Below are 144,179 nucleotides of genomic sequence, written 5' to 3'. Positions count from 1 at the left end.
AAAATGCACTTTATTTTTTTTTATGTTTGATATTATCCAAATAATATTTCTGGGATTCTAGCACTTACGACCTCTTTCTGGCAGCATTAATTACCAATACCCTAAAGGATATTCATGCAGTGTTAAAGATAGGAATTTGGCAAGAAGAGAGAATTTTGATTATGATCTTTATAGAATCAGGAACAGTTTAGGGACCTGATTTTGAAAGTATGTATGGAGGTATGTAAGTATGTAAGCCTTTATCTTTGACAATACTGATAGGTTTTCAAACAAACTATCTCTGAAATGAAAAGTCTGAACCCCAGAGAATATTCCAAATGTACAGGGACTGTGCACCCGAAATAGTTATGCAACGTGATATGCACCAAGTTCATATATAAGGAAACATTTATTTTTCCCCAAGGCTGACTAAGGGTTGAAATCTATCCCATAAGGGAGTTCTATGGCAGTACCCAAAGAAAAACACATGTCTGCCTGACAGCCCACAAAGAAATCCATAGGAAAATATGAGAGATGTGTCTGAAATATTAGTTCACAAATCTGACTTCATTTCATAGTATCGGTGAAAGTTTGGATTCAGGGGCCATGTGAAAACCACGGAGCACCTAGAGTTAAACAGAGTTATCGCTTTGCTTTGTTAGTTCCTGCTAAACTTGAACTGCAGTTCTGTGAAATCTAATAAATATGATGAAATCTACTAATATTTTGTGTAAGTATATCCTAGGTAATCTGAGATCGATAACTTTTGTTGGCTGACAAATTTAAGCCCACCTTTGAACACATCATGTTATCATTTTAAATAGTAAAAATGTACTAATGTATACTTAATAGTCTTGCACAATGCTGAGACTATAGTAGGTGCTCAATGCAACACTGATCAATTAACCAATATTCTCAGAGGGCTGATGTTTGTCAAAGGGCAGGGTTTAGCTAATAAACTTCTCTGTTTTTCTTTTTTATACTTTCAAATGATCGACTTTCATCTTCAGAACAACTTGTAGCCAAAGTATCAACAAATCCATGTTAAAAATACAAAAGCACGGAAAATGTCAAGAGTGATGGACTTTAAAGAAAAAGAGCCATCATGTTTAAAATATATATATCAGGTACACTGAAACTTTTTAATAAAATACCTTTGCAGATAATTTTGAAATAATTAGAAATGGTAAAGAGAGTTAGATAGGGCTGCTTAATTCAATTCCTACATAATATTGGGTTGTCGGAAAAGTCATGAGGTATTTTTTTTCTCTGTTTTTCGTTGCAAAAATGTGTCATGACTTTTCCAACAACCCAATGGAAGGGCCCACTTGCATCAAAAAATAACTTTGCGTTGATGTGGCAGATACTTCCTAAAGTGATCCCAGTAAGTCATTCCTTGCATATTCCTTTCCAGGGGAGAAATCTGTGACTTGCTTCTAACCAAAAAAAGTGCCAAACATGATAGGATGTCACTCGCTTGATTTGGTTAATTGTATAGCAAAGGTAATGGAATATTGTTATTCCTGTGATTATATTATGCTAGTGTTACGGTTTTCTAGGGCTACCTTAACAAAGTCCCCAAAATTTGGTAGCTCAGAACAATAGAAATGTATTCTCTCACAGTTCTGGAGGCGAGAAGTCTGCAATTAAGTCAACTGTAGGTTCACGCCCCTTCTGAAGGCCCTAAGGGAGGAATCCTTCCATGCCTCTTCCAGCTTCTCATCATTGCCAGTAATCTTTAGTGTTCCTTGGCTTGTAGCAGCCAAACTCTGTATGTTATCACCATTATGAAACATAAAAGACACGAGCTCATCCCCACATATCTTGATCTGAGGACAGCATGCCCTTGTCTGTAAAGCGATGGCTTCCATGTTGATGTCAGGCCCACCTGAGATTGAATGTAAGCTCTCACATTTATTCACTTAGAAATGTGGGAGATTTCCTCAGATTCTCAGTTGTCAGTTTCCTCATCTACAAAATGAAGGTTAATAAGAATGATCTCCCATTATGTTTAGGTTCAAACAAAATTATAAAAGTGAAATGCCTGGCATTTACCAGGTTATTTTTTTTAATGAAGAACAGTTTTTCCACTTTAGATATTACTGTGAACTGTAATTTGTTTCAGAGGCATGTAACACAAATATATTTTTTATTTTAAAACATTAAGGGACATTTTCTTTGAAAACAATTTTGTGTAGTAAGGATTTACTCTTCTTTGATTCTAACCACCCATTCTTCATCCCTACAACAAGCTCAGTAGAAAATAAAGGCCTAAAAAAAGTCTATGGAAGAAAAACATTTCATTCGACTTGGCCTGAATTTATTGACACTTACGCACCACACACAAAAAAGAAAGAAAAGTATATCAGCTTAAAGATTCTTAAATTAGTCATTGATTAGGAGTTTACATAATTTAGAGGTAGTAATCCAAAACCTGTTTCAAATTAGATGAGAGAAGAAAAGTGATGTGGAAGTAGTTACTGTTAAACTGGAATTCTTCTGATTGCACTATTTATCAGGTAGTATTTCAGATAATTAAATAGAACTATGAGGAACATGAAAGATTATAGTTATGGTTCATTTTTGCACGGGTCTGTTGAGACTTAGGAATTATGTGCAGGCTGAGTTGGAAAAATTCCAACATGGACCATACTGAGTTAGGCAACAGCTGGTGAAGAAGGTTTAGTTTAGCGACTGTCCTGACAGCTGGGGGAAAAGTAATATGTGGTCCATACTACATTTCACATTAAAAATTAGCAGTAAAATAATTACACATTAATTAGAAATATACTGTCTTGATTTCAAAGCTTAAACAATCTTCCTTGGGGCCATTTTAAGACCATTTTAAGGTTCTTTAATCTCTGCTCAAGAGAATTTATTTTCTAGCAGGTGTGCCTTACAGCTAAAAACATAGACATGACTTAAAATCATTTCCATGAGTTTCAAGCACTTCCACATGTTTAAAAAAGTAGTCATTTTACTGTTGCTTGAAACCCAGGGAAGTCCATGAGGAGTGGAAGCTGTGAAAACCTTAATCCTGCAAAACTCATGACACATGGCATGATGCAATGGGATTTGGAGCCAGGAGGCTTGGGTTCAAGCCTCTGCTCTGCTAGTTATGAAGCAGGAGGTTTGGGGTAGAATTGATGTCCTTTGCAAACCTTAGGTTCTTATCCAGCTTGGGAATGATAACACCTACTTTCCAAACTATTGTGAGAACAAATGACCTACATATAGAACCTAGGATAGGGGTCGGCAAACTTTTGAGACGGAAGAGCCACCAGGGGTCAGCAAACTGTGACTTGCGAGCCGCAGGCTCTGAAGTCAAATTGAAAATGAAAATAAAACTATCATAGTTTCATTTATAAAATTACTTTAAATTTTCCTTATTTGTAAAAATATATTTATGGCTCTCGAATAATTTTTAAATTGTTGTGAGGGACAGGATTGGCTCTTCCAGGGGTCAAAAAACTTTTGATGGAACGTACCCAAAGAGCCGCAGTTTGCTGACCCCTGACCTAGGACAATAGGACCATGGTCCCCAAACTGTGCACTGGGGCACCCCAGGATACTACAGCACATTTAGAGGGGGCACTGTTGGATATTTTAAATTTTAAGGGAAATACAGCAATATTCAAAATCTGTCAACCACTGTGAACTACTCGCTCAAGGTAGTTCAGTTTCAACATTAGAGTATCCTAAATTCCCTCCAGTGACATCATATCTTTGTGAAGCTGAGTTCTGGTGGTTGCTAGACTAAAAGGAAGTAAACATGAAAATCAATGTAGACAGGAAATGAGGGTAGTAGTGTTCAGTCTGATTCAACGTCTGAAAGGTGTACAGTGCCCAAGAGTTCCACACATCTTTTTGGCAATTAACTGTGGTTAAGACTAAATTAAAAAAAAAAATTAGGGGCTGGCCCAGTGGCCTGGTGGTTAAGAGCTGGCTTAGGATGCCAGAGGGCCTTGTTTCGGATCCACATGAGGGCCAGTGACTCTGCCCTCTACAGCTAAGATGCTAAACAACAGCTCAACCTGGAGCTGGGCTGCCATGAGTCACCAGCGACGGTGTGGGCTGCAGCCCCTGCTGCAGTGGGTTGCCATGGGCTACTGTGTGTAGCCAGCAGCCAGCATGAGTGGCTGTCCAGAAGCTGGTGACTGATCTGCCTTGCCCGGGAAAAGCGCAATGATGGTGCCAACTTGGGCCAGTGAAGCAACGTCCTCCACAACTAGACTGAAAAACAAAAGGACAGCAACTTGTCTGTTCCCATTCCCACAATTCCCCATCGCTGTTCCAATCCCCCAATTCCCCAATTAAAAAAAAAAATTTTCAACTAGGTATATTATTTTTTCTCAAATATCTACTAACTTGTTAGTATATAAACACATTTTAAGTTGTTCAGACCTAACCACTCAATCAACAATACAGTTACTATAATAGTTATTTATTTTGGCCTAGGAATCCATGCAAAAAATACTGAGGTGCTGAAGGTGTTATAAATTGAAAAAATTAGGGAACGTATGCAGTAGGTACCAATAAATTAATTTTCTCTTAGACTTGGTCTATCACATAATTGAACCTTTTCTCTTTTATCTAAATTCTAAATTTAGATAAATTTAGTTCTGTTCTCACCAGTAATGCTCACCCCTATTCTCAGCCTTTGTAGTTTGATGGGGCCATGGAATTACCTCTGGCTGTTGGGATTTGAGGAGGTTACGAACTTTCCATTCACTCTTCCCCTGTTGAGACATCCTACTGAGGTGGGGAGACAATGGAGCCTCAATATCTCTGTAGCTTCATTTGTCAAGTTATTGTAGGAGGACAAGTTTTCCTGGAGAGTCATCTGGACTGACTGAGTCAAGCCAATGAGATTTGGTGGCTTGTTTTCTTTCTATGAAGCCTAGGCTTGTACTATCTTGAGTAATACTCAAACTTGTTTCTTTCTATTGCTCTCTCCACCATATTCCCAAATATAGTTTTCTTACTCTTTTTGTGGCCAACTCTAAAAGATAATTAGGTAATAGCTGGTACTGTAGAAAATGTGGCCAAAATATTAGAAGCCTAGATGGTGAAAAACTGATAGTCATTAACAGTGTCAATTAAAACAGTCTAAACATAGTGTGATGCCCCAGATCATCAATTAGAGTAGAAAACATATTCATTCAGCCAATGCCAAGCTGTGGTGTATAATATTTTAAGAGTTAAGAAGAAAACTGCAAACACCTTAGTAGGATGATTTCATTTAGGTACAAGGACATATATAGTAAGATAAAACCACTTTTCTATAAAATGTTGGAACCAAGGATGTTCAATAACAAGGTACTTTCTGTATTCTTGGGAATTTGATCTTATATTACAAATGGGGAAGCAATTCAAATGTGCACATATTTCCATGGTGGGGAAATTTCTGATTGGGCGAGAGGGCATAGAAGAAGGCATCTTTTCCAGTAGTTATAGAATGAGAGTAGGATGACAAAAGGAAAATTTAAATAAGTTCCTCAACACCTCAGATATTATGAAGATTACGTTGATTAGGAAGAAGCCAGGAAAAGAAGAACTGCTTTCATTGATTCACCAATGCTTATCGAATATCTTACTGTGCATTCCATAAATGCTACCAGGTAACTGGGACTTGGTATCTGATTTTAAAGGGCTATTAATCTACCAAGAAGATAGACTTGGAAAGGCATAATCACAACATAATGTGTCAATTACTATAAAAAAAACAAAAAACAAAAAAACAATGCTCCAGAAGACCACAGATTTACAAGAATAAGTGTGCCTGGAAGAATCAGTAATATTTGCATCAAACAGGAAACACTTAAGATGAATCTTAAGGGGCCGGCCGAATGACTCAGTTGGTTAAGAACGCGAGCTCTGAGCAACAGGCTCACCAGTTCGATTCCCACATGGGCCAGTGATACTGCGCCCCGAGCTGAGCTGCCCCTGCTGCCAACAGGTGGCAGGGTGGCTCAGCTGGTGAGCACACATGCTCCTAACAACAAGGTTGCTGGTTTGACTCCCATATGGGATGGTGGGCTACGCCCACTCGCAACTAAGATTGAACATGGCACCTTGAGCTGAGCAGCCATGAGCTGCCAACGGGCGGCTGGATGGTGACTGGACTTGGAGCTGAGCTAGCTGCGCCCTCCACAACTAAGATTGAAAAACAACAACTTGGCTGTTTCCCTTCCCCAATTCTCCAACACTCTTCCCCTTCTCCAACTCCCCAATAAAAATCTTTAAAAAAAAAAAAAGATGGATCTTAAAAGACAAATAGTGTCAAGAACTTTGAAGTTTTAAGATTTTACCCTGTTAGGAAACTAACAAATTATCTTGCCAGAGTTTCATGAATGCTGGCAGAAACCATGAGATTCTTGAATCAAACAGAAAGTGCTTTATTATTCACAGCCATAGTCATAGAATATTAGTACTTTCTTATATCAGTTCCCCTAGTCCCATTTCCCATGGGTGACCCAACAAGGAAACATTTGCACACACAATGTGTTGCACTACAGGAGAAAAAGCCTGAGCTTAGAGTGGCGAAATTTCATGTAATGGGCAATAAACAAGCCTGCCCTTTGCTCCAGAGGAAGACACCATCTCACTCTCCCAAAGCTGCTTGCCATACAAACATTCTGGGAAAGATAATCCAGAACAAAGGCAGTGAGTGTCTCTGCACACCAGAAATGTGAGCGATCCATGGAGAATTGTCTCTCACCGCACAGGAGTTCACTCTGATGGTGCAGCAGGATATCTTAGTAGAATGCATAACATAGCTGAATGGCTGGAGTACAGAATACCTTGCAAAGAATGAAGCAGCAGGAGGTGTAGGGAAGGAGGAAGGTGTGTTGGGAAGAAGAAAACAAATCCATAGAATACACTGGAATTAAGGGCCGGCTGAGTGGCTCAGTTGGTTAAGAGCTCGCTCAAGGGTTTGAGCTCTGAGCAACAGCGGTTCGAGTCTGGTCCGAGCTGAGCTGCCAAAAGGTGGCAGGATGGCTCAGCTAAGAAAAAATAAAATGAAAAAGAAAAAGAATTACACTGGAATTAGATCATTGAGTAGAGAAAACATGTAGAATATTAGCTTTTGGTCACCAATAAGTTATTCAGTGTCAGCCTCATGGTAGGAATTCCTTATATTAACTGAATGAATGAATGAATGAATGAATGAATGAAAGACATGCTTTGTCTCGTAAACACAGGGAGCCACCATAATTTTAAATGAAGAGACAAATGATCATATCTGGCAGCACTGTGACAAAAGCATTACTTTTGAAAGCATAACTGTTTAGGCACTTTGCCTGTAGTTAGTCTTTTGCAATGAGATAGGTTAGGGGAGGTGAAAGTCTAAACCGAAGGAGAAGCACTGAGGATTGAGAGAAGTTGTTGAATTAATTTAGAAGGACAAACAAAAGAATCTGGAGGTCAACTGGATGAGGAAGTGAGACTTCAAGGGTAATTATGAGTTACTCAGCAGGTTTACGTGGGGAAGGTTGCTGAACAAATGGTGATGTTCACTGACATGGAAAATGCAAGAAAAGATGCAGGGAATAGCAAGCTTGGTTGTGTTTGTTTCATTTACATCCTAAGAAGATACAAGTGGAAATCCAGGAGGATTTCTGAAGCTCCAGAGAGAGAATGAACTGTCAGGTAGGAGTAGGCACAGAGATAGTAGCTAAGACAAAAGAGTGAACGAAATAACCCAGGGAGAAACTCAAGGACAAATAGCGAAGAGGCTGACTTCTACATGGGAAGTATGAACACCATTAAGAGGTATACGTGAGAAAAAGTTGGGGAGAATGATTCAGGGAAAAAAAATAATAATGGGAGAGGCAGAGACGGAACCAAGAGAATGATATGCTGAAACCAAAGAAAGACAGTTTCAAAAGGGAAAGTCATTAGCAAGGGAGAGTCAAATTGGAGGGGAGCTTTTTGAATCACTACAGATTTCAAGAAAATAGTAGGGGCAGAAGGCGGATTACACAAGAAGCCAGCTTCTTCTTAATTCAGAGGAGAGGGAAGAGATAGGTTCCATCAAGTTGGCTAATCTGGTGTGATAACCTGTGAAAAGAAAGCACTTTTCCAAATATACACCCTAAACTTTCCAAATGGCATCCATAGGTCATCACCTAAAATCCCTTCACTATACATTGGTACTTTGAGTCATAAAGGTTTTTCCTTTCCCCAAATCCCCTAATAAAATGCATTTGCTCCTGAAAATAGTAATACTTTAAACTTTTGCTCTGAAGCGTTAGTTCACAAGGATTTAACAGAAAAAAATGTTCTTGGCTAATGAGGCACCAGAGTGGTCTTAGTATTCTAGAAGTAGAATAACATAGGAAAAGTCCTATGAAATGAGGACCTGGAAGGTCCCAAAGAAACAAGGTTCCTATTTGATTTGGTTAGAATCTGGCTAGGCTCTCTTTTCATTGGCTGACCCTGTCAATTTTTATTATTATTATTATTATTATTATTATTATTATTATTTGAGAACACAGGATAGTTGAGAAAATGTAAGTATGTAGTAGAAGTGGATTTTATCTTAAAGCACATAGTAACTGGTGAAAAGTTACTGAGCTGTTAATAGTTGCTGTCTTTACCCCGAGTATCACTTAAGATTTTTAAGCTACTGCATTCACTTTAATTACATCAAACATGCTTTTCTGGCACTAACAGTATTTTGCTAATCTTCAGAGCGAGGCAGATCCATAATGAGAATTCTCAACCTATTAACAGCTGCTTTTCAGGTTAATGAATTAATCAAGCATTTACTGAGCATCTACTATGGAGCAAGATAGTGTTTGAAGTAAGAAAAAGAAGAATGGGAAGTGGGCATTATTTTAGTTAACTGGCACATTTGTGGCTTGCAACAAATAATTGTATTAAATGAAAACGAGATGGTTCCAAGTTGGTCATAATTTTCATCTCATTAGAAACATAAATGTTGCTGTGGGAATAAGAACTCCCTGGTAGCCAGTACATTCAAGACATTCTTCACTAAGCAAATTCTAATGAATATCAACTACAGAAGAGAAAGACATAATAGAATAAATATATCATCTTTTTTAAATCTGTCACCTAGTTTCTTTTAGCTTCACCATGATTTCTTTAAGTTTCAGAAGCAAATGAGTATATGCTTAAGTTTGAAGCATCTATGAAAAGATAAGTCCTTGTTGTAACCAGTACCAAACATTAACCCATTATAATAGTATCTTCTAAAGATCTAAAGGAAACATAGCTGACCTTCACTTCAAAAATACACATCTACTTATGTCCTTGATTTTTCTTCTTTTTTTCTTCCCTTTTTTTTGTTTGTAATTATAAAATGCTTGAATTTTACTGTGAACCTAAAAATGTTCTAAGAAAATGAAGTCGAATAGCAAAAATAATGCTTGAGGGCAGGGGTTATGTTTTTCATGTCTAAGATGAGTAAACCTTTATTCTACCACATTATGAATAAATTGGAGAATTTGATAAATTTAGATCAATGATTTTAAAAATGGATTCTTAAATTCAAATTTCACAAGTGCTTTCCAATTCCAAATTTTAACTCTAGTGTCTGCAGTAAGAGAGGTAACTGGTGTATTGATCATTTACAAGGTGCTCTACACTGTCAGGAAGAATCGCAACTCACAAATCTGGGGAGAGGAGCATACACAGTGTGGAGACCTTGCATGCAACGCATAGGCAGCAACTTGGGTATCAGCTCTACTATAAAAGGAACTTCAGTTGGGGCCATGTACAATTCAACAATATCCTAAAATTTTAAGGCTTCTGAATACTCTTTGCCCCAGAAATTATATTTCTAGGTAGTTATACTAATGAAAAACCATAATGGATGTGAGCAAACATGTATGTACAAGGATAGTCATAACAGTAGTGTCCATTGCAAAACTGAAAACAAATATCCATCAATTGGGGATGGTTCAATAAACTACTATAATATTTCCCATGAGGGAATATTACGTAGCCATTAAAAATTAATGTAGAAGAATAGTAAATGGCAAAAAATGTTCACAATAAATTATGAAGTAAACAGAAATCAAAGCATTTAAGCAGTATGTATGGTATAATTGACTTTCTAAACTATATGTAGCTATAGTATAGATAGATATTGATATGAATAGAACAGAGTCTTGAAGGATCATGCTAGTGAAAATTATCATTAACCTGGTCCACTGCATAACCTCCTAACTGGCTTTCATCTACTCTTAGCTTCTAATAATCCTACTTCTATACTGCAGCCAGCTAGCCTGAAAATACAAATCCTTTTCACGTCATTCCCAGATAAAAATACTTAAAAATGTTCCTTCCACTTTTAGGATAAAAAAACCATCTCTAGCTTATAATTTACAATGATTGCTCCCTGCCTGGTTCGCTCGCTCTTTTTTTCACTTCTTGCCACCCTCCTCCGGGTCTCCCTTAACTCCCAGTCTCTGAATTGCTAGCAATTGCAGCCCCAAATTCAGTTCAAGCAGACACAAGTGAGGTGTTCTTATCCTCCTGGAACTAAGCATTGTTTTCATATTTCCTGATTTGTACAGTATAAGAGGCTTCAAAAACACATTCCTAAAAGAGGAATTTATGTTTCCTATCACACGAAGACACAGGCAAAAGGGTTTTCAATCGGCCCAGAAGCAAGGTCTTGGCTAGAGAATAAACAAAAATGCACAAGGGCAGGTGGCCCCTCTCCGAAGGGTGTCGCCAGCACGCTGTCCAGCTTAGCAGAACGAGAGAAGGGCTGCCACCATTTGGGTATAGAAAGTGGAGGCTCTACCTTTTTGTCTCTGTCTCTCAATCATGGTCATGGAAGAACATTGACACATTAGCAACACTCACATCCTACATCATCTCATCTACTACTCACACTCACTATGTGTCTTTAGGAAAACTCTTTAAATTTGCAATACCTCAGTTTTCAACACCGCAAAATGGGAATTGAACTCAGTCACGTGTCTATTTCTACATTTTTGTCCTGACAGCTGTAACTCTAAGACATGGTGGCCTGAATGTTCACCTTTACATGGTTTTACCTGTATACAAAATTGGATATGAAACACACACATTGATTTGTCCCAGTCCTGTAAAGCCCCAGGGATGGGTTTGACCAACAGATGCCACAAAGAAAAATTGCTGGGAGAAGTAGACAGTATATGGTGTTAGCAGACAAGGCAAAGCATTTAGCCAAATACATTCACATCCACAGGCCAAACCTGGGCAGCCCTAATGTGTCATGAATTTCAGTGGCTAGGTGAACCTCTGAACTTGGGCAGAATGTGTGTGTGTGTGTGTGTGTGTGTGTGTGTGTGTGTGTGTGTGTGTGAGAGAGAGAGAGAGAGAGAGAGAGAGAGNGAGAGAGAGAGAGAGAGAGAGAGAGAGAGAGAGAGAGAGAGAGAGACAGGGAGAGACAGAGAGAGACAGAGAGAGACAGAGAGAGACAAAGAGAGACAGAGACTGACTTTCTTGCTAAGGAAGTCCCCCAAAAGCACAGCCAATCTCCCTTGTGTGCCCAAGGCCTAGATTGCTCAGAGCTACAGTGAGATAAATTCAACAACAGGTTGTGGAAAGGGGCACCTCAGGGGGCTGATAGGCTAATAGATCCTAATCCTCACAATACTCCACATTAAAATTCTTTTGAAAAAGGCACTTATAAAAGGGAAATAGCATGTCCTGCAGGGAGAAACCAAGGTAGACAGTGAACTCTTTCCCTCATAATTTTTTTTACTAGTCTTTCTGATTTTATAGCATGATATGTTCTGAACCTTTTAGTAAAATGGAGGTTTCTCGTTTCAGCCTAACTGCTGTTAATCTGTTCCAAATGTTAAAGTTGCAAATAAGGTCTGGTAACCATCGCTGTACTGAGTTGATAATAGGGATAGAGCTGATCACCATCTGGTTTGGTTCAGAGTACAACTTGCTGCCTAATATTGCAGAACTTGAGTTGGAAGACCCCTGCATTTCATGAATGCCACACACAAAAAAAAAAAAAGAAAAAAAAAGAATTTAAAACAGCACACCCAATAGTCATATGTCCTTATTTATTGCTCTATAGGTTTGCTAAATACGAATATCACATTACAAATGTTGGCAAATTCCAGGGCACATAAACAGGCCAAAACCTCTTAACATAAATTTTGACAGAGCTGCCTAATGATGATTTGAAAAATTCATGGTGCTTGGTCTCCAGAGTTATGACAGAAAACCATTTCAGGAATAAGAAACAAAATTTGAAATTGGTTTCTTGCTGCATGTCTCCTTTACCAACGCTGCTCTTGCAGATCTATGAAAATAGACTTGATCCTACCGCATTATGAATAAATTGGAAAATCTGATTTATCTAGAACTACCGGTGATTTTTAAAATGGATTCTTGACTCAAAGAAAACATTTCACAAGTTCTTTCCAAGTCCAGAGTTCTCTGTTGTAAGTACTACAACAATGCTGGCAACAATCTAGCTTTATACAAAGAAAGCATCCCTCTAATTATATTAAATTATTTTTAGGTATGATATTCTCTGAGAGTTTGAGAGTCCAGACAATGAATATTTAATGACAAGGACCATGGTGATCCATTTCCACTGTATTCCCAATGTTCTGGATTATGCCTGGCACACAGATGTCTACTTAATGAACAGAGCCCAAGAGACCTATATGGAAAGGAACAAGTCTTTGAATAACAACTTACCATTTGCTTAAAATTTCTGCTCTTTAATCAGGGGCCTTTATAAAAATAACCAGGGAATATAAAGTCTCCATAAACAATGCAATAGCATGCAATGTCCCTTTTAGGTATAATCATCTTATACTGGGGAGGGGACTCAAATTTCCTGAAAACACACTGCTCATTTATTTAGGGGTGCCTGTCCCAAACTACAAAAGCAAGACAGAAGTACAGCAAGGGACACAGCCCTCCTTGACGGGCTTATTTCTTTCTATGGTTGTATAAGTACAGAGTATCTCTACTGCAAGGAAAGAAGATTTATTTAGACAGGACTTTCTCAATTAACAATGGCTTTAGGAATTCTCTCTGAAATTTTTGCCCTAGGCCTCCAATTTTTTAACTATATTAACAATTGTGTCATTTTTGACATGATAGACTTTCTAATAAGTCACTGTTAAATACTTCTAAATATCTGAGCACCGATCTCTTTGGTTACATGACTTGAATGTAATCACAGATTTGCAAGGCTGGAGTAGAAGTCATCTAATCCAGTTCTCTGCCTCTACTTACTTATAGGTAAAATCATGTGAAAAAGTATCAAAGAATATATAAACGCACGACTCCTATTTCTTAAAGACCTCCCCCACAGATTTTAAGAACATCCATCGAATGGCCTTCCAAGAATCCTCAGAATAAAGCAATTCTTTAAACCTCATTATCCTTCTACACCTTCTGGCCTATCTATCTGCTAAAAGAACAGCTCTCGTTTCCTAGCCAAAAGCTAACATATGTGAACTATGGACTGTTTTGTTTTTGTTTTTTAACAGCATGGTTTCCATATGAAGAGAAAGGCTGCGGTAAAAGAGCAAACTTATTTCGTGTGCCTTTTCTTCTCCATCCTTTTCAGTCTTCAAACTCCTTTCTTTTCAGGTTCCACACATCATATCTCAGAAGCCTATGGTGTATTTGCTTTGTCACCTATTAGACATAACTCTGCAGAGAGAAAAAGTGCCTCTGTGGCGCATTATAACTTGCACCAATAAATCCCCACAGTATCAAGAAAATGCCTTTGTACCGTGATGAAGGCACCTTCTAACAGCCAAGAAAGGAAACACCAGGCCACATGTGCACCTTAAAAGACACTTCATGTACTTTGCTTCCCCTTTCAATCTGACAGCTTGCAATCTGGGAAGCTAAGCAGAAATGGGTGTGCTTAGTACTTGGAACGGAGACGGTCTAAGAATACGTAGTACTGTAGGCTTTTCCTGCTCCCACTCCCATTACCCGCACCCCACCTGCCCAGAGCACTGTGGTGGTAGAGAAAGCACAATGAATGGCAGAGAAGCAATAGGGTGGTTCAATAACTTTCTATGAATTACAAGCCCTCACTGTGCCCAAATTTCAGGACAGAGTTTTAAAAATGTCTTGCAGCTCTAAAAGTCTGAAATAGATTTTCGTGGTAAAAGACTATTTGTCCATATGATTGGAAATGGGGTATGCTGATGTGCTACTGTACTTGAAGAGTAGAATGAAGTTAAATGTACGCAACACTGAAAATACTCTGAACTTACATTCTCCTTCTTACCCTGATTTAGTTTACTCTAACGAGTCCTCCATGATTGAATTGCGTTTTCCCTCCACTCTGCCTATGCAAGTTCTGTTTTATCCTCAAGACCCAATTCAAGTCTAATGTTCTGCTTGAAACCTAATCGTTATAGCCTCCATTAAATACTCTATTCTCTGAATATTATACCTACAGTCTTGACCATATAGTTCTGGGTTTAATTATTCTCTATTTTTTCAAGATAAAATAGTATTAGTCTTATCCTCCCATCCAGATTGTTGACAATCTGCATGGAGGATAATTGAACTACAATGGGCTTTGCTGCTCCTCCTCCTTTCATCACTTTCTAGCTGTGTGACCTTGAGCAGGTTCTTGAAATGAACTGCACCTGAGTTTCCTCATTTCTAAAACAGAGCTAACAATGCTAAGCTTACTTGGTTTTGGTACAAAGTAGATAATCAATAAATACTTGTTTTGAATCAATATTTCCTTAATTATTTAGAAAGTTTTTAAAGTATTTCAGGATCATAATTATAAACATCAGTTTCCATTGGATAGCATTTTAGACCTAAAGATAGGCTAGTCAGTGACTCAGTACCGACCTTGCTTTAGATGTTGATGTTAAAAAAAAGAATCCCTCTTAACAGTTACACTTGCTTTGTCTCTGCCCCTCTCAAATAAAAGAAGAGGGCCAAAGAGAAATTTATTTGAAGTTTGGTGATTGTTTCTATTCAAAATAAAGTATCCTCATTTTATGAATTGAATATGTCTGCTGTGAATCCATAAGAGGCCAAGGGGACATGCTGAGAGCATCTGTTATAGGCAGGGGTTGAGACACCTCAGGCTTTGATATGCAACTCAAAGGAGGGGTGAGCAGTAGGACTGTAAATATCACCAAATGAACATGATTCAGGCAGGCCAAATTATCATTCATTTTAGCTGTCCTTCTCTCTGGTGGGCTACAGAACAGCCCCTTGGAGATAATTCTCTAGAGACTTTCTCCTAGTGTCTCTTCTGAGAACAACAAAAAAATAAAATGACAGGAAAGTTTAATAAAAACCTGCTTAGTGGGGCCGGCCGAGTGGCGCGTTGGTTAAGAGCTGGTTTGGGACGCCAGAGGACCCCGGTTCGGATCCCACATATGAGGGCCAGTGACACTGCCCTCCACAGCTAAGATGCTGAACAACAGCTCGACCTGGAGCTGGGCTGCCGTGAGTCGCCGGCAACGGCGTAGGCTGCAGCCCCTGTGGCAGTGGGTTGCCATGGGCTCCCGTGTGTAGCCAGCAGCCAGCGTGAGTGGCCAGCAGCTGCCGTGATTGGCCATCCAGAAGCCGGTGACTGAACTGCCTCACCCGGGAAGAGCGCAATGATGGTGCCAACTTGGGCCAGTGAAGCAACGTCCTCCACAACTAGACTGAAGAACAAAAAAGGACAGCAACTTGTCTGTTCCCCTTCTCCCAATTCCCCAATAAAAATCTTTAGAAACAAAACAAAACAAAAAAACCCTGCTTACCTTTATATGTTAACACGGAGATATAAACAAAAAAATTACAAGCTGAAAGAGTGCTTTCTATTTGCGTGAATGAATTACATCATTTTGTTGGTTACTGAAGATTAAAACTTTCATGTAGTTTCTGTAGGAAGATCACTAACAACCAGGTACTCTGTGGTTATCATGTGCCATATATAACATGTGGGGGGCGGAAAACAGGTAACGAAACCAGGGATGCTTAGGTTAGCTCTTCTTGAAATACACTCCACAAGATTCAAGACCCTAAGACATGGAACTAAGCGTTGCTGTGATTCAGCAAGCACATGACGAAAAGCTGTGCAATATGAGGAAATTAGTACAGAGGAAGGAAGAATTTGTCAGCAATAGGACTGGAAAAGTAACTCTCCAAAAAGGCTTGGCTTAGATGTGAATTTAGCTTGGATCTGAAAAGAGAAATTACCCAGCATTTTCTGAATGCTGGCATTGCTGGAAAGACATGTAGCTCCATCAGCACTGCCAGCCCTCCTACCCACGCATAATATTAATATTAATAGTTCAGGTTGAGGAAGATGATGCTGGAAAAGTTGTTTTTGCTCCTTTGATTTATACTAAATCCTGCAGTCTAGAGATTTTTATACGAGCTCAACTAAAATTAAGAGAAACCGGGTTACTTTTGATATCCAACTTTAGAGAAGGGGATTAAAGACACAGACAATCTAAAATGATGATGGGAAAAAGGTCACTCATCCTCCATACTATTGTCAATAGAATCTTTCTTTAAACCCTGCCCCCTGCTCGACAACTTCCAAGCGTTCCTGATGGCTGATAAGATAAAATTTACTTTTGGTAGCATGATATGAAGGCTCTTCATGATTTGGCTACTGCCTGCATTCCCACTTCAACTCTCACCACTTTCTCTCACATACCCTGCAGTCTCGCCACACCAAAACACTTGAACTTACCTGAACTCACCTACTCTTTTGTGCTTTTATCCATTTGCCTGGAACACCCATAACACCACTGCTCTTCCTGAAGTAAGCAGAGAATAGGCTAACTTACTATAAGAAAGGCTCCTCCCAATAAGTAAGTTATTATATTATACACATAAGATATACACAATAACATGTCTGACTCTCTTATATATAAAATTATATAAATTTATAGCTGTCTCATATAACAATCCAGAGGTAGGTTTGGCAGGGCAGCTCTGTCTGTCATTCACAACACGTAACTCCCATAGCTCTGGGTCCAAGGCAGCTGCTCCGGTTCCATCAAGTCACAGCCAGTGGCAAAGGGGAAAGAGGCTATGAAGCCCACATCCTCCCTTATTAAGGGAGCAATCCAGAACTCGCATGAAGTTTTCATATACCAGTGCCCAAAATTTAGTCACATGGACACACTTAGTTGTGAGGGAGGATGGGAAATAAGAGTCTCTAGCTGGGTGGCTTTGTGACCTCCTAAAAGTCACGAGGTTCTCATATCAAAAGAAAGGAGGAACAGTTTTGAGGCAATTAGCCAGCTCTGCCCCAATTCCTTAAAAACTAAGCATCATATTATGACATATCAATCTTTTGACCACCGAAGAAATTAAGACTGTGTGTATAACCACTGCAACTGATAAGTTAAATATGAAAGATTCATAGCACAACATCAAAAAGTTATCTCCTGGGTCAGCTGGGTGGCTCAGTTGTTTAGAACACATGCTCTTAACAACAAGGTTGCCGGTTCGACTCCTATATGGGATGGCGGGTTGCAGCCCCCTCCCCCCCAACTAGATTGAAAGCAGCGACTGGACTTGGAGCTGAGCTGTGCCCTCCACAAACAAGATTGAAGGACAACAACTTGACTTGGAGCTGATGGGTCCTGGAAAACAAAATGTTCCCCTTCCCCAATTCCCTAACACTGCTCAATTCTCCAATAAAATCTTAAAAAAAAAAGTTATCTCCCACTAACTTTTGGCTAAATGGGGAGGGGGGGGAATTCTGCCCTTATCTGGATAAAAACTTGGGTAGTCCCTTTATTTTTATTTCTTCTGACTTCTTTTTGGAAATAGAACATCATATGTTTACTTAGTTACAAAAACTCAGACTTGATTTAGAAATTAAAAGGGCTAGCCCATTATATTCACTAACCCTTGTCTTCATGCAAAGGTAAGAATATTTGCTCACTTCCCTCATGTAGGATTGGCTGCAGATAGGATGTAGAAAAGGCAGTATGGCTTGCTTCTTCTCCCATTCTTCCTCATTCCCTACACAATTTACTAGCTGCTATCATTCCTGAGTCCACCTCACAAATGCTTTCTCAATGTTTCACTTGATCTATATCCTTCCTCTTTGAGTCATAAAACAGATTTCCAGATATTTCATTTGAAATATTTATCTTGGTCTAGAAATTCATTTGGTATTTTGTATCTATTGTAGCTATTTTTTAAATATATCCTCTACCAGACCAGGAGCTCTCTGAGCTTCCAGATTACATCTCTAGTGACTAGCATAGATTTCTTGGAATGAATTTTCTGAACCCTCCAATATGGGTTTGGTTGTTCTATCTGTTCCTGAATACCTGGATATACTGATACCCACTGCAGTTGTTATTTCTGTGTATTTTAATTGCCTGTTTACATGTCTGCCTCTCCCAGTCAACAGGAAGCTTTATGAGGGCAGGTGTTATGTTTTTTTATATGTCCAGCATTTTGAGTGCTATGGGCTCAATAAACATTTAATGAATGAATATGGCTTCCTCATAAGAGAAAACAACAAAGAACTATAAGACTGGGTATCCCTCCTTAAGGAGTATACAGTATTATTGAAAAGATACTTAGTGGGCTGGCTGAGTGGCTCAGTTGGTTAAGAGCTCACTCAAGAGTGCGAGCTCTGAGCAACAGTGGTTCGATGCCCGGCCTGAGCTGAGCTGCCAACAGGTGGCAGGATGGCTCAGCTAAAAAAAAAAAAAAAAAAAAAAAGATACTTAGCTACTTAACTCTCCTTCCTTCCTTAATCTTCTACTCTAGCACTTTCCAGTTCCACTGCTGGCCTATTTAAATACTATAATTATAATCCTGGTATAATATATGACTGAGGTAAAGCATCATTAAAGCATCTAAGGAAAGTATATCAAGGAATTAATCTAACATATATAAAAGGCTACTGTCATAAAATTATCTACCACAGCATTATTTTAACAAGAAGGGAGAGGAAGGATAGTCAGAAGTATGGAACAATAAATACTTGGAGGGAAAAGAAAAAGTAATTCAATACCTGCATGAAGAATTAAGTCGTTTTTTTTAAAAAAAAGAATGGTTATAAATGCCCTGTAATGGCACATGAAGTATATAAACATAACACTTTAAAAAGAACAAAAAATTACATGTGCAGTAGAATTCCAACTATGCAAATATGTGTTTATAGAAAAACAATTAGAAGGGGAAATGCCAAAAGAATAATAGAAATTATGTGACAACATCATGATTGTGGGTGGCTTTTTACTTTACCTTCCAAACTTTCTGTATCATTGCTAAATTAGTAATAATTGTTTTCATATCACTATTTTTAAAATGACCTTTGAAAAAGACCTTCAGTGGTCCATCTTTTGAGGTAACTAGTTCAAGAGGAATAGAACTTGAAACCAAAATACAAGTTGAAATGTTTGCATTTTCTTTCATTCAACACTGTGCTAGGCACTGTGGGCATAAGGAAGAATTAGATACCTTTGAATATTTTCAAATGTATAAGGGAAAAAGCTTTCAAATATGTACTTACGACAGTGTTATGAACCAATTATAAGTAGGACTATGCAATGTGACACTTAGAAAAGAGAGTTCATTAAGTCAGTTCAGCTAAGAAAATCTTCACTGAAGAGGTGGCATTTCAATAGGGCTTTGGAGGAGATCCAAGATGGAGGAGTAGATAAACGCTGTGCTTGCCTCATCCCGTAAACACGTCAAAACTACGACTAAATTATAGAACAAATCAACCTGGAGAACCATCTGAAGTCTAGCTAAACAGAAGTTTTATAACTAAAGATAGAAAGAAGCAGCCATGTCAAGACTGGCAGGAGGGGCGGAGACGTGAAACGGGGGCCCCCAAACCTCTGTGTGGCAGATAAAAATTGGGAAGATTATCTCAGAGGTTCCCCATGGAGGAGCAAGGGACCCCAGCCACACATGAGCCCCTCCAGCCTAGAGTGCTGGTGCTGGGAAAAGGAGCTCCAACATCTGGATGTGAAAACAGCAGGGAATCCAACTGACTGGGTGAGACGGAAGGCTGCAGGAAACCTAGACATCCTCTTCAAGAGCCCGCGCAGGCACTCACCTGGGTTCTGGCAGGGAGACGGCGACTCTCGGGATGCTGCAGACATATGGGGAGAGACTGAGTTGTGTAACTTTGGGGTGAAGACTGGAGGAACAGTACCCATTTTTCATGTGTGGAGCCCTCCTCCAGTGCAGCTAGCAGGTGGGCGCCATTTTTCCTGGGTTAAGCCCGCCCCCCACAGGCCAAATCTGCATCTGATTGGCTTGATGAGCTCTGTTGCTATATGCCGCTGACTCACTGAGACCCTGCCTCACCCAATTTGCATACAGCCAGAGGCTTTATCAGCGGCTAAACCTTATGGGAGCCAGCAGATAATAGCATGCCTCAGAGTGTCCTGGCTTTTTGTGAAGATACCCCAGACCTGGTACTGGTGGCAGCCATCCTTGGTTTGCAGTGTGGCCTCTCCCATGCGCATTCAGGCACAACATAGGTGGTGACCAACTATGGATCACTCTGTAGCTCCTACCAAGTAGTCCTTGGCTAGTCACAGGCAGTGGTTTACCTGGGCCTGCACCGGAGCCCCTGCCAAGAGGCCCCAGAACCAATATACTTGGAGGTTGGCTTCAGACCACAGCAGAACACCGCCCAATTAGCCCCATAAGAGGTACACACAATGGGTAGTCTCAAGAGGCACCAGAGCCCTCTGGAGCAAATCCTGCTCCATAGGGTAATCCCCTGCACAGGAGTCCATAAGCTGTGGATGTGGCCAAATCCCACAGCCAGTCAGCCTGAGGGTAAATACCACCCACTGACATGCCAACAGCAATCAAGCTCAACTATAAGACAAGGGTACATACAACCCACACAAGGTATACTCCTGGAGCACCCGGCTCAGGTGACCAGGGAGACTGTGCCACTGGGCCCCACAGGATCCCTACTATAAAAGGTCACCCTGCAAGACTAGAGACATAGCAGCCCTACCTAATACATAGAAACAAACACAGAGAGGCAGCCAAAATGAGGAAACAAAGAAATGTGTTCCAAATTAAAGAACAGAACAGAACTTAAGAAAAAGAACTAAACAAAATGGAGGCAAGCAACCTACCAGAGACGGTTCAACACAATGGTTATAAGGATGCTCAAGGAGCTCATTGAGAACTTCATTAAAGAGATAGCAAGCATAAAAAAAAGGACATAAAAACCATAAAAAAAGAACCAGTTGAAAGTGAAGAATACAATAACTGAAATGAAGAATGCACTAGAAGGAATCACCAGCAGCCTAGATGAAGCAGAGAATTGAATCAGCAATTTGGAAGAGAAAGTAGCAGAAAATACCCAATTGAGACAGCAAAAAGAAAAAAAAAATCCAAAAAACTCAGGATAGTTTAAAAGACCTCTTGGGCAACACCAAGTGTTAACAACATTCACATCACCGGGGTTCCAGAAGGAAGTAAGAAAGTAAGGGATTGAGAATCTATTTGAAGAAATAATAACTGAAAGCCTTCCTAAGCTGATGAAAAAAATAGACATAGAATTCCAGGCAGTGCAGAGAGTTCCAAAAGATGAACCCAAACAGGCCCACACCAAGACACATCATAATTAAAATGGCAAAGGTTAAAGACAAAGAGAGAATCCTGAAAGCAGCAAGAGAAAGGCAACAAGTAACTTATAAGGGAGCTCCCATAAGACTGTCAGCTGATTTCTCAACAGGAACTTTGCAAGCCAGTAGGAACTAGCACAAAATATTCAAAGTGATGAAAAACAAGTACTATTATACATACAACCAAGGGTACTCTACCCAGCAAGGCTATTATTTAAAATCAAAGAACAGATAAAGAGCTTCCCAGACAAGAAAAAGCTAAAGGGGTTCATCCTCACCAAACCAGTACTACAAGGAATATTACAGGGACTCCTTTAAGATGGAAAAGAAAGATAAAAATTATGAATAATAAAAATGGCAATAACTACATATCAACAATTGCTTTCAATGTAAGTGGATTAAATGCTCCAATCAAAAACACAGGGTGGCTAAATAGATAAAAAAACAAAACTGTTACATATACTGCCTACAGGAGACACTTTAGATTGAAAGACACAGAGACTAAAAGTAAAGGGATGAAAAAGTTATTTCATAAAAATAAAAACAAACAAAAAAGTTGGGGTGGCAATGCTTATAAAGACAAAATAGACTTTAAAACAAAGGCTACAACAAGACAAAAAAAGACCCAGTAATCCCACATCTGGTTATTTAGCCGAAGAAAAAACCCAAACACTATTTAGAGGGGACATGTGCATCCATATGTTCATTGTAGCATTGTTTACAATGGCCAAGATGTGGAGGTAGCCTGTATGTCCATCGATAGAAGAATGGATAAAGAAGTTTAAAGAAAAAAAGTTAGCTCAACTAGAAAAGAAAGAGATTTAGTTTGGCTCTATATGCAATATGATCATTTTTTACCACAGATTTCCACAAAACAAAACAAAACACTAATGTAATAGAGACATCTTTAATCGAACAACTTCAAATGCTTTTTCAGTGTGTCAGGGAAATCAAAATGCCAAACGATCAATCACAAGTCCCACATCAGGCACAAATGGGGCTAAGAACAGCCTCATTAGGAATTGTTGATTTGGGACCATTCAGCTACTGGGAATTTTTGTTTGTTAGCTGAAGCTTTCTTTTGTGGTACTCTGAATCCTTTGTTAATGTATCATTTCAAAAAAAAAAAAGATGAATTTCTAAAAAGGTTTCTTGAAGAAAACATCTTGAGGATGGATGAAGGAATGAGTGCAGCAGAACAGCACAATCAGCTATAGGGCATTTAAGAATCTCTAGGAAGTCTAGAATTTCCCAGAAAGTCTAGGTACCATTGGAAGATAAGTTTCTTCCTTCCGTACTTATTCACCTTAAACCTAGACCAATTAATATAATAATATCATGTACGCATCTATAATTCATGGGGCTGAATTAAACCGTGATGCTGAATATTAGGAAACTATTCAGAGAAAAAGTACAAAATGTGTAAAGCAATGATTTCAGATGGCATTTTAAAAGCCTATGAACTCATTAAACAGATGAGAATAAATTTGAAATTATTAAATAAAACCAAGTATGTAATAAATTATTAAATCCTGTGGTTATAGGCTTTAATAGAGAATATTATCAAAATTAATGAGAGAGGACTTAAGTTGTCCTGGAGGCAGAACATTTAGAGAAGAAAAGGAAAGGTATCCTAAGCCCTTCAAATAGTAGGCCAAGAAAAATAGACAAGGGAATTCTAATGAAAGATTTTGAAATAGACAGTGAGTGACAATCTTTCTCCAGCTCTTTCTTTTGATGAGAAGTCACTGGAAATCCCGAAGGAAACTCATGATAAAACCCCAAGTGGCTGTAATATTACTAGTAGTAAAAATAGTAGTAGTAGTAGTAGTAGTAGTAGTAGTAGTATATAACCATTACTTTAAATCAGTACCTATCGCCTATTTAGTGCTTCATATGTAACAAAATGTTTACAATTATATGATTAATTCTTAACAACCTTAGAAATAGGAATTCTTATTCCCATTTTGCAGATTAGGAAATGAAGGTATCTTCAAGTTGTACAAAATCTGAAATGACCCCACACAACTTCAGAGTCTTCTCAGAAAAAATAAACAGTAGAAATATATTTAAGTTCAATCAACAGAAACATGAGCAAACTGCCTAAGAAGTAAGGGTATACACTGCAGCTCCTCTACAAAGGAAAATGTATCATTACTTAAATTATGAATTTAAAGTAAAATTAGAATTACACAAGCTATTAAATTCATGAGTGTTAAAAAAATGAAGCAAAAATGCAACTGGAGGTAGAACTCAGCCTCTATTCAAAGATTAGAGAGATTGATACAGTATATTCCAATTTTTCTGCTTTCTGAACATAATTATATCCTGTTGTTTTGCTCACCATCGATCCACACAAACACAGAGTTGGGCATTTTAGTGCCTCCAAGCTTTATCCTTTGGTTGAACTATACCTTTTTATTCTCCCCTAACTCAATTTTTCTCCCTGAGTTGATTAAGAATAAAACACCAAAAAACCAAAAGAGCTAGCCAGCTGATTCAATGCTGAAGGAAATTGATTTTGTATAATCTGAAAGAGGGGAAAAGCCCAGGGAATTGGGAAACCTCAGGCCATGTTAGACCACACCCAGTCTGCTGCACTTAAGCTGTGTGACTCCTGTTTGGCAACTTCCAAAAGAGCTACATGCACCATACAGGTTCAGCGGTTAAGTCTTAAATAAGTGTGGCCTGAGTTGGCTCCCTCCAGCTGACTATCTTATTTCATGTAGTCCAAATCAGCCACAGTGTTAAACATCCTTCTAACTAAATCATACCACATACAGAACTGCCAGGCAGGCAAGTGGCAGGAGAACAGGACTCAGGTTTAAAGATGCAAGAACTAGTTACTGACTCAAGTCAAAGACAACACTGGATTTGTAATAAATCTTCACTTGATTAAATGGAAACGGACGAATTCTAAAAATTCAGCAGACACCATAGCAAATCAGAGATGTATTTAGAGATTTAGGAAGAGGGGACTCATTGGTGACCCTTAAAATACTTGGTAAGCTAAGGACGTCATCTGTCATGATAGGTCCAACTCAGATTCTACCTCTTATCTCAGGTTCCAAGGATTTTAGTACTGTTGAATTCTTTTGATACTAATATCTTTGTTCACGGGGAATTTGAAATATTTAAAAGGTAATGCTTTGTGATCTAGAATGTTTTCTACAGGAAATATAATTTCTGTTTATAGAAACCGACATATTTTATTTTTGCCGTATTGGCAGGTAAGGCTATCCATGATTTGAGTTTTTTACTCTGTTTACTCTGCAGTCCTAACCTACAAAAGCTTTCTGCCCTGCTACTTTTGAAAGGGAACTATGAAGCCTTTTGGTCTATGTAAAAGAAGAAGATTAGTATTTTTGAACATATAACTCAGGTTCTAAAAGACATTTATCTGTTTCAGATTCCCTTTGATGTAATTTTGATGTAATTTGTTGCTTTAGATTGGTCTCTCTGAACTTTTAATGCAAGAAGAAACAGTCCTAGATTAAATTATCAAGAGAAGACATATCTATACTTAAAATGGAAAGGGAGCAATAGCTCCTATTTCCACTCTATAAAATCCAGATCCTCTTTTATTATTTGTTCTTTAGAAATGAAGTTCTAATAAGTATAACATTTAAATGGTAATATATTTACTTATTTTATTCATTTTCAAAAGCAAAGCTCTGAAGGAATATTCGTGTTTCCAATTTTTTCTCCTGGCATATAACCAGCTTGCTATTTTCCAAGTGATATTTCATTTCAGGCCTTTGTTACAATGCTAATAATCTTATTCATTTCCTTGTTACCTGGATTCAATAACTTATGTTGAGCTACAGCAATGTTTTAAGTGTGGCATCAAAACCTAAAATTAAATGAAAGTGTTTATATTAATCTTGTAATATAATGTCATTATTTACATTGTACCACAAATTGTTGTTTTTGTTTTATTTATTTTATTCAGTTTCCTTTAACAGACGAAATCAAGTCCAATTTGAATGTACACAAACATACTTTCTATGAATTTGCCTTTCTGTCAAATCTGGGTAAGTGACAATACGAAAGTAAAGACACTGCTCATTTTTCCATAGCTATTTTCATGTTACTAAATGAGTTTTTCAAAATGTTTTAACCTTTATGACACAGCATTTCTATATGCCGTAAAAACAGTATGTTAGAATTCTTTTACACAGGAAAACTTCTATACGTCTGTAATGAGCTTCTTTATTTTCTATGGTTCACATGAAACTCTACACAGAGGAAATGATACTATATTATGGTAAAGAATCTCTAAATCAAAACTTGTGTTATTTGATACAAAAGGGAAATGTTAAATAATACCTATACAGCTTCTAAGTTCTCTAAGCAAAATTAAACTATTCTTTTTATTTTAAACACCAGCCAGAACTGAGTCTAATAGCCAGAACTTTAACAACTTTATTTTCAATCACACTTGAGGGAAATAGTTTTCCATGTCTATTTTTGATATGACTATATTAACAAACACTTACTTCTATGAGCATTTTTTAAAAAATTATCAAAATTTTATCTTATGTATGATTCTAGTTTGGAGGATGGATGGTATCACATATACAACTAATTGACTAATACAAAACTTCATAACTCCATGTAGCTCCAGTTTAAAAGGACAAACTATGGAGACAAAAGATCAGAAGTTGCCAAGGGTTGGGGGGTAGGGGGAGGGATGAATAGGCAGAGCACAGAGAATTCTTAGGGCAGAGAAAATATTCTACATGATATTATAATGATGGGTATATGTTATTATATTTTTGTCCAAAACCATAGAATGTACACCAGGAGTGAACCCTAAGGTAAACTATTAACTTTAGGTGATAGTGATGTGTCAGCGTAGGTTCATCCTTTGTAAAAAAATAATAATAATAAAATGTACCATTCTGGTGAGTGACAGCTATGCATGTGTAGAGGCAGGGGGAATATGGAAAATCTCTGTACCTTCCTCTTAATTTTGTTGTAAACCTAAAACTGCTCTAAAAAATAAAGTCTTAAAAAAATACATGTAGAATTTATTTTTTAAAGTAGCTTTACAAACTCAATTTCAAAACTTGTAATAAAGTAGCTTTACAAACTCAATTTCAAAACTTGTAATAAATGCTGTCCCTTGTTTATTTCCTGTCGAGCTTTATATCACTGAGGTAGTCACACAAGTGACTGAGAAAAATAAAATTTTTCCTAGACTCTTTGCTACCCCTTACCTTTACCAGCTCCATTTCACCTAGTCTTATGACTTTTAAGTTTTAACATTTCTTAAATCTGCCCATTTTCTCTTATTCCTTTTATTCCTACCATAGTTGCGGATTTTTTCCCCTTACCTGGGCTAGTCTGCCCACCTCCTCTTTCCACCAGCTCAAGTCTGTTTCAAGTACGTCAACTGCAATGTTAATAAGATAATGTTACTTCAATGCGGACAGTACTTTCATAGAAGCCCATGATCTACAGGAGAAAGTCCAGGCTCCGAGGTATGACATACAAGGCTGTTGATACATCTGGCTACTTCCTGTTTTTCCTTTTAGAGTCCTACCATAGCCTGTTTTGTTTTTGTTTTTGTTTTTTAAAGATTTTATTGGGGAATTGGGGAAGGGAACAAACAGCGTTGGGGAATCGGGGAAAGGGAACAGACAAGTTGCTGCCTTTTTGTTCTTCAGTTCTAGTTGTGGAGGATGTCACTTCACTGGCCCATGTTGGTATTATCATTGCACGCTTCCCGGCTTAGGCAGATCGGTTGCTGGCCATTGGACGGCCGCTCACGGCAGCTCATGGCAGCTCATGCTGGCTGCTGGCTACTCACGGCAGCCCACTCAGCTCAATTGCAGCCTACACCGTCATTGGCAACTCATGGCAGCCCAGCTCCAGGTCGAGCTGTTGTTCACCATCTTAGCTATAGAGGGCGCAGCATCACTGGCCCATGTGGGTTCCGAACCAGCGGCCCTGCTGCTCAGAGCTGGCCCAAGCCAACTCTTAACCAACGAGCCACTCGGCCGGCCCCCATAGCTTGTTTTGTATTCAATAAATAGTTCTGTAATCGAACTGTATTTTGCCAAGTATCTCCTATGAAGTACCTACCTGTTCATATAATTTGTCCATTTTTCAACACATTTTTTTTAGTTCATAAATGTGCATGGAATTATCCGAAACAGTTTTTCTTCATCTACTGAAAAAAATGCTTTACCAGCATTAGTCCATTTTCATATAGTAAATTCTTTAAAAATGTTTAAGTTGTCATCAATTTAAGATAGGCCACAATTTCTGTGACCTCACTTCATCTAAAATTTTGGGTTTGGGTGGCATTACCAACTCGTAACAGCTACATCAGGAAGGGGCAGAGTAAGGGAGAGGCGGGAGGCACAGCCTTCTCTCGGATTCCAGAAACAGACCTCGATGATTTATATACCTACCACCCATCTTTGTTTTTTCATCAGGTAACATCATGTAGTCGTCATTGACCACCATCTTCAAATCATCAGTTCTTCTGTGGGTTACCGCTCACAGTACTCTTCAAAATCCAGCAAGACCTCACAGTGAGCATTTCAAGACCTTTTTGACTTGCAATCAACATCGGTCATGCATTTGTAAGATCTTAGTCTGGTGCCTACTGTGGACAAAAGTCTTTGCTAAACCCCAGAGATACCAGGAAAAAAACGAGTAAGACACTACACTAATAATAGTCTTGTGCGAAACAAACTTCACTTCACAGAATGTGGCTTTGCGTCTTCTGAACGCTAGAACTGGCCCTTCGAGGCCCCTGCCAAGTCTGGTGATCTTTCCTGAGATCTCGGTTTGCTTGATCTCCCCACCACATCTAATGCAGAGCGTTTTCTTCTTGAAAACTCTTCCTTCAACTTTTATTATATCACCCTCTTCTGATTCGCTCCTGACATCTCTGAGTGTTAGGGAGATGGAGTGCTGAGGAGGAAAAACCATGAGCTTTATTACAGATCTTGCTTTGACTCATCATTGCTTCACCATTTACTGGGTGACTGTGGGCAAATTATCTTTCTGAGTCACCACTTTCTCACCTAAATGAAGTTAATATTATTGTATGAAATGAGATCAAGTCTGTTGTAATTTATTCATTCAATAGTTATTGCTCTGTAACTATTATATTTCCTTAGTTCTCCATCCTTCACTATTTTTTCTTTTTCCACCCCCCAAATTTTAATAAGCCTTAAATTCAGTCCCTAACTTTCTGCTCTCCCCTCTCTTGTTCTCTCTTTTCCTTAAGAATTGGAAGGAACCTTATGCCTATATCAGTTCCTATTTGCCAATTCCCAAATAGTAAACCTCAAGGGTTTACAAAGGTCTTCTCAGGGGTCATAATGTTAAAGTTAACATGGTATCTGTTTCAGTATCTACTTTTAAAAATGTTAATAAAAGTTATTTTTAAAATATCCATCTAAAATGGAACACTTGGGAGTGCAAGTGCTGTAAGAATGCACAGTGATTGTCAGAAATCAGAGGAAGGTGCTCCAGATACAGAAACTGTTAGCTTATAACTCAGTGAGCACTGCTGGTCATCATGGGGTATTAATCATCACTTAGTTTTAAATCATGTTTTTGGTCCCATATTACCTAATTTATACCCATTATCAGTTATTGCTTAAAGAAAGATAACACAAGAAAATGTGTTACACGAGTGAGTATAGGTAGGATAAATGTGCCAATTTGCCTCAAATTGATCTTCTTCAGATCCACTAGTTCAATCTGTTTGGTCATAATGCTTTAAAAGCACATCACTATTTCTTGTACCTCAACAAGTAATGCTCATATAATAAACTATAGTGACAATTATATCCAATTTGGCTTTATTTTAATTGGGAATAAAAAGCACTGACATCTATAATATATTTGTCAATATATATTAATAAGTAGCAACCTTTTCTTTTATGTCATCACTTGAGACAAAAATACAATAACTTGTGAAAACTTTTCTGCTAAATCACTTTGTTATATGCCATAAAAAACTGGAAAATAATTTTTAAATTCCTGAGCTTGCAAAATCATATATTATTGTGAAAGAGATCATTCACCCAAAAAGGTTAGGATAATTGTCTACATAAGTGGTTCCCGAAGTGTATTCCTCAGAAGAGTAGTTGTATGTTTTTTTTTAATTTTAAGAATAATGCCCTTATTGTTTCAGAAAAAAAAATGATGCACACTTACTTTAGAAATTGTACTGAAAAATGCTAGGAAGGAACTAAAAAAATTTACCAATATTCCATCACCCCAAAACAATCATTGCCAAGTTTTACTGAACATCTTTAGAAATATGTGTTATTTTGCAAAAGAGTACTTCAGTTGGGCAGATATAAAAAATTTCAGAAGAAAAATGGAATAATCATGATTATTTTAAAATTTTAAATATTTTTAAATATATGGAAGGCATTATTGAAATTCAGATAAAAATTTAACTTCTACAGAATATATGGTTACTAAATAAAAGATCTCTCTAAAGGTAAGAAAAACATTATAAAAATCTTTCATGTCCCTTTTGAAACTATGTGCTTTACCTTTAAACTGTCTCCTTACAATGAAAGATTAAACAGATTATATTCTTCCTTGCACCTAATCTTCACCCTACCCTGATTTTTGTTATATATTTTTTAGATCATCAAAACTTACATTTATATTTTATTCATTTATATTTTACAACAATAATTCCCAGTTGCCTTAGTTCTATACTTATGCTTTAAATAAGAGTAATAAAGATAAGGTACCACTGGTATTTAAGATTAAATGAGAACTACATAGAAATCGTTTATAGATTGTGAAGTGCTAGAAAAGCATATTTGTTCTAATATATTAATAATTCCCACCATTCTTTCTCTATATAGTAGTCTCCCTTTATCTGCAGGGGATACATTCCAAAACCTCTACTGGATGCCTGACACCACGGATAGTACTGAACCCTGTATATGCCAAGTTTTTTTCTACACATCCACACTTATGATAAAGTTTAATTTATAAATTATAAACCAGGCCCAGTGAGAGAGTAACAAGAACTGATAATAAAATAGAGCAATTATAACAATGCCTGACAATTAAGTTCGCAAACTCATCCTAGAAAAAGTGCTACATACCTCATTGCTGAATATCACTGCAGTCAGCTTTGAAGTACTCCCACTGGGAAGCTATGCACTGACGCCAGCACCTAGTTCACCCTTCAGAGCAATTTTGGAACTCTTTTTCTGGAATGGCCATCAGAGCTGTCGTCGTATTACCCTTGATGTCCTGAATGTCATCAAAATATCTTCCTTTCAATATTTCCTTTATCTTCAGGTAAAGAAAGAAGCCATTTGGGGCCAGATCAGGTGAGTAGGGAGGATGTTCCAATACAGTTATTTGTTTACTGGTTCAAAACTCCCTCACAGACAGTGCCGTGTGAGCTGGTACATTCTTGTGACTCAAGAGCCATGAATTGTTGGTGAAAAGTTCAGGTTATTTTCCTCTAACTTTTTCACGCAGCCTTTTCAGCACTTGCAAATAGTAAATTTGGTTAACTGCTTGTCCAGTTGGTACAAATTCATAATGAATAATTCATCAGATATCACAAAAGGTTAGCAACATAATTTTGACGCTTGATTTGTACTAACGGAACTTTTTTGGTCATGGAGAATTAGCTGACTTCCATTATACACTTTGACACTTTGTTTCAGGGTCGTACTGTTACACCCATGTTTCATCACCAATGATAACACAGCCCAAAACATTGTCTTGCCTCTCCAAAAGGTCTTGGCAAACTTTGACTCTCCTTTGCTTTTTGGTCATCAATAAGCTACTTCGGGACCATTTTTGCACACACCTTTCTCATGCCAACATTTTCAGTTAAGATTTTCCTAATTGTTTCTCTATCAATGTTCACTTGCTCTGCTATGATTCTCACTGTCAGCCGATGATTTTGATGCACAATTTGATGAATTTTTGCAATGTTTTCATCAGTTCTGCTCGTTACTGGCCACCCTGACCTCTCTTCATCAGTGACGCATTCTCTTCCCTCAGAAAAACGTTTAATCCATTTGTACACTGCTGTTTTCTTCATGGCATTATCCCCATAAACTCTGACTAACATGTCCCTGATTTGCTTCTACTCTTGCCAAGTTTAACAAGAAAATTAACGTTTGTTTGTTTCTCTAATTCAAGCTCAGACATTCTCACGACAGCACACAAAAACACGCAACAACAATAATGAGCGCCACTCAGCAAGGCACAGCCACACGTCAACATGAACACAGCTGTGACACTGATATATCAAGGTTATGAAACCTTACCAAGCTATTTGTACAATGCTGCCAATGTAAGCGCAGGGTGGCAAGTTTGTGCACTTAATTGTCAGGCCTCATATGTAATAAAAGTTATGTGAATGTGGTCTCTCTCTCTCTCTCTCTCTCTCTCCCCCCGCCCCCCGCCTTCTTCCCTCCCTCCCTTGCAAAATACTTTATTGTACTGTATACTCACCTTTTCACTTAAAGGAAGCTCCCCTTTGGCATACTTGAGTTACCAGCGTCACTAGTCTTCTACTTTGGGGCCATTATTAAGTAAAATAAGGGTTCCTTGAACAAGCACTGCGATACCAAGACAGTCAATCTGATAACTGAGATGGCTACTAAGTGACTAACAGGTGGGGAGCATATACAGTGTGGATCCGATGGACAAAGGGGCAATTCATGTCTCAGGTGAGACAGATCGGGATGGCATGAGATTTCATCATGTTATTCAGAGTGGCACACAAATTAAAACTTATGAATTGCTTATTTCTGGAATATTCCATTTAATACTTTCAAGCCACAGTTGACCATGTGTAACTGAAACTGTGCAAAGTAAAACATGGATAAAGGGGGGCTACTGTACTCACGTTTCTAAATACTCATCCTAGTGAACAAGGGCTACTCACTGTGCCTCTAGGAAGTGGTATTCTCCTAAGATTGGTGCATAAATTGTTGCCCCGACCTAGAATGTCAACAATTCTATCTAAAACTACCCATCTTTCAGGGTCAAGACCAAGTATCTCCCCATCTCTGAAGTCTTTACAGAACCCTCTGACCTTCAGTGGCATCTTCATCTGAGACTTTATGGCATTAACATAGTCACTAGGCAATAAGAATTGCTCTTATATTGATCTACTGGACAGTTATTTGCTATTTACACTAAGAAGTTTTATTCTTCTACATTGTCTTTGAAACTAAATTTTAAGCCTCTTGAAGGCAAGATCTAAATATTACATTCTTGTCTCCATATTGCCTTCTGTTTTATACATACTGGTACCACCAGTATATTCATTTAATAATAGCTTCCCCAAACCAAAAATACAATTGTATACACAAAGTTCTAAGTTAACTTAGTAGATATTTAACCTAACCTTTGCTTCAGAGAGTGCCACTGTTCAAAAATTAAAATGAAATACAAAATTACAATGACTATAACCTATGAATCTACATTACAATGAAATAATTAAATATGTCAACATTAAAGAACTAATTCTTGGTTCTTTATATTAAGAATCAATATTAAGAGTCTTCTATGTTCTTAATATTACAAAGGTACTTCTTAGAATATCTGAAGATAATCTTTAAAAACATTAAATATCACAGGTTTGTAGTAGAAACAGATGGGTTTAGAATATTGGCTTGAGTTAAATATGCATTGACTCTAAAACATATACTGAAAAAGAAATCCAAGATATTAATAAATTTACTTTTATTTTCTATTCTGTTTCTCTCTTAAAAGTTGAGGGAAGAATTTTTTAATTAGTTTATTTAACTTTTAACTTGTTTAAGTAAATGGAAGCTTACATAACAATATTAACTATAATGATGACTTTTTTACCAAAATAAATAAATTAAATAAATAAATAAAACAAGCATCATTCTATATAGGCTAATTTCCCATATTTCCACTTGAAGAATGCCATATCAACTGATGACATAATATTTAATTTTTAACTTTTGGGTTTTGATATTATTATACTAGTTTATTATGATGCAAAAATTGTCAGTTATAGGTAGAGTAACTATGGCACACAACTGTAGTTGTATTTGGTGTTCTTGGAATATGTGGGTCCAAGTAACAAGAAGCTACTGCTTCATTGCCAACAAGTCAAGTTTAATTTGCTTTCTTTCCCCCTCCCTCTTCAACTGGCTGAAATACAAGTTCCACTGCAAATGCAACAACCAGCAAACACAGATGCCATAATAAATACATAAGGCTGCCAAGTAGGAAACCCTACTTTGATGAATAACAGAACTCCCCATAGCAACTAGAAGATATTCTGGGCAGCATATTTAAAATCTTGAAGCTATATTATAAATAAAATGCATGCATCCCTTGTAACTAAAAAAAAAAATAAGTTTGTTTTAAAAAAAAACCAAACTCACATTTAATTTACTATTACTAGATGGGTAATTTTTCTGTCTGGTTCATATTCTTAGTGGGCTAAGAACTTTTATAAATCTTTCATTCTAATCTACTGCAATACATAAATGCTATCAAAGAGGTCCTGCTATGGGCCGGCCGAGTGGCGTGTTGGCTAAGAGCTGGCTTGGGACGCCAGAGGGCCCCGGTTCAGATCCCACATATGAGGGCCAGTGACACTGCCCTCTACAGCTAAGATGCTGAACAACAGCTCAACCCAGAGCTGGACTGCCATGAGTCGCCGGCGACAGCGTAGGCTGCAGCCCCTGCTGCAGTGGGTTGCCATGGACTACCGTGTGTAGCTGCAGCCTGCGTGAGCGGCCAGCAGCCACAGTGAGCAGCCGTCCAGAAGCCAGCGACTGACCTGCCTCGCCAAAGAAGAGCGCAATGATGGTGCCAACTTGGGCCAGTGAAGCAACGTCCTCCACAACTAGACTGAAGAACAAAAGGACAGCAACTTGTCTGTTTCCCTTCCCCCAATTCCCCAGCACTGTTCCCATCCCCTAATTCCCCAATAAAAATCTTTAAAAAAAAAAAAAAGGTCCTGCTATGCCTTAAATAAAATTTGCTATACTCAATAAAAACATTTTTAAAAAGTCTTCAAACTTTGCTAACTAAATTTATAGTGTGATAAACTAATTTGGGTGTTAAAATTTAGCAGTTGGCTGACACTCCTCACCACCATCAGTTGTCCTGGGGACAAAATGTGAAAACAACAAACATTTATAAGCATCCACAGTGGCAACAATATATGTTAGATGGTGTAGGGAAAGAAAATTGAAGACCTCTACTCTGCAGGAATTTTTCCTCTAGTTTATAAAAATCACTTACACAGGACATTAATAAACAAAAGCAGTATTTCATTAGAAAATCTGATCCCTGTGGGATGTTACAAGAAACATCATTTGCCCACAGTTGCTCTAAATTCTGAACTCCCTAAAACAAGAACTCCAAGCATTACATATCCACAGATAGAAAAACCACAGAAGGCACTCTTAAGGCAGCGATAAGAGAGAGGCTCATGACCTCTCCAAATAGATTTAGTTTTAAATCCAAAATATTTCACATTAAATTTTATGAAGTTTTCCCCATCACAATCACTATGAAATGTCAATGTTGAGGAGTGACGTCACCAAGATGGCGGAATAGGAGACCTCCGCCTCCTTCTTCCCAGTAGGATCAACAATTAGACAGCCATCCATTAACAAAAACAACTCTGGGATAACTCAGGAATCCACTTAAGAAACTTTAGCAACATGGTGGAACAAAAAAAAAAAATCTGACAATAACTGCAAAAAAAAGGAAAGAAATAACAGCTTCATTTTGCCTGCATAATCCCATCCCCCAGGCTGGCATTGCTCAGTGCCAAGAGGAAACTCCCAGCTAGAAAACATTCCCTTGACAAGAAAGGGAGAGCAGTGTGAGTGATCAGCTTCTCTAGCCTTTCAGGACACTGTACAAAGAATCCACTTCAGTTTCACCCCATTCCAGAGACCACCAAAGCTGAGACGCATAGATACGGCCAGGAAGAAAAAAGGGCGAGGGCAAGTAGTATCACAACCACACAGTGGGAGTGACCATGGCTCCCAGGGACCTCCTCTGCAGAGAACCCCAGCAGCTTTTGCCACTGAGGAAACCAGCACAGCTGCAACAGACCCCCTGCAGATTTCACTGGTTTTCACCCCACAGGTTGTTGGATTCACAGATGCCAGATGTCCGAGTCCCTCTCTCCACCCTTCCCTCTCTATCAGAGCCTGGGATCTGCACTAACATACTACCCTGGCTTCTGCAGCTGCATGACTATAAGACACCAGACTAGACCTCCATGGCTGACCCCACCACTGTGCGCATGCTCGAGGCTAGCTCCTCTAGATGTGCACTTGGACAACTCAGCCCAGCTCTGGTCACCAACGTCCACTGCTATTTGCACACCCAAGACAAGACTCTCCAACCACAGGAGTGCGTGCTGACAGCCAGGGCTCCTGCAGCTGCCAGTGCACCCATACTTGGCCCCAGCCTTGATGTACACCATTATATGTGTGTCTGCAATCAGCCTGTCACTACATAGGCACCTGCGGCTGGCCTCCACACCTGTGTGGTGCACACAACTGGCTCCAGACACCACCACTGCCTGCCTGAGGCCCTAGCCACTGGACCCGGAAGTGCTGCTGAGGAAATAACAACCTTTGCATCCACTGCAAATCTCCCACAGTGCTCATCAAGGACCACATCGTTGTCAATGTTATGGATTGCAGCAGCATTAGCCATTGAGACATCACTCCCCCCAGGACCCAGAACTGCCACACGCACCTGTAGTTGTTGCCCTGAACCACTAGACTCGGGGTTACAACATGCTCCAGTGTATCCCCTGACACAGGTTAAGGTCTTTCCTTATTCAAGTCAGTCCATAGACTTTAGAAGAGGTGACTGCTTCTTCAATGTGTAGATACCTATGCAAGCCTCCTGGGATCACAGAGTATCAGGGAAACATGACATCACCAAAGAAACACAGTAAATTTCTAGTATGTGATGTCAAAGAAACGGAGACCCAGGAATTGCCCAATAAAGAATTCAAAATAATTGTTCTAAAGATGCTCAGAGACCTACAAGAGGACAGATAGACAATTAATGAAATCACCAGGAAAAAATGAGAAGTTAAATAAGGAAACAGAATAAAGAACCAAAAGGAAATTTTGGAACTGAAGAATACAATGAATGCACTGAAGATGTCAATAAGAGCTTCCATAGCAGACTGCACCAACCAAGCAGAAGAAAAAAACAGAGAGCTCAAAGACAGATCATTTGAAATTATCAAGTCAGAAGAGCAGAAAGAAAAAGAATGAAAAGGAATTAAGAAAGCCTATAGGACTTATGGGACACCATTAAGAGATACAAACTACACATCACTGAAGTCCCAAAAGGAAAAAAAAACAGAGACAGGGGTAGAAAGCTTAAATAAGAAACAATGTCTGAGAACTTCACAAACCTAAGGACAGATTTGGACATTCAAATTCATAAAGCTAACAAATCACTTCAAAATTTCTATCTAAAGCAATGTTCTCCAAGACACATTATAATAAAACTGTCTCAAAACAAGGATGAAGATGGAATTCTAACAGCAGCAAGAGGAAAAAGAAATTCTCTTATACAAGGAATCCCCATAAGGCTATCAGAGGCTTTATCAGCAGCCTTTATCACCACTAGTCTTGCCTTATTAGAAATGCTGACAGGAGTTCTTCAAGATGAAACAAACGGACACTATTAGTAATGTGAATTAAAAACATATAACATTGATAACATACTGGTAATGGTTAAGTATACAGTCAGATTCAGAAAACTCTAATACTGTAATATGATGGTGTGTTTAAGTGTATGATAAAGGCTAAAGAAAAAAGTATGAAATATAGCTACATATAGCTATAGTTATAATAACTTATTAATGGATACACAATATAAAAAGATGCAAGCTATGACGTCAAAAACAAAATGTGGGGGGAGGAGTAAAAGGATGGTTTCTGTATATAAAGCTTAGTTGTTATCAGCTTAAAATGGGCTGTTATATCTATAAGATATTTTATGTCAACCTCAGGTTAAACACACAACAAAAACCTACACTAGATACACACAACAGAAAAAGAAAATCTAAGTATATCACTACAGAAAATCATCCATTCACAAAGGAAGACAATGAAAGAAGAAAGGAAAAAAGAAACTACAAAAGAGCCAGAAAACAATTAAAAATATGGCAATAGTAAGTCCTTGCCTATCAATAATTTCTTTAAACATAAATGGATTAAATTCTCCATTCAAATGGCATAGAGTAGCTGAATTTAAAAAAAGCAAGACCCAACTACACGATGCCCACAAGGGACATACTCAACTTCAAGGACACACATAGGCTCAAAGTAAAGGGATGAAAAAACATGTCATGCAAATGGAAACCAAAAGAGAGCAGGAGTAGCTATACTTATATCAGACAAAATAAACTTTAAATAAAAAACGTTAACAGGAGACCAAGAAGGGATCAATTCATCAAGAGTATACAACAATTGTAAATATATATGTACCCAACATAGAGCACCTAAATATATTAAAAGAATACTAACAGATCTGAAGTAATAGACAACAATAGTAGTAGAGGACCTCAACACCCCACTTTCAACAATGGATAGATCACACAGAGTGTCAATAAGGAAACATTGGACTTAAACTACACTGTAGACCACAAGAACTTAACAGACATATAGAGAACATTCACTCCAATAGCAAAAGACACATTCTTCTCAAGTGCACATGGACATTCTCCAGGATCGATCACATGTTAGGTCACAAAACAAATCTTAGCAAATGTAAAAGATTGAAATCATACCAAGTATCTTTTCTGACCACATTGATATGAACTAGAAATCAAGAAGAGGAAAACTAGAAAATTCACAAATATATGGAAATTAACACAATCCTGAAAAACTAATGGGTCAAAGATGAAATCAAAGAGAAATTAGAAAATGTGAAACAAATAAAATTGGAAACACAAGATACCAAAATGTATGGGATGCAGAAAAGGCAGTGCTAGGTGGAAGTTTATAGCAATAAATGATTATATTTAAGAAGGAAGGGGCCAGCCGAGTGGCTCAGTTGGTTAAGAGAGCGAGCTCTGAGAACAGGGTTGCCGGTTCGACTCCTGCATGGGGTGGTGGGCTATGCCCCGCCCCTCCTGCAATTAAGATTGAACACAGCACCTTGAGTTGAGCTGCCAAGGGGCGGTTGGATAGCAACTGGACTTGGAGCTGAGCTAGTTGTGCCTTCCACAACTAAGACTGAAAGACAACTTGGCTGTTCCCCTTCCCCAATTCCCCAACACTGTTCCCCTTCCACAGTGCCCCCATAATATCTTTTAAATTTATTTATACATAAATAAATAAATAAATACATACATACATACATACATACATACATAAATAAGGAAAATCTCAAGTAAATAAGCTAACTTTACACCTTAAGGAACTAGAAAAATATAAACTAAGCCCAGAGTTAGCAGAAGTAAGGATGTAACAAAGATCAGTGCAGAAAACACTGAAATAGAGAAAAGAAAAGCAATAGAAAAGACCAATGAAACTTAGAGATGGCTTTCAGAAAGATAAAGAAAACTGACACTCTTTTTTAGCTAGACTTTCCAAGAAAAAAAAGGGGAGGACTCAAGTAAACAAAATTATAAACGAAAGAGGAGACATTACAACTGATAGATACCACAGAAATACAAAACGATTATTAGAGACTACTATGCACAAGCATATAACAACAAATTAGATAAACTAGGGGAAATGGATAAATTTCTAAAAACATACAACCTGTCAAAACTGAATTATAAAGAAATAGAAAATCTCGACAGATGAATTACTAGGTAAGAGATTGAATCAGTAATCAAAAACCTCCCAACAAAGAAAAACCTATGGCCAGATGGCTTCATTGGTGAATACTAACAAACATTTAAAGAACATTATGCCAATATTTTCCAAATCTTCCCAAAAAAACTGAAGAGGAAGGAACACTCTCAAACTTATTTTACGAGGCCAGCATTATCCTGATACCAAACAAAGATAAAGATACCACAAGAAAACTACAGACTAATATCTCTGATGAACATACACTCAAAAATTCTCAACAAACAATAGCTCGACCTGGAGCTGGGCAGCCGTGAGTCACCAGAGATAGTGTAGGCTGCAGTGGGGCTGGCTGGCAGCTGGCGTACACTTTCGTAAGCTGCCTGAGTCACCATGAACAGCCGTTCAATGGCCGGCGAGCGACTGCCTCACTTGAGAAAAGTGCAATGATAATACCAACATGGGCCAGTGAAGCGACGTCCTCCACAACTAGACTGAAGAATAAAACGACAGCAACTTGTCTATTCCCCTTCCCCAATTCCCCAACATGGTTCCCCTCCCCCAACTCCCCAATAAAATCTTTAAAAATAATAATAAAATAAAAAATTCTCAACAAAATACTCACAAATCAAATTCAACAAGACAATGAAATACACCATAGTCAAGAGAGATTTATCCCTGGGGTGCAAGAATGGTTTCAATATATGTAAATCAATCAATGTGACAGAGTGTAAGACAAAACGCACACAATCATCTTAATAGATATGGAAAAGGCATTGGACAAAATTCAAAATCCTTTCATAAAAATAAAATAAAATAAAACAAAACTCTTAACAAATTCAGTATAGAAGGAACATACTTCACATAATAAAGGCCATATATGACAAACTCACACATAAAACTCAACAGAGAAAGATTGAAACACTTCCCTTTAAGATCAGGAACAAGACAGTCTCACCCCTCCTATTCAAATTAGTACTGACTCCTAGCCAAAACAATTAGGCAAGAAATAGAAATAAAATGTATCCAAATTGGAAAGGAAGAGGTAAAACTGCTTTTGTTTGCTGATAACATGTTCTTGTATATAGAAAACGCCTAAAGACCACCAAAAACTGTTCCACTAGTAAAAATTCAGTAGTTTCACAATACAAAATCAACACACAAAAAATGGGTGTGTTTCTATACAATAACAATGAACTATCTGAATCAAATAAAACAATCTCATTTACAACAGCATCAAAAGCAATAAAATACTTAGAAATAAATTTAACCAAGAAAGTGAAAGATCTACACACCAAAAATTATAAGACCTTGATGAAAGAATAAAATTGAAGAAGACACAAATATCCCATGTTTATGCATCAAAAGATTTAATACTGTTAAAATGGTCATACTACCCCAAACCAACTATAGAGTCAATGTAATCCCTGTCAAAATTCCAATGGAATCTGTCACAGAAACAAACGAAAACTCCTAAAATTTGTATGGACCTCAAAAGACTGATCAGCCAAAGCAATATTGAGAAAGAACAAATCTGGAAGCATCATACCTCCTAATTTCAAACTATATTATAAAGTTATAGTCATCAATACAGGATGGTACTGGTATAAAAACAGACACATAGACCAACAGATCAGAATAGAGACCCCAGAAATAAATCCATATATATATGGTCATCTAATATTTGACAGAGAACCAAGAACACTCAATGGGGAAAAGATAGTCTCTTTAATAAACGACGCTGGGAAAACTTAATAACTATATGCCAAAGAATGAATATGGAAAATTGTCTTACACCCCTCACAAAAATTAACTTGAAATGGATTAAGGCCTTAAATATAAGACCTAAAACTGTAAAACTTTTAGGCAAAAATCATAAGAAAAAGGTTTTAAAATCGGTCTTGGAAATTATTTTTTGGATATGACACCAAGCAACAAAAGCAGAAATCAACAGTAAGACTACATCAAACTAAAGAAGCTTCTCTACAGCAAAATTAACAGTCAACAGAATGAAAAGACAACCTAAGGAATGGTAGAAAATATTTGCAAACTATATATTTGATATGGGGTTAATACCCAAAATATAGAAGGAACCCATATAGCTCAACAGTAAAAAAAGACAATAATCCAATTAAAAATGGGCAAAGCACCTGAATAGACCCTTTTATAAAGAAGACATACAAATGGCCACCAAGAACATAAAAAGGTGCTTACCATAACTAATCATCAGGGAAATGCAAATCAAATCACAATAAGATACCATCTCACACATGTTAGAATATCACCAAAAAGACCAGAGCTAACAAACACAGGAGAGGATGTGGAGAAACAGGAACGCTGGTGCACTGTTGGTAGGAATGCAAATTGGTACAGCCGCTATGGAAAACAGTATGGAGGCTCCTTTAAAAATTAATAATAAAACTACCATGTGATCCAGCAATCCAATTTCTGGGTGCTTTGAATTCAAAGGAAAAGAAATTATTATCTTGAAGAGATATCTGCACTCCCATGTTCATTGCAGCATCATTCATAATAGCCAAGACATGGAAACCACCTACCGGTAAGTGTCCATCAACAGATGAATGGATAAAGAAAATGTGGTGCACACATATGCAATGAAATATGATTCAGCCTTAACAATGAAGGAAATCCTGCCATTTATGACAACCTGGATGGATCTTAAGGGCATTATGTTGAATGAAATAAATCAGACACAGAAAAATACTGTATGATCTCACTTATATACGGAATCTAAAGATGTCAAACTCATAGAAACAGAGAGTAGATTGATGGATTCCAGGGACTGAGGGTTGGAGTAAATGGCAAGATGTTAGTCAAAGGGAAGAAATTTTCAATTATAAGCAGAATAAGTTCCAGGGATCTAAAGTACAGCGTGGTGACTATAGGTAACACTATTGCATTGTATACTTGAAAACTGCTATGAGAGTAAATATTAAAAGTTCTCATCATAACAACAAAACAGTAATTACGTGAGGTGAAAGATAAGCTAATTAACCTTATTGTGGTAAACATTTGGTAATATACACATGTAATAAATCACCACATTGCACACCTTAAACTTATACAATGTTATACATCAATTATATTTCAATAAAGCAGGGAAGAAAGAAAACGTCAATGGTTTTTAACATTGCCTAGTTGAAAAAGCCTGTAGGTCCCAATGTCTTATTACACGATGTTTTCTCATAAACATATATAGGTCTATGGATGAATTTTAACCTGTTCTTTTGGATTTTTTTTCCCCAAAGGAAAAAGCATACTTCATATCCAACTGAAAAACCAACAGATGCCAAATAAAAGGTTCTCTTCACTCACATTTTATTAGCATTTGAAAAACGTTACCTACTGATATGTTTAGATCTCTAGCATCAAAGCTTACTCAAGGCTATGTCTTCTACTTATACTTAAATTCATTGTAAACAACAAAATTAATGTTCACTGCATTTGTATTTATGTATACATGCAAAACTCATTATTTGTAATATCTCTCAGGTATTTTAATATTTATAATAATTATTTCAGTTGGTAAAAACATATTAAAATCAGTTCCAGTGTTATTGAATCAGGTTTTAAAAAAATAATGATTCTTGAATTTGTTATCCATCTCAAGAGGACATATTAGGTAAATTGCTTATTCTGGAATTAGTAACAAAAATATTCTATCTCATATACAGCAAGATTGAGAACACAGCATGTAAAACCAAAGTATATAAAAGTCCACCATTATTATAATATTTAACTTAATTTTGATTAAAATATGATGACTTTTTGTAGTTTAAAATAACATCAAACTAGCCAAGCAGTTTTAATACTTTAAAAATTATAAAACTTACTCTAGGTGGCGTACTTCTATAAGCTTGTAGAAGGAAAACAATACAATTGGAAACCAAGCCTTTTTATTTCTAATTAATGACTGTTAAAATTATGAATTCAAAAATGAATCCACTGACATTAAAGATTTGTTAATAGAAAATTAAGTTCAAACTTAATTTAAGCTAAATTAACAATTTAATTTATGTTAATTAAATAAATTAACATAAAATTCTCCATTATGATTCTCTTTAGATAAGTAAATATTGCATTGTGGGAAAACCCTTATTTAAAGAGATCTCATAAAGAAAAATGAAACATTTAGTAGTATCCCCCCAAAATGAAAAGAAATAATATTGTATCCAACTATTTTTACATCTTTAACAGTTATTTTTTAAAACTCCCTCTCATTCTAACATTCATAAGACTGTATTTGTGCAAGCATCAGAGCTAAGACTCTTGGGTGCCACTTGTGATATAACCACTTGATTTTTTGCCATGTCTCTTCCCTGACTGCTGTTTTCTTAAATCAGAGATAGATCACACTATTCTTTTTATCAAGACTATTTTTTTATTTTTTCTTCAGTCATTTTTATCTGGAATCACCCAACTTTGACTGCCCTCACAAGACTCTAGCCATATTTATCCTAGTCTTTTTATTTTTTCTTTCAAGTTAGTCTAGTGGGAAGATTGGGGAATTATCAACCAATGGGGCTGTGTTGTCTCTGGGTTTTTCTGTCATGCTGAATGTGACATGTAGACCAGTAGAGTGAAATTGGATCCAAATCAGGTGTCACTTGAGTCCACTCTTGAAACCACTGGAGACCTTCAAATTGATTTTGAATTGATGTGATATTATGCTATACATTGTTACCTAGAGTTTTTAAAGAATTTTTTTTATAAACCTCAGCTTTTTTTGTCATCCATCAGATACAACCACATTTTCATGTAATTGTTACCCATGTTTTTATGTAATATTTAAGTTGCCAAAAAAGGAACTGAAGTTACAATCAAAAGAAATTATTATTAGTAGAGCTCACAAGTTAGTTAGGCATAAGCTCAGATTTTTTCAAAGTTACTATCCATTCTCTATTTAAAAAGGTTAATTATTACTTGGACATCTGCAAGTAGATGTTTCCCTATCAGTGACTTTTGCCAAATTACGAACTCCAAGTTTGTTTTGGTGACAGAAGTTTGTTGAGGTAGAGGATTTTTTCCAGGGCCTAAAGACTTGAAAATAAGTTGTACCTTTTTACAATGTTTAAGTTTTCTTATATTAAACAGTAGTGACGCTATTGACATTACTGGAATTTACTCATTTGTGGCTGAAATGGCTTGTTCAAATATGCTTCTAACTTAACTTTTTGGTCATCAAAATCTAATTATTAATCACACTTTTATATTAAGAAACAATGAGTATAAAATAGAGGACTTGATATTATTCTTGCTTTTTATTATGCCCACTATAATACAAAGCTCATGCCTTAGATACCCCATTGTAGTTATTATAACTGGGTGCAAAAAAGAAATACAAATATACATATATACAGGAGAGATGTATATATGAACATTTGTGTATATGTGTGTAGCTAGACAGAGTTTCTTTTTTAAAAGACTACTGACCCACCTTCATCCCCTTCTTCAAAACAAAAAGTTTAAAAAGCTATTGAGGATAACTAATATAAATCAAATAAATTCAACTTGATTTCTGAGAAAGAAAATAAAAGCAGTAACTCCATATACACACTAATTTTAAAATTACAAGGAAAAATTATTCAATATTCAAAACAAACATGTATACCTCAGTTCTTTATTATGGCTTCTAGGGAAAACAGGGTTACAGAGAAAACACAAAATGGGAAAAATAAATAAAGCAGAATAAAAGAGGATAACACACAGAATGCTACACACAAACACAATAAAGAAATAAAGGGAATAATGCAGAAATCCAGCATCACTTGCTTCTTCCAATCAGTCTTCAAATAACTGAGTCTAGTCTAGACCCATGGTTATCAAATTATAGTGGGCTTCAGAAATACCTAATGGGCTTGTTAAAACACCAATTGCTGGAATCTCTCATTTACCAGATTGGGGTGAAGTTCAATAATTTGCATCTCTAACACGTTCAAAACTGAACAAACTTTGAGAACTGTCATTAACTAGAACTTTCAATAGCCCATTAATCACTCTTGGCCATTCACCATATCCTTAGAATTGGGGACAGTTCTGCAGTCATGAAAATGACCCCAGCTTATATATCTCAGAGTCGTCAAATTGCTAGGTATTGGGTTTTTTTTTTTCCTGTTATTTGCGGCATGTATAAGAGGTGTGATCAGAAAATACGGTGAATATTTAAACAAAATCATTACAGTAAAAGACGCATTGCCATGAACCCCCCTCAAAATACTCCCCCTCACTTTGAACACACTTATGCCATCGTTCTTGCCACTTTCTGAAGCAGTTCTGGAAGTCCTCTTTCGTATCTTTAGTTGTGTTGTCATGGCTGCCTTGATGTCCTGAATCAATTCAAAACTTTTTCCTTTCATGGTCATTTTGACTTTGGGGAAGAGCCAGAAGTCGCACGATGCCAGATCCGGTGAATAAGGTGGATGAGGATACGTTTTTATATGACAGAAATTGCCGTACCAAAAGCGATGTGTTAACACCGAGTGTTGTCATGATGGAGGATGAAGTATAGACACTCACGAAAGAGAACTTCCAAAACTGCTTCAGAAAGTGGCAAGAATGATGGGATGTGTGTTTGAAGCAAGGGGGAGTATTTTGAGGGGGATGAATGGCAATGTGTCTTTTACTGTAATAACTTTATTTACATTCACCATATTTTGTGATCATACCTTGTATGATCTCATTGGCAGCCTTAACCATGATACTGTTTGCAATACGCAAATGAGATTTTCGAAGTGACTTCCTGATTGTAATTTCTTTTACTAGGAAACTAAGTGAAGACATGAAGCTAAACGACTTCTGGATGGTCTGTTAGATAAAGTATACCATAACGTGCACAGTCTTTTTAATTCATTCAACTATGTATTATGTGCAGGCATCAATGCTAGAAGATGTAATGACAATAGTGGACGAAAAGAGATATGGTCTCTGACCTCATTTAACTAAGAATCTACTGGGGAAGACAATCAACTGAAAATATAATTAGTGATAAATGCTCCGAATGAAAGATACATGGTAATATAAAAGTATATAAGAAACTGTCCTCTAGAGTTGAACGTTTGACATTTCCAAGTTGTTCCACATAATCATTGCACATTGGATTATCAGTGTTAGCCATTCTAATAGGTGTTCAATGGTATGTCATAGCTTTAATTTGCACTTCCCTATTAATAGCTAATGATGTTGAACATATTTTCATATGCTTATTTGCCACCCCTACAGCCTCTTTGTTGAAGTTACTGTTTGTCTTTTGCCCATTTTCTAATTGAACTGTTTTCTTACATTGAATTTTGAAAGTTCTTCATATATCCTGGACAAAATACCTTTACTGAATATATTTGAAAATATTTTGTCTGTGGCTTGTCTTAACATGATCTCGTCTTTCCATCTTCTTTCAATATTCTTTCCTAAAATAAAATTTTGTGAGAAAGCCCAACTTACGTTTTAAAAAACAAAAATACTTCTTTGCTGTCACTTGAAGAATTTTAGCCTACCCCTAGGTCAGAGATTTTTTTTTCTCCCTAAACTTTTATAGTCTTACATGTTACATTTAGATCCATGACCCATTTTTAGTGTTTTTTGTTTGTCTTGTAAGGTGAAAGGTCTAGGTTGAGGGGCTTTTGCTATGAATATCAATTGTTCCAATACCATTTTTTGAATATTCAATTGTCCCAGCACAATTCCTCCATTGAACTGCTTACATGTATGCACCTTTTTCAAAACCTAGTTTGTCCTACTGGTGTGGGTCTATTCTGGACTCCTTCTTCTGTTCTATGGTTGTGTGTGTCTAAAAGTCTGACAAACTACACATTATCATGATTATTGTAGCTACACAATTAAGTCTTAATATCTGGTAGTCTATTTTTATTTTCAAAGTTGTTTAGGCAATTCTAGTTCGTCTTTTCACATAAATTTTAGAAAGTTGGTCTATCAACAAATAAACAGATTTTGATAAAAACTGTATTAAACCTACAGATAGATCATTTGGGGGACAACTGACATCTTTATGTTGTCTTCCAATCCATGAATATGGTATGTCTCTCCATTTTTTAGGTCTTCTTTCATTAGCATTTGTAGTTGTCAGCGAACACATCCTGCACATGGTTTTAAATGTTTATACTTTTTTTTGAATGATTGTACATATTGAAATACAATTCATTTTTGTTGGCCTTAGAGTCTGTGATCTTGCTAAACTCACTTATTAGTTCCAGGATGGTCTTGGAGATTTCCTGGGATTTTTCTATGTAGACCGTCAGATTATCTGTAAAGAGTTACCTCTTCCGTTCCAGTCTGCATGTCTTTTATTCCCCTAGCCTTACAATACTGCAACAGTGAACACAACAAGCACTACGTGGAATGGAAGTGGTTTAGTGCACATCCTTGCCTTGTTCCCGGTCTTAAGAGGAACACGTTTAGTCTGTCACAAATATGATGGTTAACTGTAAGTTTTGTTGTTTTTGGTCAGAATGAGGAAGGTTCCTTCTATTACTTAGTTATTTTTTTTAATCATAAATGGGTATTGAGTTTTGTCAGATAATTTTTTATTATCAATTGATATGATCATGAGGTTATTCTTATTTTTCTCTTAATATGGATTGCATTGGCCAATTCTCAAATATTGAAGTAGCCTTGCATATTTGAAATAAACCCCACTCAAATGTCTTTCCACAGTGAATGTATTACCAGACTGTGGTACATCCATATGATGGAATACTACTTAGCAATAAAAAGAAACTGCTGAAACATGCAACAATGCTGATGGATCTAAAGGGAAATATTCTGAGCAAAATAAGCCAGTCTGAATAAGCCAATCATACTATATGATTCTATTTATAGACCATTCTTAAAGTGACAAAATTATAATGATGGAGAAAGTCAGTGGATGCCAGGCATTAGAGTCAGATGAGGGTGTTAACTATTAAGGAGTAGCAAGGGGGAGTTTGTGAAGCTCTATATCCTGATTGGGGTGATTGATGGTAACATGAATCCACACCTGTAACATTTAATAAAGAGAAAACAAAGAATATGTAAAAATTGTGAAATCCAAATAAGGTCTGTACCTGAGTTAATAGTATTGTTGTAAATGTCAATTTTCTGGTTTGACAATATACTGTGGTTATGTAACATAATAGGGGGAAACTAGTACACAGGAACTCCCTGTACTGTTTTGCAATTTCTTGTGAGTCTTAAAAGTATCTTAAAATAAAACATTAGGAAAAAAAAAAAAAAAAGAGGGACCTAACCTCTGGAAGATGAGTCAAGGAAGGCTTTGTTCTATGCAGAGGTAAGAATGAGTACAAGCTTGTGGAAGCAGGAAGCACCCACCTCCATGGAATTTAAGTGGCTAAATTCAGACATAGAGTGACAGAGTGGAGGTATACCGTTTATGTAATATTTAAAGAAATCGGAATCCTCCTTCCTGGTTCTGATAGTATATAGAACCTCAAAGGCCATGTTTAAAGCAACAAATGGGAAACAACACATGGGAAAGCAGAAAGGGGAAGACCAAATGGCATCACCGGGGAGGTTAGGAACATTCTAACTGCAGTGGAGAACGGATTGGGAGGAAGTGAAGATGCATGAAATCAAGCTATCTGGCCACTGTTGTAGTCCAGGAGTCAGGTGATTGTAGCTTGGACTAGGGTGGCAGCAGCAATGGAAATGAAAAATGGACAGATTTGAAATGCATAAGAGCATGAGACAGATGGAACATGGTCATGGTTTAGAAGACTGAAAATGTCCATTATTGGTGACATGAAGCTAAAGTATTTCACAGGAAAGGAATGATGGTGGGGGTGGGGGGGTGTGTGCTACAGCGGAGCAATTTAAAGAATGGGAAGGGGGAACGGATACAAGTTTAGACAACTGAAGACTGCTGGCTGTAAAAGGGAGAAATCGGGTAGTAGCTGGAGGGGGGTTATGGAAATGAGGGAACGTATGTTAAAAAGGGGTTACAAACTGAGTATATTTTAGTGTTAACAGGAAGAATCTGGTTGAAATGACAGAGAGAAGAGAAAATAAAAGAAACGAAACACTTTAAGGACAAGTATGAAGAGATAATGTGAAGTTTCGGGGAAGGCAGAATGCTTTATAATAGAAGAGACTACAGTAAATACAAAAAAAAATGAGGGGGCACTGGTGGGAAACAGCTCAAAAAAGGATACAGCTACTTTCTTCTACTGTAAGAGGAAACGAGGTACAAGAATATCTGATACTGGTTATGTTTTTATCTGGTAAATTCTTTTTCTCTGTGAAATAGTAAGACAGCTGTATTAGTTTGCCTGGGCTGCCTTAACAAAGGACACAGTGGACTCGGTGTCTTAAACAACAGAAATTTATTTCATCACAGTTCTAGAGGTCAGAAGTCCAAGATCAAGGTGTCAGCAGGGTTGGTTTCTTCTGAGGAATTACTCCTTGGCTTGTAGATGGACATCTTCTTAGTCTTTCCTTGGTCCTTCCTCTGTGTATCTGTGTCCTAATCTCTTCTTATGGAGATATCAATCATATTGGATTAGTGCCCACCCATATGACCTAATTTTACCTTAATTACCTCATTAAAGACTATCTCCAAATATAGTCATATTCTGAGGTACCACAGGTTAGGAATTCAACATGAATTAGGGGGTGGGGGGAACACACAATTAGGCCTATAACAAGAGGTTACTAACCAAGAGTAAACAGGGAGACAGGATACATCACCGGTTCAAAGTGAAAGAGGTTTGAAATAGTTCTAAGGAGTCTGAAATAGTTCTCACATTGACTATAAATGAAGTAACATCTTAAATGGGTAATTTAAATTCAATAAAGTCATAAAATCTGAATTCTAATCTGTTCTGCTAACAAGCAATGTCTGTTGAATATATCCGGCTCTATCTTTATGACTCTAAAATGGGAACAATTTATCACAGAATAGACAAATGCCGCAGAGTACAGTACAAACAGCACTAATTTAGGAATCCCTGACATCCTGGTCCTATTCCTTGCTTTGTCACAGAAGAGCTTAATTTCTCTGAAACTTGATTCCACATCTTAAAATGAAATACAACTAAGTCATCTCCTAGTCCCTTCTAAATTCCCATAGTTCCATGAAATGAAGTAAAATGAAGTTACTTTGAGAATAAATGGATGGTTGCATTAGAGGAAAAAAAAGGATCCTTTAAAACACTTGTCAATAAGAATTGTACGCGTTCATGGGCCGGCCGAGTGGCACGTTGGTTAACAGCTGTCTTGGGACGCCAGAGGGCCCCGGTTTGGATCCCACATATGAGGGCCAGTGACACTGCCCTCCACAGCTAAGATGCTGAACAACAGCTCAACCTGGAGCTGGGCTGTTGAGAGTCGCCTGCGACGGCATAGGCTGCAGCCCCTGTGGCAGTGGGTTGCCATGAGCTACTGTGTGTAGCCAGAAGCCAGCGTGAGCGGCCAGCAGCCGCAGTGAGCGGCCGTCCAGAAGCCGGCGACTCATCTGCCTCACCCAGGAAGAGCGCAATGATGGTGCCAGCTTGGGCCAGTGAAGCGATGTCCTCCACAACTAAACTGAAGAATAAAATGGACAGCAACTTGTCTGTTCCCTTTCACCGATTCCCCAATAAAATCTTAAAAAAAAAAAAAGAACTGTACACTTCCAGCGGTACTACAACACTGGTCCTTCTTTCTATCTCTTTTTGTTTCTACATCCTCTCTGCTCCCAGGTCAATATTATCCTTATGTTTAAAGATATGGTAACATGCCTTTTTCTCACTTCTGTTGGCTTAAATACTGTGTGTTAAGTTGCAACAAGGTATTACTTCTTTTGTTATAATTATCTATTTAAGTGATTATATTTTGCAACAGCATTCCTAGCATGTCTAAAATAAGAGCTTTGCATGGTTAAAAAGAAGTTGAATGGTGGATATATTAGTCAGAAACATATATCACTAAAGTAACAGAAACCCAGAGTTTATTGTTCTCATTTAATAAGTGCAGAAGCTGGCAACTGCTCATGTTGGTTCAGGCATTCAACAATGCTAACGGGGACCCAGACTCACCCTACTCTTTCTAAGGAAACGCCTTTGAAATGTACCTTCACTCTCATACTTGCCATTTCATGGTTGTTAGGTAGGGGTTGTACCTCTAGACATGGTGTTGGCATTCATGGCCAGTAGGAGGAGAAAAAAGCAAAAAGCTTCACCTCACAAAGGTTTGCCTTTTTAATTAGAAAGAAAGGCCTTCCCCAATATTCTTCTGTTCGTGTCATTAACCCTAACTAGATATTTACACTGTCCAATATGGTGGCCATGAGTCACATTAAGCTGCTCACCTGTAAATTCAAATTAAGTTAAATTTAAATTTCTCACTTGCGGTGGCCATATCTCAAGAGCTCATTAGCCACATACAGCTGATGGCTACCATACTCGGAAGATGTCCTTCACTGAAAGAAGTTCTTCCTGTCCTATCAAGAGACCTTAGGAATGAAACCATTTCTGTTTTACATCAATCATGAGGCAGCCCCTGGGGTTGGGGTAAGGTCCCAACCTCTTTGAGGAAAAGGGATCTCTGCTCCCATCTACAATCAGGATAGTGTTTACAAGGAAGAAGTGGAGGTAACTGCTGGGCAGGTCACTATCTGCCACTATGGGATTATCAGTACATTTAATATGAAATAATTTATACACCTCAACTTAACAATGATCTTAATAAGTTAAAAAGTTCTTGACAAGGAGGCTGTTAAAGGTAGAAAAAATAAAGTGAAACTAAGGCTGACAGTTACAAGAGGCACTAAATTCCTCATTACACAAATATAATTGCTAAAGAAAACACTACTTTAGTGACTGATGGGACATTAGAGAGAAGAAAGGTAGTATGTGGGAATAGTATGTGGGAACTACTTCCTTTGTAGCAAACACATTTGAAATGGCTGATTATGTTGAAAATGCAGCTCATGGCAAAAAGAGTATACCTTGTGATAACAAGAATTAGTTGAGAAGAAATATGTGGGAAGAGTTATTTCACATCTGCTCATTACTTATGGGAGAATAAAATGAAAAGGACTGCAACATGAAAGAATTAGACTAGAGAGAGAGAATAATTTACTAACAGAATTATCCAAAAGGTTAGAAAGCATATTAATAAGTTTTGTTCCTAAAGATTTTCAGGTTGTCAATTCCTCTATGACCCCCATTTGCCCAAATCCAGCAATAACAAGTGTGCAGGAGTTTCTCTACAATGTTGGAATGTATAAATAAATAAATAAGATTATGCATAAAATCTAGATATATGTAACTTATATGTATAAGTTACAAACTAATACTAACAATCAATATTTGCTCTGAATGAACAATTGCCTATTTTTAAAACTTATTTATGTCTGAATAAAGTGTTTAACTCCCAAAGTTCTTTCTATTCTATTGAAACATGCAAAATACTGTTGAAGGTAGTATAATGGTTGTTTAGTATGAAAAGAAAAAGAGAAGAAATTGTAATTATAACTAAGGAGGTAACGAGGTATGAAAACTGTAAAAATTTTTCTTCTAAAAATACTATATATTTTTTTTATTTTTCCCGAAAGTAAAAATAACCCAGCTATTGAAATCCCTTTAATTCCTACCCTCTATGATCGCTAAATACCCTTTTAAGTAATTTACAGTTAAAGGTTTGATAAATATAACTTTCATAAAGGTTACACTTGAATATTATAGCATTTATGAACTCTAAAGCATTTTATAGGTAAAAATTTCAATTATGTCCTATGGCAAAACTAACATTTTACAAAGAGATGTTGCAGAATTTTAGAGAATGAAATTTTAGCATGATTTATCAGAATAACATTATAGTACATAAAACAATACTCTACTGAAATACAGAGCAAAATCCTACCTGACACTAGAGAGTCAAAATAATTTGCCAGCATTTTGCTTCTGTCAGCTATGTATTTCCTAACACAAATGAACAGGAGCTAATCAGAAATTCTGTTCTAAAACAATATATTCACTACTAAGCATAACAAAAAGAATTTATAATCTCCACATGCAAGTTTAATAAATCATCTTGGTTTATTTAACGAGGTTATTTCTACATCAGATTATGGTTTAAAAGCATTTATATATGTGTGATATGAAGAGAATGATGTACAATCGATAAGAATCTTAAACCTTCTCCCATGGACTTTCTCCATCTTCCTTCTTAGCAGTAAAAATTATTTTCTGGTTTATATAAATACATTCTTTACAACTGCCTTAACAGAAAATTAGTATATAAATAGCACTGGGCATTTAGTAAATAAGTCACAGGCTAATAAGTTCAATTGTGCAGTTGTGCAATGTAATGTGAAAGAGTTTTTGAAACCTTAAGACTGGGTAATCTGCAGTGTTTCCAACATGTCTTCAACTGCCTTAAGAGAGTATTTGGTTTCCTTCTTACTTCGACCTGCAAACTAATTTTTAAAAAATGCAATTAGGCTCAATTTCAACGGCGGGTTCAAAATCACAGTCTTACCTTCACATTGCTAATGACAGTTAACATTCCCTATTTTATCACCAGCATGAAATCAAATATGTTCTCATTCTTCAATAAAAACACAATTTGGGTTTTAAGGACATTTTCATTAAGGTTTCATCTTCAGTTGAAGTGCACAAAGATTTCACTGCATAATTGGGCAGTTTAAATGTTTATATAGCATGGTTATGTACAAAAACATAGACTTGATTTTAAAACTGTCTTTTTTGGACCAGAAAACTTTTATGGAATAAAAAGCATAATTTATAAATTAAAATTAGCTTATATTTATGTAGGAATGGGGATAATTTCTACTTGTCTAGCCTGTAAACAAATTTTTACAATTTCAAACAAAGGTAAAATCTAAAGTGTTTTTTATCAAACATTTTAAAGTGCAAGCGATCACTAAAAATATTTAAAGTTGGTCTTAATTTTTAAAACTTTTCCAGATTTATTGGTTGACTAGATTATGTTTCTGCAGCAAAGACCTGTCAAATAAAACTCTATGTTACATTTTACAATGATGTAAACATGTTTTAAAATATGCATTTCTAGTTGAAATGATAATTTACTATATAAAACCAAATTGGGATTGGGTTTTACAATGAATACAAAACAGCACACTAAATGCTATTTTTGTATATTTAAAAGCAAATTCATGGCATATTAAATTCAATAAAGAGCACATAATCAGTGAGGGAAATATTGTTGCATACCCCATGCTGACTTCAAAATGAGTTTTCTAACTAGACTGACAATTCCCATCATTTATCAGTTTGATTTAATACTACAGATTTCCTAGATAAGTAAGTGTTCCTTATGGGGGTAGGTTTATTGTATCTATATTACCTGTTTTCCCTCTGGTTAAAGTATTGATTAACATTTACTATTACAACATATAGTATTTTCAAGTTAACATCTAAGCAGTCAATACATTTTCAGGTGACTGAGCCTTCCTTCAAATACCAATGCTGTCTTAAGTACTTAGCGCTTGATTTATGATGTGTTCCTTCTCTTTTGCAATTAACTTAATTTGGCAAACTTCTTATGACCTGTTGAGAAAGATTAAGTGATCAAGCACAGGTAACATCATAGGAGCAATAGGTTTCAGGAGTTGGTAACCTGCCTCTGACCTCTCTGGCCACAGCTTAACATTATGACTCCCCTACTTCCTAAACCATTAGCTTCTGTGGCTGAATCTTGATTTGATAGAGTAAATGAAGGGGATTTCTTGAGGAAATGCCAGAGAAAGGGAAAAGCTTCTCCTAACAATCACGATCGTTTTATCGTTCATAAGACATTATTAATTTAAGGAATTCAACTATTAAACACACAAGTGATAATAACAAAATATGGTAACAGCAGCACCACATTTAAAACCTTTCCTTTTCATAATTTCCTTTGGTGAGTAAAGAATGTGGGGTGTGCTTATTACTCCTATTATCCAGTTGATAAATTCACTTTCACAAGGACTTACAAGAACAGAAAGCCTTTTCTTTTACCACTGACTATCCAAAGTAAACAGGAATGGTCCTAATCAGATACTTAATGGTCTAATTCTACGAACAAGCTTTGATGGGCTGGAGGAGGAGGCACAAAATAGGATACCACACAGAACATTTAGACAGAAAAACAAAAATGAAAAATTTCTGCAGAGCTGAAGTCATAATACGTATTTTAAAACATAGCACTTTTCTTTGTTTGTACTTAAACATCATAAAATAATAGTAAATATGAATTTGTGATTTTTTTAATTAGCTAATTAAAAAAATTACCTAAGATTGTGTATCAACACTACTGACAACCAGTGCTATTTAGAATAAACCAAACTAACTTATTTGTGTCAGAACAAATAAAAAGAAAGTTGGAAATATAAATATATCACTTCGAATTTTGCCTGACAAGCAATTATTTTGTCTATTCCAGAATTATATGGCAATTTAACTGATTAAGCCGGAATCCTATTTTTCCCTCAAATCATGATTTAATTTTCTATTTCCCAAAAGGATAGTAACAGAATCACCTCCGCAATCATAAATAACATATGGATCACTAGCACAGATGAATTTAACAGTGTACCAAGAAGCATTTATCTGGAAAATTATTGTGCTTAGGTTCACATTAAAGTTTTTCATGAGCATTAATCAAACTTGCCTGCCTCTACTGAACATGCTAAACCAATTACCTAATTGAAGAGCAAGTAGCAGCCATATTCTGTTTCATTATTAAGTAGAAACAAAGAAAAGCAGTTCTTAAAACCTCATTTTCTCTCATTTATAAATGCCTAAAAAAAATTACAATAAGGAATATTTATTATATTCTTTATATTTGTTTATATGCCTAGACATGAGTCATGAAGTTCTCAATTAGATCCCAGAGATTTTTCTAATTACTAAAATGTCAATCTCTGAAAGTTATACTTTTCCACATTAATCACAAATTCTGTGTTTTGTTTGCATACAGTTAGATTTTGCCTAAGTAAACTCTTATTTCATAAGTCCCTGTTGGATCTTAAAATAAACTCACCAAAAGAACACGAATAATAAAAATTGGATTATCAAATTCAAAGGTCAATGATTTATCTATTGTAATAGCAGAGATAAGTTGGCTAAAATTTACCTTTACACAATTTGTGGAAAATAATATGGGTCTACAAAGTAATAGGATAAATGAAATGGAACAGTGGATGGATGAATCTCAGAAACATTACACTGAGTGAAAGAAGCCAGGCACGAAACAGTAACCTATGATCTCATTTATATAAAGTTCTAGTACAGGCAAAACTAATTTATAGTGATAAAAATCAAATCAGTGCTTGTCTGCAGTGTAGGGTGGGGATGACTGCAAAGTAGCAGGAGGGAACTTTCTGGAGGGATGGAAATGCTGTGTATCTTAAATGAGGTGGTGGTGAGAGAGGAGTACACATTTGTCAAAGCTCAACTGTACATTTAAAATGTGTGCATGTTATTGTATGTAAATTATACTTCAATAAAGTGGATAAAAGAAAAAGGGAAAATAAACAAAAGCAGAAGCCTAGGACTACAGAGTTACACAATAGTGTAATAAATTGCCACATTACCACATATTTCTCTTCCCATTGAAAGGTAAATTACTGTGTCCCCTGAATCCAGGTTGAACATGTGATTTGCTTTGCTCAGTGGAATATAGCAACATGTGACACGTCCAGAGGCTCCAAAAGCCCTTGCACACTGGAGTTTGCCTGTTTGCTGCTCTTGGAACCCTGAGACCACCGTGTGAGTTAGGTCCAAGCTAGCCTGCCAAATGAGACACACAAGGCCCAGCACTCCCAGCTGACAGAGAGCCAACTTTCAGACATTTAAGTGAGCCATCAACCACTAGCATAGGACAGAAATATAAATAAGCCCAGTGGAGACGAGCAGAGTTACTCAACTGAGCCAAGCCAAAGAGCCTACCTACAGAATCATAAGGAAATGAGCCATTATTTTAAACCAGAGTTCACAAAGGGCAAAAGACACAAATATTGATGGAATCTGATTCACAGAAAGAGAACCCAGAACCTCTCTACAAAAGGCACAGGATATGTAAACTTCAAAAGCAACAAGAGATTTTATTTCAAACCTTTTATTTGGGAGAGAGGCAGAAATAAGTTTTGCATGATAGGTGGTTCCTAACTGAGGAATATTGGAAGTTGTTATACAGAAACCTGACATGACTAACTGAGAGATATGTTATCTTACTGGAGTAGTAGCCAAGAGGACACAAACTGACAAAAATTCCTTGTACTATCCTGTCCTATAGAGTCAAAAGGCAAATCATATCTTCAGTAAAGATGTATAAAATCATCTGAGGACTATAGAATTTACAGTGCGAAACTCAAGGATGAAGAGCACAAGTGATGCTCTCAGAGCTCTTTCCAAAGAACACTGCGACTTGATAAAATCAATTTGTGAAAAGAGAATGGATCTAATCATACAATAATTTTTTGTTTGTTTGGTTTTTTTTTTAAGGAGAATGGCAGGGGAGGCAAACATTACTAAGGAATAGGGCTTGGGTCTTTGAACAATGGCTTAAGTTACTGAAATCATGGAGTCGACACCTAGTGATAAAGTTCATCTCATGAGGCAGGAAGGGTATGTTTGCCTGGTCTTGTATAATTGAATAAACAAGGAGAAAAAGAAGACAAGACAAAAAGAAAACAAAGAAACCCAAACAAAACAAAACTCTGAATTTAGTTACTAATGAGAGCTTTAAGTCTCCATGAAAAGAGAATCAAGTGAGGGTAGAATATCAATTGTTTACGTGAGAGAATCATTGAGAAGGGAGTTAAGAAACTCGAATTACAGCTTCAGATACATTTATACCTCACGCCTCCTTACAAAGGCCATTAAGAGAACCAACTGTGGAGTCAGACTGCCTAGGTTTGAAAACAGCTCTGTCATTAACAGCTGTGTCACCTTGGGAACATTATTTCATCTTTCCATGCTTTAATTTCCTCATTTGTAAAACAAGAAAAGGACCTAGCTCATAATAAATTGTCTATAAATGTTTGCTATTATAACTACTGTTCTTAATTGCAATGCACATAGCAGGCACAATCAAGTGAACTTCGAACATGTGATTAGTAAACACAATGTAATGTGTATTACTGATTTGGTAAAAATTATGAATTAACTCCTTTAACCCTCAGAGAACTTTTATGATGTCCATCTTGCAAATGAAAATCTAGGCCCAGGGATGGAATGTAATTTATCCAAGGTCACATAGCTAATAAATGTCAGAGCCAAACTTTGAAGCCAGACAACATGGATCTAGGATCTATGTTCTTCTCTTAACTACCACATGGTACTAGTTTCCATGGACAGGGGCTCATGACAGAGTCCATAGATGGGCAGAAACATTCAGGGTAGCTAAACGGGGGACACTGACTCCTCTTTCACAACATACATAAAAAAATTTAAAAAAATCAGTTCCAAATGTATTCTACGTCTAAAAGTAAAAAGCAGAAGGAAAAAAGGAATCTAAAGACACACAAGATAATCTTTATGGCCGTGAGTAGCAAACAACTTCTTAAACAGAATGCAAAGTACATAAACTGTAAAAGAAATGAATGATTAAGCTGAACATATTTAACTTCAAAACTTTTATTCATCAAATTCATTTGAGAGTAAAAGCAAGTAAGGAGTTGAAGAGATTTGCTACACATATAACGAACACAAGGTTCATACTTAGGAAACTACAGAACAAAACAAAAAGTCATAAACCAATGAAAAAGGCTTCATGAAAGAATATATCCAAATGGCCACTAAACATATGAAAAACTGTTGAACCTCAGTAGTCATCAGGGAGATAAATAATAAAACCCTGAGATACCACTACACACACACCGCCACCACGGCTATAATTACAAAAACTGACAAAACCAAGTGTTAGTGAAGATGTGGAAGGAGGCAGGAGAACGCTCTAGCACTGCTAGTGGGACTATACACAGCCGATTTGGAAAACAAGCTTTATCTACTAAAGTTAAATATACATATGTCCTATGATCGAGTGTTTCCACTGAAAGGTATACCATCAGAAACATATGCACATGCACGCCAAAAAACTTGCAGAGCAATATCCAGTGTATTATTATTCGTAACAGCAGCCTAAAACAGAAAATAAGCCAAATGCTTATCAACTGATTAAATAAAATGTATGTTCATACAACAAACGATAGTACACTGAAAAGGAATGAACTACAGACATAAAAAAGGATAAATTTCATAAATATAATAGTGAAATTGGCCAGACAGAAATGAATACATACTATGTAATTCCGTAAAGTTTACAAAAGCTAAAAACTACAGGGTTATAAATCAGTATTCTTGAGGATGGAAGGAGTAGAAACTGAGAGGAGGTACCATGAGAGCTTTGGGTGCTATAATGTTTCTACTCATTGACATGGATACATTTGCCTGTACAGTTCCCTGAAATGTAAATTTATGACTTGAGTTTCTTTTTATTACATGTGTCATAACTTAATAAAAATTGATTTTAAAAATATAGTCATCCCATGTCAAAAACACAGTCTCAGAGCAGCCAGTTGCTTCTCAAAAATGCCTTAAAAACAACAATGTAGTCTACATTCCATTAATTTTATATTACACAAGTCTTATCTTTAAACCTCTCTCTCTAAGCCTACTCTGTGAAACACCAGTATAAATCTGAGCTATCTAAAACTGCATTTGGAGATGCACAGCCTATTTATAAATATTCTGACTTAAGTGCCAACAGAACTGACATTCTCTATTATATACAATACCGATACACAGAGTTACTTTAAATGATGTGACCACGGGGCACTGAGTTTTTTGAGTGGCACCAACCTTCTCCAAGCAGGAGTACAAAAACAAAGAAACAAACAGCACTAAAATCAAAATAAAATAACAGAAAACAAGACCAAAGAAGTCATCTTCAAAAAAAACTAAACCGCGGGCAATTTTCCAAAACCTTAGAACATGGTTGTATGAACACCAGTAGCAGGGCTGACAAAAGATCAACAGCCATGTGGTAGGAGCAACAGGAAGTTAAAGAGGACAACCTACTGCTCTACAAGCCACAGGAAGGAAAAAAGTATAAACTGATGAATCTGCGAATGGCCCGCAAAACCAGGACAGTCTGAAAGGCTCCAAACTGAAATGCAAAAAATTGCATGCAAATGTTAACACTAAACAAGTTTAACAGTCTAAGGCCTTAAAATCTCAGAAATATCCAGTAAATACCCTCTTCCAGAAGGGAAAAACAGAACAAAACAAGACCAAAAAAAAAAAACCAACCCCTCGAACTTAAAGAAGACTACTGGAAACTGAAACCAAAGGACTCAGAACAGAAGCACAGGGTAGTGCGGAAGGAAGGTTCAGATAAGGGAGGGGAGAGGCGGTGCGGAGATGATGCCCAGGGGCAGTAAATCCCAGAAAAAAACCAACCAAACAAACAAAAAACAAAATGCAACACTTAAGGCTGAGAGCAACACCTGAAAATTCAAGATCTGTAGCACTCTAAGGATAGAACAGAGGGCTGGAGCCTGAAGATCTCTCTGAACCAGACTTAGCTCTGAAAAAGATTGGATAGACACAGAAGTCACATCTGAGTTCTTAACAAAGAAGAGGAAGCTACGGAGAAGTCAAGCTGGGAAAGTTATCATATCCTATCTCTGTGTCCCCCTATTCTACTAAAATCCTCCTCGGAATAGGCCCGGAAAACTATCTCAGTGAAACATGAAGAACAAAAAAAATATGAAACTAACTCCATAAAAATTATTATGGAGGGGAAAAAAAAAAGAAAATGACAGAAAAGGATCTGAAAGAAAATGAATGAAACAGGAGGTGGGAAAGGAGAGCCAATAAGCTTATAAACGGACACCTGAAAAAGAAAACTTAAACAATCAAACAAAAAAAGCCTCCAAAGATTAAATGACCATATAGGTATGGCTTTATTTCTGGGCTCTCTATTCTTTTACATTGATCCATGTTTCTGTTTTTATGCCTGTACCATGCTTTGATTACTGTAGCCTTGTAGAATGATTTGATGTCAGGACTGTGTAGATGCCTGACCACTGCGCTGTACAACTGAAGCTGAAGCTGAAGCTGAATAAAATTGAATGTCAACTATAATTAAATGTGTGTGTGTGTGTGTGTGTGTGTGTGCGCGCGCGCGCGTGTGTGTGTGTGTGTGTGTGTGTGTAGTATATATGTACAGTCACGGGATGTAAAGTACAGCATAGGGAATATAGTCAATGGTATTGTAACAGCTATATACGGTGTCAGAGGGGTAGTAGACTGGGGGGTTATCACTTTGTGAGGGGTGTAAATGTCTAACTATTGGGTTGTCGGAAAAGTCATGATGCATTTTTGCAACAAAAAACATAGAAAAAATGTCATGACTTTTCCAACAACCCAATATTACACTGTTTTGTACACCTAAAACTAATAAAAACAAAAAATAAAAAGCATTTAAAACTAAAATTCTAAAAGCAAATTTCTCAAATTAGAGGACTGAATCCATATATTAAAGTGCCTCTTTGTATCTGGGAAAATTGACCCAAGAATAATCAAAACATACTGTAGTAAAACTATTGGATTTTAGAGATAAAGAAAAAAATTCCTTTGGACAACCAGACAAAAAGTCTAAGTCACTTATTAAGAAAAAAACTCGGGATGGCATCAGAGTTCTTGACAGCAATATTTTATCCTAAAAAACAATGGAACAATATGTTTAAGAGACTTAGTAATGTAAGCCAAAGTTTGTATAAAAAGCCAAATCGCCCTTCAAATATAAAGACTATAGACAGATAAATTATAAACATGCAAGATGTAAGAAGATATGTTTTTCCATGAGCCCTTCCTAAAGAATCTCCTAGAGATATGCTTCAGAAAATCAGATAAGATCTGACTAGTAAGCAGAGTACATAAACTGTTATATATATATATATATATATATATATATATATATATATATAGTCTGGTCATTTCACATCTAGGCTTTTCTTCCTCTTTTTTTATTACTTGAGATCCCTCTGGTTAATAATACACTCATCTACCCAATGTACTTGTAAAATGCATCCTGCAATTCGTTTATTCTTTCTGGATTTTCAGAATTACTTTTTATTTGCCAGACGCAGAACTACTGAGACCTCTAGATGGCAAGGCTAATTATGGGATCATAATAGTAACAGACTCCTTTTAGGGAAAAAAAAACTACAAGTTAATTCTACCCAGTTAAAACACATTTGATAAAGGCCCAAAGGCATAAAAGTCTAATAACAGGCACTGGCTTTGTAGGTTGTAGAAACAAAAGTAACAACCAAAAAATACAACACATTAACTGACTTATATCATAATATAAAGTTACCAATACTAACCTGATAAGCTCTGTTTATTTGACTAGCTGCCCAACTAGCATATTTCATGTTGTCCTTTTTTGTTTTTGCACTGGCTTTTGGATTAGAAGCAATATGACTTGCAGACTAAAAACAAAACAAAGCAAAAACAATCCATCAAAAACAAAATGCCTTTTTTTCTAGCAGGATAATCAAAAACAATTAAGGATCACAGTTGCAATGGAATGATAACAAAGAGTTTTTAAAACTTGTACCAACACAATCTTAAAAATAAAAATAAAGTTCAAAGAGATTAGTGTTTAAAAATGAAAATACATTTAAAAATATAGAATAATCCAAAGTAATGGGAAGAGAAAGGGAATCTAAGTCATATCTAATGTTATTTTATTAGTTATCTACCACAGCTCTTAAAGGTAAAATTCCATTTCTTTCCTGAACACTATTTCATTTGTTTCTTCCTGCCTCATCTCTGCAATGAATTTTTTTTCATTGAGCCCAACAAGACATTCATCCAAAAGTCCATGAAGAGACAAGGAAAATTAAAATTTCAAGGAACTGGCCTATTAAAAAAAAAGTTTACTTTTCCAGGCATTATTTTAAAGCACAATTCTTCCAATCCCAAAGCTCTTGTTAATTGGCTTTTCTAAGCTCGTCATTTGACATACATAAACAATAGAAATATGTAATTATATGCTTCACACACTTTCCAAACTGTTTTTCTATGCCATAAAAAATGCTCTAATTTTATTTTAGAGATTTTATTTCTAATATGTCTTATTGGCATAGTTTAAAAATATCTCATACAATTATAACTTAAGGTAAGAAATACAATAATGCTGCGCATAAATCCAAGAATATCAAAACAAGAAATAGATAATATGGTTTGTTATCTGTTGCTATTTAATTTTATAAGGAAGACTTCATTTCTGATACAATAAAATATTTTACAATAAAATACCAAATAGCTAGGATGTATTAACATCTAAAAATAAATTAACTAGAGGAATATTCATATGCTTATCAAAAACAAAACAAAACAAAAAACAAAAAAACAAAAATCAAAACCCCAAGAAAGAAATAATTGGATAGGTTAATGTATTTTAAATGACAGATTTTGTAAAATAACATTAAACATGAATCTCAACTCACCATGTAAAGTCCAAACAAAGCTCTCATATTTCTGTTGTTCAGTTTCAATGCCTGTGCAAAATACTTTCTTGAAAGTTCAAGGTTTTCAAGTCCACCTTGGGTATATTTAACCTGTTAAAAATTGTGCAGTGCTGAAACCTGTTTATTTTAATAGTCTGAAATATAGCATTTTTCACCATACCATAGGCATTAGTAATTAAAACAGATATTCTGCAAACAAATGTAAGATGTTTAAAGACTTTATCTTAAAGTTGTTAAAGCTAATCTAAATTTTAAAGGATAAGCTACCCCCAAAAACTATTCTATTAACAGTCCTTAATAATGAAGTCCTTTAACCTTACAGCATTCAATTATACTGCTAACCTTAATACTAAAGCAAATAAGAAATACTTCCTACTTCCCAAAAATATTGACCTTAATATGAATTTCCTACAGTATAGATTTTTAAAAATCATAATCAAGACAAACAAAAACTCACAGACACAGACAATAGTTTAGTGGGTAAGGGGGGCCGGGGGGGGTTAGATGAGGGTAAACGGGATCAAATATATGGTGACGGAAGGAGAACTGACTCTGGGTGGTGAACACACAATGTGATATATAGATGGTGTATTACAGAACTGTACACTTGAAACCTATGTAACTTTACTAACTACTGTCACCCCAATACATTTAATAAAATTAAGAAAAAAATCATAATCACTGTAAATGTCTTAAAAGCCATTAAGTGGTGACAACTGTAGCATAATTTGTAAATAGAAAACAGTATACAAATAAAAATTACAAAGACTCTGTTTTAAATAATGCTTTTAACTGAGAAGTCAGTATTTCCATTACAGTATTAAAAATTTAAAACTTTTACTTCCACAAGTCAATTTTCATCGGATGTTTTAAATATTTATATACTTGCTTAACATTAAGGACATAATCTTAGTTCCATAATACCCAACACCAACAAAAATAAAATCACATACAATTGCTGTTTCTGAAAACACTTACTTCAGCATACTGCTGACAGTATAAGTGGTTGTGTGGGTTAGTCATCATAAGCTCCTCTAAACAAAAGGCTGCTTTAGCATAGCTGAAAAATATCACAAAAAGAAATTAATTTGAAAAGTCACAAATTTTATCTTAGTTATGCTTTAAAACAATTTTAGTGGTTATACATTTTATTCCCTAAATACTTTAAAATAGCTTTATTAAGAAAGTACTTCCCCTGAATTATTAAATACAAATAATATTAAAGTTTTTAATGAAATAAACAGAGGCTTAAATCCAAAAGCAACCTATAAACAGTCAATAATACATTTTAAAACCTGGGTCACTGCTATGACATCCAAACATCATTAACAACACAGGCTTCAAGACCTTGAAGCAGGTTACATATAAAACTACTTTTAGAAGTCCACAGGTCATTTAATAAATTATTCAAATAGCTAAAGAGCAAGGAGAAAATAAACATTTCATCAAATACTCTCTATTCACTAAAAATCCCTCATAGACTTATATTTACCAACATATTCAACTACACATTTTTCATTACTTAAATTTACTGTCCCATACAAAATCATAATGAACTTATAAATTTCTAAACCATGAAAAATAGACCATGTGGGCCGGCCGAATGGCGCATTGGTTAAGAGTTGGCTTGGGACACCAGCTCTGAGCAGCAGGGTCCCAGTTCGGATCCCACATGAGGGCCAGTGATGCTGCGCCCTCTACAGCTAAGATGGTGAACAACAGCTCGACCTGGAGCTAGGCTGCCGTGAGTCACCAGCGACGGAGTAGGCTACAGCCCCTGCTGCAGTGGGCTGCCAGAAGCTACCGTGAGTGGCCGGCAGCTGGTTTGAGCTACCAAGAGACGCCATGAGAGGCCGTCCAATGACCGGCGACTAATCTGCCTCACCCGGGAAGAGCACAATGATGGTGCCAACATGGGCCAGTGAAGCGATGTTTTCCACAACTAGACTGAAGAACAAAAGGATGGCAACTTGTCTGTTCCCCTTCCCAGAGTCCCCAATGCTGTTCCCCTCCCCCAATTCCCCAATAAAATCTTAAAAAAAAAAATAGACGTTAGTGGCTTTGATATGCACTCTACTACTACTTACTCATGTGGTAGAGAAACGAAAATCTTGCTGAAAATCTAAGGAGAGAACTGCTATAAAGGGCTCTGGAAAATTGGTTTTACACCATGTGACTATAATTCCCTTTAATGTATTTTATATGTCTAAAGCCATGTGAATATCCTCACTATTTACAGAAAATAGAACACAGGTGTTCTAAGATTTACTCCCAGTGAGGGGGCAACAGAGTACCCAACAGAAGAAAGCTATCTACAGTTATTTTTGGCATTTGTCACTAATATACAAAGATACCTATCTTTACACTAATGTCTTTTTTTTTCTTTTTTATTATTATTAGTTTCAGGTGTACAGAACAATGCACTAGTTATCCTTTCACCCCTCACAAAGTAACAACCCCTCTCCCTCCATCCACTGCCCTCTCACCCCTGATGTCATGCTTATCTATTACACTTCCATTGACTCCATTCCCACACTCTACTCCACATCCTGTGACTATATGTATATATAATTACAGTTGACATACATTATTATTCAACAACAGCTTCAGAAATACAGTGCGGTGGTCAGGCCTCTACACCATCTATGCAGTGGTCTCCCTAACAAGACATGAGTCCCACTGGCCTCCTAAAAAATATTTACAACATTATTGATTATATTCCCCAGACTGTCTTTTCTATCCCTGAGGCCATATTGTAGTTACCAATTTGTATTGTCTCGTCCCTTCCCCTTCTCCTTCATCCCCACCCCCTCCCAACTAGTAACCCTCAGTTTTTCCTCTGTGTCTCTGAGACTATTTCTGTTTACATTTCTCATTTATTCAGTTTTTTAGATTCCACATATAAGTGAGATCATATGGTATTTGTCTTTCTCTGACTTATTTCACTTAGCATAATGTACACTAATATCTTGAATATACTTACTTTTCAAAACATACATGTTGCAGTTTCACACATGTGACTACTAAGCGCTAACTTTTATTACATGCTCATTATGTATTACTTCTCTACGTGTTACATGTATTAGCTCATTTAATCCTACCAAAACCCTAGAAGTGGGAAATTATTACCACCATTCTATAGGTGAGAACACTGAGGTACAGAGATTAACCTGAAACCCAGGCTGTGCCACTCCAGTCAGTCGACATTCTTAACCACTGTGCATACTGTCCATAAGTACTACAACCACAATAAAAATTGTGGTGATGGTAGTGATGAAGATGTCAAAGGTAACATAGAAACAGGTACAGCAATCAAACTCAAAAGGCCCGAGTAACCAAAAACACACTGCACATTACCCAAAACTCACAGCATTTTAGGTTTATGAAAGATCTTATATATAGGCTCTCATCAAAGATCATGGAACTATTTATTTAGCCCGTTTCATTTTTATATCCAAAACATAGCACTGGTTCTTGACGTATGATAGATATATAATAGATGCCTGTACAAATGAATGAATGGATGATTGAATAACGGTCCAGAACAAAAATATTACATCTATTTATCTATCTGATATTTATTTATCATTCTACAAAAGAAGGGAAAAAGTGGCCTCGACTTTAAAAACCTGACCGTCAAAAAGGCAGTTCCCTTCTAAATGTGTTCCTTTTACTAAGATGATGCCCCAAATTCTTATTAATGCTAAGAATAAATGTTCTTAGAAATTTAATAGGTTAAGCACAACTGTGACTCTAGTTCTTATGCAACACAAAGATAAATGGGTGGGTAAGAGTTAGTACTGAAAAATGAATGCCAAAATATTTTTTGCAAAAATGATACAGCATCACATACAAGAAGGGGATCCCTTCCCCCAATTTTACAAAGTATAAAATCAAACTAATTTTGTGGATTGAGTATCGAATCAAATAAACTTAGAGATGGAAGGAGCAAGAGACGGTCTAGTCCAGTTTTTCTCAGCTGGGATCGCCCAACAGTACTAAGCCCTATGGAAAGTGATTTGAATGGTTATTTTCTCAGTTCTCCCAAGATGGTACATGGCCAGTACAATTCCAGAGGCATAAATAAGCTAATTCATTATATTCAATGACTCAGTGAGGCTAAGATTAGAGAAATGAAAATAATTTCAATCTATTTAAAATAGCATAATCAGTATTATTACTATCTTAGAGTAAATAAATAAAAAAATAAGTAAATAGATAAAGAACAGTTCTTCTGTTCCTCACAAAAGCATATGTACAGGTTACAGTATCTATCCCTAATTGCTTTATCAACATTATGGTTTTTCCTCACAGGATTTTAATAATTCCATTTGTCATAGAATTTTACAGTAAGGCTGGACCTACAAAAAGGAACCATCACAATCATAATTAATTTATACTACTAGTGCTCCTTGCTGCGATAACATCTAGTTTTAACTACAAATCAAGTTAAAAATTTAAATTTTTGTTTAAAATACATATTTTTGTTTATAATACATATTATTGGTGCTAATGTATAAATTATAACTAAATTTTTATATTTAAAACAAGTATCTCAATATGGTCAACTGATGTGACATATAGCATTTGAATAAATACATATTAGAATTTATACATTAGAATCAAGGGTAACTTAAAGATATAAGGACACGGTAGAATTTACATCTCCCTTTTCTCTATAAAAACACTGAATAGTTTTGCATGAACTTTCTACTGTGAAAATTTGGAGTTAAAAATGCTAGATCTAGACTAGCAATGCTGCCTGTGACCTATTAGATTTAAAATAGTTTATAACTATTCATATGCAGAAAACAAATGTCAAATATATCTAGTAAACCCTAAATTGCTTCATTTTTGCCACTGTGTCCACAAAGCTGTGCTAAACTTTTCCACAATAACTTATCACTTCTACCAAAAAAATTCTACGTACTACAATGATTTGCCCAAGCAAGTCAAATGAATTAAGTGAGATTCTGATGTTCATATAGTTTAAAAAAACAGAAGATGTTTATTTCTACTCACCCTAAATCTGAACATTCCTCCTAAGTGTTCAATTGGAAAAATTGGTCATTTTGTGAATTACTACCTTTAGAACCAAAAAAAGTTTTCTGATACAAGATAAAAGGGGAGGCTGAACACAATTATCATTTCCTCTGAAAAGAAATTTTTCAGGTGCTTTTCTTCATGTTTCTTAATTCCTTAGGATTTTTCAGTTCATTTCTCTTAAGTATATATTCAACTCTATCTCAACAAACTCTTTAGAGATTCAAAACAAAGCAAAACTGAGTGTGGCCATTAGAAGGTGAAGCAAGTAATAAATTTAACAATAGATTAAAATAAAGTATAACCTATTTGAGAATTAAATATAGAAATATTAGAAACACATGCAAAAAAGTAAAATTGAGAAAGAAATAGAAAAAAACTGAGGTAATATATTTATATAATTCTTAGAGGACAGAAAACATGAAAGCAATAAAAATTTATATATCTGACCATCTAAAAAACTAACATTTCTTTAGTTAAATCAATATGAAAAAGACATATAACAAACAAGGATATATTTCTGAAATGACAAAGATTCCTATTTTTTATATGAAAAGCTCTTGAAAAAATTTTTAAAAAGGTGTAACCAATTTTCACCCAACAAAATTTGCAAAGATTAAAAAGAATGATAGTATCCAGTGTTGTTAAAGGGATATTCTAATAATTGCTGGCTTGAGTTAATTGGTATTCCCTTTCTAGTGAACAATTAGGAACAATTTATCAAAACCACTGAAAATGTGCATATCATTTAACCAAGCAATTTTATTTCTAAAAATTTAGCCCAAGGAAATAATTAAAATAAAGACAATCAGTACAGTATTATAGTGAAAATAAAAAAAATTTAAAAAATCTTTATATTCCCCTAGGAAATTAGTTAATACTAGGGAACATTAACAAGGTGGAATAATATAAAGCCACTGAAATCACAATGGGGAATGTTTATTGTGATAAGAAATTTTTCACAAAATATAACTAAGTGAAAAGCATTAGGCTACAAAAGACAATTCTATTGTAGGTTTCTGTTTGTTTCAAGAGATATTAAAAAAATAAAATACAAACTGAAGTTAACTTAGGATAATGCAATTACACAGGACTTTTGTGTTCCTCTTTATTCTTTATTGGGTTGTCCAAATTTCCTGCATTAGGTTTTTCTTTAAATAAAAAAAAAATTACCTTGATGATTTGAAATGTTTTTAAATGCTTTTAATCATAAGATCTTCAAATGGCACAAAAACATTTTAAATAACTGTCATCAGTTTTAGGAACAAAATAAAACTGTTAACTTTTTTACTGCATCCTGAAAATTTAGTTTCATGTTATTTAAATTGTGTACTGTATACCTTATAAATATTGACTTAAAAACTATGAAAAATGATATTACCATTTAAACCAAAAATACTACCATTCTCACATACATAAGAGAATCCTGAGTATGTTTACATATATGAACATACAAGCATACATGCATCTATACTGAACATGATTCAGGAAATGATTTCATAAGGGAAAACAAAGAGAATCTGATAGCCAGAGTATAGTAGAGAACTAAAAAAATGCTTCCCAAAAAATACACATTCATTAAATGATAGCTATAATTTTAATTTTAGCTCCCATTTATATTAGAATTATGCACATAACTACCTTAATTCTCTATTTCATATTACAAATATAGCCCTGGGCAAAGAAAAGACACAAGTGTCTTCACTCTATTCTATTTCCTGTCAGCTATTTGTAGTATGAGAATGAGGTTAACTATTCATGCATAGTGCGAATATGTGTATGAGAATCTGATTCTATTCTCTCTCAAAAAAAGGAGAGAAACAATGAGATATACTTCAGATTCGGAAGAACTAAGGTGAAAACAGAAAAAAAAACCCTGCCTCTAGATAGAGGTTAGCATTAATGCTGTGATATTAGAAAACTTGCACTAAGGCCAGGCTAATCCTCTCACACTAGGATTTCCTCCTGTCACTGCAGCAAGAAAAAAGCTAACAAAAACATTAAATATCCAATAAGCCAGTTCCTACAGCATTCAACATTCTTGATTATTCTTGGTTTTTTACCCGGGCAACAGAATTTTTAAACAGCAGGGAGTATAATACTCTTTGTATATAAGAACAATTCAAACTCTAAAAATTCACAATTTTGATTCACTAAAAATAACCTTAGCTCAGCAAACGCAGGTCTTTCTAATTCCAACGAATGCCAAATGTATTTGAAAGAAAAACTTATTTCCCAAACAAAAATAATTCAGCAAAACACAAATGACCTAGTTAAAGGCAATTCATATAGTATAACCAACAAATTGTTGATGTGTTATTTTTCATTTAATTGTTTACTTATTTTGTTCATTTAAAATGACACAATTCATTTGTGTCACCAAACTTCATAAACCACTGTGCCTTCTGAATTTACATAGTTATGAAAATTGCACTCCTAACAACATTTTACGTGTGTTTAACAACTTACTCATGTTCATTGATATAAAGTTCTGCAAGTTCATGCCAGGCCTCTTGGTCTCCAACAAATCTGGTGAGAGGAAAGGGAAAAAAGTAAGTGTGTAGATATTCTGTAAATAAATAGCATGTAGGCAAAAAGGAAAATCAAATGCAAATTCCATTTTAATTAAAAAAAGATTTATCAGAATAACAAAACACAATCCTCTTGTAAGACACTCACTGTTCCAGATATTCATTCAGCTCCCGAATGGCCTCCACATTTTTTCCCTGGGCTTTTCGAATGGCAATCTTACGCTTTCTTGCAGCCTATGGGTTGACATTTAATAAAGGATTAGGCCCTCATGATTCCCTGGGTTTTTGTAAAGAAGGTAATTTGACTGTGCAAATTATTATCTCAATGCCAGTGAAATTCCATTGTAGAACTACTGCTTAGTGGGAGTTTATAAACATACCCCACGACATCCCACCGAGGAATTCAAACATTCCTCTAACAATCACATATGCTTTACTTTGGGTGCATACAATGTATGCATCATTTCATTCAAATAAATAACCATCCAGGTTCTGATAATTACAAGACAGCAGGGAATCCTAATCTTTATCCAGACTAAAGTCCTTTACTCTGTCTCATTCACGGGATCTGTATCTTAAGAGATAGAGGGATAGTAGAGATCAGAAAAAAAATCTCACCATAGCCACTTGAAAGTCATTATACAAACATGGCTTCTGATAACTTTTTTCACAGTTTTAAGAGAAAAATCTACCTATAAGTCTTTCAAATGAATCATATAGGTCCCGAAAGACATTTTATAATAGACAAAACATTTAAAACTTGCATTTTAAAGTTTGTTAAGTGATAAATATAAAAATCAATGCCATTTATTTATGCATTCATTAAATATGTACTGCACATCTAATGTTTGACAGGTACTGTGCTAGACAGTGAACATATAAGGAGAAAGACACATCAAATAAAAAAAACAATGATAGAAATATCTAGGGTTTGTGGTAGAGTGGGACGCGGTGGAAGGGCAGGAAGCAAATACCATCCCAGATGTGATGCCTGCACTGAAACAGAAGGGGAGGTAGACATTAAGAAAGCCAAAAGGGAAGCTGTGTGGAGGGTGCTTCATAACAGGAGGAACATTGGAGCAAAGACACAGCAGACAGCAACTTGGTGTGTAATCAAGACTATATATGTGAGGCTGGAGTGAACAGTCAGGGACTGGAGGGCACTGTATGAATTACTGAATTTATATCCCCTCCATCTGTTGAATTCAAAGCAGAAGGCTAAACAATAAAACACATGAGGGCCAGGTTAAGTTTGTTAATTATGAACATGATTGCTATTGCTTTATTGCATAATACACACTACAAAATGCAGGCAAGGAAAATAAAATAAAGGGGTCGGTCCTCTTTAGACTAATGGAGCTACCTGTCATGGGGTGAGAAAGTTGAGGGCTTTTACTCTGAAGAAATGAAAGTCAAAAAACCAGAGAGAATCAAGAGACTCCCAGGAAGATCAGGAGCGATATTTATAGTAACAGTGATAAGAGTATTTTGATAACAACAACAACAAAAATGACCTACATTGTTAAAAATGTATATCCTTGAATTTTCGGCTCATCTTGGAGGCCTAACATGATGCCTGCCACACAGAAGGTACTCAAATATACTTGGAATAATTTCGCTATGTAAAACAATGAAAGCACTATAATAAATGAAAGGTTTAGAAAGTCTCAAGAATTCATAAGAAAAGTAAAATTCCAAAAGTAACTCTATCCTAAAGCCTTATAAGAAAATATTAAGACTTCAAATGAAAGCCTTATCCCAAGTCCTTCTGAAAACAGGTGTGGGATAAATTAATATATAATTCAGAAACTAACCTCTTTTGGACATATAATTATCTAATTTCATCAATCCAACAAAATTTGAAACATACTTAATTGTTTATTCCTTTCATTTTTCATGACACTACTTCTTCCACAGGCAGTATGGTAGAGTGGAGAGTCCACGTTTTTTTTCCACTTACTAGCTTTCTAACCAAGGGCAAAATATTTAACATCCCCACCGGTCCCCACCTCGGCCACATCATCAATCTCCAAGTATCAATGTAAAGCAACTAACTCGTTGAATATAAGTTAAATGAACGTGACCTTCCTTCTTTTTACCTTTGGTTTGTGCGTAACACTTTGGTGTTAAGCCTTGCCAAAAGCTCTACCTATGAGATCTTTAAAGAACTGGCACAGGCTTGCTTAGTTTGATATTGGTATCGTGTGCTAATCTTTATAGGGTTTGCACCAGCTGAGATGAGAGAGTATAGATAACAGTGAAACTTGAAAATATTGCATTCATATTAGACAAAAAGTCAAAGTAGAAACATGAATAGCAACTTATATCTCTGCAATGATAGTAAGACGGGTGGCATGAACACGGTGAGGACACTGTGAGGCACAATGAGTTTCAGGAAGAAGAGTGTGCTAAAAACACTGGTCTAACTTTGCTTAACTCTTTTTCTCAGCGACTTAATAGAACCATTCCTCTACTGTTAAACACACACCTATATTTTTAGGTCAGCAGCATTCTGCAGACTAGAGTCTATAAAGCACTGCTCTAGTGTGTCAAAGATAATCTTTAAAAATGCCTTTTAAAAAACAACTTTTATAAATGATGGGAAAATGGAGGTTTAAACAACTTAAATGCATCAAGAGGTAGAATTAGAAGTAGGATCTGAAAGTTCTGATTCCTATCCTTGATCCTTCTATGAAACTTCTTAGAAGAATCTGAAATATTTCAAATTAAACAATTTGTTAACTAAGAGTTTTACACCTAACAAACACTTCAATGAGGTATAAGAAAAAAATCTTAAATATAAGGCTTTATTAATCAATTTAGGAAACATGCCTCAAAATCTCTTAATCACATAAAACCTAAGATATAATATCTCCTAATATTCTAAAGTTTAAAAAACAAACTTTTAAGTGGTTAACTATTCAACTATGTAAACCTAGTCTTCCTAGTGAAACTATACATATATGACAGCTTAAAAAAAAACACAAAAAACCTACATGGCAAACATTATCATAACAGGCAACAATACTATTAAATCACATACTAAACAACAGCCCTTTCAAGGTTATGAGAAAAATGGTATCACATACTAACATAAGAACCAATCTTTATCTATCATGATCATTTTAAATGAACATTAGGCAGAGATTTCATTTCTGGCCAAGATGGAATAACAGAGACCAGATTTATCCTCTTGTCTGAAACAACCAAGGAACTAGACTAAATACTCGTATATAAAACAACCATTTTTAAAGAATAGGGGGCAACAAAGGACAGTGATCCCTGACAGGCAAGAAACCAATAGGTGAGCCCTATTTTTATTGCCCTGGCTCGCTGCCTTGAGAAAGTTCAAGAGTGCTGTGCAGGGAGCAAAAACCAGGTAGAGCCAGGCAGCCTCTGTGATTGCGTTCAGGAGAAGGAGCCGAGAGCCCAGGAAGATCAAAGAGGCTAGAGTTCACAGGACAGAGTACTGAAGAAGAGAAAACATTACAGAATAAGGGCTGTGGAGGTTCCCCTTGAGTCCTCAGCTTTGTACTGATCAGTGCATGTGTGTGAAGAAGCTATCCAAGGCCAAGGAAAGAACTATAAGACAGGTCTAGGGGAAAAAGTGCCCAGAGCTTACACAGGGCTGGGATAGTGCCTCCCCGCTACCATCCACCAGACTGGAAAATGCCATGATTCCTGGAATACTGGGAAAACCCAGAGGATGAAATGGGGGTTAGCCCTGGTATAAACACTGATCCGGTCCTGTCTAACAAAGACCCAAAAACATCATGCTGTTTGCAAGTAACTTAATTGTATCCCACAAGAAAGCTCAATTAACATTTATAGGAACACAAAAATGGAAGGGGCAAAGGAAACTTTTCAGGATGATAGTTTTATTCACTTCTTGATTGTGGTGATGGTTTCTCAGGTATACACAAATGTCAAAACTTATTAAATTGGGTAACAAGTATGTGCTGTTGATTCTACATTAATTATGTCAACATAGTACAAAAAAAGAGCATTAATTAGATTAAACATTAAGTAGACTCTTGAATATCAATTTCCATTTGTATTTCTTTGTTGTACTTTTCCTGTAAAATATGCCAATGTTCCAAATTTTCTAAATTTCTAGTTTGAATCAATGTTTGCAAAAGTCAACTGAAGTCTTAAAAATGAAAACTGTTCCACATTTTATAAGTGACTTTAATAACGGAGTTAGGATTTTTATTATAAAATATGAAACTTCACAAAGTACTTATAACCATGAATAAATCTTCATCAAATTTGCTACATGCCTTGTGTAACATTACATACAAGAGGGCTAGCTAGCAATTTTTCCTGAAAGACATGTCGCAGCTTCAAAAAATAGACCACTCAGAAAGAGATACTACCTAGAAAAGGATTAAGGGTTTAAGGTCTACCAGCAAAGTACAACCTAGAACTCCCCCACTTCAGATGCTGGGACCCAGAAAGAAACAGACCACTGACCAACAGAGTAAAAGAATTCTGGGTTCTTCTGCCTCCAAGGCTTATACCCAAAACCCCGGGAAATGTGGCATTCTAAAAGCATCTTCACCCTTGGCACAGAAGCAATTACATCTAACTCCAAAATAAAACTTCAATTATTTGATATATCACAACAGACAGTTCAAAATTCAAGGCAAAATCTAAAATATGACATTTAGCTAAAAAGGCAGTAATTGTTGCACTTTCTTTCTGAAAGGCCTTCATTCAACAAGTATTGACTGAAGGCCTGCCAAATGCTAGGCATTGTTCCATGCAGTGGACATAATTTTTTCTGTTGAGGAGCTTTCAAAGGATATAAAAAGCCTACCTTTATTTTAAAAGCAAGTAAAAAAAAAAATTGACTGGTGTTGGGGTAATCTAAAAGATAGAAGCTCACAGTGAGCCTTGTCCAATACTTGATTTTGATAGGCTAGTGATCCATTCATCCTGCCCCCCCCCCCGGCCCCCAATTCCACTTGTCCTGGGTTTAGATCACCAAAACCTCTGGCCCAAAAGAACAGTCCCCAAATTACCTATTTCATCTCTTCTCACCTTCTCCAAATCATCTGCCATGTTATTGACAAAGTTATTTCTTAAAATACCTGCTGGTATTTATTTTCCTAGTCAAAATTTGACTCATTTTCCATTTTCTAAGAATAAACATTAAAATTTTGAAGTGTAACATACAAGGTTGTTCACAAATGCAGACTTTGGCGTTGTATCCCCAGTCATTCTATAAAATGAACCAACTCAGAGGTATAAAATATTGTTCCTCAGGGCCCTAGTTTTCCTGAGGTTAATCAGTTGGAAGAAAAGGGAGGTTAACTAGTTAGAGCACCAGAAATATGTCCTCTCTTCAACCTGAACAGAAATTTCATTTGAAAAAGGTGTTTGGAGATCCTAGATGGTGGAGTAGATAAATACTGTGCTTGCTTCATCCCATGAACACATCAAAATTACAACTAAATTATAGAACAATCAACCTAGAGAACCATCTGCAGTCTAGCTGAAGCTTCATTATTACTAAGAATATAAAACAGAAGCTACGTTGAGACTGGAAGCAGGGCTGGAGATGGCAAGTTGGCTGGGCCCACATCCATGTGTAATGGATGAAAACTGGGAGGGCTGTCTCGGCCACAGAGGTTTCCCCACGGAGGACCGAGGACCCCAGCCCCATACTGGGCTCCCAGCCCAGAGTGTTGGTGCTGGGAAGTGGAGCCCCCACGTCTTCTGTGAAAAACAGTGGGGATTCTGACCGTCTGGGTGGGAACGGAAGGCTACAGGAAGCCCAGATGTCCTCTGAAAGGGCCTGCACAGGCACTCCCACTCACCCTGAGCTCCAGTGGAGGGATGGTGACTCGGGGGCATCAAAGATATACTGGGGGCAGACTGAGATGTGTGGCTTTGAGTGAAGGCTGAAAGATAGTCGCCATTTTCCCTATGTGGGGTCCTCTCCTATGCAGCTGGCAGGCAGGTACCATCTTTCCTGTGTTGAGCCTGCCCCCACAGGCCAAATGTGAACCTGAATTGGTCTGGTGAGCTCGGCTCCCTCCACCCTGGTGACTCACTGAGACCCCACTATACCCAACTCCATACCACAGGAGGCTTTATCAGCAGCTGAACCTTACAAGAGCCGGCAACCGGCAGAAGGCCTCAGTGTGTCCTAAATTTTTGCGGAGATACCACAGACTCGGTATTGGGGCAGCCATCCTCGGTTTGCAGCGTGGCCTCTCCCAGGTGCCTCCAGGTCCAGCACAGGCAGCGACCAACCGTGGATCACTCTGTAGCTCCCCGACTGGTCACAGGCAGTGGGTGACCTGGGCCTACACCAGAGCCCCACCCAAGAGGCCCTAGAACCAACATACTGAGACGCTGGCTTCTGACCACAGCAGAGCACCACCCAATTAGCCCCAGAAGTGGCATACACAAAGGGAGATCTCAACAAGCACCAGAGCCCACTCCCTGTGATAACTGCCTCCCACAGTCAATCAGCCTCAGGGTCAATCCCATCTACTGATATGCCAATAGCAATCAGGGTTCAAATGTAACAGAAGGGCACACAAAACCCACCCAAGGAACACTGCTGGAGCACCAAGCGCAGGTGACCAGGGAGACTGTGCCACTGGGCCCCACAGGACACCTAGTAAATAAGGCCACCCAGTCAAGCCTTAGAGACGTACAGCCCTACCTAATGCACAGCAACAAACAGGAAACCAAAATGAGGAAACAAAGAATTACATCCCAAATGAAACAATAGGAGAAAACTCCAGAAAAAGAACTAAATGAAATGGAGGCAAGCAGCTCAAAACACTGGTTATAAGGGTTACAAGGATTCTCAAGGATTTAGTGAGAACTTCAACAAAGAGATAGCAAGCACTAAAAAATAATAATGATAAATAAAACAGATATGATAAAAAAAGAACCAGTCAGAAGTGAAGCAGACAATAACTGAAATGAAGGATGCACCAGAAGGAATCACCAGCAGACTAGATGAAGCAGAGGATCAAACCAGCGATTTGGAAGACAAGGTAGCAGAAAACACCCAATCAGAACAGCAAAAGGAAAAAGCATCCAAAAAAGTAAGGATAGTTTAAGAGACCTCTGGGACATCAAGCATAACAACATTTGCATCATAGGGGTTCCAGAAGGAGGAGAGAGAAAGCAAGGGATTGAGAACCTACTTGAAGAAACAATGACTGAACACTTTCCTAACCTGGTGAAAGAAATAGACATACAAGCCCAGGAAGTGCAGAGTCCCAAAAGAGACGGACCCAAACAGGCCCACAAAGAGACACATTATAATTAAAATGGCAAAGTTTAAAGACAGAGAGAATCCTAAAAGCAGGAGGAGAAAAGCAACTAGTAACTTATACGGGAACTCCCATTAGGTTGTCAGCTGACTTCTCAACAGAAACTATGCAGACCAGAAGGGATTGGCACAAAATATTTAAAATGAAAAGCAAGAAACTATAACCAAGACTACTCTACCCGGCAAGGCTATCATTTAAAATCGAAGGGCAAATGAAGAGCTTCCCAGACAAGAAAAAGTTAAAGGAGTTCATCACCACCAAACCAGTATTACAAGGAATGTTACAGAGCCTTCTTTAAGATGGAAAAAAAAAAAAGAGAGAGATCAAAAATATAAATAATAAGGGCCAGCCAAGTGGCTCAGTTGGTTAAGAGCACGAGCTTTCAGCAACAGGGTCGCCAGTTCAAATCCCACATGGGCCAATGAACTGCGACTGAGCTGAGCTGCAGCTGAGGATGGCTCAGCTGGTGAGAGCACGTGCTCCTAACAACAAGGATGCATGTTCGACTCCCACATGGGATAGTGGGCTACGCCCACCTGCAACTAAGATTGAACATGGCACCTTCAGCTGAGCGGCCGCGAGTTGTCGACGGGCAGCTAGATGGCGACTGGACTTGGAGCTGAGCTAGCTGCGCCCTCCACAACTAAGATTGAAGGACAACAACTTGGCTGTTCCCCTTCCCCAATTCCCCAATAAAATCTTTAAAAAATATACATGAATAATAAAATACCAATAGCTACATATCTATCAATAATTACTTTCAATGTAAATGGATTAAATGCTCCAATCAAAAGACACTAGAGGGCTAAATAGAAAAGAAAACAAAACCCTTACATATACTGCCTACAAGAGACTCACTTCAGATTGAAAGACACACACAGACCTGAAAGTAAAGGGATAGAGAAAGTTATTTCATGAAAATGGGAATGAAAAAAAATCTAGAGTAGCAATACTTACAACCAGACAAAATAGACTTTAAGACAAGGCTATAACAGAGACAAAGAAGGACTCAGTAACCCCACTTCTGGGTATTTATCTGAAGAAATACAAAATGCTACTTTGAGGGGGGGTGTGTATCCACATGTTCACTGCAGCATTGTTTACAATAGCATAGACAGATGAATGGATAGAGAGGAGGTGGTACATATATACAATGGAATATTGTCAGCGATGGAAGGGAATGGGTTCTTGCCACCTGCGACAGCATGGATGGACCTGGAGGGTATTGTGCTGAGTGGAGTATGTCAAAACAAACAAACAAAACAGAAACACACTCAGATACAGAGAACATTTTGATGGTTGCCAGATGGGAGGAGGGTTGAGATGGTGGGTGAAAAAACGGAAGGGTTTAAGAAGTACAAATTGGTTGTTACAAAGTAATCATGGGTGATAGGTGAGAGGGGGGTTGGGAGTGAAAAAGGTGAAGGGATAAAGGAGTACAAATTGTTAGTTACAAATAGTCATGGGGATGTAAAGCAAAGCATAGGGAATATAGACAATAATATGGTAACAGCTATGTGTAGTGCCAGGTGGGTACTAGACTAGTCTGGGGGATCACTTCTTAAATTACATAAATGTCTAAACCACTATGCTGTACACTTGAAATATAAACTAATATTAATATTAACAGTAATTCAAAAATTAAAAAAGAGAGGAAAAAGGTGAAGGGAATAAGAGGTTCAAATTTCCAGGTATGAAACTAATAAGTCATGGGGATGTAATGTACAGCATAGGGAAATATAGTCAATAATACCGTGCTAGCGCAGTACGGTGTTGGATGGTTGCTGGACTTATTATGGTGATCACTTCTTTAGGTATAGAAATGTTGAATAACTATGGTGTATACCTTAAACTGATATAATGTTGTATGTTAGCTATACTTTTTTAATAAAAATCTTAAAAAAAGAAAAAAGTGTTAAAGGAGACAGTTCAGAAAAAGAAACACAAATGGCGTTTTAAGCATATTAAAAGATATGCAACATCACTCATAATGCAAATTATAACAAGAGAGTTTTAACCAATCAGACTGGCAAAGGTTGAAAACAAAAAAAGCCGATAATATGCAATGTGGGAAGATATAGGGAAAGAAGTACTCTTCATACACCGCAGAAATGAGTATAGATAGCTAAAAAGCCTTTGTGGAGGGAAATTTGGTAACATCTATCAAAATTTAAAATGCCTCAGATATGAACCTCCTGACTCAGATATTTCATTCTAGGAATTGATCCTACAAATGACATCCACACAATGCTATTTCTGGAAGGAAGATATCAGAATCAACCTAAGGATTTGCCAAAGGGGATTTACAGAAACTTTTTATCAAGACAGATACTATACATCCACGTAACACACTGCTTTGCAGCTACTCCAAGGACGATGTAAAGGATGTGCTGACATGGCATGCGTGATCTTTAAAATATACTGCTAGGTAAAGTATGCCATGATTTGCATTTCCAGCAACTCTCTCTGTCAAAAGAGATTCACACATATGCGTGAGCACATATGAGTGTGTGAGAAAAAAATTTCTGGAAGAATACATAAGAAATTGTTAACAGTGTTTGACTAAGTGAAGGAAGACTTGAGATCAGAAGTGGAAAGAAAGACTTTTTTTTCCACCATATACTCTTGTATTTTTTGAAATTTTTTTTGTAATTTTTAACATGGGTATGAATTACTTTTTCAAAAGAATATTTCACAACTTTAAAAAAAACATATGAGAAGATGTCCCATTTCAGCAAAAATTAGAAAACTTCCAAAGCAAAATTTTTAAAGTTCCATTCTAATCACTTTATTCTTTCTTCCCTAGGTAGGCTTTGTGCATTAATGATGATAAAGCTTACTTATGCCGTTCATGAAATATGATCTCTTCCCACAACCTGTCATTTTTGTCTCAAGCCACACTCATCTTTCAAGGCCTACAAGGCTCGAAAATCACACAGCAAGTCACCAAAGATTCAGGATTTAATAATTCTATTTCTAAGTCCATAATTTGTTCGTTCATGACATCATACCATCTCCCTACCGTCTCCCTAAAAGCAAAGTCAAGGATGGTGTCTAATACATCCAGCACCAAGCACACTGCAAGCACTCAACAAATGTTTTTTGAAAGAATAATAAATGCATGTGAGAGGCAAAGAGAATTCCTTAAAGCGTGAATGAACAACTCATTTCTGTATTGGATATCTAGGAACATGGAGGCACAAGACCAATAAAAGAATCATATAATCACTTTTAGACAATGACAGCAACTACAGTATAAAAGCTTGAATTGTAACCTATGGATGAGGATAAAACTGAACTTTCCCACCTTTAAGTGGATACATTAAAGTTGCTTTGGAAAAGTGAACTGTGATGTCTTCTACATAATAATTTAACTATTTAATGGAAGTACAGTCTTCCCCTACTAGATTTATTAGTTTTAGTTCTTAGATGGCTTTGTTATCTCCCTCAATGTCTATGACGGTGCTTTCCAGGGATAGAGTAACAGAGACAGTATCTTTATTCTTTTTTTTTTTTTTGGTGCACCATTCCTGGAAGTACTGCAATACCAGGTCGATGCGTGGAATGGATGGGGCAAGCTCCTATTCCATCTCTTAATTCCAAAAATCCATTTAATATATTATTGTCCTCGGATAGAGGACGTATCAGATATTAAAACAGTATCTTTATTCTTAGTAACACCAACACTGATGGCTCATGAAATATACTCAATAAACATTTACAGAAGAATAGAAGAAACTGAGAGGTTAAAGATAATATTTGATGACAGAATACATTTAGCAAAGCTGAATTTAGTCACCTTGTTCTGAATGTTTGCTTAACTAACAATTAAGGGATTTAGTTACTACCACTTCATACATAGTCTGTGAAGGGAATCATTTAAGTTTCTCTTTTAGCCAGGCCTAAAGCCATGAAATGTAGAAAGTACTACAAAAACAGAACAATATTTAATTACATATTACATTAGATCTTGAAAAAGTGAAATAATTTATTAAAAACATCAACTTAAACTGACACAAAAGTAAAATGTTTGTCTCCCAATTCCAAAAAAACAAATGACAAGCTATTGATTTTTAACCTAGTATGAGAAAAATATATGAAACTCAAACTTTTTTCAGAAACTTGATTTCACTTTTTCAATACATGGCTGCATGAAAAATGAATACCTTTGAAACTATGGAGAAGTTTTATAACTGAAATAAGTACATGAGAAAATCTTCAGGAAACGAGAAATGATGCTTTTCATAAGAGATTGTTTTATTAAGACAGATGGCAAACCATCTGGATAGTTAAGATTAGACAATTATTCAAAACTTTCCAATTTTAACTTTCTTTTTATTGGAAATATCTAGAAAAAAAATTAACAGAAACTGTTTCTTGTTTTAGTTTGTTTTTTAAAACAGGTAGGCTTGCAGCTATGCCAAAACTTTTCCCTGAATTTTCTATATTCTAAGAATCTTCACAAAATAATGAATCCTTGCCATTCAAATATCTACCAAAAAAAAAATTTTGGTAGAAATTTCCCCGGGGTACCATATTATAAGCACAAATGTAAACCATTTCACAATATATACATTTGATGTCAAATCACTGGATTGTGTAACAAACTTACATAATGTTACTGGTCAACTGTATCTCAATAAAGCCAGAAAAAAAACCTATCATTTAAGCAATATATGTAAGTATTACCATAAAATAACAGGAGGGGTAAGCAGAGGACAGAGATTCATGACCAATAAATGCCTGGGATAAATGCTATCTAGAAATTGCACACTTCAATATTAAATAATTTCTCAACTTAGCATAAATAATTTATTTAAAATGAATCAAATTACTTATGTTCAATTATTGAATATTTCTGCATTTTGTAATCCAAAATCATATATTATAGCTTTTTAAAAATGTGCATTTTTAATGAACGACTTGCCAAATAAGAGAAAACATTCATGTATTTGTATTATGGGTTAATATAAGAATTTCTCCTTTCATTAAAAAAAAAATTCAAATTCAAACTGTTTTTATTATTTTTTTTATTCTAAAAATATATTTTCTTTTAGTAGGCATATGGGTGCATGGACATAATAACATAAAACATTAAAATACCTAACAGGTTATCTAAATTCGCTCTTAAATTTTTCATTTAGTAAGAGGTAAATCTAAAGGGAAGCCATTATACTAATAGTAAACTAAAATGCTTTCAACAATAAGAACTTTTTTTCACCAGGATATTTTTAAAACAAATAATATTATATAAGTATATTGGGAACAAATATTCTGTCCTGTAAACTATAAATATTTGTTCAAAGTTAAGATAAAGACACAGTAAAACCTTGGTTTACGAGTAACTTGGTTTGTGAGTGTTCCACAAGACAAGCAAACATTTCTATTAGGTTGGTGCAAAAGTAATAGCAGTTTTGCACCAACCTAATAATACATTTTAACTTAGTAAACAAGCAATGTCTTGCAATATGAGTAGGTTTCCGAAATGAATTATGCTCGCAAACCGAGGTATTACTGTATTTACATTTTTCTTTAAATATATATATACACACACACACACACACACACACACACACACACAGAAACACACACACATATGTATGTATGTGTGTGTGTGTGTATTTATATATTTTTTTCCTTATGCAGGTATAAGGCAGAAAAAAGCAAAATCAAAACAAAACACCTTCATTAATTCCATATACTAATAACTGAAATGACTTCTTTTCATTAAGACAACTAAAAAAATATCACTACACAAACAAGTCAAGTTTACTATTTCCTAAACTTCAACAAAATATTAAAAAAACACTGAGCTCTGCTGGGCTTTTATGCAAGCACATAAAATTCTTTCTTTCCTAATTTCAGCTAGCTTCTTTCTAACTAAGGTATTTCATAAGTCAAATTTTACTAGAGTTTAAAATCTATTTTAAAAAGTGACCCAACATGAAAAATTTAAAATAAGAAAAAACATGGTTCCATATGTATTTCTCCAGTATTTCAAAATGAATTAATTTTGCCTTTTGAAATAAACTTCGCGTGATCGTCAGGACAATCAGCGAACTTACAGTGTTAGTTGGATCTTCATGTAAAATTCGATCATATAGCTGTATAGCATCATCGTATCTATTTAAAAAGAAAAACAAACATCAAGATTAAACTGGCAGAGCTTTAAATGCATTTACAATTGTTACCCAAGTTTCTTCCCTTCATATAACAGTAAAAGTTTACTACAGTGCCCTTTTTTAAACAAAAAAGTAATGTATAAAGTAAAACTCATTTCAAAAACATAGTGATTTAATTTGACCTAAATACAAAAGTAAAAACTAGTGGCACAAACAGGGTACTTTTGTGGTCCAGGATACACCTAGAATTGCAGCCAATAAAACATAAGAATAAGTTTAACAAATACATTCACAAGAAAATGATCTACGTATTAAATCTCCTTTAATGAATATTTATAATAGCTTTTCTTAGTTGAGCTGGTTCAGTCAATTCATTAAGCACTTATTAAGTATGCATATGCAATACTCTTTGCTGGGTTAAAATCTCATAAGGGAAACAGTTAACAAATTTATCAAATGAAAAAATAATCAACTATGACAGCATATAACTAAGAAGCCAAAATTAACATTATGTGATAGAGTCAAAGGGAAGGATACATCAGAAATGACATAAAGAACTTGACCTAACTATGTGCTCTTATATATGGTAATCTTGATTGGGGAGCAAGGAAATAGCTGAGTGAGTCTGAAATTCCTTCCTAACCATATTCACAACCCCCAACTCCTTTCTCATCAATTTCTCCACTTCTGAATACAGATCTTTAGAGAAAGCAAAATATAGTGTGTTTAAAAACTTTTATAGCAAGTGTTTCTAAGCTAGGAATAACAGATACATTCTTGAGATCTATTCGTAAGTTCCCTATGAGAAATTTTTAATTTCACATTTTTCTCTTAATGATGTCTGAATGATATCTCTTAATGACAGATATATTCTGTATCATCATGATGAAACATCTTTTAACTGAACACTGCCCCACAATTTTAGTGCCCAAGCCTGTATTTGTGATTATGACTACACCAATAGGTAAGAATACTTTACCTGTAGCAGACTACTGAGAAAAATAAAAGTAGACAATTTGTAAATGTATCCATACTATGTGAGAGTCAAACTGCATCTCTGCACAATAAGTCAATCAGACTTAGCAATACTTCAAATAACGAAAATCAGTTTGGGGCCGGTCAAGTAACACGTTGGTTAAGAGTTGGCTTGGGACACCAGCTCTGAGCAGAAGGGCCCCGGTTCGGATCCCACATGGGCCAGTGACACTGCGCCCTCTACAGCTAAGATGGTGAACAACAGCTCGACCTGGAGCTGGGCTGCTGTGACTCACCGGCGATCCAAAAGTGGAGGAAAGAGGAATTCAACCCTTTTTCCTATTTATTGCGTCACTGCTTAGCTGGGACATCTCACCTCATCTCCAGCTGCCTGCAGACTGGGATTTTTTCCACTGACTTCCTGAGTTCTCTCTCAGCCTCCAGACTAGGGCTCAGACTGAATTACAGCACCAGCTTTCCTGGGTCGCTAGCTTGCACATGGCAGATCCTGGGACTTCAATGCTTCCAAAATCGAGTGAGCCAACTTCTCATAATAAATCTCCATTTATATATGGTTCTGTAAACACACACACACACACACACACACACACACACACACACACACACACACACGGTTCTATATCCTATTGGTTCTGTTTTCCTACAGAATCCTGACTAACACACTGAAGGTCCACAAAAACGTACTTCAGTCAGCAATGTTCTCATACCTACCTGTTTATTCACCTGCAGAGCTTTTTAAAGAAAAATCTGGATTACATTCCAAAGACAGACTGATCTCCCCAAAGTGGGGACCAGGTAACTACATATTTTTTTAAATACCACACATCATTCTAATTTACACAATCATGTATGAGAATCAATGATCAATGGTCTTATGTAACAGATACATAATAGCCACTCTTTCAGATAAAAACAGTAAAACCTAAGTAAAATGGTGATGTGGTTTTCAATTAAAGAATAAGGCTTTAAAAAAATCAAAGTTCACTAGGTTTCTTAGAAAACCTGAGTTAATACTTAAAAATAAATTATTGCTATCATAACAATTTTTTATGTTTGGAAATAGGGTAGAGAAATAGTAACTATTAAAATGTGTGCTTTGGAAACAAGTACCTCTCAAATCTTTACAACGTACTTTTAAAAATCATTTATCTTGGACTTTGGGATGTGTTTTGCTAGTCACATTATTTTAAAAATGGTCTAGGAATTCATACTACTTTAAGTAAAACAAAAAGTAGTAAAAGAGTAGAACACTGATTCAAGAGAAAGCCTTTGTAAATTTCTTCCATTCTGTCCTCTGACTCAAAATTAGTTTCTGCTAACCTAAACTATAATATTTTATTTATTTTTCTTTACCTATGCCCTTTGCTTACTTACACAGAGGATCCAAAGACATTAAAATGTACACACACACACAGACATATAAGCCAAAGAGTAAAGGCATTGAGAAAAATTTTATCAATACATCTAGCATGACAAAAACTACTATAATCGAAGTACAAGTTAACTCTGTCTTACTGTCTTTGTCTTACTTACCTAAAACACCAAGCTAAAACAAGTAATAAGCTAATCCTAAAATTCACGTGTAAATTCCAAGGACTCAGGACAGACCAAAAAAGAACAAAGTTGAAGGACTCACAGTGCCCAATTTCAGAACTTACTACAAAGCTACAATATCAGTGTAGAATCAATATGGCATGGGATATGATACACACATAAACCAATGGAATAGAACCAAAGCCCAGAAATCAGCCCACACATTTACATTCAACCGATTTTCAACAAGGGCACCAAGACAAGTAAGGAAAGCACAATCTTTTCAGCAAATGGTGCTAGAACAACTGGATATTCACATGCAGAAGAATGACGCTGCACACCTACCTCACACCATAAAAAAGATTAACTCATAAATATTAACATATAAAAAATGGGTCAAAGGGCCGGCCGAGTGGCTCAGTTGGTTAAGAGCACGAGCTCTGAGCAACAGGGTCGCAGGTTCAATTCCCACATGGGCCGGTCGGTGAGCTGCACCCAAGCTGAGCTGCCGCTGAGTTGCCAATAGGTAGCAGGATGGCTCAGCTGGTGACAGCATGTGCTCCTAACAACAAAGCTGCAGGTTCGACTCCCGCATGGGATGTTATGCCCCCTCACAACTAAGACTGAACACGGCACCTTCAGATGAGCTGCCACGAGCTCCCGACGGGCAGCCGGGTGGCAACTGGACTTGGAGCTGAGCTAGCTGTGCCCTCCACAACTAAGACTGAAGGACAACAACTTCCCCATCTGTTCCCCATCCCCAATTCCCCAATAAAATCTAAAAAAAAAGAAAAAGAAAAAAAATGGGTCAAAGACCTAAATATAAAAAATATAAAACTATAAAAGTCTTAGAAGAGATAGGTATCTTTGTGACCTTGGATTAGGCAATGGTTTCTAGATAACGACACCAAAAGTACAAGCAACAACAAATGAGCTAGACTTCATAAAACATCAAAAATTTCTGTAAATAAACACCAGTAAGCAAGTGAAAAAGACAACCCACATAATACCAGAAAATTTTTACAAATCATGTATCTGATAAGGAACTTGTACCAGACTATATATAAAGAAGTCTTACAACTAAATAATAAAGAGACAAATAATCCAATTTAAAAACAAAACATATGAATAGACGTTTCTCTAAAGAAGAAATGTACAAACTGCCAATAATTGTATGAAAAATGCTCAGCTTTCTGTTTCCTGGACCAGCTTGTAAAGACCTTGGGAGTCAGGACCCCAATTCTCTAGACCAGAGGTGATAAGTAGATTACACTCTCAGGTCAAATCCTACTTATCGGGAGTACGTGCCAGGATTTCAGCTGAGAAGCACTCTAACACTACTTTGAAGCTCAGTAGCAAGACATCTCATATAATCAATGTTGTTGCCATGGGTGTAGAAGAACCTTAAAGACAGGTCCCACGTTTGCAATTTTCAAACATTTACAAGATTCATACTATTTACAAGACTCAGTTACCTTTCCATGGCTTCAAATCTCATGCCAGTCAGTCGCTTGACTCTGTGACTACCAGGGAATTGTCTTCTCAACTCTTGAAGACAAAACTGAAAAAATAATTCATAAAAAAGACATAAAGAGTAGTAATTACATTACATATACTAAATGGGCTACAAAGAATGACCTATTTAGGTCTTCACTGTATCTTAACTAATTTCTTTTGTGTGATAATGATATGAAGTGAAATGAATCAGTGATGAATAATGGGGTGAAGGAAGAACTCTGAAATTATAATGAGAGCAACAATCAGTTCTCAGACACTGACCATGCTGTTAACAGGAAAAATGAGCAGATCATGACACCCATTAATAACTCTTCAAATACCATTACCATATTACTCCTTAAAAACTGCCTACATAATGTGTTAGGCCCCACTTAAATTCCTACAATAGTTTCCTGGTCTTTTCTTCCTAACTATTGCATAAGCATTCTCTTGATAAAAAATTAAGTTCTTTGGTTGTACTCTCAAGTCCCTAGCAAGTAATACTAACATTTTCATTTTTCCCTTTTGAAATCACATATTAATTAATCATCTTGTCAGTATACATATCCTAATTTGGGGTCATAAAATACAGACACCATATCTAATAAGTACCAATCTCCTTTAGGCAAATATCCATAATTCACCCACCAACTCATCTAAATAAGTCATCAAGTATTTATTGAGTACCTAATATGTTCTCAGCAACATTTGAGGGATTTTAAGTGTCTTGAACGTGCTACAAATGGTAACGGTTATAAAAATGGTCCATTCTAGTGCCCCAAAGCATAGTTAATTATTAACCAATAATAAAATAAGTTTTAACATGATTTGGAAATATAGCTTCAAAGTCTGTGGCAAAAAATTTGCCACACTAAGAAAAATGTCCAAGTTAGTCAAAACTGAAGGTAATGTTTATTTACTTCTTTGACATCATGCAAAACTCATATTACTAGGTCAATCAAGCTACCTGTGTAGAAATTCTGAATCATTAAAAAATACTGTGTTACCAAAAACATTATCTAATATGATCTCTTGCCTTATCAATATTATCATCTAATTTGATCCCCTACATTATCAAATAGCATGTAGCTATTTAAATAAAAAATTCAAAATTTCCCTCAAGATATAAGCTGCCACCTCTATGGGTATTCAAAAGACTATGTGTCAGAGGTTCTAAAGGTAATCCAAAAAAAGTTTAGTGGAATATTCTTTACCACTGGCAGCTCCACTGGAATTATGTATATTGCCAACCTCATGTAATTTGAAAAGGATAATGCTAATTCAGACATGCATATATTCTCCTGGTATTTCTACTTTCTGTTTTTGTGTAATCCTTTTTTGGCTTAAATGAGGAAGCAGCATGAAACAGGACTTAAGAACTTAACAAGTATGGGAGCAAAAGAACAGAAACTTCTGCTTTCTGATTTATAAAATGAATACAATGATAACATGAAACACAAAGCAAGAAGTAATTAAGAAAATTAAATAAAGCATGCTGTAAAGCATTTCACATAGTGTCTAGCAGATGAGTGTTCAAAATACAGGTATTATCAGTGTTTAATTTAAAAGCAGTATTAGTATTTTAAGTCATGTTCTGTTCATGGTAGGGTTTTTCTAATAATTTAAGATATGCATTTACAATATATGCTATGAAAAATCATTCAACCCAAAAGATAAACTTGTTTTAAACTATCTGCTTCTTATTGTAAATGCTATCACAGCATCATTCACCTGGTAAGCAGATAGCCTTCACCAACTAATTTAACCTCATCGGTAAACTGGGATACTAATATATCTACTTCTCAGGATTGTTAAAAAGATTTAAGAACATACTGTGTTCCCAAGTAGTACCTAGTTAGTCCTATCCACTCTTGAGTAGCATTGAAAACCAGCTGTAGAAAGCATTTTATACAAGCCATAACCTAAGTCTTAAATGCTTATATGTAATTCATGAAGCATAGTAAATATAAAATAAAATATAATTAAATACCTACCAATGCCAAGTCATCCCGACCGTAGTCTAGGGCCGCAATCATCACCTGTTCGTATATGATCCAAACTAGATAGAGAAAACAACTAAATTTAATGTAAAAAATTTCCCAACAGAAACCAGATAATGAATTCTTCCAGTTTCTGATATTTTAGAGACTAGTACTTATAACTGAAAATTGATTTATTGTATTATATCTGCAATTAAGGAAAGAAAGCATCCTTATGTGCTTCCAACAATGTAAAATAATTTAATATCTTTTCAGGTTAAAAAAATCTCCAATTATTTAATACCTTTACTGTTCTAAAAGATCCTTTATGAAATACATTATGACCAGACCAGGAATGCAATCCTCTGAGCTTTAAAACAAAAATCCTATCTGATAGCTTCACTACCAGCAATTTTAAATCCTTCTCAAAATAAAGTATCATTAGACTTCCTGAGACCTTTTTTTAAAAGTGATAAATCATTGATAGATTGATATGAACAGCAGAAAAACATAAAAGATGTTTTTTTTAAAAACTAAGAACAGTAAGTGGACATGTGCTAAGCACAGGTATAATAAATTAAAGGACTTACTATCATCTCCAAGCCTAGAAGCATATTCATTAATTAATTCCTCTCCAACTTCCACAATTTGTTCGCTATTTCGTGAGTTTTCTTCTCTCCATTTTCTCATTTTATCTCGCATTTCTGAAAAGAATAAACTTATTATATATTGACAAGATGAAATCAACTACTTTGGTAAAGAAAATAAATTCACATTAATATAAAAGTCTGTGTATCTCAAACTTCATAAAGCAGAAAATCAATTTAACAAAAGAAACCGATCCTTTGGAAGACTGAAAATGCACTATAACAGGTATTACAACTATCTTTAAAAGTAATGAATGGCATGGGTCGGCTACAAAGACCCTCTATCCCTTTAAGCAATCATGGATCTTAACCTTTTTGAGGTTACAGACAACGTTCAGAATTTTATAAAAGCTAGGGATTATTTTCTCAAAAAAATGCATAAAATTATACATAGAAATCTCAAAAAGCTCAAGCTGCTTCTGAAGTTCACCCATTGACTCAAGAATATAAAATTTTCTTAATTAGGGTATCATATTAGGCTATAAACACTGAAAGAATATTCATCACAAAGCTTTCTTAGTAACAGCATTACTAAAACAGTACATAAAATATATAGATAAACAACTATGCAAGGAAATAAACTGCAAAAAAAAAGGATTCTTTTGATTCTATTTACAATAAGGTATAAAATGAAACGTAAAGTCAAAAGCACTAGCAAACAACAAAAGTCAAGAGAACTCAGAATATTGTAATACAAGAGAAATATGAGTTTCCAAGGATAGCATTTTAATAAAAGAAATAATAACTGGGGGAAAAAAAGGAGTACTTAATCCAGTAAACAAAAGACCCCTTTTCTATATAGTTAAGGTAGAATTAATTGTCCAATTCACCAATCACATACATGCTTTCTTACTCTTACCTCTGATAATTTTACATACTCATCTGAAGTACCACCTTCTTCCTTCTACAGATGCTGAACAGATTTAAAAAGGTGAATTACTTGTTGAACAGATGAGTTAAACAGACAATACGCTAGGTCCCTAGGGAATAAATGTAAGAGAAGCACATAGGGTTTTCACCACTTTTACAAGCATTACCTGAGTCCCTACAGTTCGAAGTCTACAAAAGAAAACAAAAATCCTAAGATGAAAATAGACCTTAACTGAATTTATAAAAAATGGTCTTAGAAAATTATTACAAATTAACATACAGTTGATTCCTTCTACTGAAACCTAGAAATCAGCTTGACTTTCACTCTGAACAGAAAGTAACCTTGAACTGAATCTTAGAGATTGAAGAGGTATTCAGCAAGCAAACAAAAAAGTAGGTTATTCCACACAGAAGGAACTCCTGGTAGTTAGAATTAAAGAAACAGATCAGAAGGTGAGTGGGTAGGAAGTAGGAAGATTAAGTTACTACAAAGCCTTACATTTCATGCAAAAGAAGTGGAAGTTTATTTTTGTAGGTGCAGAAGAACAACTAAACATTAAGCAAAAGGAAAGCAGCATGATCAAATCTACATGGTAGAAAATGGCCCAAGTTCTTCAATAGATAAATTGTAAGGAAAAACAAGAGAATGGGAACCTAAATATCAAGAGACTTTTAAAATGTATCAAGCTTTATAAAACATTGGCAATACTAAAGCATAGTGTCTAGGGATATATGTATGCATTTGGAGAATAAAATTATTTTAAAATGCAAGGACGTATTTACTAGAAAAGTCAGGATAATGGTTGTTGATGAGAAGAGGGGAGTTGTGGTTGGGATGAGGCACGTGGAAGGAACCTCTGGGGGGATGGTAAAGTTCTATTTCTTGACCTGGGTGGTAGTTTAGAGGGCGTTCATTTTGCAATAAATAATTCAGCTGTAAATTTGTTTGTGTAATTCTCTTTCCATTTTATTTTATAATAAAAAGATGCTGAGAATGAAAGTGGGAAGGGCAGGGCAGGGCAGGAGGGGAAGGAAGAAGGGATGGAGCGGGGAAAGGGAAGAGAAAGAAAGGGGGTGGGGGGAGAGGGAGAGAGAAAGAAGAGCAGAGTCCTTTAAAATATAGATGGAAGAAAACCGTTTGTCTTTTACCAAATAAAATATTGGAAGGTTCAAAAAATATTTAAGTTGAGTAGCAATAGAATTTCCTTGAAATTCTGACACACAAGTTTATTAACTAAACAGTTTTAAAATACAGAGCTTATGTTTGCTGGAAATAACCTCAAATCTCTCATAAAAACTGTTACTATACATATTTCATAATCTGAAAATCAACCAAAACCACCATGGAGATATATTTTCCGTGCTTGGTTAAAAACACATGGTTCTTGACATGAAGATCCCAAGGAGGAAAGTTAGACTGCAAAAGAATTAGCAAACACAAATGCCTTTCAGACAAGAGCAGCTTAAAACACACACATACAAAAACCCCATACATCTCCAAGCTTTATCCCATTAATTAACTCATCAAATTTTATAGCTGCATAAGGTTTTACTACTAAAGGAATATAATAGCAACAGTGTCGCTCATTTAATCACAGATATAAAACTAATGTTGGGAAAAAACCCAACAAAATCTATTCACTTAGCAAACAGAAATCAGAAAAAAAAAAAGTGCTACTGTATTTAAATCCAGTGATGAATATCTGACTGAAAATATTCTCTTAAAAACGAGGTTAGGAACGTAGGATCAAAACAAAGTAGCAGCATACTGTCTATCTATAAAGCTGTTGGGTTTTCTGTCACCCTAGTGTATTTATTTAATCCATATTTTCATACAGTTAAGATCCATTTCTACCCACAGGATACTTCTGACACCAACTGTTTTGGGGGGTAGTTTTCCCCACACCAACCAATTCTCCAACTCTCTGAACATCAACTGGGTGTCCAATAATACAATTCAGTTTTGGCCCCAACTACAGGGAGTTAGTTAGCATCAGACCCCACAGGTTAAGGGCTCAGTCCCATCACACTGCCCCCACCTCAGACACCAATCACAAGTCAGGACCATCTCTACTTTTGACTCAACGGATTATAAAGTAGAAGGTTCCCACAAGCCCCTCATCAGGTTCTATACTAGCTAGAACTCACAGAACTCAGGAAAGTGCTGTACTTACTATAACTAATTTATTATGAAGGATACAATTCAGAAACAGCCCAGTGGAAGAAGGGGGCAGAGGCCCCTCCATGCTCTCTGGGCATGCCACCCTCCCAGCACCTTGAAATGTTCACCCACCTGGAAGCTCTGCCGCCCCCATAGTTTAAGGGGTTTATGGTTTCATACCACAGACTTGATTGATTAAATCATTGGTGATTAACAATCTCCAGGTCCTCTCCCCTCCCAGGGGGACAAGCGGTAGGACTGAAAGTTCAAACCCTTATCATGCCTTGGTCTTTTTGGTGACTAGCAACCATCCTGAAGCCAAATCTCAGTAATATACAAAAAGACACTCTTATCGCTCTACAAATTCTAATGAATATTTGTTGAAAAAGCATTTATTAAAAATGAAGATTAGTTTTTATACTGTCTCTACTTCCTCGCTTTTTATTCAGTCCTTCAAACAACCACAATTTGGTTTTGATTCCCTAATTGCCCCAGTAAGGTTTCTAGGGCGACCTAATGCCAGGTCTAACATATGGACGTGCTTTATACATCTACACTACATGTCATTACAGATCAATCCTTCTACAAAGAATTATTTCCTTAGTTCCTTAATAACATTAAAGTTCCCCTCTTACTTTCCAGACCTTTCCTTTGCTGAGTTGAGTTCACCACATCCATTTGCTCCTTAATTTTTCATGTCCCAATGCTGCTTTCCTTAGCCCTCTTTTTAATTTATTATCAGTGCTTATTAAACCTGAGAGCAACAGGCTCCTTACAGGTCTAAGTGTTAAGAGGTCTGTGAATTCCCTGAAGTTACATGCAAAACTGAGTGTGTACATAAACATGTATTTTTTTTTCAATAAATATTTATTTAGTGCCTACGGTACACCAGCCACTGTGCTAGGCATTCCATCCATATCCTGCCCAAATACTCTATTTTCAAGAAACTTGACTATACCCTCCTTATAACTCTTTTCTACCTCCAAACCCCTAAGTAATAACTCCTCTATATAATAAACCTCAATAACTTTCAACTGGCTCAATAAATAAACCATATTCTCTACTGTTTTTTCACAGAACCCAATAGAGACTAGGGGGATGTTAAACATACGATGTAAGTCTTTTATAGACATAGGATCACTTTTCCTATCACAAGAATTACAGTACTCTTTGAACTAACCATTTCTATAACTTTAATTCATGATGGAATTATGAATTCTATTCTAAAAATAGAATTCCATTCTATTTAATGGAATTCTTAAGGATAAAGGTCCAACTGACACTCCTTAAAAAAATATAAACAAAAAACTATCCCTGTAGTTCTCCCATTACCCTCTTACAATAAATATTTGTTACCATAAGTCTCTGAAAGAAAACACATAGAATACTGTTTTCTAAAAATTCCCCTAAAATAGAATTTTAATTCTAAAATGAGCAAACTATGTCCTAGCAGTTAAGTGAGTCTACAATACTAAAGAAATTATTCCAACACTACAAAAATGAGTTATAGTCTTTTTCATAAGAATTTGTTAATGTTTATTTTAATCCTATTAACAATTAATGTAGTCAACAAATAATTAGGGAGTTCCTCTCCTATGGCAGGCACTAGAACAAGATATGTCTGGTTCCTCCTTTCATTCTAGGGACACAAAATTTTAAAACTTGAACGTAATTGGGTAAGTGCTTCAAGAGTATGAAATCATATAGTTAGTTAAAAAACCAGGGGTAGGTTTTGTTCATTGGTTGTTTTCATTTTCTTTTTTGTTTTTAATTTTGGTAAAGGGATGGGGAAGGGCTTTGGGGTAGGGTAGTCAAGGAACGCTCTCTAAAGCATGTGAACTTTGAGGGGGATTCTGAGAAATGACATAGTATCATGGGAGCAAGAGTGGGGCAAGGAGGAAAGAACACTCCTAATGGAAGGAATAGCACGTGTCCAGACCTAATACAAGGGGGAACATTTAGGGAATTCAACAAAAGCCAGCATTGCCAGATCATAGAGTGAGGGGAAGAATAGCTTAATATGAAGCTAGAGACATAGGGAGGAACCAGATCATCTTTTTATATAGTACTTAGTTAAAAACACTTTAACATGTTTTCTATTTTGTTCCTCAACAAACTTGTGAAGTAATTATTATTTATTATTCTAAATCTAATTACATCACCCCTCTTTAGAACGCCCACAGAGTAAGGTCCAAGTTAGTTCAATCACCTTGTCTGCTGGTAGTTACATACCTATTCATTCTTTAAGATTCTATATACACTATCATCTAAAAAACCTATACTGAACATACTTCAAAATAGCACTTTCTATAAAACATGATCTATTTGAAACATTTTTTAAAAAGCATTAAAAATAATGCCACATATCTAACATCCAGCTTAAGGGAATATATCCTGACAAGGCTTTTAAAAAGTATGAATTTACAGGTCTTCTCCATTAGACTGTGAACTCCCTGAAGGTAGGAACTGTGTTACTTAATTTGATATATCCAAAATCTAGCACTAAGCACTTAATACTTTTAATATAATGGAATTCTCCAATACAGGTAGAAACAGGTTCACAGTGTGTTAGAGGCCACAAAACCAATAAAAAAATCACTGAATTCAGTTCAACTACAAAGGAAGTCCTCCTTTTCCCATACATGTTTGCACCTTTGTAATACTGGAGAGATTTACTCAACATTAGTCAATGTAACTTTCGGTCCACATGATATCAGGTCATTGTTTTAAACATCCGAAGAAGGCATTCCTTGAACAAATACGCTATTGAAGTCTGCTGTTAAATGCTGGGAATATAAATTTCAATTATAGAAATTTCATACATTAGAAAAACTCAAGACTCTTCTCTCAAGCATGTCTCCCGCTAAAGTTTTTGAGAAGGGAAAAATCTCTTACAGAACTGGTCCAAAGTTTGGCTGCTTCCATATTCAAAGAACACACTCTACCTTACATTAAACCAAGACAGGGAAAGAAGTCCGTCACACTTGGTCACACACCCACAGATAACCAGTTCTTCTCCCCCTCATAAAAGGAATTACTGGTAGAGAATAAAAAGGAAGTCGTGTTGTGAGTAGATGTGTTTGGGGGTGGGGGGTGGGGGGGTGGTACCGGGAAATAATTTAAAAGCCAAGAAATCAGAAACGCAGTTTTGAAGAGGGAACGAAATGCAAAGTGGCGTGCAGGATAATCAGATTTGTTCATGAGTCTTCTACACATTTTTTCTGCACAAAGTTGTAAGCCTTACACAGCACTTTTTTAAAAAGGCCTTACAGGTCCTGTATTTCTTGGCTGCACCTATATCTTGCCTCCTCCGCCCCGCCCAGCAGCTCCAGGTCCTTCCCGCCTCATAATGGAAGCTTCCCTGGGCTGCTGGACTGGAGCGGAGGCAGACTGGTCAGTGCATCGATGAGCACAAGCGGTGGACCGGAACACCGCAGACTACAGTGGGTGGCGGGGCCAAGGAACAGGTCAGGTCAGCCTCAACCTCCACCTTAGCCACCAGCTCAGCTCGCCCAGTTCAGTGAGACATCTAGCGCCGAAAAGAGACGAGAGCATCCAGCTCCTCGAGAGCAGGAGATCTCTCGAACCGTTCCCCAGAGTTTTCGGTCTTTCCGCGCCCACCCCGCCCGCAGTTACCTTCCCAAGTGACATCGTAAAGCTCTGAGACCTTCGCCATCTTCTCAGAACATAGAGGCAGCTGGGTGAGAGGGCGGGGAGACGCGATCACGTGTCCTGTGACCTGGCGGTGGTACATTACGACACTGTTTCTCATTGGCCGAGAGAGAGGAGGGGGCGGGATTCGCCGCGCACGTGTACACGGCTTTGAGGCGGGGCTGTCCCGGAAGGGGGCTGGGCGAGCTGCGCCATGCGTGGCGTGCCGGGATGCAGAGAAGGCACTTGGTGGCGGTTCTCGCGGCTGAATTTGCTTGGGGTGAGGTGTCTGACTGTTTACCATGGCTCTTTTACAAATGTTGGGTTTTTAATGTGCGCCACTTCTGGGTTTTCATTTTTCTCTACGTAGGTGTATTCCTTTTCTTCCCAATCCCTGATCAGCTCCTCGTTCTCGTGGCCTGCTGTAGCGCAGTGTTCTAAGCGAATCACTGGTCCCGCACTTTCCTCCTTCCTCAATGGGATTCGCTTTCCGTGTCCTTTTTAATGTTCCGCTAAACGGATACAGTTCAAAATGTGCGTTAAATCTCCTTGAGGGACTAAGTGGGATTCAGCGTTTGCACATTATGTTCCAGTGACCGAGGGCTTTTTTATGTCACATGAATGTCTTCATAGCAACCCTTATCCTTAGTTAACACTACTCTTGGACCAGTTTCCCTGCCATTCTAGATTTGAAACTCCGTAAGAGCAGCCAAAATGTAAGTGCTTATAAATAAGTGAATTATTAAATAAGTGTACGAATGAGCATACAGCCCCTATACCTCGTTCCTTTTAACCTCACGGGGGAGTCTCCCTCCCACCCTTTCTCACCAGACTGATTTCAGGAACCTTTGGACCTAATCTACTAGAACCACGGAGACGTGCCTGAAGTGGAAGAAAAAAAAAAAAATTGAGTCATAAGCATATATTTAGTGTTTAAAGCAATGAGAACATGAAATTGTAAAAGGGGCATAAGAGAGGAAAGAAGGCTAAAAATTCCTGCATAACAGCCATAGTTAAGGCTTCATGAAAAGAGGCAATCAAGATATGAGAAAGAAAAAAATCTATCCCACAAGCTAAGGGAGTAGAGTTAAAAAAAAAAAGGAACTATCAGTGGCACCTGTGCATTTATAAACTCTGGTTCTGAATGAGCTTCATTCTCTCCAGACTAAAGAGACCTTAAAAAAAAAAAAAACCCTCATTCAAAAAATTAAAAATCTTTTACTCAGAAACTCACATGCCTCAATAAAATAACCTGGTATAATGGTAGGAATAAAAACTCTATCAGAGAGTTGAATCCAGGGTCCACCATTTAGTAGCTGGTTGACTTGCAGCATGGTATCGCTGAGCATCAGAGTTGCTAATATATAAAAAGAAGCTAATTATAGCTATATAAAAAGAGAAGATCTACCTGGAGTACACAAGATTAAAAAAATTATTGCATGACAATCATGGAGGTACCAGTTCTGTGGCTGTAAATACTGTTTATATGCTGATGACTCCCAAATTGACAAATCTAGCAGTCCTGTTTCTCCCCTGAAACCCAGTTCTGCTTTCTTGACATATTTACTTAGATGGCTAATATGCCTCTCAAAGTTAACATATCCCATACTGAACTCTGGAGTCCTGCTACCAAGTCCCCCAACTTGCTCTTCCCTATCAGTTAATGAAACCATTTGCCTGTTTGCACAAACTAAAATTCTAGGAAGTATCCTTGATTCTCTTCTTTGCCAGCTGCGCTATATCCGGTCTTGTCAGGAAATTCTGCATTCCAAAACATTCCTCAAAATCTATTTCCCTTCTAAATCTAAGGGAAATTGCTACTTAGATTGCTACTAAATCTAAGCCACAACCACCTCTTACCTGAATAACTAATAGCCTCCTAAGCTCTTTAGTTTCATTCTTTCTGTATAATATCTATTTTCTATACAGCAGCCCTACTGGTCTTAAAAAAAAAAAATCACAAATGTCCTTTGCCAACAGCTCTCAAATGGCTGACCCTGGCAATATAAACATACCCTAAACACTTTACCATGGTTTACAGGGTTTTACTTTGTCTGGCTCTCTCCTACATCTCTTACTCCATCTACCATTCTCTCATTACTAGACTTCAGCCATTCTCACCTCCTTCAAACATGCCAAACTCCTGTCTGCCTTGGGTCTGACATTTGCCCAGCTGTTCCTTTTCATGGAATGCTCCTTTCCAGATACTTGGCTGTCTTATTTTTGTCATTCATGTCTCAGATTTAAGTGTATCTAGTCATAGAGAGGCCTACCTTGACTATCTAATAAAAAGCCCTAGTTAGTGCCTGTTACATTATTATAAAACTTATCACTATGTGATATATTTTTGTTCACTTACTTAATGTATTTTTCATTTTTTATAAACTCCTTGAGAGTATGTACTTTGTCATTTTTTTTTTCCCCCTACGTCGTCGCCGGCGACTCATGGCAGCCCAACTCCAGGTTGAGCTGTTGTTCAGCATCTTAGCTGTGGAGGGCAGTGTCACTGGCCCTCATATGTGGGATCTGAACCGGGGCCCTCTGGTGTCCCAAGCCAGTTCTTAACCATCGCGCCACTGGGCCGGCCCTGTACTTGTCATTTTAATCTTGGAACATCCAACCTAGAGAAACACCAGGAGCACAGTAAATGTTTGTTGACTGAATGAATGAATTAAATACTCGAAAAATGACAGCTTATATTAGTGATTATTAGGATAATATTTTATAGTGGTACACATGTAACTCTACTGTTTGGTTATAGATAAGATGTTTTTATTTCATATCTGATGATTTCCTAAAAATTATAAGTTTATCGAGTGTGGACAACATGCCCATTTGTTTTATGTCTCCCAGCTCCTTACCACAGTATGTGACATATTTGTGGCATACACATACAAATTAATATTTGTACTAAATTGTTGATTCCCAACATTTTGTTGAATTTTTTTGAAGGAGTGAAAGCCAAAGAAGGTGTCCTTTAAAAACTTACAATGGATATTAACAGTTACAGCTAATTGAGGGAGTAAATATTTTCTAGTCAGTTTAGCTAAATGGCATTGTAACTGTTAAATGCCAGTGTAAGCTATTGTTGTCAGGCAATAAACCATATCTGATACTAGGTTTAAAAAGGTAATTTTCAGAATTTTTGAGCTGGAATCTAGAATAATTTCAGTTCAGACTTAGAAGTTACTTATGATTCTTTAGAACACTATTTTTTAAAGTTTTTTGCTTGCACCATATTAAGGAATACATTTTGCATCATCACACAGTATGCACTCATATATTTATTTTTTTGTTTTTTGTTTTTTTGGTTTTTTTTTAAGCTGAGCCATCCTGCCACCTGTTGGCAGCTCAGCGGCTCCTCAGATCAGGCTGGGAATCAAACCGCTGTTGCTCAGAACTCAAGCTCTTGAGTGAGCTCTTAACCAACTGAGCCACTCGGCCGGCCCTCAACACGTATATTTAAAACCAAAAAACCAAATTTACAAGCTAGCCTTACTATGTGCCTTGTCTTCTATACTTTCTATTCAAATTGTTTCAATTCCATTTTATTTTGTAAAAATGCTAGTTGTGACCCACTAATGGGAAAGTAACCCATACTTTGAAAAACACAAATGAACACCATGTATTTTCTAATCTTAGGCCCTGAAGTGGAACAATTTTCTCAAGTTCTTGATGCTAGTAGGTAACAAACATGGGAAATTTACATGGAAGAGATGAGTTGTTTATTGGGTTGTCGGAAAAGTCATGACGTATGTTTGCAACAGATGGCACTAGTTCATTTTTGGAAGTACAAGAGTCATTTGCATCTATATTATTGCTATGTCATTTGACAGCTGACAGTTCTAGCTTCATTCAAAAAAAACTGAGCAAATGATTTGGTTGAGTTTTGGAGATTTTACAACAAGCTGAAGATGGAAGACCAAATTGCGTTTTTGCCATGTTTTACTTCCATAAAGAAAAGAACGCTCATCAAGCTTGTGAAAAGTTGCATAAGGTTTATAGTGACAGTGCCCTACAAGGACGTCCATGCCAATGATGGGTCACGAAATTCCGTGCTGGTGATTTTGATCTCAATGACGCTCCTCAGTCAGAAAGGCCCACCGAGGTTGATGATGACAAAATAAAGCAATTGATCGAGTCAAACCCACATTACACGACACGAGAGATTGCAGGAACATTGAACATCCATCATTCAAGCGTTCATGACCACCTGAAGAAGCTGGGATACGTAAGCAAGCTCGATATTTGGGTTCCACATGAACTCGAAGTTCATTTGATGGTGCATATAAACATCTGCAACATGCTCATTAAACATGAGGAAAATGATCCTTTTTTGAAGCGACTGATAACTGGTTATGAGAAGTGGATTGTTTACAACAGTGTGGTGCACAAACGGTCTTGGTCCCAACGTGGTGATTCGCCTCAAACACATCAAAAACAGACATTCATTAGAAGAAGCTTATGCCCTCAGCGTGATGGGATTTTACAGGTGTCGTGTTTTTTGAGCTCCTACCAAAGAACCAAACAATTCAAATGTGTACTGTCGGCAATTGGACAGTTTGAATGAATCCATCACCCAGAAATGTCCAGAGCTTGTTAATTGTAAACGAGTTGTGTTCCATTGCGACAACGTGAGACCACACACAAGTTTGATCACCTGTCAAAAATTATTGGAGCTTGGATGGGATGTGTTGCCACACCCACCATACTCACCTGACCTTGCACCGTCAGACTTCCACTTGTTTCGCTCTCTTCAAAACTACGCGGTATAATGTTCAATTCAGATGAGGCTGTAAATCAGTTTTTCGCAAATAAAGACAGATCCTTCTATGAATGAGGAATTATGAAGCTCATTGAAAGATGGCAAAAGGTTATCAAACAAATGGCAATCAATGGAAATCAATGGCAATATGTCATTGATTGATTTTTGTTCTTTATATAAATAAATAACCTTTGAAAAACATAGACAAAATATGTCATGACTTTTCCGACAACCTAATAGATCATAGATGAAAGACGAAATATTTACAGGAAAATATATTTAAGGGAAATTTTGTCACCAACAGTATTCTCTGACATGGGGAAAGTGATTGTCTGTTTATATATTATAACATTTCATATAGCAATAAAACCTGCCTTCCTCAGGTACACTCGGAAAGAAACTGATAAGTCAGTGACAGTATTCTTCTTTATATTATTCTTTAACATTTTATAATGTAATTATAACTATAAATAAAAAGTATCCTCTAGAGATAAAATCATAACCCTTGAAAACATAAACCAATCATCCTTTCTACAAATTACCTTTACAAAATGTTCTCAAAGTTTTACCTCTTACCCTCTCCCTCCTTTGAAAAAAGAAGAGTTTTCATTCATGCTTGTTAAAAATATATAAGGCAGTTTCCCTGATTGAACACTGCCCAATATTGGTGACAAATACCAAGGAAATATCCAACCAGCCAAATATTAGTCTGTGCTGTGTCAGACACCATTGGAAGCTCTATCTCATGTAATAATCTTAAAAGCACAATGAAAAAGGCGCAAGAGGGCTATGGTCTATGATATGGTTTTTTATTTAAAGCTATTTTATGACTTTTATTTTTGTTTTCTACAAGATCATATTTGAGTAGTGAGAATAATAATACATCAGAATGAACTAGGGTCAGAAAGGAATAACTTTGAATAAGTCCACATTGTCTTTGAGATGGGATAAGCCTTGATTATTTATCAAACCAGATTGGCCCACAAAGCACTTTAGAGTGCTTCTCTTTTATGGTCAGGGTTTACTTAATTCAATTTATATCTCCAGACATTATGAAAGACTTAAAGCGACTTCTTAAATTTAATAAACCTTATGGCATTTATAAAATGGACATTATTTAAAGGACAATATAATTGATTTTGTAGTATTCAACATCTTTATCAAATCATTTGTTTAGAATCTACTATCTGCTTTGTTCTGTCTTAATCACAGTAAATTAAAGTATCCCACAATATGTCGCAGTTTATAACCTCTATTTACTTTGACAATTATCCTTCAAAGTAAATTGGTCTCACTACAACTCATAAAAATTACCATAGCTTTTAAATGATGTTATTGTCTCTAGTTAGTGAAGCATAACCATAATTCCTTTGTATTTAAGGGGAAATACTACTTATTTCATCTTCATTCCATGTCAGTAGATTTTCACTGTGACACACTCACATTTGGAAGAAAGTTTTCCTTAGAGTTTTATTTACCAAAAGCCAAATTAACATGGAATTGCTTTAGGAACCTTTTGAACATTGTTTTTTTATTGCATTTTTAAAAGATTATGTAATTTAATATGTTCCCCCAAAACACAAGAGTCTATGCCCCCTTTGCTGACACAACCATAGCATTTACGCACTTCTAGTTTTTCCAAGTTTGCCGTCACTTTACAGTATACATGTTTTAAAATGTGCTAGCCATTTATTTCACATCCAATTATATTATTTTAGAAAGCAAAGGAGAGTCTCTGGGAAACATTTCCAATGAGGTCACTTTGGTCCTTTCACAGTAGAATTCACAAACTGATAATTACCCCTCTGTGCCATAGTTGTAACAGTGGAGAGGAAAGTACATCCAGAAAGAGTACACCCAGAATTTCTCCCACATGGGCAATAAATTAGAGCTATTTCTTTTTTGAGATTTATAACCATACTTGAGTCTACTTTTTCAAGCTGTATTTATTTAATTTCCCCAAAGTGCATATTCTGTTCTGATACACACCTACATCTGTGCATATGTAACAGTCCTTATGCAAAACTGTATTTTTATAAACATCCCTTTTGGGTACCAAACATCCAGGAGTCCCTTTGTACTACAGCTGTGACCCATGGTCTCTGGAGCCCATCTAGACTCCATTTTTTACAATAGAACTATAACTTTACTTGAAAAATGTTCAAAAAAGTATTTATTCACAACAAACTGATAGCATTATGGGTAAACTCATGCAAAAATATACTGAATATTATCTTACACATTTTTATAATTATAAGTTATTCTGTTACAGATGTAATTTTTATTTATTTTTTATTTTTAAATTTTTTTTTTTAATTAGAGTTTCTTGGAGTGACAATGGTTAGTAAAGTTACATAGGTTTCAGGTGTACAATTCTGTAATACATCATCCATATATCACATTGTGTGTTCACCAACCAGAGTCATTTCTCCTTCTATCAGCATATATTTGATCCCTTTTACCCTCTTCTACTACCCTCCCTCCCCCACTTACCCTCTGGTAACCACTAAACTATTGTCTGTGTTTGTGAGTTTTTGTTTCCTTATTTGTTTGTCTTGTTCTTTTGCTGTTTTCAGTTTTATATCCCACATATCAGAGAAATCGTATAGTTCTTGACTTTTTCTGTCTGACTTACTTCGCTTAGCATAATAATCTCAAGATCCTCCATGTTGTCGCAAATGGCACTATTTCATCTTTTCTAATGGCACAATAGTATTTCATTGTGTGTATATACCACATCTTTATTCAATCATCTACCGAAGGACACTGTGTTAACAGTCCCTCTCTTTAGTGGTTTGGTAGCATCACTCTAGCCACAAGTGAGTAAGTTACCCTTTCAGACCTGTAGTTCTGAGGTATCTTACCTGCCACCAGGCCACAAGGTCACTTACTTTACTGGTCATCTTTTTCTTTCTATAGTCATGCTGACTACTCTTGGCAAAAATTGGCTTAAAGGCCAAATAGACACATTGGGCATAAAGTGGCCATCTCATCTTTCAGATCATATGCTTTTTTGCACAGGGGAGGGCTTATTTAGTCAACCCCATGGATTTATTTGGGAAAAAGATTGGTTTCTTGTCAGAATGTCTGTAAGAAAACTCCCTCCCCCTAAATCCATTCCACCAACCCTATCCATCACCACCTCATTCCTGAGCAAGCAGCACAATCTCAAATGCTTTTTTAAAAACTTTATGTGAATAATTTTTAAAATTATATTTAACATTGTTTATCTTAAAAACTGAGGTAAGGAACAATATAGGTGTGCTGCAAAAGCTACCACTTGGTTCAAATTACTGCCACCTCACTACAAAATTTTAGCATTTTAATAACTTGCTTCTGCTCATTATGTTTCTATTATAGATTTTTTTTGCATGTTTTAATAATGGACTTGAACATTTGTCCTGTGGGTGGGGTGGAGGCAGGGACAAGCAGAGGAGGAATGATTTCAGTTGATGTAATTGTTCAAGCAATAGCAAGATTATGGAATATTATACATAACCTCAATCTAATCATGGGAAAACATCAGACAAACCAAAATCGAGGGCCATTCTGCAAAAATAACTGTCCAGTACTCATCAGGGAGCAGCAGTGGCATTATATATTGCTCTTCTAAGCTTTTAAACAAATGCTTAGTCTTAAGCACCCGTTGCCAGATTCTACTGTCATGTATGTGATGGAATTAAGAGCATAGACTTACAGTTATGCAAGAACCTTGAAAGTAGCTTGTATTTAATTCAAATTGTACATACCGTGTCATAGATGGGGCGGGGTGGAGCTCCTTGCAGTCTAGGGAACAGCAATGGATTCTTTGCCAACATACACACATGGCTCTCTTCCATGGAAGTTGCTGGGCTTTAATTCCAGGTTACACAGTCTAGCTATGTAAATTCAGTAATTCGAACAAGTTATTTTAACTTCATGGAACCCTAGCTTCCTCATATTTAAAGTGAGCATAATTGCTGATTATAACAAGAATTAGAAGTAATAAACTTGGAATACCTCACACAGAATCTGGCATATGGCATAACACACAGTGTTATATACCAGTTATTGAGTACTTACTGTCTACCACACACTGTACAAATTGCTCTTTGTAGATTATTTCATTTAATTCTTACACCAACCTCACTTTATAAATAAAGGAACAGTTGAGAGTGGTTAAATGACTTCCCCAAACACACTATGATATACTCCTTCACATAGTAGGTTCTTAGTAAAGAGTAGCTGTGGCATTTTGGTCTTTGGGAAGCAGCTGTTGCAATAGTGTCATGAAAGCAAGAGGTTTATTAGAGGGCACGCCATGCGAAAGATCAAAGGGGGAAGAAGCAGGATAGGATGGGGAAAGCTTTCAGACCACTGTGCTCCTCTGCTACCTGTGAAAGAAAAGAGAGAAGGAAGCATGATTGGACAGAAAGAGCCTCACACTGTGATTTAGATCTGATGAGTTATCAGCCAACTTAATGAGAAAAGCTCCAGAGCAAACATAACCCATCAGAGGAGGCCTACACTGGGCAGAAATGGCCAGTCCTAGGACCCCTACATGTTCAGCCATTGTCCAGAGGCTGCCTAGAAGGGCGTGGCCTCAACTCAAGCTGAGATGAGCCTGAAGGCTCTAATAGTTAGAGGCTGTCAGCTCCCTGTACTCCTTGCAGCTGAATAGCAAGTGAATTTTGAACGGAGAGTCTAACTGCACCTCCGTAGCTGCCCCAGTAGCCGCTGTTATTCTTTCATTCTGGGTATAATCGTTCATTTTTCATGAGGTGGAAGCATGTGTTCTTCTGCAGTACTAGCTAGTTCAGAAGCTATTTAAAATGGAAATTCTATTTCAGCTCCACAGAATGTCTTTTTCTGGTATATGATTAATAGCTCAGCAATAGTTGCCTTGTGTTAAATAAAAGACACAGTAGTATATATATAGCCCACAGAGACTTGACAATTTGCTTGTGTTTTTATGAGACACACGTCAGTCAGTATTTTCTTGGGTTCGGAATTAATGCTACTACCATTGATAAATTACCTGGAACTTCATAGTTCTTTCTTTTTTCCCTCAGATTCTAAATATACCCAAGTAACTTTAAATTTTAACATCCTACCGAGAAAAACAGCATGACTCTGAAAAATGGCTTTCTAAATAGTATTTCTAAAATTCTAGAACTCAAGCTCTCCATGAAGTATTAGAAAATTCCAAAGACATTACACTGAGAATGGCCCTTGATAATTCATTGGGTAAGCTGCCATACTATCATTGATAATTGCTTGTTAATTAATTTAAGCAAGGCCAAATTTTATCAGTACTTTATCCCCCAAAAAGACCCTCACTGCAAACCCTGCTGCTCTTCTCTCTTCTAAATGCCAAGGCAGCCCTAGCTAGCATTTTCCGTGCCGCACAGATGCCCTTTGAGGAAGGACGTTGCAAGTGGTCCATATTCTGGGCTGCCAGATGAATGATATAATGAAATTGGTACCTAATGGAAGGAGGCAGAGTACATCCCAGACTCAGATGAATAGCAAAGTTATTGAAAGATTATACATTTTAAAGAAAGAGTTACAGCAACGGAAGAGGAGTGGTGAACGGAGAAAACTTTGGCTGTCAATTTCAGGGAGCACTTACATGACACACATTGGCTTTGAATCTCAGTACACAAATTCAGGTGTGCAAGGACCAAATTTGCATTTTTATAAAACTCAATTTCTACTTGCGGTACCATTCTTGGAGGAAGACAGAAATTTAATCTCAGTAAGTTGGAATTTGTTCCATACTGCTGCCTCCTTTTTTTCAAGGCCAGTCTGACTTGTGTGTGAAAGCGATATTCAAAATATTTAACAACCCATTGGGCAAGGTCACCAACTGTGGTAGAAGCCTTCAAGATGGTCCCCAGTGATTCTCGCTCCCTGGTTAGTACATCCTATGTAGTCAGTCCCTCCCAGTGAGTAGGGATGACTATAGTGTCAATAGGAAATTTCAGAAATGATGGAGTATGACTTCCGGGCTAAGTCATAAAAGACATTGTACCTTGTGCCTTGCTCTTTCTTAGGTTCCTCATTCAGCTGCCATGTTATGAGGACACTCAAGCGCTTCACAGAGAGGTCCACCTGACGAGGAACTGAAGCCTTCTGCAATGGCCATTGTTAACTTGGGTGTCATGTGAATGAGACATTTTAGGATTGGTCCCCCGGGCTCAGTCAGGACTGTAGACCCAGATGTCTTGATTGCAAGCTCATGAGCCAAAACAGCCCAGCTAAGCCACTCCCAAATCTCTGACCCACAGAATCTGTGAGATAACAAATGTTTATTATTGGTTTAAACTGCCAATTTGGAGAGTAAAATGTCATATAACAATAGGTAACTGATATACCAACCAATATCAAACAGGGTACAGACACTGGCTTTAGTGATGTTTCAGCATGCTGGAGGGTCCTCTGCTATTTCAGGCATTAATCCTTTAGTTTGGGGTGAGTGGGTGATTCTGAGTAAATAAATGGCTCTTTATCAATGAGAGCCAAGTACTTTGATAATATAGAAACAAGTACAGCCATACCAGTTACATAGCAGTTATGCTTCTGTGGCCTCGAGGCATTGGGAAGCCCACCTGGTCTTCCAGTTGGCAGTATTTGTCCATGTTTCGCTCCACAAGCACCTCCCGTGACCCTCCTGACTACTTTTGGATCACGTGGGAATTCAAGGTTCCCCTCCAGCCATACCTTCCAGCCTTTTATTTTCCTGGGTGCTCTTACCTCCTTGAGACTCTGACTGGACATAGGGCATCTTTCCCTGGGAGCCACCAAACTCTGCTTTTATCAACTCCCCTTGATTCTCCTCTTCCTCTCCTCCTGCCCCCGTTTCCCAGCCCTGCGAGAGGAATATTTCAGTCTCGGGAGATCCCCGCAAATCCTCAGTGCTTTATTCCTTAGGCATTGTCATGGTGTCGTACTTGTGATTTATCCAGAGGCACCTGTGTATCTCCCCTTTTTTTTAGTTAGGTAACATTTATTGAGCCTTCAGTTGAACAGGAAAGACACTGTGTCACCCTCACAGCACATTCCCATTAGTATTTGAGACCACAGAAGGTGGCTGGGAGCTCTGAGAGCAGCGCCGGCCCGGGTCTTGCTTTCAGAGGCAGTGGAGGGGCATCCAGGATGCACATAGCACGTTAGGAGGCCGACCCCTCACCCAGCCCTCGTGCAGGACCATGTATTCTCTTGGATGGGTTTTGAAAACTGAAACCAAAGAGATGAGGTTTCTGCCTTCCCACTTTTCGCCCTCTGAGACAGTGATTTGGTCTGGAGGAGAGTGAGGCAAATTCCACTCTCAGAGAGAATATCACTTTTTGCCTCAAAAATGTTATCCCACTACCATCTCAAGAGAAATTAATATCTGCTCACTAAAGAACTGTCGTGTTGGCTGGGACATGATTGTTTCATCAAAATTCTAATTATAGTCATTTGTTCTAACTCCATGATGACAAAGCAACCCTTTGGTTTGCTTTTCCAAGTACCTAGATACCTTAAAGGAGATACTTTGCTCACCAGGACATTATACCCTACTCATATTTTTTATTGCTTTCCTGGAGAAATCCTTGCCTGGCTACCCTAGATGGGGGCTAGGGACCCTGCTCATATGCTTCAGTATTCCATGGCTTTCTTCTCCCTGAAAGCACTTATTCCATTGTATTATTATCATTACTTATTTGTGTCTATCACTAGATTCTCAGCTCTATTCGAAAGCTGCGTCATGTTCATGATCTGTCACCAGCGACTCAGTAAGTATCTGTGGAAAGTCAGAAGCTCTATTAGGTCAGTGCTCACCAATTTGGGGCTTTAAGAACCAGTAAAATTTCAAGGAAAAAGGTGGGGGGACCAATATAACATGTCAACTTTTTATCTTGCTAAGTGAGGACGTTAAAAGTAACAACTACAATTTAGCTTCACATCATTTCATCTTAAAATTGCTATTTTAACACCAAAGAAGTTAAGGGATTCACTAAAAATCAGCCCCTGGAAAGAAGTTTAAATTTAACTTCTTTACCAGAGGCCAGTGACAACTTCTATGAATTGACACCACATGGCATACACATTTGAGAACTGCTGATAACTTCTTAAATCCCTTCCTACTCTCAGATAAGTTAAAGCAATTTGAAATGGTAACTCATCTATTTTCAAGATGGTAATGTATAGATTTTTTTTTTTAAAGAAACACTCCCAAATAGCTAAAACTTGTTTCCTATCCTTATTGTCTAGGTCTTTAAGGAAAAAAAAGTCACTGAGCATCTTGGCACATGGTTCTCAGCTGGGACCTATTACCCTCTTCAAGATTTTTTGCTCCTTCCCAGTAAATCTCTGAAGAAGTGAACATATTAGAAAGTGAGAACTACTGTAATTTTGTTTATTTTTAAAACATGTTTGGTAGAGGGCTGCTCCACTCTGATCTAAGAAGAAAAATAAAATTAAAGTTGAAGTATCTCATGACGCAAAGTATTTCTGGCAAATTTCTTTTGGATATAGCTCTTGTCTCATAAATTCAGCAAAATTCATTTTGGTTAAAATTATACACGAAGGAGAATCAATGTATTATTAGTGTTTCATTTGACAAATCACAAAACTTATCGATCTCGTTGACAAAAATAGAGGATATATAAAGTGCATTTTCATTGGACCTGGAGCAGAAGGTACTGTTATCTCTGCCAATAGGTGTGGTACCAACAAATGGAAAAGACAATAAAGAAAACAGAAGCAGTGTTTCTATTTTAAATTTCACTGATTTTGAAGACCCGTGGGATAAACTCTAGCAGGCTTTGGGAAAGCAGAGCCATTAAAGTTAGGAGATGGAAAAGATGAAATCAATGATGATGTAATCTAGACCCTTGATAAAGGAGCCTCCCTTTCGGATCCCGCCTGGGTGCTCTGTCTGTTGTAAAGCTTCAGGCTGGGCGCGATTTCTGAATCTGACATACGCCTTCACAAATCTGTGCTTTCTTCTTGTTTTTAAATTTTTATGTTGTGTTGTGTTGTAACTTCCTTGCTGTTCTTAGGAAGAAAACTAAAGGAGGCCTTGATATTCTAGTTGTAGTCCATTTTTTTTTTTTACAGTAGTAACACTGAAAGCAAAAGCATATTATTTTCTGTTATAAAATAATTTTGCAGGTAAATTTCAGAGCTGAAGTCCAGCCTCTCAATAAAATAGCAGATCAAGCAATATCCATAGGCAGGAACAAAAATTAGAAATCTCGCGAATTACAGATGTCTCTACACTGTAAACTCTCAAAAGGAATTATCTTTTGTTTACACAGTGTATTTTGCTTCATCAGCATTCTTTGAAAATAAGAGTCTAATACATTTAACTCTGGTTTGAAATACACAACATGTAAAATCAATTTTGTGAAAAGTAATCTATTTTAATGCATTGGTTGCCCCAATTATGATACTGCCTAATATGTTAATTTAAGGAATAATTAATTTAGTAGCCCAAAATGGTATTTAGGATTATTATCATTAATCCAGTCTGATTCATTATGAGTATAGGGCATAAGAGGTCAGATTTCCACTGTATATTTTAAAAATGTAAACTAGTCTTGAAGGTTTTTATGTAGTTCATAAGTAGCTAATAACACCTTTAACCATTAATTTTGAACAAAACTTTTCCGATTCTAAACATTCTAGGAAATGAAAAACAAAATAAAATAATGTTTATAATCATTTTTTGAGAAATGTTAATGATAACAGCTAAATATTTTTTTAACTATCAGGAGCTAAATTTGGTTTATCACTTATAAAAATAGTTATAGCAGGCAGCATAATATCAATGAGTAAATACTTTAGTGTCAACACAGACAAGATTATCAACCTGAGCTGCATGCTAAGCACAATTAACTGGAAAACAAAAGTTCAACCAGAGTACACTGATGTGATTTTGAGCGTTCTCTCAAGTTTCAGATCACAGTCACTTAAGAGTAGTTACTAACTTAAAGACGCAGTTTTTTAAATAAGAAAACAAAGAATTTTTTTATTTGAGGAAGAAGAAGTATGTATTACTCAATAAAATATAAAAACTTTTTGCTGAAAGATTCTGGTAATTGAGCTTTTGAAATATTGTATAATATCTTTGAATTACCAGTGGACAAACGGATGAGGAGACAGTTGTTTTTGAAAAACTTGTCACTCAGGAATAGACACCCAAATGCAATCATAGACATACAAATAATAATCTGAATAAATATATGACATAAATATAAGAACATGCCATTTCTCGGGGTTACTGCCAAAAAAAAAACTTCATTGATTTAGTTGGGTTTTTTTTTTCAATTGCAGCTAATATTCTAAAACAGTGATATTCCCTGGAATTCTAAAACTTTGCCTTGGTTTCTGGATATACCAGTTATTAATAATATGACCCTGCATAACTGCTTGACTGTCTCATTGATAAAAGACAATAATACCTACCCCAGATGGTTATTAAGAAGATTAAATGTGAAAATGGCTGTGAAAGCACAGCACAATACTTGACGCATGAGTAAAATAAATTTCAAGTGGTTAAAATAATCACTGGGATGAAGTCATCATTTCTATGTTCTTTCCCATTCATCATTCAGCTCTAGCACAGGGTGATCTACAAACTGTGTACTAGTTCCTTAGTGAAAGTCAAATAGAAGCCTGATGTAGATCTAAAACTAATATCTTTGGAAGAAGCAAAGATAATTTTTATTTATTATATTTTAACTTACACTTTACTAATCCATCTACTTTAAATTTGTAAAATCTGCAGGCAATTGACTTGAATTTTCAGCCAGATATCCAGGAAGCCCAAATGGTTTCTAAGTTTATAAAGTAAGCAACTACCTACTCTGAACTAACTTGTCTAGCACAATGTGGAATGCAGTGAGATTATAATCACCTGTCTCACATCTCTTCCCACACATAAGCTAACACTGAACCTCTTTAACCCATAAAAACACTTCTGATAAACCCTGCTAACACAGTTTTTTTTCTTCTCTCTCTTCTCTTTGGAATTTCCTCTTAATGTCCTTAGGATTCTAGTGCATACATGTGAACAAAATTAGCAAAAATGAAAAGAATGACATATATTCTTTACACTTTTCACATTTTACCACTTTACTTCAGATCCCTGTCATTCACTCCAGTTCACTGAGTAGCCACTTTGGAGGAACTGGGCTAAGGAGGAAAAGAAACTTTTAGAGTCTTGTCAAGAGAGCTGAAAAGGTAATGCAAATGAGTTAATCAATTTGCCTGTTTGTCAACCTCTTCTCCCAAAATCCCTGCTGAGTGAGCATCAGGTCACATGACATCTGCACACACACACACACACACACACACACACACACACACACGCACACGCACAGCCCACAGCTGATTGGATCAATTGTAGGCACTTGACTCAAGTTGAGCCAATCAGATTCTGTCTTCCAAGCATTTGGAAGTGGGACTTAGAAATTCTAGTCAGCAACTTTGAGACGTTCAGGGATATCACATAAAGCTGACACTGGAATGACCATGTTTGGCTTGTGTAAGTGAAACAGAAATGTGCTCCAGAGAGAAAGTAATGATTCAAATGCATAACAAGATGAGAGATGTGAGCCCCTGTGGCCCTGGAGAGAGAGCGAATGGAGATAATGAAGTCAGCAGTCTTGGATCTTGATGGAATTCTGTGTCCTTGTTCTAGTCCTTGAGTTTTTGAAATAGTGTTTTATCCTTTAGGTAAATTCCCTATTAGTAGTTAGCTAGTTTAAGTGAGTTTCTATTCTTTAGAACAACCCGTGGCTAAGGTGGGAATTGAGCCGTTCCTACCCTCACTTTGAAAACAAAGTTTTGCAGAGATACAGTGTTATAGAGTTACTATTATTAACTTAGTAGAACGCTATGAATGACAGTTTGGATCTTTTGGTCTTGTTTTAAAAAATTTACTATATTTATGTAAATGTAAAGATGCCAAACAGAAGCATAATTTTAGTAAATATACACATTAACGTAATGTGGAAATAAGAGAAATATCATTTGACCAAACTTTAGAAAACTTTTAAATAGTATCCAGCTTGACATTTAAAATTCTTTTAATTAAATTTTACATATGTATGAAATGTCTAAGTGAACTGTTCACTTTCTAGTCCCTTACCCTTTGTTATAATCTTGGTTTTTCCCTTTTTTTTTTTAAGATTTTATTGGGGAATTGGGGGAGGGGAACACCGTTGGGGAATTGGGGAAGGGGAACAGACAAGTTACTGTCCTATTGTTCTTCAGTCTAGTTGTGGAGGACATCGCTTCACTGGCCCATGTTGGTATTATCATTGCGCTCTTCCTGGGTGAGGTAGATCAGTCACCGACCACTGGATGGCCACTCACGGCGGCTCTTGGCAGCTCACGCAGGCTGCTGGCCACTGACAGTAGCTTTAAGGCAGCTCACTGCGGCCCCACTGCAGCCTACACCGTTGCCAACGACTCAGCAGCCCAGCTCCAGGCTGAGCTGTTGTTCACCATCTTAGCTGTAGAGGGCGCAGTGTCACTGGCCCTCATGTGGGATCCGAACCTGGGCCCTGCTGCTCAGAGCTGGCGTCCCAAGCCAACTCTTACCCAACGCGCCACTCGGCCAGCCCTGGTTTTTCCCTTTAGAATTAATTTTATTCAAATTACATTATGCATTTTACAAATGTATGTACATAGTTTTTATTAAGGGAAATTTTACTAAAAGAATTATAAAAATGCCAAACCTTCTCTCGCAAACCAAATACTGAATTCTTTCAACTGTGTATTTCCCCTCGTATTTCCATATTTTTAAATAATATATTTTACTGCTGTCTCAGCATGACAGTGTTATCTCTCACTGCTTCCTTCCCCCTTTCTCTGTCCTTCCTATGTAGGGCTTATTTTATTCTGACTGCTAAAATATATTTTGTCACTGTAAGTCAAGCAGGACAAACAGGACATTTTACACAAGTAGAACACAACTACTTCCTTCTTGTACAACCCTTCATTTTTTTCCCTGGAATTAATAGCTACCTACAGTTTTCTTTTGGCAGTTTGTATTACGTTTTCATTTGCCTAAATTGACTCTGATTTTTCAATATTGTTTGCCAAGTGCTCAATTTCCAATTTCCTCTTCCTCTGCTTTTATTTTTCTTCTACCCGCTGTTCCGGTGAAGACTGTTCTCTACACATGTCAGTTCTGAGGAATTTTCTTGTGTGATTCTTTAGATGATTTCATTCCCTCCATTTCCTTGTTCGAAAGTCGGATCTTTGGTTGGATCCTCTAAGTGCTTTACTTTTCATCTCATTTTCCATCTCCTTGATCTTTTTGATGTACTCTCTGAGAAATTTCTTCAACATTATCTTCCAAATCTCCTACTGAATTTTTCTTTATGGCTATCGTAATTTTTCTTCCCCAAAACTCTCCTCTGTTCTGTTTTTATAGAGCATGTTCTTGTTTTACGCTTACAATATCATCTCCTCTCTAAGAGTAAAGCATGTTCTACTGCTTTCAGTGTCTCTATTTTCCCTAGGTATTTTGTTTTCTCTTATCAAGCCTAATGTCTCTCTCATTTTGAAGACTTTCCTCAAATGTCTTGTGATTCTTACCTGTCTGTTTCATATTTAAGCATAAAATGTCCTATGGACGCACTATGCACTTATGAATAAAGTGCCTCAACTATATGATGATTGGTAATGAACCTGCTTTTTCTTTTTTAATGAGAATCTCATAAACATCAGTTTCAATATTTCTTACTTATTTTGGAGTCACTTGGTTCTCCTGAAAAGTATTCTCTTAGTCTCCCACCTCGGAGAGTGTATGCCTCAATGCCTGTGTTCCGGGAGCAGGGTAGAGAAAGGGGCTAGAGTCCCACCAATCAGTATGAAAATTGGACTAAATACTTTGGTCTTAACCCCCAGGTCCCTTCCCATCCCTCACACTGACTGGTGTCCCTGGTCCAGAGCCTCTTAGATGTATCAATTCATCTAGAAACCAAAACACTGGTATCCTGCAGGGTGGAAGGTGGGGAGAAAATAGGGAAGGAATTATTTCACTTGGGGGTGTGTGGAGTAGACAAATCTGATGATGTAGCCACTTTCAACCACTCCTTGTTTTCAGCACTGAGCATCTCTTCCCCGGGCCTTGAGCCTCCATGCCGTAAACCTTTCCAGGTTTCTGTAGGGCAAATTAGACTAAAAAGAAAAAAGGGAAGAAGATAAAGACAAAAAGCGTGTTTCTCATGGATAACCTGTGTAGACACCCAAGTTATAGCTTTCTTTACTGAACACTGTTCCCCATCTGCTTTCCATCTCCCCAAGAATTCTGTTGAAATCTTTCATCATGTTTATCTCCCTTTTTTTTTTTTTTGATTCTTTTTTATTCCTTTTCTTACCTTTTGGGGGCTTCAGCAGAATGAGGAAATAGAGGCATGTTTAATGGGACGTTTTCTCCTAACTTCATGTAGTGTAAAGTCAGATGCCCTTCTACAAGATGCTTCTGCTCATTGCCCTTGCCAGGTCCTGAATTTATCCCCAGGGTATAATCCTTTAGGGATTTCAAGATGAAAAAAATTACCATGAAGAATTTTCCTGAATTTACATAGAGAAACTTCAATTATAATTTCCTCACCAAAAAGCATGTTATTAGCCAACAAGAAAACACACCATAATAGTGGTAGCCGCAGTTGGCAGAGTTGTGAATTTTTAGGCAATGAACACACTGGCCCAATGAGTGGAACAATGATTCAGTTAATTTGATCAAGCTGAGTGATGGAGCTCCGGGGACGTCTCCAGAGGAGGAAAAGGCCATGTGTTTGCCACTGATGCTATGAAATGTAGTGTTGCTCTTTAAACTGCAGCCTTTAAAAAAATACAGTACAGAATTTTAGTTTACCACAGTCACTCCACCACTGGGCGTCATCTGAACTTTGACACACGGGCCAAAACTTTCAAATTATTTTATCAAAGTCTAAGGAAAGTCTGGTTGTAAACTATATGCTAATATAAGTATTCATGTTAGTCCGGAAGCTAGTTTAGTACAGTTTACTAAATAAGCCTGTCCTTTCTTCTTAATTTCATCCTATTTCTGACCCCATACCATAGATACAGGCAACCATTCTTTTTTTCTCTCTCTCTCGGAATTGTCCATGTCAATCTGTCATTTTACCCTCATAAAGGCAAAATCGAACATAATCAACACAGGATTTTCTTTCAGCAGGATAATGGCAGTACTTCCACAAAATGAAGCAGGCAACCATTCTTACAGTCCTTGAAAAGGCATTGCGCAACTGTGGACCCAAGTCATTCTTCTAGAAAAACCCTTACAACTTAGGCTGACTTTCTGAGTCTCCCAAAGCCTCATGCACATGAATTTCCATGTGCTCATCTCTTCTAGACATTGCATAGTGTAGTTAAATGGCCATTGAACGAAGAATTAAAGACAAATTTTACACTTATCCTTTTTTTTAAATTTCTGAGTTTCAATTTCCCCGATTTGTGTGACTCAAACGAGAACAGATATATGCAATTATAAAGAAATCTGGATCATCTGTTCCACCATTTTTAGCTTTTCAAAGAACACAGATGATTCTGTTTAAAAAGATAAGGAATGAACATTTTAATCATTGTAATAAAAAGAATTTCAGTAGATTAATTTGCTGTGTCTTCCTTTTAATTAAGATATTATGACTACATAAGAGAGTATTAAGGCCTTCTCCAAGTTATACATTTTCCCTGTAACTAACTATAGTGTTTGTTATGGGCTGACCTGTGCCCCCGTGTCCCAAATTCATATTTTAAAGCTCATCTCCAAATACCTCAGAATGTGACTGTATTTGGAGATAGGGTTTTAAGGAGTGGATTAAATCAAAATGGGGTTGTTATGGTGGACCCTAATCCAATATGACTGGGTGCCCTAGAAGAGGAGACTAAGACATAAAGGGAAAACCATGTATGGACAGGGAGAAGATCACAACCTACAAGCCAAGGAGAGAGACCTCAGAAGAAGTAACTCTGCAAACACCTTGATCTTGGACTTCTAGCCTCCGGAATTGCGAGAAAATAAATTTCTGTGGTTTAAGCCACTCTGTCTGTGACATTTTGTTGTGTTAGCCCTAGCAAACAAATAAACTGTTTAATGGAAAAAATAAAATAAGTCAGAGGCACATGTTGTCTCAGGGCAATATACATTCTTTGTTGGAAATGTTACTAATATCCAAAAGCTTATTTTCTAGAAACAAGAAAAGGTTGGTAATTTTATTAATTTAATGTATTTCATATTATTCCTTATTGTGTTTATTTTAGCTTAAATTTTATTGACGGATAAGGTGGTAATGTTTTATATCTCATAAATAAAACTGCTATATAGGCAAGTATCCTGTTGTACCATCAAAGCACATGTGGAATTTGTGTTTTTTGTTTGTTTTGTAAATTTGCTGGACTAAAAGCTCAAATACAGCCAGTATGCAAGCTATTTTCTTGGTAATTTATATATATATATATATATATATATATATATATATATATATATTCAGTATATTACAAAGGTTTAGGTGGGGGATACAAACTTTAGAACACTGTGAAAAATAATGTAATTTCCACTTATATTTAAGACAACTTGAATTTTTTAAACTGTAGTAATGCTGGTATATTAGGTTATTAGGTAATTATTTATTGATAAGTCAATAAAAATATTTGAAAAGCCTGAATAATTTACCGATAGCACCTTTTTTACTCCAATTTATGAATCATTGTAAAGAGGACCAGTGTATTTTATTTAGCCTAAATATAACAAATGCCAAATGTTATCTCCCTGAATGTTAATGCCCTGGAATAAATAATATACAGAAAGATTCTATTTATATAAATAATATAGAGTAAAAAGAATATTGTCTTGGCATATCCCTGTTAACAGAATACCCTTATGAGGCATGCTGGTCACTTTTTTCTTGGTTAAGAAAACCAGTAAAGAAGCTTGAAATGTCCTGTGTGAATCTGAGTTATTTCTGCCATTTGGAATTGTAATTAGAACACACTGAAATTGCTTGAGCTACAGGCAAGGTCTTTGGACTGAAAGGAAATATTCTACAATCTAGAAAGCCATTATTTTATTATGTATAAAAATAAAATATGTACAAAATAAAACAAAAAGGAGTGAGTTTACTTTTAAAATAATGAGTTCATAAATAAAAGATAAAATATGAATCTAAGAAAAGTCATAGCAATAAGTGAGCATAAGCTGTCTTCTGTAAACAGTGTATGTTATGACTTCTCTCTTATTCCTATTTGTGAGTTGTTTGTGCTCTTATCTAAGGCCAACCCCTGTACCTGATTAATAGATTCCATGCCCTTTCTTGTACTCGTTATCATTCCAGCAATTCTTCCCTCTCCTGCTTTGGTCATTTCTCTTTCTCATGGATCATAAACATGAAAACATGTTGTGGTTTCCCCCATCAAACTTTTGTACACTCCTCTGCCCAGATGCCTTTTATCAGGGACACAGATGACCTTCACCTTCCTAAACCCAGTGGTTCATTTTCAGACGTCATCTTACCTGACCGACGAGCAGCATTTTAAACAGTGGTTTCCAGGACACACTCTCTTGGTTATCCTCCTGCCCTCCTGGACACTTCTTAAACTCCTTTATCAGATCCTCCATATCTCTTTGACCTAGCAACGTTAGAATGCCCCAACGCTGAGTCCCTGAACACCTTCACTGTAATATCCACCAAATACATAGTTTTAAATGCCATCTATCAGCTGGTGACTTCTAAATTTGTTCTCTCCCCATTACACCGCTCCTCTGACTTTAGACTCACATACCTAACTGCCCACTTGACATACTTAATTGGGTATCTAAAAACCATTTCATGCTTAACATGACTGAAATTTAACTCCTGATACTCCATTCTTCAATCCCCATACAAGCCAGCATTGCCCATAGCCTCCACTTCCTCAGTAATGGCAACTCCATCCTTTCAGGTGTTCAGACCAAAACAACCTTACAGTCTTTCTTTCATATCCCATATCCAATCTGTCAGCAAATCCTATTGTCTTTACCTTTAAATATATCCAGAATTTAACCACTTCTCACCACATCTATTGGATTGTCGGAAAAGTCATGACGTATTTTTTCTGTTTTTTGTTGTAAAAATGACATCATGACTTTTCCGACAACCCAATATCTCACTTGGATTATTGCAACTGCCTTCTTACTGGTTCCTGCCTAACCTCTTGTTCCCTTATAGTCCATATGAAAGCCAGAGTGGGTCTTTTAAAAGATAAGTGAGATCACGTCATTTCTTGACTCAAAAACTCTCCAACAGTTTCTCAGTCATCCTAAATATAACGCCTCGCAGCAACTTGCTACTCTAATACTTTCTATTCTAATTGCCTACTAGTCTCTCTTTCTCTCGGCTTCGGCCCCATTGGCCATCTTCTTCCGGCCTCTTGTTCATCAAACATGCTAGAAAAGGAGACGCCTCAAAGCTTTTGCACTTGCTTTTCATTCTGCCTAAAACGTCACTTCCCCGCACCCTCCCACCTCCCTTGTCCTTCACCTCCACCCCAATCATTTCATGGCTTTTCCCTTCTCCTGTTTCAGGGATTTGCTTTAATGTCACCTTCTTAGTGAGAATTTCCCCATCGACCCTGTTTGGAAGACTGTAACTCTCCCTCTACCCCACTCTTGTTAATTAGCATACCTCTTTCTGCTCTGTTATTTTATAGCACTTCTCACCATCTGGTATGATGCAGTTTGTTTATTCTGTCTTATATTCTGTCACCCTTCATGAGAGCCTGAGCCCGAAAGAGAGTGATTATTGTTTGTTTTGTTCACTATCGTATCCCCACAGCCTGGAAGAGGTCCTGGAATATAGTAGACTCTTAAATATTCTTAATATACACTAACATACTTTTCTTTAGTTTTAACTTATTCATAGCTACATTTTAAATAACCAAAATCTACTTTTATTTTGATAAATTATAGTCAATTAGTTTGTATTTGTCTCACTATTAACTCATAACCTATTTATGAGTAATCCTATGAGACTTTAATCATAGGATAAAAGATTTTTAGAGCTAGGATGGACCTTTTAAGGTGAAGAAAATTGGCCACCATGGACTATTTATTGAACCTCTTTGGACCTTAGTTTCTTTATCTGTAATTGAATGAGTCAAAGTCAAGTTGTAAATACAGCTGATCTTTTAAATCTATTTGTATATTTAATTTGTATATTACAATATTAGGGAGGTTCATGTTTAGTTTTTTTCCAATATACTCCAAAGTCACTATTGAAATCGTTTTTCATGAAGGAATATTTCCTTCCAGTAGTTTGGGAGGCAGAAAAAAGGAGAATGAAGGAGTTTCAGGCTGGATATCTTTTTACTTTGTTAGTAAAGTGGGAAGTGAGGTCTTCGACTGAAAATGAGAGGGCTAAAAATAGGAATGGGCATTTGGAAAGAATGGAAAAGATTGAGAATAATGAGTATGAACTGTAAGGTCAAGAATTCACTGAGTTAACTTTTGTTAAATGTATCCAAATTATGCATATTCTTTTTCAGGTGAAAAATCTATTAAAATAGCAACAGAAAATTACAACACTGCTTTATAAGAAATACAAATTTAAAATATTTTAAAGATTCAAGGTACACTAGTACTAAAGGAGCTTCATATTTTTTATTAATAACTATCCCGACTTATTACATACCTTAAGTATCAAAAATAAAGGTATTCAGCCTTTAATTTTTAAAAAAATATTCTTATTAAAAAATATATGTAACATATAATATCAGTTTCAGGTTTACACCATAGTTCAACATTAATATACCTAAAGGAATGATCACCATAAGTACCAACAACTATATGACACCTACTATGCTATCAGTATTAGTGACTATATTCCCCATGTGGCACGTTACATCCCCATGACTTACTGGTTTTATACCCGGAAATTTGAACCTCTTATTCTTATTCACCTTTTTCCCCCTTTTTAAATTTTATTAATTACAGTTAACATTCAGTATTATTTTGTATTAATTTCAGGTATACATCATAGTGGTTAGACATTTATATAATTTAAGTAGTGATCCCCCTGACTAGCTAGTACTCACCTGGCACTATACATAGCTGTTACCACATTCTTCACTATATTCCCTATGCTTTATTGTACATCCCCATGACTATTTTTTGACTACCAATTAGTACTTCTAATTTCTTCACCTTGTTCATTCTGTCTCCCAATCCCCCTCCCATCTATCACACCGATAAACCTGGCACCCATCTGACACCATATATAGTTATTACAATATTATTGACTATATTCCTTCTGCTATACCCTACATCCCCATGATTACTTTGTAACAACCAATTTGTACTTCTTAATCCCTTCCCCTTTTTCACCCACCATCTCAACCCCCATCCCATCTGGCAACCATCAAAATGTTCTTTGTATCCATGAATGTGTTTCTGTTTTGTTTGTTTTGTTCTTTAAGTTCCACATATAAGTGAAATCACATTGCACCTGTCTTTCTCTGTGTGACATACTTAACTCAGCACAATACCCTCCAGGTTCACCCATGCAGCTGTAGATGGCAAGAACACATTACCCGCCATGGTTGAGCAATATTCCATTGTACATATATACCACCACCGCCCCTTTATCCAATCTTCCAGCGACAGACACCCAGGCTGCCTCCACGTTTTGGCTATCATAAACAATGCTGCAATGAACATACAAACGTGCATGTGCCCATGAAGTAACATTTTGTGTTTCTTCAGATAAATATCCAGAAGTGGTAGTACTGGGTCCTCCTTTGTCTCTTGTTATAGCCTTTGTTTTAAAGCCTATTTTGTCTGGTATTATAATAGTATTGCTACCCCAGTTTTTGTTTTGTTTTTCCATTTTAATGAAATATCTTTTTCCAGCCCTTTACTTTCAGTCTTTGTGTGTCCTTCAACCTGAAGTCAGTCTTTTATAGGCAGCATATAGGGGCCCTTATGTAACAGGGGTCCTGTGGGGCCTAATGGCATATCTCCCTGGTCAACTGAGCTGAGTGCTACAAGAGTGTCCCTTGTGTGGGTTGTGTGTGCCCTCTTGTTATATTTGAGCCTTGATTGCTATTGATACTTCAGTTGGCATGACCCTCAGGCTGATTGGCTGTGGGGTTTGGACATGTCCACAGCTTATGGGCTGCTGTGCTGGGGGTCATACCGCATGGAGCAGGATTTGCCCCTCAGGCCCTGGTGCCTATTTGAGACTGTCCTTTGTGTGTGCTGCTTGTGGGGCTAATTGAGCAGTTCTCTGCTGCGGTCTGAAGCTAACCTCCAGGTATGTCGGTTCTGGGGCCTCTTTGGAGGGGCTCCGGTGCAGGCCCAGGTCAACCACTCCTGTGACTGACCAGGATCTACCAAACAGGAACTACAGGCTGATCCACGGTTGGCCACTGCCTGGTCTGGACTTGGAGGCACATGGGAGAGACCATGCTGTGAACTGAGGACAGCTGCCACCAGTACTGGGCCTGGGGTAGCTCCGCAAAAAGCGAGGCCACACCAAGGCCTGCTGCCAGTTGCCAGCTCTGGTAAGGTTCAGCCACCAGTAAAGCCTCCTGCTGTACGGAGTTGGGTGTGGAGGAGTCTCAGTGACTCAGCAGGGGCGGAGCTGCGGAGCTCACCATATTCAGATTTGGCCATAAGTATAGAGGGCGGGCTCAACACAGAAAAGAGGGTACCCACCTGCCGGCTGCATAGGAGAAGGACCCCTCATAGGGAAAATGCCACTGTCTTTCAGGTCCCCCCAATGCCACATGCCTCAGTCTGCCCCCCCCCACCCCACCTCATCCCCGGTTTGTCTCCAACCCTCCCTGAGTCACCATCCCTCTGCTGGATCCCAGGGTGAGTACGTGGGAACCAGTGAATCTGTGCGTGGGCGCTTTAAGAGGATGGCTGAGTTTCCACAGCCTTCTGTCCCACCCTGTTTTTCACAGGCTGATATTGTGGGGACTCCTCTTCCCAGCACCAATGCTCCTGGCTGGGGAGCCTGGTGTGGGGCTGGGGATTCTTGCTCCTCTTTGGGGAACTTCCATGGCCGAGATATCTCTCCCAATTTTCATCCACCACACAGAGGTTTGGGGCCAACTCATTTCACATCTCTGCACCTCCTACCAGTCTCAGTGAGGCTTCTTTATATCCTTAGTTATAAAGCTTCTGTTTAGCCAGACTTCAGATGGTTCTCCAGGTTGATTGTTCTATAATTTAGTTGTAATTTTGATGTGTTCGTGGGATGAGGCAAGCATAGCGTTTATCTACTCTGCCATCTTGGATGGTTCTCTTGAGATTTTAGTCTTATAACATCTTTCATATGTTTTGACTCATGGCTTTAGAGGAAATTGTACTCTTTGAACCTTGGAAACAATTGTAGTTTCTAGAAATTCTATTAAAAAATTCTCTTCTGACTATTCTCAGAAACTGAAATTATGAACATTTAGTTCCCTACTATTCTAATTCTTTCATTTGGTCACTCATCCAACAAACAGTTTTTGAGACTTTCCTGACAGTTGCATATTGCAGGGAATTCGAGAGAATAAAAATGTGTAAATATTGTGTTGTGCTAATAATTTGAGAAGGACTCCTATCTGGAACTGCACTTAAATGTTTTTTTAACAAGACCCAGAAAAAATCTCTCTTCAACCTCACTCTCAATGTCCAGTCTTCAAATAAAACTAAATCTACCTTCTAAATATTCCTATCCCATGTCTTCTCTTTTCCATGTTCATTACCACTTCCTAGTTTCCCAACTCAGATACCACAGGAGCCTCCTAAATGGTTCTGTTTCAGTCTTAGCCCTCCAACACTTTCACATTGCAATTTGGATTGCCTTCTAAAATCCAAATCTGATGTCATTTCCCAGATTAAAATCAACACAAACTGTTTGTGTTCCAACAATACTGAACCACTTGAATTTTCTCTCAAAGATATTATCTCATACATTGTACATGCTTTTTCTTTACTGCAATGTTTCTCCCTCCCTGCCCTGCATTCTATGCCTTGCTGAATTCAGCCTGTCCTTCCATACTTCAGACATCACCAGGGAACCCTCCCTTGAGCCATTCCATCCCTGCCCCTCTCTGAGTTAGAACTGTATGAGCCTCTTGAGTGCTTCCATATCACTATGTAAACACCTCTACCATTCCATTTCTCATGCTGAACTTTCAATAATAGTTGATTTACCTATCTCCCACACTTACTTTTGAGCAACCTGAAGGCAAGAAATGTGTCATTGAATTCTACATTCTCAACGGCTCTTGCAGTGTCTAATAAATAGTAGACGCTCTTTAAATGTGAAACACTTTTCTCTTGGGAAATACTCTATACCACTTCTCTGAGGAGAGTACTCAACACATGGAGTGTAATGTCTCTATTATATCTGCAGTCCTCAAAAATAACTTTAAGAAACTTTTCTTCATTTTTATAATATAAATATAAAAATATAAATATAAAACATAAATATATTAAAATAGATACAAATATACTATATATAGTGTAGAACACTATAAAGACTTCTATGTAATGATTTAAAAAGTAGCAAAGTATTTTCAGTAAAATATTATCTTAGAAAACTGAGCTAAAATGTATTTAAGCCAGTTTCTTACTTTTTGAGAGACTTTTTTGCTTGAGTTAGATTCATTAAGATTTAATTAACCTGCAGTAAAATTTACCCTTTTTAAATGAGTAGTTCCTCCAGTTTTGACAAATGTATAACTGCCCCACGGTCAAGATAGAAGACATTTTCATAACTCCAAAAAGTTCTTTCCATCTGCTTTGCAGTCACTCCCCTCCCGCCATCCCCAGCCCATAGCAAACACTGCTTTGATTTTTGTCCCCATAATTTTGTTCTTTCCAGGTCACATAATCATACAGTTTATAGCTTTTTGTGTCTGATTTCTCCCATTTAGCATAATATTTTGAGATTCATCTTGATGTTGCATGTGTTAGTAATTAATTTCTTTTTATTACTAAATGGTATTAAATTACTACATGAATATACCACAACATGTTTATCCTTTGATGGGTTGTTTACAGTTTATGGCATTCTGGAGAAAACTGCTATGAATATTCATAAATAAATCTTTGTGTGGACATATATTTTCATTTCCCTTTGGAAAGTGCCTTGATTGACTGTTTAGTTGTATGGTAATTGTATGAAAAGACTAGACTTTTCAAGCAACTGAAAACAATTGAAATTCAATTTCCCCATTGAATTTCCATGGCACTTTTGTGAAAAATCAAACATATATATTTATGGACTCTATTCTGTTCCATATATTTATATTTTTATACTTAGGCCAATGTCACACTGATTACAGTAGCATTATAGCTTTATGATCTTGAAATCCGGTAGTGTGAGTCCTCTAATTTTTTTGTTTTCTAAAATGATTTTGGCTATTCTGGATCCTTTGTGTTTCCTAACTGTTTTTAAATCAGCTTGATATTTCTACAGAAAAGCCTGCTGCGACTTGAATGAAAATTTATTGTATCTAGAGACAAATTTGGAGAGAAGTGACATATTAAAAACATTAAGGCATATCCTCCTATTAATGAATTTGGTAGGTGTCTCCACTATTTAGGCATTCTTTAATTTCTTTAATTAATGTTTTTGTTTAATTTTTAGCATATAAATGTTACACATTTTGAAAAGATATATCCCTAAGTGTTTTATATGTTTTATGCTATTATATATGGCTTATTTGAAATTGAAATTGTTTGTTGCTAGTATTTAGAAATATAATTGATTTTTCTATAGTTGATATTCTATCCTGCAAGTTTACTACACTCACTTATTAGTACTAGTGACTCTGTAGGATTTCCTATATTGGCAATCATGTCATCTGTGAATAAAGGAAGTTTTATTTCTTCCTTTCTAATCTGGATTAATTATATTTATTTTTCTTGCTTCATTTCACTAGATAGAATCTCTAGGACAGTGTTGGACAGAAGTAATGAGGGGAACATCCTTACCTTGTTCCTGACCTTAGGGAAAGACCATTCAGTCTTTCATCATTCAATATGATGGGTAACTCTGGGATTTTTATACATTCCCTTTTAAGGTTCAAGGAGTCCCCTCTATTCTTACTTTGCTGGGAGATTTCATCATGAATGTTGAATTTTGTTAAATTATTTTCCCATAGCTATTGAAAAGATCATATTGGTTTACTTCTTTTGAGCCTGTTGATATGGTTAATTCTCATATCCTTTATAAAGTATATTTTAAATCTCCAAGAGGAACAACAATACGTATTTTAACCACAGGGCCCTCTTTTTCATCGGGCATTTTGTGGAACTAATGATCTCTGAAACATACTGGGAAGTGCTAATATAGAGAATAAAGGTATAACATGAACATAATCCTTTTTAAATTCATAGAGTTATTAGTAAGGGGTAACCAAGATAATGTAGATAAAGCACTTAGCTTAATGTTAAGCACATAATAAATGTTCAGGAGATATTCAAACATTAAAAGCTAATTCATATATTAATTTGAGCATGAATTCTACATTATTGCATGCTTACTCTTTCAATGTCACTGTTAGTGATATTACAAATATTATTAACATAAAAATTAAAATGATTTAATGTGATTAAGTTACTTTTGTTTTGTTTTTTTCCCCATAAGGAAAATGGATGTATATTCTGTCAGAATTATAAAGAACACTTGTTTTCACAGCTCAGATACACCAGATTTCAACATTACCCTTCAGAGAGAGTCTGGACTAAATTAAAAGGTGTCCCTCAGCGACAACACGATTATTATTTTAAATTATTTCACTGGTTGGAAATAGCTTTTGTGAAATTCTTTTCACATAAAAAAGAAAATAGGTAAGCATGCCATTTATGAACTAGCCTTGTTCAGGAAGAGTAAGGAGACAGTTGACCCCTTCATGTTCTCACATGTTCCATCACACATTTGGAAGGCTTCAACTATGTGGGAAACCTTAGAGATCATTATCTGAGCTTTAGCCATCACTTGTTCCAGAGGAAATACAAAACATATCTATGGACTCATGCAAAGCAAGGATGTAACTGTTGACCACACACACACACACACACACACACACACACACACACACACACACACACGAGTAAATGCAGCTTTACTTTATATTTTATTTTTGACTTGGAGAGTCCCAAACTTACTGTCTGCACTTGTATTATACAACCACAGATAACTTTATTGGCCAATCCTAGAATGACTTTTCATTCACCTAGCATAAAGGGCTTGTTCTTTGTAGTGCAAGAATTCTCAGGAAAAGAGAAGAGCCTTGGCAAGTGACACACCAAATTATCTCTTTCCTGTTACAAGTTTTGCTTTAAAACTAAGTAATTATGTGGCTCTGATGATTTGCTGTCCCTGGGACAATAGTTTCCTGACATCTCAGAACAGCAGCTTATAATAATGCTTACATATGGGTTTGATATTACATGTTGTTAAAAGATTCAGCAGGTCTAGACTGGAGTTTATTTTTTAAGTATATGGCAATGATCTGCTGTATTCCAAACAGAAGGGCATGTGTGTCTAACTCAAAGCAAGAATAATTGGGTACCAGGAAGTAGCCATACTGCTTGTGCAATGAGGGAGTTGGGGGTAGTGGGAGGGTGAGGAGAAAAAATTAATTAGGCCTTTATTCCCTAGCTCGGGGAATGAAAAAAGAAAAGTTACCTTCATCAATAAACACACTATGTACTTGTTATAATTCTTCAAAGCAGCCATTAAGACCAGGAGACCAGCTTTAAAATCAAGAAACCTAGGTTCAAGCCCTACCAATACTGTTTAGCTTAAATATATGCATTTCTCTGAGCATTTCCATCTGTAAAATTCTCATTTCATCTTAATCAATCTTAACTCATAGCTTTATAGTAAAACTATAAAAGTGACATACAAAATACTTTCTAAACTACAAATCACTATAATATTACTATCTCTTACTCATATGCAAAAACTTAGAAATAATTGCTATGATAATTTTTCATAACATTCAAAGAAAGAAGAAGGGTCAACTTGGTCTTTGTTTTGTTTTGTTTTTTTGTCCATGGGCTAAATGACTGCAAAGCAATACCTTCAAATATGTATTGGTATTTTCTGAGTTATGCAGTTGATTTTATGAATCTATAGCTTCTAACATTGTTATTTTCCCATCTAGTGGTTATAAACACTTATAACCTAGCCCATTGGCATCTGGCCAGTTTCTCCGTGTCTTGAACATAATTGTTAGTGGCATGTGATGACGTCAGATAATTCCTTAAGAAACCTAAGAGGAAAGAATTGGAATTTGCCAAAAAACAAGTGTTGGCGAGGATGTGGACAAAAGGGAACTCTCATCCACTCTTGGTGGGACTGCAAACTGGTGCAGCCACTGTGGAAAAGAGTGCATAGGGTCCTCAAAAAACTAAAACTAGATCTACCATATAACCCAGCAATGTACTTCTGGGTATTTATCCAAGGAAAATTAAAGCAATTCAAAAAGATTTGCGCCATTATGTTTGCTGCAGCATTATTTACAATAACCAACATATGGAAGCAACCTAAGTGCCCATCAATAGGCGATTGGATAAAGAAGATATGGTACTTATATACAATGGAATATTATTCAGCCATAAAAAATAAAATCTTACCATTTCAACAACATGGATAGACCTACAAGTATTATGCTACATGAAATAAGTCAGCTAGAGAGAGACAAATACCATATAATCTCACTTGTATGTGGAATCTAAAGAACAAAACAAACAAACAAAAAACAGAAATATACTCATAGATACAGAGAATAAACTGATGGTTACCAGATGGAAAGGAGGTTGGGGGGGAAGTAAAGTACAGCATAGAGAATATAATCAATAATATTGTAGTAACTATGTATAGTAACTATGTATAGTTCTAAGTGGGTACTAGACTAATCAGGGGATCACTGCATAAACTATATAAATCTATAACACTATGCTGTACACCTGAAACTAATATAAAGTAATACTGAATGTCAACTATAACTGAAAAATAAAAAAGGAAGGAAGGGAGGAAGGAGTGTCAGAACAGGCCCAACTACTCGTATCAGGAGGTGACTAAAATCCTAGGCAGAATGACCATCAACTAGAAATTCCACATTTCTGTAACAGTGTCTTTTTCTACTACTTTTTCCACTTTTCCAAAACCATGAACAAGTATTAAAGAATGAAAATGTATTTGCTTATATGTTACCATTTATTCAGTGGCCAAAAAGTCAAGAATCGGTAAAAGGAAGAGATATAAAATACTCTCCAATTACCATATTTTGCCATGTATAATGTGCTCCCATGTATAATGCACACCCACTTTTTTTTACCCAAACTTTCAGGGGAAAAAAATATTTCATTTTAATTTTTTAATTCAAATTTTTATTTGTTTACATTTAGGTACTTGTTTTTTGTATTATAAAGGAATTTTAGCATTTTATTTTATTTTATTTTTAAAGATTTTATTGGGGAATTGGGTGAGAGAACATTGTTGGGGAATTGGGAAGGGGAACAAAAAAGTTTCTGTCCTTTGGTTCTTCAGTCTAGTTGTGGAGAACGTCGCTTCACTGGCCCATGTTGGTATTAGCATTGCACGCTTCCCAGCTGAGGGGGATCGGTCACTAGCCACTGGATGCCACCTCACAGTGGCTCAAGGTGGCTCACACCGCCGACTGCTAATGCTGGCTGCTGCCCGCTCAACAGTAGCTTACAGCAGCCCACTGATGCCCCACTGCAGCCTACACCATCGCCGGCAACTCACAGCAGCCCAGTTCTAGGTCTAGCTGTTTTTCACCATCTTAGCTGTAGAGGGCGCAGCATCACTGGCCCATATAGGATCTGAACTGGTGGCCCTGCTGCTCAGAGCTCACGCTCCCAAGTGAACTCTTAATCAACAAGCCACTGGGTCAGCCGCATTTGTTTTTTAACATATTATGGTACAAGAAATATTATGTAACAAATAATTACAAAACACAAGAACAGATGCAAGGTACAAGAAATTTTATGTACTGGTAACAAATTTACCATATTTACGCATCATAGAAGACCAAGAACTCTTTGTCGTTACAAGTTCATCGTTAGTTCAACAAAACCAATTATCATATTCCAGGGTGTTATTTTGCATATGGATATCATTATTGATATTTAGAGTTACACTTTTAACTCATAAGCATAAATAAAACAGTTAAAATTACATAGATGTGAAATTAGTACTACCCATGTATAATGTGCATCCTTGTTTTTCCCTCACAAATTTGGGCAAAAAAGTGTGTATTATACATGGCAAAATATGGTAAATACTGACCCTTACTGATTGTGTATATACTCATGTTTTTAAAACAGTGGTTTGTACCATAGATATGCATATATTACCTATCCTCTATAATTCTGAAAAATATTTTTCTTCTCATAATTCTCTGTTATATTCAAACAGGTTCAGAGTGGCAACAATTAGGAATTGATTAAAGTGGCATAACCACTCTTCCCTGCTTCTATTTAGCCCTCAAATGCCCTGAAAGAGCCGCAGCTGCAGAGCATAGAGCACCGCGCCCACCCCCCCCCCCCCCCGGCTGGCATCTATCTCAGGTATAGACTGCCAGCGTTTACTGCAGTTGGGGGTGAAAAAAATTAAAGAATCAACAGAAGAAAGGAAGAAAGATGCTATTATTTAGGGTAATAAAATAATGACTACATGAAAAAAAAGATTTGGAATTTGCAAATTGAGAACATCTCAGTTTAGAAAAATATCTATTTTCTCATATATTTTAGTGCATTATTTCATTCATTTGTAGCCCCTTAGACAAACCAAATCACAAAGGAGTTTTTCTAAGAGATTAAAAGTAAATAAAACATTTCAATATAATCATTAGGATAGTTGAGATATTCTTTTTATTTCTCATACTTAATATAAAACATCTTTCTGTTTCTTATATTTTTCTGCATAATTATAGGTTATTTCTTTTGGCTTCTTATTTGAACCCTGCAAGAATACCCTAAGAGGCCGGCCAAGTGGCTCAGTTGATTAAGAGCTCGCTCAAGAGTGTGAGCTCTGAGCAACAGGGTCACGGGTTTGAGTCCCAGCTTGAGCTGAGCTGCCAATAGGTGGCTGGATGGCTCAGCTAAAAAAAAAAAATAATAAAAAAAAAAAATCCTAAGATACATTCAGTAGTCTTTAAATACATTATTTCCTATGGGAATTTTAGAGACAGAGCTTTTTGAGTTGCTTTAAATGTTAGTTTCCAAGTACCATTATACTCTATGCTTGATTTCATTTATAAATATAAAATTCATAATTTTGTGGACTTCTAAGTAAATATTTTTAAAGTTTTGCTATGTTTTTTAAAGTACTGTTATCAGAGCACTTCAGTTGATCTCATGAAGCAATGACCCTTTTCATTAAGAACTATTTGAGTAGGGTTCTTGTAAATATACAAAATATTATCTTAAGAGGATCCTTTACCAATCTCTTAAAACAGAGAACTACTTTTTACTATGTTACTATATACTGGGCATACAAATGCTCTATTTTTATTGTGTAGTCATGTGGATTTTAAAATTTAATTACTGAAATTTAATTAAATGAGAGTGCATGGCTTCTATTAATGTTTTGGATAACTCATCTAATCAGTGAGATATTCTTAGACAAATGTTTTTGTTTTTATTATGTATGCCTTATTAAAATGGTTAATGGTTAACTATAAGACACATGCCAAAGGTTTCATTCACATTAAGAACACTGTCTCAAGTAATTTCATTTGCTTTTGGTAAATGTGGTGGCTCTTCGTTCACTCTATCCATCCTTTTAGTTTTCATGTCCTAGTTCCTAAACATCATAATCATTATTGATTTCAGTATTCTTACATTTTTTTCTCCATTCTTTCATTTTCCACATAGAAATTCCAAGATAAAGAAAGGATTCTTTACTCTTAATTTTCTCTAAATGAAGACATTGGCATAAACATTAAATAATTTAATCAAAGCACCATGAAATTATAATAGCATAAGAGATGTTTCAGGTATTACACAGACTTGGAAATTTAATCTAGCCAAATCCAGGTCTTGTGACTCCTGTGCCTATGCTTGAATTCCCTTCATGACCCCTCAAAATAGAACTCCTATTCTTATCAGATAAGTAATACATGCACATTTGTAAACCTTAGAAATTAGAAAAGCAAAAGGAAGAAAATAAACAACAGTAAATCATTGTATATGCCTTCCTTGATCTGTGCTACCCAATATGGTAGCCACCAGCCACATGTAATATTTAAATTTAAATTAAATTAAATTAAAAATTCAGTTCCTCAGTTGCACCAGCCAAACTTCAAGGGCTCAACAGCCACAAGTGGCTAGAGACTATTATATTGGACCACACAGATTATAGAATATTTCTTTCATCATGGAAAATTCCTTAGTGCTATAAATGTAAACCGTTTTCATTCATGAAGAAGGCATACCCACACAGCGGTGTATATACACATAAAAATTCATATTTTAAAAACAAAATGGGATATATATATATATATATATATTTATAATCTGACTTTTCATTGAACACATATCAACATTTCCTATATTAATATATGTAATGTGCATAATCATTTTAAAGTGTTTACTGTTCATTGTAGCGATATGCTTTAGTATATTTAATCAAGTTCTTTTTGTATTTTTAGGTTTTTATCATCATTTTATTTATTGATTTACTTTTTTTTCTTTCTCTCTTTCTTTCTTTTTTTATTGTTAGTTTCAGGTGTACAGAGAAATGCAATAGTTATCCTTTTCACCCTTCACACAGAAACAACCCCCCTCCCCCATCTAGTGCCCTCCCAACCCTGATATCATACTTATCTATTACAATTCCATTGACTCCATTCCCACACTCTACTCTATGTCCCGTGACTATATGTATATATAATTATATTTGACATACAATATTATTTAAGATCAGTTCAGAAATACAGTGCAGTGGTCAGGCCTCTACACCATCATTTTAATGTGATACACAGTGCTACAATGAACAACCCTATATATGCAACTTTATACTTTTATCTAATTATGTCCTTAGCATGAATCTCCAGAACGGGATATTTTGAGATGAAAAAGTGTGTACAGTTTTAAGGTATTTGCTATAAATACCAAATTGACCTTCAGAAAAAAAAATGTAGCAATATACATCTTAACCAGTAGTGAGAGAACTCACCTGTTACTCCTTATCCTTACTAACATAGATGTTAGTTTATTTACTTTTTAAATTCATGAAGACCTCACTTTATTCTTGGTCCATCAGTCTCCTTGAAAGTTTTATATTTTGGAAGTAGGATACCAGCTAAATAAATTAAAAATAAAACAGGGTCAAAGTAAAGAGTGTGAACTAAATCTGGGAAAGTTAAAATGAGTTTAAAATTATATATGCATATATAATTATATATTATATATAAATCATGTGAATTATGTATGTGTGTTTATGTAAATTTCCATATAATTAACAAGTATAAAATGTAAAACTATATTAAATCATACAGATATAAATCTCCACACATGTCAACATTTATAATTAGGAATAATATTCACTTCATACTTTAATAGGCATGTTATTATTTTCTGTAAAACATTTAATGATGACAAATTTGCCACTACAGAGACCATTTTGAAACCACAATAATACTTTCCAGGGTGTGTCTGGCAGGGAAGTTGCCATTCTGGGAAGAATGAAGTCATTTGGCCTTTAGGTTGGTACATCACAATATGCTCAAGGAAAGTAATATCAAATCAGAAGTCATGTATTACAATGGCAACTTACTTAATTATAATGTATTAAACTTTAGTTTTAATAACACCTATTTATTCCATGGAATGTTTTAAACACCCTGTTCTCTAAATGAAGGTTTTCACTAATCATTGAATTTGTTTTCTTTGAAGTACCAAAACTTTATATATACGTGTGTGTGTATGTGTGTGTGTGTGTGTGTGTGTGTGTGTGTGTGTGTGTGTGTAGTGAGCTATAAAGCAAACCAGAGAGGAAGTTTTTCCTAATTGTGGTAGAATCTGACTAGCTGGTTCCAGTTCCCCTGAGTAGTGACTGATGATCTCTGTCCTCTGAGCTCATACATTCTCAGGTTCTGTGTTTTATACTCATCCTATCACATGACCACAGGCACTCCTATTTCATTACATTACATTAGCTCAAATTAGTTTCTCAGATGATCTAATCATCATGTGAAAGCCCTGAGGGAATAGACTGCAAGACAGGTAAACGTTGATGAGAAAACAGAGGCTAAGGGCCATTCAAGGGCAGACCTCTGTAATAGGAGTGGGTTTATTGGGTGGTGGAGGAGAGGGTTGGACAAAAAAGACAATATATTTACATTAAACTGGCCCACTTTGTAAGACTTAGGTTGAAAATCATTATAGTTTTGTTGACAGTTTGGGAAGTTTGGGGAAGAAGGTGAGATTTGGGGGGATTTTGATGCAGAAAGGAAAGTATATCTGGTAAGGAAATAAGGTATGAAAAGGGAGGACATTCCAAGACTAGAGATTAAATATTGTTTGAGGTTGCAACAAAGTCATTTGGGGAAGAAATGAAGTCTTACAAACAATCTGTTTCCAACAATAACACCAAGGTGGGTAAGAGAGAGAAGGTTTTCATAAATAAAGGCAAAAAGATCATAATTATATTAATGAAATTGTTTAGATCACTGATATGTTAACTATTGGGTTGTTGGAAAAGTCATGACGTATTTTTTCTGTTTTTCGCTACAAAAATGCGTCATGACTTTTCCGACAGCCCAATACTAGTACCAAAGATGAAATTCAACACTTTACCAAAATAGAATTGCTTGGAGTTTAAATTATAGCTAAATCACTCTTATTGATGATTAGAAACTCCAGAGTCATCTTCTGATCTATGTATCTATCTATCTATATCTATATCATCATCTATATCTATATATATCAATTTGTTAGACAAATTATAAAGAATTCCAGAACTGTAGTTATTGATTCAACATGTATTTTTCTTAAAGTCTCTACAGAATAAATGGTTAGTAACAATCTTTTAAGGTAAAAGGTATACATTACCTCTCAGGGCACAGGTTTACAATTTATCATTCTTTTGACTTGTGGTTTATTTTATTGTTCTTGCTCCACTTGTGCTAATCTATTATCTAAGTATAACCTATAAAGCAACCTTGGAATACTAATTTTTCCATGTGCATTTAATTAGTGGGATTTCTAGAAGTTCCCACAAGTGATTGTGATGTACTTTAAAGTAAAACGGTCTCTCAGAGGGAAAAAGTTACGGCAACATGCAATTGAGAATAATTGGTGTATGATTTTGTGTTCTTAAAATAATGATGCCGTAAGTATAAGATGAAGACATTACCATTAGATTCAGAATGTAAGAAGGGAATACTGCCCTTCCCAGTAATAAATCACTCAGAAATTTTTAGTTTACAAAAGTTTAACATTTGAGAATGGAATATAAATTGTCTCGGGCTCTTTTAAAAAATCAAGTTAACAATGTGCTTGACAAAATTCCTTTGAGAAAATAAACTTTACCTGTAATGTAAAATTCTACAATTCCACAAATTTACTTAAATATATTTCTAACAAACTGTCATGATGGAAAAATTTTTTTCCTTTAAAAGGAATTGGAAGTAATTGAGCAAAATTGAACCCATCTTCATGTAGTTCACCAATTTTGGGTTGACAGTGAATTTCTTCATGATACTGAGTAATTTAAGTAGATACAAAGAACAGAGAGATGCAAATACTATGTGTGTATATATGTTTGGGGAAGAAGATTAGAAAAGGGATAGACTTAAAGTCTTCAGAGCAGAGACGAAGCCTAACTACAGTTTTAAACAGCAAATGAGAGGTTGTTAGGTAGATAGTAATAAAAACTGGTAAATATTGAGCTCTTACTGTGTGTCAGACCCTGTACTGAGTGCTATATATGTGTTAACTACTTTAATCCTCACGGTTCCATGAAGTAGGAAATACTGTCTTCATTTTACAGGGAAGACAACTATGGCATCTGGCTCAAAGACTCTGCTAGTAGACAAAGGAGCTAAAAGTCAGTCCCAGAGAATTTCACTCTGAGTCTCTATTAGAAGCAGTAGAATCGGCCTTCAGTTTCTGCCTCCCTTAATTTAAGCCCACCCCATGGAGAAGTTCAAATTAATTAAAGCTGCTTACCTCTACTTCCGTTATACTCCTCATTTATACTTTTCCACAATTCTTTTATACAATAATCAATACTCTTCAATCTATTTTCTTTTACAACTGTCATATATGGATCGACTGAAACTCCTTCAGAACTTAAGGAAAAAACATTTTACTCCTCAACTCCCCCCCCCTTTTTTTCCTAAAAGCTCTTATAAATCAAAAGGCTTTGTGTTTTATAACTGCTATTGCTGAAATAAGCAGAATCCTGATTCCATTTTTTCCTCGCACTCATGCTGTAGCAACCCTAATCTTCCCTGAGACAGGAGGGCACAACTAGAAAGACTGGGAGAGCAAAAGTGTATTTATGGGGTTCAAAATATTAAAAAAATATATATCAAGATAGTTTCAGATTGTCATTAGTGCTAAAATGAAAAAAGTCTGGGTGAGGAGGGGAGCAAATGAGGAAAGAGACTTGAGGAAGGTGGTCAGGGAAGTCCAGGAGGGTGGGCTTTGTTCCTTGACCCAAGATTGAGGATACTCAAACATAGGGGAAGAGCTGCAGAAAAAGCACAACAGTCCAGAAACAAGCATACAGGCCTAGAAAGAGTTCCTTCAAGGAAGTGAAAGAAAGTCAGAATAGCCGAGAGCTACGAAGAGAGGATGTGAAGCATTAGAAAGAAATCATCAAACTACGGCCTTTTGGACCGTAGTAAGAAATTAGAATTTTAGTCTAAATGAAATGGAAGCCAAGGAAGAAATTTAACCAGGAAAAAAGGCACGATATCATTAACATGTTAAAAACTGTGGAGAATAGGTTCTAAAATGGACATGTGCCATCCAAGTGGAAACGTAAAGGGCATTTGGAGTTTGCGTGAGTGGTTTGTGCTGGAGATGCTACGTAGAGCCCTGTGAGTGACTAAGCTTACCTGTGGATACAGAGAGAAGATCCCGCGCTAACTCCTGAAGCTATCCTCACTCAAGAGGTTGGGAGAAAGAGAAACTAGTGAGGTTCGGGCAACACTTCGACTTCCTTTTGCAAGCCAACACTGAGTTGTCATAAAGCATGGACTATTGATGCATACAACTTTTGAGCTTTCACGTTCATCTAATCTGTTATTAAATGTGACTTTGCCAATATGAGATTTTTATCTGAGCTTATGTTTTTGTCTTATAAAAAGTGAGCAAATGTAGATTGGATTGAATTAATGGTATTAGCAATCAACTTTTGCCCAATATAAATTAGGGTATATTAGGGAATGTAATTATTAAATGGAGGGTTACGTAATATAATCAATGCCTTTTAAATGCCCAAACCTTGAAAATAATGATTTTTTAAGATTTTTAAAAAAATACAGCTAACATAATATTATATTAGTTTCAGGTGCACACCATAGTTGTTCAACATTTACATACCTAAAAAAGTGATGACCATACAAGCAACCATCTGACACTGTACCATGCTATCACAATATCACTGACTATATTCCCTATGTTGTACATTACATCCCCAAGACTTACTTGTTTTATACATGGAAATTTGAACCTCTTATTCCCCTTCACCTCCCCCCCTTTTTTAATTTTTCAATTACAGTTGACATTCAATATTATTTTGTATCAATTTCAGGTGTACAGCATATTGGTTAGACATTTATATAATTTAAGAAGTTATCCCCTGACTAGTACCCACCTGGCACTATACATAGTTATTACAATATTATTGACTATATTCCCTATGTTTTACTTTACATCCCCGTGACTATTTTGTAACTGCCAATTTGTACTTAATCTCTTCACCTTTTTCATCCACCCTCAACATCCCTCCCATCTGGCAACCATCAAAATGTTCTCTGTATCTATGAGTTTATTTCTGTTTTGTTTATTTTGTTCTTTAGATTCCACATATAAGCAAAATCACATCTCATCTGTCTTTCTCTCTCTGACATACTTCACTCATCACAACACCCTCCAGGTCCATTCATGCCACCCCAGATGGCAAGAACCCATTCCCTTCCATGGTCAAGCAATATTCCATTGTATATATGTACCACCTCTTTATCTATTCATCCATTGATGGACACCCAGGCTGCCTCCACATCTTGGTACTGTAAACAATGCTGCAATGAACATATGGATTCACACATCCCCTTGAAGTAGCATTTTGGGTTTCTTCAGATAAATACCCAGAAGTGGGTTTATTGGGCCCTTCCTTGTCTCTTATTATAGCCTTTGTTTTAAAGTATATTATGTCTCATATTAGTATTGCTATGCCAGCTTTTTTTTTTCTTCATGAAATATCTTTTTCCATCTCTTTACTTTCAGTCTTTGTGTGTCCTTTGATCTCAAGTGAATCTGTTGTGGACAGCATATGTAAGGGTCTTATTTTCTTATTCATGCAGCCACCCTATCTTTTGATTGAAGTACTTAATCTATTTACATTTAAAGTAACTATTGATAAATATGTAGTTATTGCCATTTTACTCATAGTTTTTTCTCTTAAAGAGGTCCCTTTCACATTCTTTGTAATACTGGTTTGGTGTTGATGAACTAACTCCTTTAACTTTTTCTTGTGTGGGAAACTCTATCTGTCCTTTGGTTCTAAATCAGCTTTGCTAGGTAGAGTAGCCTTGATTGTAGGTCCTTTCTTTTCATCACTTTGAATATTTCCTGCCAATTCCTTCTGGCTTAAAAAGGTTCTGTTGAGAAATCAACTGACATTCTTGTGGGCACTCACTTGTAGTTAACTAACTGCTTTTCTTTTGCTGCTTTTAAGATTCTTTGTCTTTAACCTTTGGCATTTTAATTATGATGTGTCTTGGTGTGGGCCTGTTTGGGTTCATTTTTTTTTTGGACTCTCTGTGCTTCCTGGACTTGTATGTCTATTTCTATCACCAGGTTAGGGAAATTTTCCATCATTATTACTTCAAATAGATTTTTAATTCCTTGTGCTCTCTCTTCTTCTAGAACCCCTATAATGTGAGTATTGGTACATTTGATATTGTCCCAGAGGTCCCTTAAACTATTCTTCTTTCTTTCTTCCTTTCTTTCTTTCTTTCTTTCTTTCTTTCTTTCTTTCTTTCTTTCTTTCTTTATTAAATTTTATTTTTTTGCTGTTTTGATTGGGCATTTTCTACTACCTTATCTTCTAAATTGATGATTTGATCCTCTGCTTCATCTAATCTATTGATTCCCTCTAATGTATTCTTAATTTCAGTTTTGTATTATTTACTTATGGCTGGTTCATTTTTATGTTTTCTATCTCCATTTTTTATGTTTCCTATCTCTTTGTTGAAGTTCTCATCGAGATCACTGAGCATCCTTATAGCCAGTGTTTTGAGCTCTGCATCTGGTAGGTTGCTTGCCTACGTTATGTTTAGTTTTTTTTGTTGGTGTTTTTTTGTTTGTTTTTTTCTGGAGCTTTGTTCTGTTCTTTTATTTGGGAAAAGTTTCTTTGTCTCCCCATTTTGACTTCTGCCCTGTGTTTCTTTCTATGTATTAGGTAGGGATGCTATGTCTCCCGGTCTTCATAGAGTGGCTTTATCTAGTAGGTGTTCTGTGTGGCCCAGTGGCACAATCTCTCTTGTCACCTGAGCTGGGTACTCCATGTGTGTCCCTTGTGGGGTTTGTGTGTGCTCTCCTGTTGTAGTTGAGCCTTGGTTGCTCTTTGCATGTCAATGGAAGGGCTTGACCCTCAAGCTCATTGGTTGAGAGAACTGGCAGTGACTACAGTGGAGGCTCTATTGTGCAGGGGCTCACCCTGTGGGGCAGGATTCACTTTAGCAGGGCTCTGGTGCCTTCCCAGTATGCCCTTTGGGTGTGTCACCCTTGGAGGCAGCTGGGTAATGTTCCAGTTCATACCTAAGCTGGCTATCAGGCATGCCAACCCCAGGGCCTCCTAGAAGGGGCTTTGCCACAGACCAAGTTCAGCAAAAGCCTGGAGCCACCTGGCATGAGCCACAAAACAATCTGCAAATGACTACCTCCCATGCTGGGGTTGGAGGTACCTCAAGAGGCCAACCTGTGAACCAAGGCCAGCTGCCACTAGTGCCTGGCTTGGGGCTCTTCAGCAAGAGGCACAGGACATGATGAAGCAAGATGCTTCTTGTTTGGATTTTGTATACCTTTGAGAGGCTTTAGGAAAGTCCACAGCATGAGCCATGACAGGCTTTTTGTGTGGAAAAGCCACTGGAAGGGGCTTGGGTGGGCTCACAAGTTGGGTGGCATGGGGTCTCAGGGCATCACCAGCGTGGGGTAGATGAATGTTGTTAGGCAAGTTGATGGAGACTCAGATATTGCGGCCACCTACACATGCACACTGGGAGAGGGGAGGGCTCGAAAAAGAAACAATGGATTCTGCCAGCACTTCTGTCTGGGAGAAAGCCGCCCATCCAGCCCTCACCTTGAAGCCAGACAACTCAGTTCCTCCCCATATGCCCCTGGCACTTTTTGAGCTTCTACCCCAGCACTGGAGCTCAGAGCAAGTGAGTCCGTCAGTGAGTAAGTCTGTGTGCGGGCCCTTTAAGACAATCGCCGTGGCTCCTGCAGTCTTCCACATCACTCATCTATAATCTCCGCTGGTTTTCACAGCCAGAAGTTGTGGGGTACTATTCTCCACAGCACTGAAACCCTGGGTTGGGGAGCCTGGTGTGAAGTTGGGAACCCTCACTCCTGACGGGGGACTTCTGTAGCTGAGATATCCCTCTCAATTTTTAATGATCACAGGCTGATGTGGGACGAGCCCATTTCACGTCTCTGCCCCTCCTACCAGTCTCTAGGTGGCTTCTTTTGTATGTCCTTAGGACTTTGACTAGGCTAGACTTCAGGTGATTCTCAGTGCTTGTTGTGTACTTTAGTTGTAATTTTGATGTGGTCGTGAGAGGAGGCAAGCACAGAGTTTACCTACTCTGCCATCTTGGTCCAAACTGATAGAAAATGATTATTCTAACATTAAAGATGTGTTAGATCAGGCTGAAACTAATAAGAGTTGCAATTGTTCTTGGTATATATGATATTTTATGTCTTAGGAGAATATATAAACTATCCTGAATATAACTACAGTCTTTCTAGAAAGACATTGTGTACTGTGTCTGGTTGCCCAATTATCCCAATCCACCCAAAGTTTAACTGGTAATTTTTCCCTCAAGCTAAATTTTATTACTTTCAAAAAGCTTATTGTTTTAAAGTTGGACTTAATGTGGGATAAACTGTATCATAGAAAACACAAGGACACAAACTGCAAAAGGAATTTCATTTGACACAAATATCAGCATAGAAAAAGCAATGTATTTATCCTGTCTCGTTTTTTGAATTTCAGTACCAAATGAAGCTGGATAAAAGTTCCAAATTTTCTTCAGGCAAAATTTTTTGTTTTCTTAAGCAGCAGTTTTCACTTAATACAAAATAACTCTGTGGCAAATACCCAGATTTTATATTAACACATGTAATTTTCCAGAAGAAATGTCAAGTCTTATTGCTGCCCCTTTAATATGGATTGATTAGATGCAATGTCAGAGTTCTATTAAGAACATCTGAAATGAAGAATGCCTAAAAATGTGGGTGCATCAGTGGTAACATTAATATTTTGTTTCAAGAGAAGGACTGGTTTTTGCTAAAGCTGCACATTTCTCTGGACTTGAATGGATTGGATAGAATTTCAGACTGAGTGATGAAGTACAAACACTTGCATTCAGATTCTTTGTTATTTTACACATGTATACATGGCTGTCAAGGGAATTTCTGGTTCCTTGTGATATTCATTAGCTTTGGGGTCTCTTAAATCATCCAGCTGTAACGTACAGCAGTGGATGTGTACATCCAATTCCAACACCTCCAGGTCATCCTACCTCTCTCATGGGTCACATTTGTCAAACTTAGTCTGTGAGGCTTTTGGACCTTGAGTCTTGTCTTCTTTAGTGCTGAATTAATAGCCATGTTGTTTTTACTGTTCCTGATTACACTTGAATTTTATACTTGAAGATTCTTTTTCCTTTACATGGAAAATTTTCTAAGACTAGATCATATATGTAAAACAA

General features: G+C 36.6%; 1 protein-coding gene and 1 long non-coding RNA gene across 4 annotated transcripts; one reads left to right on the top strand and one right to left on the bottom strand.

The window, feature by feature from the left end:
• Positions 1 to 53,384: 53,384 nt before the first annotated feature.
• Positions 53,385 to 98,279, bottom strand: EMC2 (ER membrane protein complex subunit 2). Of its 2 annotated transcripts, XM_019624576.1 has the most exons (12): positions 98,198 to 98,224; positions 92,390 to 92,443; positions 91,474 to 91,587; positions 90,899 to 90,963; positions 88,883 to 88,968; positions 84,822 to 84,879; positions 71,604 to 71,689; positions 71,394 to 71,453; positions 64,860 to 64,941; positions 63,861 to 63,971; positions 62,733 to 62,837; positions 53,703 to 53,789 (listed from the first exon to the last, which is right to left on the bottom strand). In XM_019624576.1, exons 3-12 carry the CDS (start codon positions 91,583 to 91,585, stop codon positions 53,703 to 53,705), a joined length of 852 nt encoding a protein of 283 aa, XP_019480121.1. In that variant the 5' UTR covers positions 91,586 to 91,587; positions 92,390 to 92,443; positions 98,198 to 98,224. The 2 variants fall into 2 exon arrangements, with proteins under 2 accessions (XP_019480120.1, XP_019480121.1); XM_019624575.1 differs by lacking the exon at positions 92,390 to 92,443 and having other exon boundaries at positions 53,385 to 53,789; positions 98,198 to 98,279.
• A 117-nt stretch (positions 98,280 to 98,396) lies between these two features.
• On the top strand, positions 98,397 to 111,443 carry LOC109371832 (uncharacterized). Of its 2 annotated transcripts, none has more exons than XR_002121934.1 (3): positions 98,397 to 98,492; positions 110,682 to 110,737; positions 111,216 to 111,443. It is a non-coding gene; the product is annotated as an uncharacterized LOC109371832 (long non-coding RNA). The 2 variants fall into 2 exon arrangements; XR_002121935.1 differs by having other exon boundaries at positions 109,013 to 110,737.
• Positions 111,444 to 144,179: the final 32,736 nt, after the last annotated feature.

The sequence above is a fragment of the Hipposideros armiger genome, unplaced genomic scaffold (assembly GCF_001890085.2).
Source record: "Hipposideros armiger isolate ML-2016 unplaced genomic scaffold, ASM189008v1 scaffold_593, whole genome shotgun sequence".
Lineage (NCBI taxonomy): Eukaryota > Metazoa > Chordata > Mammalia > Chiroptera > Hipposideridae > Hipposideros > Hipposideros armiger.
Note: the sequence above shows the minus strand (reverse complement) of the source record. Positions and strands in the feature narration are given on the sequence as shown.

Excerpts from the sequence above, each read along its gene's own strand:
- EMC2 (XM_019624575.1), bottom strand. The coding sequence starts at position 98,237 with ATGGCGAAGGTCTCAGAGCTTTACGATGTCACTTGGGAAG. Across the intron at positions 71,690-84,821 it reads ATGAAGATCCAACTAACACT|GCTGCAAGAAAGCGTAAGAT; the intron begins GTAAGTTCGCTG and ends GTCAACCCATAG. Across the intron at positions 71,454-71,603 it reads CTGAATGAATATCTGGAACA|ATTTGTTGGAGACCAAGAGG; the intron begins GTGAGTGTCTTA and ends TCCTCTCACCAG.